This window comes from Vidua chalybeata, chromosome 3 (genome assembly GCF_026979565.1).
Source record: "Vidua chalybeata isolate OUT-0048 chromosome 3, bVidCha1 merged haplotype, whole genome shotgun sequence".
Taxonomy (NCBI): Eukaryota; Metazoa; Chordata; class Aves; order Passeriformes; family Viduidae; genus Vidua; species Vidua chalybeata.
The window spans coordinates 31,676,905-31,819,156 of record NC_071532.1 but is presented as its reverse complement, the minus strand read 5'-3'; the positions used below and the strand labels follow the sequence as shown (position 1 = coordinate 31,819,156).

The window sequence follows — 142,252 nt, the reverse complement described above, 5'->3', positions numbered from 1 at the left end:
GCTCTGTGTCACAAATAGCTGGAAAAAATTTCACTGTCTGATTCTCCTGGGCTCTATAGGAATGCTGGCTGAGGCAGCTGGAATACTTATTATTGATATGGCTGTAGGGAACTGTCCAGCCATGTCACCAGAGGCTGAGATTCAATCCCATGATCTCACCCTAAGCATTCTAGTGCCTTATCTGTAAGGCCAGTGCACATTCCTCTTGTGAAACTCTTACTCTGGTTGCTTTTGAAGTTTTGCCCCAGTGTGCTTCTGCATCGAACAGACTTCTCAGTTGGATTTCAAAAAGAGCATTTCTAATGTCCAATTGAACTGGAAAATCCATGCTCAACAGATTTAACTATGATTCTCCATTTAGTCATTATTGTTGGTGAACTCATAATTTCCTGAGTTGTTCCTGTGTGTCCTTAATTAACACCTCTGTTCTGTGTCCACCCCCTTGTTGTGCAAGTGAAGCTGTGGGGTGTTTCCTGGTTTTTGGATCCCTCACAGACCTCAGTATGCACCAGCACCTCCACAGCCCACCAGGTCCTGTTCACTTCTGGTCTCTGTGGTTGGTTTTTTAACACTCTCATCCCCAAAAAGTGTCCACATCCCTGTTACTCAGCAGGAACACAAAGTGCTGTGGACAACAGCTTTCCCCAGAGGTGTTGGCTGTCTTTTGAGATGGACACCTTGCAAGTGGCTGCAAAGGGCTGCAACTCTGTGAAATTTTTCCCTGTAAGAAGCTGTATCCTCAGGAGTTCAACCTTCCTGTGGCACATTCAGCACGGCTTTTACTGAGCTCAGGCAGGGCTTATTTCACTCAGTTCTCCATGTGAAAGTGGCAAGGGTGAAGCATGATGGACCTCACTCCTTTGATTCATATGCTGCTGTGATTTTTTGTATTTTTGGTTTGGTTTTTTTCCCCCTTTTTTTTTTTTTTTTTTTTTTGGTTAATGGCTTGATTTTTCTGAGACAAATCCCATCTGGCCCTGATGTTTTGTCAGCCTTGTGACATTCTAAAAAATTTTATAACTATTTCTGGCATTATCTCAATTTCTGACTATTTCTGCTTTCTTCCCAAAAATATATGGCTGTTCTTGGCATCTTCTCCACATTCCCCATTCCTTATAAACGTTGCATAGAAAACTTGCTTTATCCACATCTGCTTCTTCTGTGCATAATTTACCTTTCTACTCTGCAGAAGAGCTGTCCCCTCAAATATGCCACGTTCTCAGCTATCTGTAATTCTTCTTTGTCAGAGGGAGCAGTAGTTCTGTCAGCCTCCACTTGCTGCTTTGCCCATCAGCTTCCTGTACACTTCTGATTTTTGTCTCTCTTCAGAGGTTTCTGTTCACCTCAGGTACTCTGCATGGGATTTTGATCCCAAACTGCCTTGCAGCACTCAGAAAAGGAATATTTGTTACCGTAAACTTTGAGGTGTTATCTTTATTTCCAAACCAGGTTTTTTAATACTAGAAATCCTTAAAACTGCTTTCAAATTATCGAAGTGTGGAAAACATGCCTCCATGGGAAGATCAACTGAAGACTTGATCACTTTGCATAAATATCTCTGTGAAGAGAGGTGATCTGAGAGTGGGTAAGGCTTTTCTGCCCTGTTGACAGAGGCACAAGCAGGTGGCTAGTTTGCCATCTAGACATTTCGTAGGGTGACCTCTTTGATGTCTGTCTGTCTTGCTTATGAATAGAAAGTTAAACTTGTAGACGTGGAACAGAAGCCCCAGTTTCCCACAGACTGGTCCCAAATCTCTTTGCTCCTTTTATTAATTAATAGTTTTCCCATGGGTATTTCTGAAGTTGTTTGCTGCTGTACCCCAAGCTCTACTCTCTCTCTGTAAAATCAATCTGGAGCTCTTTGGCCAGTTCATAACCTTGAATTTTTTTTTTTTTTCTTTTGAGATACAGTCTTCTGTCTCCATAATCTGTTGTCCTTATGCCTCCTATTCAGCTGGAGGAACTTTCCAACCTTAGTTATTTCTGTGCACATATAAAAGTATCATGACATCACCCACTTCACCCACTGGCATATTTCCATGGCTTTGGTGTGATGGTTGAACTCTCTCCATGCATATTCATGTGTGTCTCCAATTTAATAGAGAATTAAAAATCCAGCAAGTTGCAGGTGGTGTGCAAAGACACAGGCAGCAAACAGGCCTTGAAATTGTGAACTATTCTGAGTCTGAAAAAGTCTGTCACTGCTATCAGGGACTGAAGTGATTTGATAACTCTGTCAGCCTAGCAACATGACAATACTTCAGGAGAGTTTTAAAAACTTACTCCATATCTTTCCCTTGTCAATAATATTTGTTATTATTTGGTGTTTGCTAGCCTTTGCTAGCCTGCCAGAAGTGTTGTCAGAGTAAACTCCCCTGCATTCTAGGGAGGAGGGGGAAAATCAATCTGAACACTGAAATGAAATCATAATTAGTAACATTTGGAGGGACTACATGCAGTAGAGCAGTCCAGTCCTGTGCTGTGCCAGTTGCTGTGACTTTTAATGGCCCACTTGTAGCTTGGCTTTCCAAGGATATTTTTGTGAACCTGTCTTGACCTACAAGATCTAGACAAGATCTTGATCTTTTAGATCTAGGCAAGGTCTCTGACCTCTGGCCTTGGTGGTTTCCCACAAGAGTAGATAGCATCTGTATCTGTGCTAATTCCCTAATGACATGCCATCTACTGTAGTATCATATTTTGGGACTTCCTCAGTAGTGCTGGTCAGTGGGAGAGAACATCCCATAAAACCCATATGCATCTGTTGGATACCAAGGTTGCATCAATGGTATCTCAGTAGGGCTGGGGAGTAGCAACAGGAGGAATACTGGGATTTGTAGGGGAATTTGAGTGGGTAGGATCTCTCTCTCTCACTTAGTCTCTTAGCAACAGCAGGCCCAGCAGGGTATGGCACTGCTTGCTGGGGGTGTGCAGTCCCCTTTGTCGGAGAAGAAGAGCAGAACTTCAGCACAGAGGAGATGGGGAAAGGAGGGGAGGAAGTAAGAGCATGAACCCTGTGGGAGAAACGATGAAAGGCAGCTTACCTGGTACACAACCATCAGTGAGCAGCTTATTCTTCTAGCAGCAATGGGATGGCAGTGGGGAAAAGGTGTCCTAGGCTCTCACAAAGCGAGGTGTGTGCAGCCTTGGCCTTCATTTATTTCATTCCCTTCCCCTTAATGCTCCCCACAGGGGCTTTTGGCGTGGGTAGGTGTCACTAGTGAATGTCTGAGCTGGGCAGCTCACCTGCTGCCTTTGCCTGCCCCAGAACACGCCTGGCTTCCCTGTGCCTTGCCTGCAGCACAGCAGGGTGACCCCAAGACCTCCTCCTCAGCCCATCCTGCTGCTGCAGCACAGAGCAGTGGGAGATTGCAAGAGCACAGGCCAGTGCTGAGCTTTGGTGCATCTACCACTCAGATTTTCCCTTTGCATTATAAACTCTTGCAGAGCTGGTTTCTGAGGGTCTGTCCCAGTGTGTTTCTTGGGCCTGAGCAGTTCAGAGTGCAACACTGTGCCTAAAAGCTGTGTTTTGCAGCTAAATCTGTGATCCTCTGTGCTGTGTTCACTCAAGTGATGACTGTGGTGATACTAATCTGCATATTGGAACACAAGACTGAATCACACATGATCAGTCATTTCCCACATTATTGCTCTTCTGAAATATGGGGTATGTTTGCTATCTAGCAGGTAGGCTGTGTTTTTTTTTCCTTAATGTAAACAGTGGGCTTTTTGTATATAAACTACCCTAAGTCATCATGGGAAGGGAGAGATGAAGAAAGGAGAATGGGACATGAATACCAATGTTCTGCTTAACCTTCTTTCTCCTTCTGAAAAAATAGCAATGCATTTTTTCCTCGGGAATGGTGCAGTTTGCTTCTTTATACCTGGAGAGGCATTGTATTAAATCTACTATGAAGCATTATAGGTGGTGGTGGCAGCATAATGGCAGCTTCCAAAGACCCTCTTTTTCATAGGCTGACAGGTTGATGCTGAATTCAAGTGTCTTCAGAATGGCAGTATTATTTCTTTCTTACCTTTACATATTTCCTTGTTTTTTTTTTCTTTTTTAATGCCACATTAATATATAAAACAGTAGAGGGAAAAGGATTCTCTCTTTTGCTGTAAACCCTCTCTTTGTGGCTGTTAATGGCACAGGGAATGATGACATGTAAAGGATTCCATAAGGCAAAATGAGATCTGAAAGTCAGAGTTGTAGACTCAGCTGTTTATCCTGGAACTGGCTGTTATAGTTCAGCCTCAGCTTCTCTGCAAACACAGACCCTGAATTCTCTCCGAAACTGATCCAGAATCAGCTCTGAGCACTGTGACAAACCTCAGATCTCCTGTTCAACATGTTGACATTTACTTCTGACTGCAGAAGGTGTATCTGCCTCCACTTGCCTTCCAAAATATCCCCAAAATGTAAGTTTTTAAGGTGACTGGTACTATTGTGCAAGGGGAAATTCTTCATTGCTGGCAGCCTGAGAGACTGTCTTCCATAGCTGATTTCTCTTGAAGGAGACTTATGCATCTACAGCATATCTGCAGCTGCCACTGACTCTAGGTGTCACTGAGGGTGCCCTGAATTGTGAAGAGGCCTGACCCTTGGCATCTCTAATTTAGACTGTCCTCTGCTTGGCTTTAGGATGTGTTCCTGTGTAAATTGATCTGTGTAATAGCTACAGGTGAGAGGTCTTTTACAGTTCTCCTTATGCTGTAAGTCACTGTAATGTCTGTTCCAATATTGGATGCAAATTCTCCTGTGTTATGTTGCTGCCATGTCTGACTGTGCTGTGAAGCAGGCAGTGAGAGAGAGCAAAACCAGAGCTGGTGCCATTTGCCCATCAGGGTTAAAAGGAGAAATTAACAAAACTGAATGTACTGAAAGGGAGAGAAGGGATGTATGTGTATGAACCTCCAAAAGAAAAGCTCCTATTCTGTGATCAGTAGTGATCTGTGAGTGGTAAGAAGCTGATTGTCAAGGGAGATAATGGAAAAATCTAGTAAAGGAACTGAAAATCAAACTGTATTTGTCAAAAACGTCTGAAAGCATGTAGTCAACTGGCAGATCTGCTAGGGCTCCACAAGCTTCATTAATAAAATCAGTAACTACTTCCAAAAGGCAGCCAGCTTGATTCCCCTACTGAAAGGTGCTAGGAGGGATCCTGACAGCCTTTTGTCAGGCTGGAGTTTCCTCCAGAGAGCAGGAAATTCTGTTTAAATGCTAGCTAAAAATAATTCTGTAAGAAGCCTAAAAGAAAATAATAGATAAAAATCATCAGGACTCTTTAAACAGAGATTGATTTCCTGTAGTATATATAAATTGATGCTGCTTCAACCTACATTAGTGAGAAATTTGGCTCCATAGCCCTGGCATTTGTCTTGTAAGATTGAAAAATTGAGGACTTACTCTGAAAAACATTGAGTGGAAAGAGTATAGCAGTTCACCATTACTTCTAAAGTGGCATGACTGTGCCATAACATTGGCTTTGAAATCCCTGAGTCCGTGTTGCAGCAGAGAATCTGACCCACAGACTCATCCTCTGTCCAAGAAACGTGTTCTGTCTCTCACATCAGCCAAGCAAGAGAAAATCTACAAATAGTGCTGAGCTGACAGTTCTGCTGGTAGTGCCAGAGACAGGACAAAACCCAGCTCATTCCCCTGTGCTCGCTGCTTCATTAGTAAAGATAAGATTTACAAAAGCACGTAGAACAGATAAACTGAGTAAGAATCCCTTCTGTAAACTCAGAATTCCCACTTGCTTTTTAAGGTGTTTCCAGCAAACTCTGCTTCCAGAGTTCAGAGGAGATGCTGTCAAAACATTTTGTGTTTATTGTGATTATTTGCTCAGGCAGTGTGGAGAAGGTGAGGCCAGTGATTTCCACAGTGTTGTCATGAGCAAAGGGGAGCTGCAGCATCATCACTGAATCTCTCAGTGAGGCTGATCTAAGGGAGGGTGAGAACTGACTTGCAGCTGGTATTTGTATCAAGATGGAAATTATCCTCTCATTTCTTTTCACATAAAGTGGCCTTCTGAAATGTGTACTCAGCCAGAAATCGCTGGGCAGTGTAAAGGAGGCTCACTGCAAGGAACACAAGGGTCTCTGTGCAAGGCCTCCGTGCATTGACCCACTTCTGACTGAGCAACGCTGCATCACTGTCAGGGCTTTGGTTTTCTCACTTGGATGCTCCAAAACAATTGAAGGGTTTTGCCCACTGTGATCTAAACTAGGTTTGAGATTGAGTTGAAACTCTGGATCATGGCTATGTGCACCGAAAGGCTGAATCAGAGAGTGACCCCTCCATCCAGGAACCTCCTCTAGGGCAGATGAATTATTTAATGGCACAAGGTGAACTTCGCAGGGTACCAGTTCAGGAGAGGATTTCTTCAGCAGCACAGGTGCAGCCACTGTCCCTGAAGGCCTTTAAGGAAAGGACTCAGGGCAATGTTCTAGTTGACCAGGTGGTGTTTGGTCATAGGCTGGACTCAACCTCGGAGGATTTTCCAACCCAACTGATTCTGTGACATGCTCTTCACCTTGTCCTTACAGACAACTCAGGAGCCAGCAGGTCTCATTCTGACATGACTCAGAAGTGTGAGCAATCCTTTGCATATCAGGTGCCTCTTTGTTTGCATCAGTGCACAAGTTATGCTGTCTCTGCCACACTCCTGAATTTTATTTACTGCTCTAGTCTTACTCAAAGTTCCACCTTTTCTAAATGGCCAACTGAAACATTTGAATTTCCTTCTCTTTCAAATTCAGCAGCTGCACTTGACCCTTTAAAGTACAGATACTAAACCAGTGTTTAAAATAAAATGCCATTTCTAAGCAAACACCCACAAAGTTAGTAGGCATTTGCTCAACGGAGCACGTCCAAGTTACATTAAAAAGACCAAGCTGAGACCCATCTGCTTTTTAAATATTAATTGGCTCAGTCCCCAAAACCAAAAGCACTATTTTTTTTTTTTTTAATTGGGAGTTGTGATTGTCTTTTGAGAAATTTTACAAGAGAAGATTAATTTATCTCTCTAGCAGTACTTGGCATGACCCACAGCTGTTTCTAATGTGACTGCCTGGCTAGGAGAACGTGTTTTTACAAGTACTCTAAAGTGCAGTTAGTAGTAATGCAGAGAGGATTATGCTTGCTTTTGCAGGATCAGGTTTGCTCTCCTAATGGAAGAGGAAAAAAGTTCTGCTCAAAACTTCCTCTGGGTAGACTTAGGAAATGATGTGGCTTTCTGTGGGGAGGACCTTACACAGAAGCAGAATAAAATTATTATATAAAAATATGCTTCTGACTTAAAAATTAGTCAGTGTTTTTAAAGCAAAGGAGAAATTCAACCGCTCCAAAATGAAAACTGCCTTGTGCCATTTTCATGTTATCAAGAATTGCTTTGGAAAAGTGTGGCAATGGTTAATTTTTAACACTTATCAACTGGGTTTTCATTTTAAAAATTATCATTATTAGCTTATATTTTGGAGTTAGAAAATTAAATGCCTTTCTAAAAGTATCTTTACAAAAGCATCCTCCAGGTTGCAACCCTGTAAGAAGCTTTACATTTTGTTTTTCATGAATGAACTCTACTGCACAGTCCTGAGGAAATACTTGAGGAGTATCTGTGTTTAGGTGAAAAAAGCAGAGCTGAATTCAATAATTTAGTACCTGCATCTTTGTTAAGGAAAACAAAACTGCAGTATTATAAAACAATACGTGTTACTTGGACAATGAAATGTTATTCTCTTCGGAGCTAATGATGGGTTTGCTCTTACTGCAGTAAATCCAGTATTCTTTTTAAGAGATGACAGGCATGTGCAAGAACTTTTCAGAAACAAAAGAAAGATCCAGTAATTTGGACTAAATATTTATTTATTTATTTAATAGCCTTCCATTTTGGACAAGCCTTCAAAACTAATCCAAACTTGGCCAACATAGGAAGGATGAGTCCATGTCACTGAAAAGTGTCCAAGTTGTAAGGCATCAAATGTAAGGAGGCATTTCAATCAAAGGTCATGCAACCAGTTCTCCTTAAAGGATCTATATGCACAAACACAAAGAAATTTGTCATTTATCCCTCAGATAAGGTGCTCTCTGAGCAATCCCAGCAGACAGCTCCAGCAGCTCACTCAGTGAGCTCCAGCCTGGATTTTTCACCAGTTGATCTGAGGCCAAGGAACCAGCAGCTATTGAATCACTCACTATAAGAAATGTGGTTCAGTGATGCATTTTCAGCTGCGAGGGCAGAGCAGTGGTGCATTGCATGGAGCTGAGTGCCAGCACCAAAGTTTTGACACCCAATCACTGCTGTGACTTTCAAAGCGAGCTTCCTTCTGTGCTTGTTCTCAGTGTCACCACAGAAGATCCATTTGGTGTCACAGCCACCAGCGGCAGCTCAGTGCCCCACGGCCTTTGTGTTCACTTCTAGCAAGTGCCAGTACTGGAGCTGTAATTTAATGTTGTCCCATCTGCTTATGAAATCTATGAACCCAGGGATGAGAGGGAGGACATAATTTTACTGTTCCTTGAAGTGGGCAGCCTGCTGTCTGCCCTGTATTATCCTGGGCTGTGGGGCATCACATTCCCAAGCAGGTGATTCTTAGTCTGTTCTGAACATGAGTAGTTGTCCTTGTGAGGTACCTGTCATTCATTATTTATTTCCTTTCAAAGCAATAATGAGAATGTAACTTTGGATGTTTTTCCTCAAAAAAAAGGAACTTAATACATCCACAAAAATCTTGCAAAAGATGTCATCAAGATTGAAACTACCAGTGTTCAAGTGGCAGTTTTTAATTGTACAGGACTGTTCTAGGAAAAAAGGGTTTGCCAATATTGTTCAACCATTGTAGACATACTTCTCTGTGGTTTGATACCCTCATGGAGTTCTCAGAGGAAGACATACTATTTGTGTTCCCAACAAGATTGTACAATGTGCAAGGAAAACAGCTGACCAGGCTGCTCTGCAAACTTTTCACAGAGGTATGCAGGAATTGTTCTTCTGGTAGCTCTTCATTGCAATATCAGTTTACCTTTCCTTGTGGTTTTAGTGTCAAAACTAGAAGAGAATCAGAAAATTTAGAAGCAACAGCTGATGAAGGAGCTAGTAAATAGCCTGTCTCTGAGTATTTTTGCTTTTCTCTGAGTATGGTTTTCATTACAAAACAAGAAGCATGTACCAGGACTTTTAAGGGTGGAGATAATGGATATTAAACTGATGTTTTTGTCAGCAGTAAATTAAAAATTCTACTGCTTTTTGTAAGTAGCAGTTTGTCATGCTTTACACGGGAACATCAGAAAGGCCACATTTGCTGAGAGTAAAGGTCCATCTGGCTCAGCATCCTGTCCCTGGGTAGTGGCCAAGAAATTATGCCTAGGGGTGAGTATGAGAACACAGAAAATCAATAGTGATTCTTCAGGATGTGTCTCCAGCCATGAGCTGCCAGTGACTCGTGAACTTCCAGTTTTTCTCAGTGCATATTCCAAGACTAACAGAATCCAGTTTTGTATCTGAGGGGAAAGAAAAGGGTAGATTTTGTAGATCCTGAGACATGTCTGTTCTTAGTGATGCCCATGGCTGCTCAAAGAAGACAAGCTGCCTGTGTTCCCCAGGGAGTCTGTGTGACTCAATGACAGCAGTGGTTCCCATTCCTTCTCCATCTTATCTCGTTCCACAGTTTCCTGCTCATATACAAGCTGTCTCTCTGTTCAGAAACAGGATAGATTGCCAGTTTTTTCTATTTGTCCCTCACCATCCCTTGGCTCTCCCCTGTTCACTCATCAGGCAAAGATGAACCATTTCCCCACTGCAAACACCTCTAGGCTGGCTGTAATATGTGACAAGGGAGGGTAAAGCCAGCTCCCATCACAGTATTTCCAGCAAGAACAGGAGCAGGTTCCCCAGGGACCTCTGCACAGGCCTGCTGATCTCCCCAAGGCTGGAAGACTGAAGTTGGGAGCTTCATCTGTCCATTAAATTGGTCCAGGGAAAAGTATCAGTGTTCCTGAGCATACCTCCCAGCACAGAGTTTTCCTGTAAAGCCTTTGACTTCATAAAGTCTGTGCTGAAATTTGATCCAGGACACTACATCCAGCAAGATTAGTGGCAATCAAAACCTTGTAAGTGAGAAAAGCAAGTACTCATTCAAATATGAAGTAACTCATCTGGAAGGCTTATCCTGTGGTGTAGTTTTAAATTAACAGCCTTTTTTTTTCAATTTGCTGTAGACAGCAGACTGGTGAAGCACTGAATGCAGACCCCTGTATGATCTAAGATTTGCAGGTGCACTGTCTTTCTGAAGTGAAATTGAAACGTTTCAAAAGTTGATACAGCTTACTGATGCAGTGAAGGAACATGTAACTGGAGTGAGAGAATGCAGCCAGCAGAAAAATTCTCAACTGTGGTGTTAATAGGTTGTTAGAATGGGAATAATATATTAGAGAGCTTTCCCTGTTAGTGCCTTGTCACAGGCATAATTAAAGGGGTGTGACACACAGCAGTGGGAGCCTGGAGCAATCTGCTGCGAGGCTCGAGTTTGATCCAAACTACTGTCATGCTCTTCCTTGTGTCAGCAGGACATGGGGGTTCAGGCAGTTTGAAGCTGAATTTGCCCCTCCAAGGAGGGACTTGGATGTGCATGTGCAACAGCAATGTGTAGGCAGGGCTGGTGTTGAGTCTTGCTGCTCCTCACAGCTGAGTGCACACGGTGAGCACACCCTCAGTGGGCAGGGATGCTGCTGATAGACATCTGCTAAGAACTGGACTGAGATCCTCCAACCTCTCCGTATCAGTTGCTGAACAGATGGTGAGCCATCATCCTTGTTATTTTCCGTTCCAGACTCATGGAGAGATGTAAGCTGGCAACTTCTTTTTCTCAGCTTGGGACCAACAGATCTTTAGAAGTCAAAACAATATTATTATCCCATTAATTTCTAGGGAACCGTTGAGATTTGGGTGCCTCATTCTAAGTACATAGAAAGGATAGAGGCTAGTAATAGCTCCCAAATAGTTTAGGTCAGTATGGATCTAATTTTGGCATAAACCTGCAAGATATACCTAAATTTCCCTTGTGCCAATCCCATGTTTTGCCGAAAGGGGAGTCGTTCAGGTGGGATTGCGTGGATGAAAAGTTACTATCTCTGCTCCCAGCTTTTTCTGGCAATAACTGTTCATGACAGACTCCTGATTTTTGTCGTGACCTGCTGGAAGTGCCTTGCATGTTTCATTTTCTGTCATGTTGGAACAGAGTATGTGTGTGCCTGCAGCTGGTTATCCTTTGTTGCAGCGCTGTGGGGATCTCTGGTTCGGGCTTGGTTACTGTTAAGCCCCTTAGTGTGATATCAAGCATTCATCTGATGACACCATTCGAGTCAGATGGGTACAAACGTAAATAAAAATATTTTGGTGAACAATTCCTAGTGCCAAGGCTGAGCTGAGAAGCTAAAACCACAAGCATTGTCTCTGTTAGACAGCAAGGCAACAGAAGCTACAACAAACCGCTCTTACATAACGAAGCAATTATGATTTCTCAGTCTCACAAGTTTTTTGACAACACAGCTTTCTCAGGCTTTTCACTGATAACACTTTGAGGCTCTTCAGGGAAAATATGATAAATAAGCAGTCACTGTTCCCAGCGTAGCTTTGATCACCAATTTTTACTGAAGAAATATCTTACGTTTTACATCTACACTGATACGCTCTCACACCTGAAAAATGTCACGTAGCTGTCACTGAGGGAAGTAACAAGTCAATAAGGGACGATCCCTTTATGGAATCAAAACCAAAACAAAAAAGCCATTGTACCTGTGGGAGGGAAACAAGAAGCCTGGGTTAACTTTCATGGTTAGAAAGAGAACTAAGTAATGACGCTGTCATAGAGTTTCTACAAGCCATTTTTATCCTAATCTTCCTGAAATATTAAATTACATGAGCTGCAGTAGCAAGATCTCCAGACAAAACTGTAGCATACATACAAATTAAAATTAAATTATAAATGGCTCTATACAGGGAAATGTAATTCTTCCCATCAAAGTATTGAATGGACTGGGGAGAACATGTCTCTTAGGGCTTATAGAAACACTTGGAGAAGGCTACCATTTGTTGTTCTAAAGCAATAAAAATTAATATTTGTGGCTGAATTTTGCATTACTTTTGCAAAGCAACAAAGGCAGCTAGGATTTGAGCTAATACTGTGGGAAAATAAAAATGATGCTTAAACCCAGGTTCCAGGTGCAAAAGGGTGTCGTGTGGGCGTTTTTGAGATCCAGACATGAAATTGTACATGTTGTAATTTGGCAGCTCAAGCACACCTCTGTGCTGAGAGCAGGGGCCCCAAGGAATCAGCCCATTTTCAGAATGCATCACATCTTCAAACCCTGGGAATGCCAGGAGTGTGTGCAGAGAGACTGAGCACAGGATGCATCAGAACCCCTTTAGGTGTGCAAGTGTGGATTTCTTTCTGCAGGCACATTCTCCTGGTCTTAATTGCTCTCAGAGGGGGAGGAGGAGCTCAGAGTGTTCTGCAGTGCTCAGCTGCTTCCAGAGCTCACACTCCTTTGGGGCCAGATTCAGAGATGTATCAAGCACCTGCAGCTCCCTTCCACATTCTCCAGAAATTCCAGAAGGCTGCTGGATGGGTCAGCATTTGGACCTCTTGTAACAGTGGTTATTCCCAAATGCCTGGGAAAAATAAAACCTTGTAGGTTTGGTATTGTTGCAGGCAGACAAAAGGACAAAATTACTGAATCCAAGTGAAATTGCTGGCAGGATTTTCTAAGATAAAGTACTGCCTGCTACCTGTGAAAAATACCTATATACATAGTTTTGTTCTTTGTGAGGTAATAATTCTGAGCTCTTTAATGACCACAGATTTTAAGGACTCCCTCTGGATGTATCTTGAATGGTAGTAACTATAATAACTCTCAGCAAAGAACCTCAGCCACCTAGCTGAACTCTTGCTGTAAAAATGACTTGGGCAAAACTGATGATTCAGAAGGTGAAATATTACTTCACATGGCATGTGGGTGTTCTTCTAAGGTTTCCATTCAAGGATCCACCTTGTTTGGTTTTATGAGAGCTGACAAGACTTCACAGCTCTCACTAGCAGACTGTAATACAAAGCACGGCACTAATTCAGAGGTGTCAGATCTGCCACCTGAGATAAAATACATGGGAACCATTCAAATTTCTTATTAAGCCCTCAGCCTTTTCTGTAGGAATAATTTAAATAGGCAAATTGAGAATAAATTCAAATTACATATGGAAAATGCTGCTCAAAACAGCCTAGGAAAAAGAAAGCTAGTAAATAGCAATGTGAAATACAATGGGAAGGTCTATTAAAACAATTAAATTTACACGTATATCACATTTAGTCTCAAAGCACCTCGTAAACATTAATTAACCTCTTGTGCTCTGGAAGTATAGCACCAATTCCTCTGTTTTATAGAGCTGCTTCAGACTTCCAAGGAAGAGATCATACATTCAGAAAGCAGTAAAGAACTGGCTGTGGCCCTGGAGACTTGGTGACCTTTGTCCATCTGGAAAAGGTTAGGACTCCTTTGTAACTCGATTCCTCAAGTAGGGAAAACATATAGAAAGGTCCCTGTCAGAGCAGCTCTGCAACAAGTGTGGTTCTTACTCCATCTACATCCCATAACCACCACAGAGAACGAAGAGCCATTGCTGGGAAATTCCTCTTTCCCAAGAAAAGGAAAAGCCAGGCAGTTCTGGGCTCCTGTTTGTGGGTTGCTGCGGACCCCAGCCACGTGCCCGTCGCAGTGTGACCGTGTAGGGCAGCCCCTGGCAGGCTGTGGCTGTTCCCTGCCTGTGAAGGTGTCCCTGAAACAAGGGATGGGTGCCTGGCCTCTGGATGAGCAGCCTGGCAGGTAGCTCGGGCTGTTGGCTGCTCCTGCAGAAGAACTTGCCGTGGAAGCACTGCATTATTTCTGTCAGACACTAGAATATGGCCATCATCATGTTAGGAAATAGCCACAAACAAGTGGCTTTTAATATTAACAAAAAAAACCCAAAAAGGTCATGAGATAGGTACAAGGGCACAAATTCATGATTAGGGCTGAGCACGTAAGGAACACAGGGAGATGGACTTGGAAGAGCATCATTAAAGACCTCTACAGGTAACTGGTTTTTTTAGCTGGGGAGCTGCTTGGAGTCAGCTGAGCCCAGTTCCTGGCTAAGGTAGTTGAGTAGGGCCCTGGAGAGAGAGAGAGAAGGGTGGGAACATGTGGAGGGCACCTCGGAGTGCAGTTTCCCATGAATGATCTAACAGCTAGGGAAGGGAATGTTCTTCCCTCAGCCCCTGCATGGTCCTATGGCTTTCCTTTTACTAGCTGTGGCATTTATTTGGCCACAGAGAAATTAAGTTCAGGTAGCAGAGCTGGCAGAGACCAGCACCATGGAAGAGGAGGAAGAGATTTTTCACTGATTCACAGTGGCAACAGGCTGGGAAAAGGAATGGAGCAAGGCTGGCTCTGAGCTGAGACCGGCTGTGATGAGAGAGGCTGTGATTTCAGTTCCCCTTAGGTTCTCTTTGGATTTTACTTTATTTTGCTTTTGGAGGTCTTTTTTTTCTTAATTTCTTTTTCGAATCAAAAATATTTTATGTGACTCAGAGAGTCAAACACTTTGCTGTAACAAAAGTGAATGTAAGATCTTGTGAAAAACTACTGACTTACCTGTGAAGGCCTTTTATTTCCCCTAGCAACTCCCTGGTTAAAGAGAGCTGTGCTGGAAATATGCTTTGAAATTTTGTTTTCAGGAGATTAAAGCCTGATGGAAACATGCAGCTCTTGAATGAATGTCCTTTTGTTATGCTAAGACTTCCTACAGAAATGCTCGCAGAAAATCTTCAACTGCCACTGTGTTTGTAGGGAAGGAACAATTTAATTGCAATAATAACAAGGTGATTCTGAAAGAATAAATCATGTCTGCAGCAAGCCATGCCTTAAGTGTAGATCATTGTTGTAGTGACATCTCCAAACAATTACTCAGCACAGGAGAAGTCAGCATGGACTATGAAACTCAGAGACCCAGCAGTGGGAATGTGCTGGGAACAGTTTTCCTGTTATATTTCCTACCCTGACCCTTTCCCAGGAGTGAGGGAGAAATGATGCTGTGGAAGCTGAGATTATTTGCAAGAGGTTATCACAAGCAAAATGGCCTTTTCTGGATGAGCTGGACAATTCTTAGGGAAAGGGGAGAACCTAATTAAAGCAACTGTTATGTGTGACTGGGAATGGGACCCAAGTTCTCTTGCTGACTGACTGCCAGCTTGGAGCAGCAGCCACTGTAAGGCTTCATCTTCTGAGACCACAGGAGTGGCTCTGGCAAGGTGAGTCTGAGCCTCCTGAATCAGTTAAGGACAAGCTGGGAAAAGAAAATGGAGACATAAACATGGAAAAGCTCACCCTCTTCATAGATGCTCTGTGGGCAAGTGAAATGAGGCATTCATTTACATTTTTTAAAATTGGATATATAATTGGAGTAAATAATGCAAACTGCACTTGAATGCAATGGTAACACATATTTCTGGAAAGAGTTATTAACTTCTGGGAAATATAGGTAAAAGCTGTACAAATCAGGAAAGATTTCATTATGTAGTTTGGTGTAATAATACAATTGGTTTCTTAAGGCAACCTTCTACGTAAGACTAGCTTTTTCTTCCTGCCTATGATTGATTGATGGAGTTTATTAATTTCTTTATTATTTGTATATAGTGTGTGTGAATAATCTCTCAGTATGATTCTTGGTCACCAGGTGATTTATCAGCTCTAAATTTCAGAGGGCCAGAGCCGATAGAACATGGTGGTCCAAGGGCAGAATCATAGAATTGTAAAGGTTGGAAAAGACCTCTAGGATAATCAAGTCCCAACTATTAACCCAGCACCACCACCACGTTCACCACCAAATCATTTTCTCAAGTGCCACAGCCACACGTTTTTTTGAACACTTCCAAAGATGGTGAACTCCACTGCTTCTCTGGGTAGCCTCTTTCAATGCTTTCTGTAAAAAAAATTTCCCAATATTTCCCTGGCGCATTTTGAGGCCATGTCCACTCATCCTGTCACTTGTTTCCTGAGAGAAGAGACTGACCTCACCTGGTTACAGTCTCCTTTCAGGCAGTTATGAAGAATGATAAGGTCTCCCCTGAGCCTCCTTTTCTCCAGGCTAAACAACCTCAGCTCCCTGACACTCCTCTTAAAACTTGTTCTCTTTCATCAGCTTTGTTGCCCTTCTCTGGACATGCTCCAGTGTCTCAATGTCTTTCTTGTAGTGAGGAGTCCAAAACTGAGCCCAACATTCTAGGTATGGCCTCACCAGTGCTGAATACAGGTGTAATTCTATTCCATTTTTGTTGATCATGGAATTCATGTATTTGGCCTGGGTCTGATTCACTTAGTGAGTTAATTTAAAACCTATTGTGCCTGTGCAAGCATATACCAAGGATTTAATTTGCTTGAAGACCGAGAAGTGAATGAAGAATGAATGAACAAAGCCAAAGCCATTCACTTCTTCATTCAAGCAAATACCCAGGTAATATAATTGGGCAAATGTCTGAACTGAGCACATATCTGGGGACTAAGAATCATAGATTCTGCTCTTACTCTGCCAGGTGCATAGAGCACTATATATACTCTGAATAACCAACAGGGACATGTATTACATGTGCTGAAATTAAACAGAGTTGCAATCATGCTGCTTCCATCAGCTGCTGCAGCTGCAGCTTATTTACACAAAGGGAGGAAACCTTTGGAAGCTCTTTCCTTTCCTACGAGAGCTGAGAGGGCCAGCTCTTTCTGAAACACTGAAATAGATCAGCCAGTTCAAATAAACCAAAGCAGGCCTGAAATTCTGTATTTGGGTTCACATGTGGCCTTGGTTAAGCAAGCCAGCACAAAGTCACTGACTGGAGAGCAGGGGAGTTCAATGCTGAGCTGTTACAGTAGAATGCAGACTGGGCCCTGCTGTTTTCTTTCCTTGCAGGGGTGAAGAGATTTGCTTGTTTGTTTGTTTTTGGCAGGTTATTTTTTGGTGGTTTTTTTTTGTTTTGGTTTTTTTTTTGGGGGGGGGGTTGGTGTTTTGTTTTGTTTTTTTGGGTTTTTTTGTGTTTGTTTTTTTTGTTTGTTTTTTTTTTGTTGTTGTTTTTTGGTTTTTTTTTGTTTTTTGTTTTGTTTTGTTTTTGTTTTTGTTTTTTCAGTTCTGAGTACTGCTTTGCTATGACTTTAGCCTGGTAGGAATCATAATGGGAAATGCAATGAGCCCTTTGTTTCTCTGTGCCATGGCTCCTCGGGGGCCCTTGGAATGCAGAGCAGCACAATCTGCCCTCACTGAGAAGTTGTGAGGATAAGGGAATTAAGTCATGAAGGGACTAGGTTAACTGGTGACTGTTGCCTGAGACAGATATCAAAGTATAGCTTCCTTTTGTCTCATCTCTTCTAGCTACATGAAGCATTTGAAAGCATTTGCTATTCTGTGTATTACACTGGAATATAATTTGTGAGTAGAAAGTGACAGAAATGCTACCACAGCAACAGGCTGCTGAAGTAAAGTTTGATCCTTTTTTTTTTTGTGTGTATGTGTTATTTAGTAAGAAATACAAAGAAGTTTCTACATTAATTCCTGCTGATTTTCCTCTATGTTGAATCCAATGCTTTTTCACTCAGATAGTTTGTTAGACATGCTTCAGTAAGCAGACATCCAGAAAGAGATCAGGGTAATTTACTGCCCAAAAGATATTCGTCCCCATGAACACATGCTAGAGCAAAGATGGAGCCTGTCACTGTGCAGCAGAGGCTTCTGCATGCCCAGTATTCTGTAAGATGAGACATCTAAAACTCCACCTCAAATCCTGTGCTTTCTTTTCCTCATACTTTGTACTGGTAAAGACTGTTTCTAGTAAAACAAGGTGTTCTGCCCTGACAAGGCTTTCTCTTGCAGCATTTGGTTAAACTCTGTCACTGTGAGCTGGGGTACAGTGGCTTGGCCAGATGATAGCATTGCCTCCCAGAGACACCACTCTAATCTTCAGTCTCATTCCATTTTGTGATTTTTTTTCTTGCTGCTCTGTGTTCTTGTTTCGATAATTCAGAAGGAAATGTTTTCAGCAAGCATCCAAAGTGCGATCAAATGCTGGTGTAGGGTTTTTTGTGGTGGCTTTTTTTTCTTTCAATTCAAACCTCATTCTCCTTCTCTTTTGCAAAAATGAGGGTGAAGATGTGCAATGGCCCAGATTAATTCCCAATCACTTCACTGGGAGTCTGCCTGCTAATCAAATGTGGGTCTTTCTTTACCTGTTGCAATTCCTACTTTTTTTTTTTTTTTTTCCATACACACCTCCTTCCATCCCCTCAATTCCTCTGCAACTCCAATCACTTCTGTTTCATTTCTGTGTTTTATGGCTACTCCTGGGGTAGCCCCTGGGATCCAAGAGCAGTTACAGGATTTGGGACCAAAGAAGGCTGGATGAAAGCACTTCCCCTGAAGCAGATGCGGTTTGTCACTCCTGCATCAGTGACATGAGAGGGCACTATAAAAACACTGAGCTGGATCCAGACTGAAAGGCTTGACAGTTTTGTGATTCTCAAAGCTCAGCTGCCTGGGAAGACTTTAGTAGTTGCTGTGAGGGTCACAGGAAGACTTTAGTCAGGTTAGCACCTAAAATTCCATGCAGAAACAATTTATGCAGCCCTTATTCCGTGTGCCAGCCCTTTGCATATCTTTGAGGCCTCTTCAGTCCTTCAGAGTGGCACAAATGTTCCACCTGGTCCCTTCCACGGAGACAAGGGAGTTGGTGAATGAGCTCTCGGTTTTAATCTGAGCCATCAGCTTTAATGGAAATCAATGTTAATTAAAGAAAACTCATCCCTGTTTGAAGCAAAGGCTGGTTCATTTGCAGGATTAATCACTCCAGGGGCAGACTGGCATTTCCCCTTCTCTCTTGGCATGGGTGGAAACCACCTACACGTTTGGAACTTCCAACTCCTCCTGCTGTGTGATGGCACAAAGGGGCAGATTTGTCACTCTCTGGGGACCAACCATATGAAACTGTTTTATTTGCTCAGTCATTTGCAGAGGGTGGCTGGTTTGTGCCTGGGAAAGCCAGCTGGTATCAGATGGCTGCTTTAACAATTAGGAGAGTGCTGTTACTGCTGTCTCCATGGGGGGGGTTATCCATCAAAGACAGTAAACATCTTTTCACCCTCCACAAATGACCATCCCCACGTGCAAGGAGCTAGGAGAACCTTCCCAGCTCACTGCAAAAGACGACAGGGCCAGTGCAATGAGCTACAAAAAACCCACAAATACTGATTCTCCTGGGAAACACAAATGTGGAGGGGACAGAAACTGAAGCCTCAAAGGGCTTTTCCTTTCACTTGTGATAAATTATTAAATGCTAACCTTGATTACAGCATTAGTCTAAAATCCCTGTGTCCAGAAACCCTTCAATTAGCAGTTCTCCAACCTTTCCAGTGGTGCCACCTTTGAGTCTCAGGCCCCAGCAATGACACTTCTGGCCCCCATTTTCCTCTTGCTCACCTCTTCCCCTTGGGCTCAGATTTAACGTTATGTTCTCCATGCCACTGCCAAAGAAAGCTTTTGTTAACAGGGATGAGAGAAGGGAAGAGGTGAGAAACAGGAGCTGAATTCCCTGAGGTTGCTTCAGCCCTGATGGGACTTGATACACTCCTGTCACACCTGTGACCAGCAGTACCTAAGTGGGTAAATTCGGTGTTCATCCAGGAAAAAGAGCAGCTGGCAGCTGTGAGAGAAGCCCTGGGGGGGAAGGAAGATTTGTCACTATCTACTGACAAATGGTGGAAAATAACTGACAAGGGCAGGTCTTTTCAGGTACAGGGAAGTTTGGGGCATTTTGTCAGCTAGTGAAGGGAAACAGCCATGCTGACAAAGCTTCAGCCCCATGCTGCATTGCAAGGGACCCTAAAATAAACAAATAGGAGATTAAAGATTTTGTTTGTTGGTTTGGACTTGTCCATTGTTGATTTTTAATGGCAAAATCTCTGATGAATTTCACATGGACTCTTCCCTAGAGGATTTAGATGGATATCTGGGTGGATCTGAGGCAATGGACTAGCACTTGGGCCATAGTAAGTAGCTGTGATGGCTTTGAGGAGGTACCCCAGCTGCTGGGGAGCAAGCACTGGAGGTGCCTGAGGGATGGGGATGGGGCCAGGACAGCCAGGGCTGAGCAGACAGCCCTTGGTGGAAGTCTCCTGTTGTAAGAAATATGTACTACATTTGTTCTCTAGTGGGGGTAAAGGGAGTCATTCTGGGGTAGAACAACAGTCAGGACTGCTGGAGACTGAAAGAAAAAGTGAGTGAGGCATAGAGAGGCAGTAAATGCAAAGCATTTGTCCTGTTAAGAGCACCTTCACAGCCTGAGGACCAGGATTAAGAGAGCTGTCTGCTGTCTTCCCACTGCCTCACCCAGTACCCACCTGCTTTATCCCAGCAGCCTCCTGATGTGGGGGGCTCATTGTCTGGGCACCAGGCTGAAATGTCACTGCTGTCCTGTAGAGAGTGAAGGGTGTGGCATTCACGTTCTCTGGACAGAGGGACATAATTCTGTCTCTCAGGAGAAACACAGAGAGAAGAAGAGAAAACAATCTTTATCTCTACTCCTTTGTTTTCCCCATATAGAATTTAGTATAGAAATTGTTTACCTGAAGTAATTACTTAATTAAATTCTGGTGAAGGTTGTTTGGGTTCAATGACCAGTCAGATCCAGCTGTATCTCCAGCTCTCAGCAGAGTCACAAGTTTGTTAATTAATTGTTAGGTAAGTAAGAAGTACCTATGTAGAATAGGATAGTCTCTCTTTAAATAGTGTATTAATGTAATATAGTATAGTTTTAATAAAGCAGATCCTTCAACCTTCTGATCTGGAGCCAGACATCATTATTTCTTCTCAGTCGGGGTTGCCTGTTTTACAATAGAAGGGTAGCACTGTTCCAGCCTTTTTCTGCAGTGCTCGAACCCTCACCCCATCAGAGCCTTCCAGGAGGCCTTCAGGTGCATCCACCAAACAAAATTTTTCCCCTTCCTACACAGATTGTGGCTTAATCAATACAGCCTAAACACAGAGCAGCCTACAGCTGCTTTCCATGCTGCAGAACAGCTCTGTGTTATAAACTCTGTGTTATAAAGTCTGTGGTCCCACAAGCCTGGGGGGGGGAAAGAAAATAAAATCCAAGTGTGGACACAGCAGGGAAGTGAGGCCTGCTGATAGAACAGAGCACAAAACACTGGCAGTGCAATTGAAGGGTCTCCAGGGCTTCCTTCTGATCCACGGGATAGTTTGGAACAGAATACAGAATATCCAGTGGCCTGGCCTTGGCTTAATATCAAAGAGAGATTGATTACTGTAGGAGTGGTGGTGAGCCATGAGCATTTGAGAGTCCCCACTTGTTAGAACTTCATGTCAGCCTTCAGCCAGTGCTAATCAGAATCTGATTTAACGTTCAAAATTTTTTTAGCCTATGCCTGGTCATGCTCAAGTTGTATTTGACCTTTAAGCATCCTTTCCCAAGTTACGTGTTCCTTTTAGCCATTTTCTTACCAGCCCAAACACAAAAGGTCTCGCCAGGTGGGCAGAAGTGTCAGGCTGTTTTCTTTCTTTTTTCTGTCTGACTTGCAGCCTCCTCTGTCTTGTAGCAAAGGCAACTTTCCCTTTTATGCTCCCTACACCAGATGGATAAATTAGACTTGCTTTTGCCCATTTGCTGGCAACTGTACTGCAAGATCTCAAGCACTTGATATTAACAGAATTATTATCAGTTAATAACAGTTTTCTGTGCAGCGTAAACTGATATGCTAAGGAAGAGTGGGCCTAATAGTCAAGCATTTTCTAGATTACTCTTCCATTTACTAAAAGCAAGCAATTGCTGCTAAAAAAGAATGAAAAGAAAGACAGATTTCATCTTGCTGTGCAAGATGTGCATTTCAACAGCTGCAGGTTTCTCAGAAGGCTTTTTGGAGTTAATCAGCAAAAGGGCAAAGGGTGGGCAAAATCTGGGCCAGGAAATTTTCTTGGCAGATTTTCAAGTCCATTAATAACAGCTCAGTCACTGGCAGGGTGGGGGAGCAGAAGAGATGTGGGGGTAAAGCCAGGAGTGCTGTTCTGCACTGTGATAGCTGAGGGGGCAGAGCAGTCCAGCTGCCAGCCTGGCAAAACCACAGCACCAATATGTGGCACAAAGCACCAAGCAGCCACTGGAGAAGGACAAAATCATCCCTGTGACGTGTCCAGCCCCAGGGATGACAGCAGGGAGCTGCCCCAGGAGCCACTCTCCTGCACAGGACTGCTGCCTCCTTGCTGCCCTGGCTTCTCGCTGTCTTAGCATGGGCTGGGAGGTTTTTCTGCATTGTTTTTATGTTCTCTTTGCTGCCTCAGAGAAACAGGGCACTTGGAGCTTTGCTTCTCTCACCACACCTGGCTGGGGGGATCAATAGGTACCTGTGCCAGGAGGAGAGGTACATATTGCTGCTGAGGGCTCCTTGGGAGAGGTTTCCTGACCTATTAATGGCACAGATGTGGGAGTGGCACGGAGAGAAGCTCCTCTGTATCCCTGTGTCCTGACTGCTGGGACCAGCCCCTGCCTTGCAGCTCCTACTCCCTTCCATCAGCTGCTGCTCTCAAGCCACAAGTTCTGTCACAGAGGCCATGAGGTCTGTGCCTGGCTCTTGCTCTGCTGTTTGTGTTGTCAGAGGAATTTGAGAAGACTTTCTGATGCCAGAGTGCATGCCTGCACTCTGGGTGTTGCTCCAGGCTGACTCCTTTTCTCTTCCACGGGCCAGGAAGCCTCCCCTCTGCAGTTAGCAGGGCTGGCACCCACATGCCTGTGTTCCATCCCTCACTGCCTCCCCTTTGCTCTGTGCCTTTGGCAGGAGCTGGGAGGATGTTTTCCTAATTTTGCAGCACCAAAGCACAAGGAGCAGATGGGCTGAGCCTGTTGCTGAGTCTGCTTCCTCCCCTCTCAGCATATTTGGCAAAGGGAAGGAGATGCTGGAAGCTTGGACTCTTGCTGGACTTGTGTTGGGGCCAGACCCTGGCACAAAGCTGGTGCTTTCTGCAGGTCCACAGCTGAGTTTGCAGGCTGGGCTCAGCCCCATGGATCACACTGAGGCACAGCATGAGAGTGTGCAGAGTTACACAGATCTGGTTCTGGCTCCCAGGGGTGTTGGTTAGAGTGAGATCCCTCCTTTCTTGCTCACACCACTGCCCGCAGGGGTTATAGGCATAAACCAGCCATGCTACAGCAGCTCAGGTGAGCAAGCAGAATTTTGAGGTACCCTGAGGTGGTCCCACATGGACAAAATTGTTCTCAGGGGTAAGCTGAGCCTTTCAACTGACAAGACGAGGAGCCTAGAGATGTGAGTCTTCACCTGAAATACCTCAGCTGGATGTCTTGGATGGGATGAATCCCCACAGAGACTCTTACACCAAGCAGGTGTTTTCCAAAGCACCTTTCCCTGGCAGTGTTTGTTTTCCATGGTGGGTCCTCAAACATGCTGCAAGTGCTTGGTTTGCCCTACCCACAGCATCCTTGTTCACAAGATTTATCTGACCCTACAGCCTTCACTCTGGCTGCTGCTTAAGGAGTGTGTCCTCCAGCTTGTAGAAGCTCTCCCTGGGCACTGTACAATTCCTGTGGGCCAGCATGGAGACAGGGGATAAAATGAGCACCAAATTGCACAGTACTTTAGCTAAGGTGCACTTCTCAAGGCTGGTAGGGGATGAATTTCATAGAGAAATAATGTGTACCTCTCCAGACAGTGAGGAGTGAGCTGCTGCAGATTTACAGCCTGTAGCATCCCTAAACAACAGCTCTGCATCCTGATGAACTGAGCAGGGAGTTGAGGAGGCTGCAGCAAAGTGTCTAGGCTCAGGTGATCAGAGACAGGATGGAGGCTCTGGATGCCTGTTTGGATATTTCTTTTATTCTTATGGTTGTTCGAGGAATGAGAGAAATGAAATACATTTTTGTGGCTCCACAGCTGGCCTAGATGATATTATGTTCCATGCCTGTCAGATTCAGGCAGTTTGTTAAAATTAGAGATGATAGATTTATGGCCCAGAAGGGATTGCTGCAGCAGGCCAGACTTCCCCCTCTGATTTCAGCTTCTCTAGTCCTCTTCCACTCCCTCGGTGTTCTCCCCTCTAGGGACAGAGAAGCACAACTCTAACATAAACAAAGAGGAGCAGTAGCCCAAAGGCTCCTGTTTTGTGCAGGCTTCACCATGGCCACTGTGACACCAGCAGTCCCTGGGTGCTGTTCCCTTCTGGCCCAGAGAGCTGCCTCAGCACCTTCTCTCCATGTCTGTGGCTCAGGACAGAAAAACAAATATTTGAAGGTTTGAGAGGGAAATGAGAACAGGGACAAGGATCTTCACTGTTCTTTTAAAGAAGACAATGGCTCACAACTTTGACCTCCAGCACCAAGGGTTTTTCTAGAGTGTCAAACTGGGATCAGAACATCATTCCTATAGCCCATTTCCAGCACACTTTCTTCCTGCTTGGACAGAGTTTGGTTTTCCTCACTTCCTTTAGCAAAATGTGTATCTCAGTACCTCATCTCCCCTTGCCACAGCTCTTTCCCACAGGCTTCTCTGCTTTACTCAAACTGCTGTCACTCTTTAAGTGCACTCCCAGTGCTTGACTCAGCCATTGTCCAGCAGGGTGAGATGAGGTATCAGGCAGTAGCTGTGGTGTCTGAAGTGGACAGGCTGCACACAAGTGTAGCTCCTTTGCAGGTTACAGAGCTCCTCTAATTGCTGTGCGTCTACATTTTTTTTTTTTTTAAGCAACGTTTCTACCATAATTCCATGGGGCAAGAAACTGATTAAAATGTATCAAACAGTATCATCTTCAGTGCTTTGAAAATCCCTGCAGCTGGTGGGTGGCTGTGGGGGAGGGAGTGATTGATGCAAAATGTCCCCTCTCCCCAAGAGATCTTTCTCCCCCACGCCATAATCCTGCTACTTCGTACTTATATAACGTTGTCATCTCCTATAGCACGTATGCAACTGATTTGTCACCAGAGAGCATGGGACAGAGACTTGGAGGGTCCTGACTTCTGTCACTGCCATGCAGTGGGCTCTTGGCTTCAGTTTCCCCCTTTGCAAAGGAGATGCTATTGATTTTTGCCTTGCTCAGCTGATGTGAGATGAAGTGTGCGTTGACAGAAATGTTTTGAGATTCTGTGATGGAATGTGTTAATTTATTAATGGAATCTTCTCTAATCATCACATTTCTTTCAATCAGCTAACAAAAATCCTTTGTGAGGGTGCAGTGTGCTGTTCAGCAAGCAAAACCTGACCCTCAGACAGCCCCCCCAGCCATGTGGAGAGAGACAATGCTGGAGTCCTGAAGGGTGGCAGGACCAGAGATCTGCTGCACTGGGGTCCTGTAGCCCACAGCACGTGGGATGGGCTTGGAAAGGGTGGGTATTTTTAGGGAGAAGGAATTAGGCAATAAGGACAAAGCGAATCTCAGGAGGGGAAACACTGAGAGATGCTTCATGTGTGCGTGCATGATGCATGGGTGTTATTTTAGGAGAAAGCTCATCTGCCTGTCCCCTAAAGAACATGACAGTGCTCCTGAGCTCTGCCAGCCCCCATCTGAACTGGGAGAGTTTTATTCAGTCCCAAACACCGCAGATGTGCCTGTACTCTCGGCTCAAGGGGGCTAAGAGAGTTGGTCAGCCCAAACACATTTATAAAACGTTTTGCATCCATGTGGCAGCAATGGAAATGTTACATTCTTGGCACCACTGCCATGGATCTGGGATATGACCAGAAAAGGAAAGGCTGCTACCCTGCCAGAGTGTGGAAGGGGCAGTAGGGGAGGGAGAGAGTGTGAGCAGTCACTGTGCAACAATGGGGAGGCAGAGTTAATTTTGCCTGTTATACAGTTTCAGTGTAACACCACTGAATTAATCTCCTGAGCTTTAATATTTAAATCCTGGTATTTTTGCATATTAAATCAGGAGAAGCAGTCCTTGAGGCAGGAGCAAGGATTGTCTGTGTTCCTGCAGCACCCAGGTTGGACAGCTGCCGTATTCAGCCAGCAGCAACAGCTATCATTAGGTTTAATTAGTGATCAGTGTGTCATTTCAACTAATGTGAGAAAGTTTACCAGGCAGAGTGTATTGGATTTTCTGTGAACAATATAAGTAATAGGAATATTTCAAGAGTCCTTATAATAAGCAGATTTTGCTGCTAGGCCAGGTTTACCTTCACAGTGTGATGTGCCTACGAAGCTGGAGCTCAGCCTTTGTGCAGGGTCAGAGGGGAGGTTTTGGTCCCTGGCTCCCAAACCCCTTCTGCTACTGCTCAGCAAACTCCCTTGTGAGCTTGCAGACTTCCCTCTTGAATGATTAGGGTTTCTGTCTTTGAAATACATGCTGTTTGTCTGCCCTCTGAAGTGTAGCCCATCACTGTTAGAAACACGATGTCTCTATAACTTCAGCCAGCTTTTTGGCAGAAATTCCCCCCCAGGAAGGCTCCCCCTGCTTTGTCAGAGCCATTCCTCCTCCAGTCCTGCACGCAAGGCATGCACTGCACGTGGTCCTCACAGTGGGATGTCTGGGAGGGCAGCAGGAGCAGCTACAGCTGGTCACAGTCCCAGCATTGAGAACACATCCTGTACTCAAAAAGTTCTGACACACAACTCCAGCGAGTGGCTGTGCAGCAGTGTGTCACATCATCACACCCAGTCTGAGCTTTACTGAGACTGGTTTCTTTCTGCCTTTAGGTTCATCAGCAGCAGCCTTTTTCACTCCTTCTCCTCTATCCAAACCTTGGATCTGGTCTTTATTTATAAGACAATATCTCTTAAAAGGCTTTTTTTGTGTCCCATAAAACATGGGTGCTCAGCTGGAACTTGTACTGAGTAGAAGATAAGGAAGTCCTTTCTTGGTTGATATAGCATAGATGTTTTGTAAATTGTTTCTTTCTTTTCTCCTAAAGCTTTACTCTCTAGTTAGATGTTGGGTTGTGATGATATCAAATTTACAAATACACCTGTCAGAAAGAATTATAGTTCAATTTTGAAGGCCACATTATTCATGTGGGCCACTGAGTTTTACTGGTCTGGGGCTTTTGCTCTTTGCTAGGTCCCAGCAAGCACTTTCCATGTACCTTTGGGAAATAGCACAAGCTAGGGGAAACAACTCCCAGCCTGTGCTTCACAGGGAGAATCCAGAATCAGTTACACCTTTCTGCCTACAATGCTGTACTTCTGAGAGGCAGCAAACCAAAATTAAATCTAATTAACAGCCTCTGGGGCCTGGTACATTTTGCGTCTCTTTGGCTGGCAAATTGGAGCAACCAAGGATGACTTAGGAGTCACTTCAGAAACAGGATTCAGTACTGAAACAGAACTACAGAATGGGTTTGGATTTAAAAGCACAGCACTTTTTGCACAACTTCCATCATTCTAAGTAGCAGAAACCAGCTTTTTTCAAAGGCTTCCTGCTAATGTTGGTTGAAAATTGCATGCTCCTAACACTTCTGTCTACCCAAGAAATAAAGTGATCCTTTGATTCTAGATTAGAAATGGGGGTATAGTTTAGAAAATTAAGTCTGCCCTCTAAAATCCAAAGACACTCCACATATTTATTAAACTTTATTGTAACCAAAATGTCCCCAACAAAAATGTCAGTCATTGGTTTGTCAAAGCCTTTTTCCCTTACCAGTGGAGAAGAACATCCAGCCCGGAGAGATCACTGGCTGGCTGGACTTCTCAGCATATGGGACTTGCTGCTCTTCCTCATTAGCAGATGTCAGCAAGCCATCAGCTTGTCATTTTTCTGGCTTCAGATGCCCAGGCTTGCACACCAAAAGGTTCCCATCTAATAAATAACATTTTGCTCACTGCAGCCTAGTGTTAGAACCATGGAACGGTTTGGGCTGGAAGGGACCTTAAAGATCAACCCCTCTGCCGCGGGCAGGGACACTTCCCACTACACCAGGGTTGCTCAGTGCTCCATCCAACCTGGCCTAATAGCCAGAGACATGTCCTGAAAGTGGAAAATACGCAGATCTGCAAAGAGGAAGCCACAGGCACGAGGTTGCCACTGCAGTCACGTTTTCAGACCTCATAGCTCACCTGCCCCTGAGCCCTGGCACCCACGAGCCTGTCACGTGTTGGAGGAAATCCCGAGCAGGGACAAGGCAGTCCCACTCACTCTGGCAGCACGCACAGGCAGCAGCATGTCTGCTGAAGTCACACTCAAGCAGTATTTTTAACGTGGCTGGAAAGAACTGCCAGCTCCTCTGCTGCTGAAAATGGGGCTATTTTTAGCAATTAGCTGTATTCAAATGTTCCTTCCACGATCTGCACAGGCAGTAAATGGTTTAGTAGATTACCAGATATTCCCCTAGATAAAAGCAGTGTTTGCAGTGTTAAAAATGTTAACTTAGATGGAAATCTTCACACTTGATAGTACCAATTCACACTGAGGCAGGGCTGGGAAAGGGATATAACCTTGGAGATTCCTGGTAACATTTGTGTGCCCCCATTCTGAGAAAAACTTGACTATTCAGCTATGCTCTCTGGTTCCTGGTAGTGCTTTGCATTACTATAGCTTCTTTCAGCTCACAATCTCAGACCTTTCCCTCAATAACATTAAAGAGGTGGACAAGATAATCGGTAGGTGAGTGGGATCTAGTCCCATCTGGCAAACTCTTGCTGCTGAATGTAGTCCTCAATAAAATCCATTTGAGTTTCCTGGCATGTGGCAGTCTGTGCCTTCCTATAAACTATATGGTGATGTTAATAATAACCCTAACAGTGGTTAAGAATAATGTTTCTCAAACAGGTCTTGCATCAGCCATCAGGCTGCCATGGGGTGGCCGGAGATGGCTATGATCTGGAGATTACATGGATTGTTATGGAAGAGGAACAGTGCCTCAGATGGCCCTGATTCTGCAAATACTGGAACTGCTTTTTCTCAAAGCATATGCTTACACTTGAAGTCTGTAGTCGAGGAGCTTAAGCAGACACACAAAATTAAACAAGTGTTCAACAGATTTGTTATAATTTTAAGTCCTCTATTTCAGAGGGTCTGGCATTCAGTACTGCAATGCAATTGTAATGCCTCTTGCTTGATCTGTAAAGCTGGGGAATTATTTAGCTGGGGAAAAATGTAAAACATCGATTGCGTGCATTTGGCAGCTTTCCCTGATTTTGGACAGGGGAGAGCCACAGGCCTGCCAGATTCAGCATTTCTTTGAGTTCAGCATGAGAATGCTGGAGGCAGCTCTCCCATCACCTGGAGTCCTTCAGGAAGGACTGGATGGAAAAAGTTCCTTTCAGTTATAAAATCACCTGTGCAATAGGTTAGCAGAGCTACACCAAGACAAATCCCTTCTTCTGCAGGGCAGGAAAGGGAGGCATAGTCTGCCTTTTATTTCTCTTGATGAAAATCTCTGTGAGTCAAGATTTCCTTTGCAAGCCAATATGGAAACTTTAATGCCTGACATTAAATATTCTTTTTAAAGCTGGGCTGAACTGAAAATAAAAGTTAATTAGAGCTTCTTGCAAAGGAAATAAAAATGTATATTACTTAAAGTAGTGACATTTCCTTTTGATAGAAAGCTGGTGTTTCCAAGAGTCTGAGATAAAGGCTAATAGGCAAGCTAATCAAAGAACACAGGAACAAGTCCTTATGTAATACCTCTCCCGTCTGTTCAGTACAAATCCATTTGATCTTTACCATTAAGGAAGGGAATTTAGCTTCATGTCGCAAAAAAAGAATATCTGAGAGTACAAGAGAAGAATTGTGTCCAGGCCACAAGCTTTCTGTCTGGGCTCACAGGCATCTTTCTCCACAGTCAAGTTGCAGTGAGATGTGGAGCTTTTTTTGACGTGCTGTAAAACCAGTCACCAGCCATAAATGTAGGTCTCAGATCTCGAGGATCTCTCAGAACTCAAGGAAGTACTAGAGCCTGAGCCCCAGACTCAAATTTATTTCTGAGATGTGGGGAAGTGCTACTCTGCAGCCCAGCTCTGGATCTTACATTGTACTTGATACTTCTCTTTTTTCTGTGTTTCTCTTCTGTTCTTTTTCACCCTCCTCTTATTTATCCTCTTCCTTATCTGCAGATATGTTTCTCTGTAGCATCTTGCTCTTTCACTACTTCATATTACCAACACCAAAACCCCTTATTCCAAAAGTCAGAGGTGATAATTACTTACTCTTAAAAGCACTGCATCTAACATAGGAGAAATGCTATATTAGAACTCAGTTTTGCGGACAAGATTTACCAGGTGGAGAAGTGGGAGCTCTTGTTTTGATGCAACCAGTGGTGCTTTGATTACACACACAGCACAGCATCCATAGGTAGAGCATCAAGGCAGGGTTCAGGCTCAGAAGGGCAGAACCATGCTTTCTGCAAGTGTGAGGATTTTTTGTAAGTTCTTAAAAGATTAGGGTTCTGCTGCTTTTCAAGCAAGCTGAAGAAGCTGCTTTCAACAGGTTTTCCTCCTCACCCAAGAATGAGATGTCCAAAGAAGCATTTGGAAACTTCTGGGGTTGTATCAGGCAGTCCAGTTCCTTCACAGAATGCTGCTCTGATTCTGAGTTCAGGCAATTTCTGTTTCAAACACCCGGTGGATTTTCTTTTCTAATTACACCAATTAGCCTCAATCGAGAATAAAAAAATCTGATGCTTCATCCTCTGGCACTGCATGTTCCTTGAAAGAAAAGAGACAAGCTGGTGTTTGTGTCTTTCCCCATGGAGAAGAAAAGTTTGAGCATGTTTTGAAGTCCGGTGCAAAAACAGGTTTTGCTGCAAAAGTCACTGGAAGTCAGAAAGCCATCCAGAGCAGCTGAGGCCACCAGGGAGGGACGTAAAGGGAAATGGTTGCAATTTCAGCTTCCTTCCAGGAAGGCACGATGCCACCTTTGTGCAAGGGCTTTCTGGTTTTAGCTATAAAAAGGGATGGGGTGGAGCACTGTGCACACACCTTTGTCAGACTCCAGCACAATGCTGAGCTTGGAAACTGAGGCATCCACCCCTGCTTGCATTCACTGAACCTGCTGGACATTTTGTCATGCACATTAGTGTGAAGAGGATCTCATGTTGGTTCTCTTCATTAAAAACTGATACTACAAAATGATGGACAGCCTCAAATTCCAATAAGCTCAATGCATGTGCTCAGCTACTGATAGGATTTGATATCTAGGCTTATATGAAGTTTATGTCTCTTTCTCCTTGGTGGCATATCAAATGCCATATTACTCCCTCAGTTCTTCACCAGGAACACAAGAATTGCTACTCCTTAAAAAAAAAAAAAAAAAAGTGGAAATTTGTGGCAAGCACATTTCTCTCTCAGGATTTTTCATAGAGGTGCACAGAGAGAAAGAAAGAGAAAACAATTTCTATTTCTGCTCCTTGTTTTTCCCATGTGAAATGTGTTTGGAGCATTGTTTACCTGGGGTGATTGCTTGATTGGATTCTGGTGAGGATTGTTTGAGCCTGGTGGCCAATCAGATCCACCTGTGTCTGGACTCTTGAGAACAGGGTCACAAGTTGGGAGTTAGAATTGGTAGTTAGAGAAAGTAGGTATGTAGTTTTAGTATCTTCCTTTATATAGTATATTAATGTATTATAGCATAGTTATGATAAAGAAATCATTCAGCCTTCTGAACTGGAGTTGGACATCATCATTTCTTCCCACTGGGTTTGCCTTCATTTTATAATAGAAATTATTACTTTTTTTTTTCCCATGTGCTGCTAAGAGGCTTCATAACAGAGTCACAGGCTGAGGTGAATGGAAAGGGACCACTGCTGGCATCTGCTCAAATCTAGTCCAGCAACAGCAGGATGCTTAGGGCCTCATTCAGCTGAATTTTGAATTATCTCCAAGGATGGAGATCCCACAGAGTCTGTTCAATTGCTTCACCACACTCATAATAATCCTTTTTTCCTCCTGTCAAAACCACAACCTCTTCTTTGTTTCAAATCTATCACCATTCATCCTTCTGCTGTACACCTCTCCAAAGGGTCTGGCTCTATTTTCTCCAAACACTCCCAATTAACAGAGTTTGCGTCACAAGAAAAAAAGATGGGCAGAGTTGCAGGATGCATATCCAGACTGAGAGTTCAGATATTATGACTCCAGCTGAGTGAATCTGAGCTACTGGCTCAGATCATTGGTACACTGAGGATCAAAAATGTACAAAAATCATGTTTGATCTGAGAGTCAAACATGGCTCACAGCTTTGCAGAGATCAATGAATTCAGACCAGATTTGTCACTAGGAGGAGGCAAAGGGAAACCTCTCCAAAGAGGTTTCCAAATCAATTGTCCAAATTTCTCTTGAAAAACCTTGTAAGTGCCCCAACACTTTGTGGTGGTCATGACTGAGATGTCTCTTTGTCCTTCCAAGTGGATTTGATATGTGATATTAAGTGCTGATCCCCTCAGGAATGCAGATCCCCTTTAAAACTGCCAGGTGTGATAAGTCAAAGTCAAACCCAGAGTAAGAGGCTGCAATTCTGTCACTGTGCTCAGACTTCAAGGGCAGCTCTGAATTTGGCTGCCTGCATTGGTCACCTGATGGCAATGGCAGCAATGTGGGATCATGAGAGTGATGTCCATGAAACAGGAAACCTCAAGGAACTGTGAGGAAGAGCTCCCCTGGGAACTGTACTCTCAAGTATCTGAAGAGCTGTAGTCAGTCTGTTCTCCTGCTGAAGCTCACACTTTTGGGTGCTGGAGCTACCTTGATAAATAACGTGTAATGCACAGCTAGGAAGGAAATATGTGCTGTGTGTCAGGTTTAAGGATCCTACAGAGTTGTTAAGTGTATGTTTGACTCCAGACAGGCATTGCAGACTCGCGCACTTGAGCGAGCTCAGAAACATTGCTGCATCAGGACTAGGGTGGGCCTGTTTCAGCAGCTGAAAGTTCAGTCAGAGCTTTTCTGACACCTCAGAAGCTCTGACCTCTGAGATATCAGGAGGCCAAAAACTGAGAAGCAGTATGAAAGCTGTGCCACATGAAAGCTGATAGAATCCAAAGTGCTGCTATACATTTATTTTCCTTTTTTCTGTTTTGTCCTGAGAAGCATACAGTGTCACACTCTGGCCTGTTTTGATTCCTGAGGATGTAAACATAAATATGATTCATGATAACTTATTAACACTAGTTGCAGAAGGATTAAGCTAAACAGTATTTTCCTTTGGGAGAACCACAACTATTTCATGCCCCAGATAATTGATTTTTATATGCTTTCTCTTGGCTAGGAAATGCAAGTTCCTCGATCCACATTCCCTGCTGGTTTTGGTCACTGAATTCTTGATGTTTGAAAAGGAGATAATGAAAGTTATCATATCCCATTTATTCCTAGAGACTCTCAGTTCAGTGGGGGGTCTGAGCATTTCTTGCCACCAGCAGTAACCATGATGGGTCTCACTTAATGAGATAGGCATGCACAGCTAACAACAAATTAGCAGCTATACTTGCAGCCTTGATAGAAGGAAGACCACAGGACTCCAGGATCTCTCCCAGAGGTCATTGATTTGCTGGTTCTTCAGTGAAATTGATGATTGCTGGTCCCTGCAGTTAGTTGACACTGTAAAGGAGGACAGCTCTTTCCAAAAGCAGATTGTGAAATGTAACTGTAGACCGTGGGATCAGCAGAGGAGATGAGACCAGAGGAGGCTGAGAATAGCAATGAGGCCTCTGCCAAAGCTGACCCTGGGGCAGGTGAGAATAAGTCCCTTATTCAGCCAGAGCTAAAGCAGGGATGAGACAGTAATTGTAGACAATACCTCCTGAGCAAACTTGGAGCCTTCTGCTCTGGGAAATGCCAAAGGCAGTTTCTCTGCAGCAGCAGCCAGCACGTCAAGGAGGGCAAGAGCTGCTTGTCCTCTGCATCACCCTCCATAGCACTGGACCATGGCCAGCAGTGCTGGGGGAAGTCAGGGGCATTTAAGCTCCCTGTAGGTAATTGAAAGTTGATTGTGTCTAAAATTAGCTGGCGGCAGCTGAATGTGTGCTAAGCCCTCCCCAGGTGGGTGCCCGGTCTCAGCTCTCTCACGGGCGGGGACGTTCCACCTCTCAGCACCCCCAGCTCAGCAGCTCTGCCTGCCTGCAACTTCAGCAAAGAGGTGCATCCCCTCCTAGCCCCACCAAGAGGCCAGTGTGCCCAGAAATAAGATATATTAGTGGTAATACTGGCCTTGTACTGCCTGTGTGCAGCTTTTCTCTGGGTGAAAAGAGGACTCCAGTTTCCAGCACTGCTAATCCTCTGTAAAGTTCATTTGGTAGCTGGAGAGATTGCTGCAGCTTTACTGAAAACAATCACCTCCCACTGAAATGTGTTGCCTTTGGCTGGGCTGATGTGTCTATCAAGCAGTCACTTTTATAATTGCTTCCTTTATTTTATGCCATCTATTACCAGTGCCCTGTGTGCTTTTGCTCTATGGTGTGTTTTCTGCATAGTTTGTCTACAAACAGTGCAAATGAAGTGCATCTGATTGTAGCTGGTTTGCTCTAATTAGAGCAACACTGGAGCGTGGGTCCTCGGTGTTGACACTGTTCTCCAGGGTGAGGAGAGCAGGCTCAGGGCTCCTGGGCTCTGCTGCCAGCCTTCCCTCTCTGCCATTCATTGTGTAAATGGGGTCTTTAGAATCAGAAACCTGAATAAATGAGAGCTACCTGGATTAGGGACTGAATATTTCTCATATCTGTGAATGCATCAGATGTCCTTAAAAAGTGTATTTTTATTAGGACAAAGAAACCAATTATCATTTAATCAGGATATCCCCTAACAGTAATTAGTCACAAAGGAGAACTAAGATTCCCCGTCATGTATATACATTACAAAAGAAGACTGCCAATATCAAATCCACACTCAGAGATACTTATTGTCATGAAGTTGTGTGATTGTAATAGAGCTTAGAAATACTTCAGAAAACGAATTTTATTAGATAAGTGGTCAGTGCTCCTCATTATGGCACTTACAAGCAGTTCAGAGTTTTCTGAAAGCAATGGGTTACAGAGAAGCTAGATTGACTTTTTTGCAAGTTATCACTCAGGCAGAAATATTTAGCACTTTCAAATAGTGCAACCACTGCTGAGCTCTTAGCTAAACCCAGGGGTCTAAAGGCAAGTAGTACCATGCAGATTTTTGGCAATTGAGGAAAGAGGGCATTCACAGCTTCTGAGACTGGACACATATGTGTCTGAAGGCAACTGAGAATGAGAGAGAGCCTGTAAGGAGAGTGAAGAGGACAGGTCTGCCCAGTGTAACAGGAAACCTTCTCATCAGGAGGCAAGGGAGATGAATTATTGGGTAGGGTAACCTCCACTGTCACCACTCATTTGTTGCGTTTAATGAATTACTGGAATCAGTCACATAATGGATGCTCAAAGACCAGAAAAAACATCCTGCTGCTCACCTGGGCAGAGCTGCAGAGCACCCAAACAAATGCCTCAGGCCTTTGCCTGACAAAAGGAGCCAGCATGGGTACAAGCAAAGTTAAGCCTGTTTTCAGCTGCACCAGGAAAGCAAGGTCTCAGCTGTCTGTGTCCATCAAAATCAGATGGGATTTAGATTTTGGATAAATTATGGGGACTAGTAGGTTACTAATTGGACATGTTTCAATTCCCTGTGCAGTTTCACTGCTCTTCAACAGAATGCTGTAAGAAATCCCCATTTCAAAAGTGGATTTGTTTCAGAGGCTGTGGTATCTCTGCAAAGGGCCTGTGCAGCCTCAAACTACCACAAAGCACTCACGGGACTGCAGAAATGTCATCTTCTTCTCTACCCCAATAGCACAATGTTGCTGAGAGTTTCATTGGCCACTCTGTCCCTTTTAGCCCTCTGGCTCTTCTGTTTTGCTTTTATTTATTCATTTTCAAGGACCCAAACTGGGAACCATACGCAGACTCTCCAGCTGGTATCTTGTGCTGCCCAATATGTATTTTGGCAGCTCTTCTGGGCCAGAGGATACCCAGACTGGTGGCACAGGTAGGGAAGGTATCTGCCACCCCAGGGATGTGGCCATCTGCCCTGGGGTGCTCTAGTCAGGAGTCACAGCTTGGCTTTGAGCCTATGTGGAGACAACATGTATTTGGGATTACAACTTCAGATGGGGAAGCTGCCATCCTTAATTAAACTCCTCCATAAGGCTGTAGCTTGGGATTGGCACACACAGATCTCTGAGCGTGAACTTTCTAAATCTCTCTCCTTGTTTTTGCTCTTGAACATTTTCAGTGCTGCAGCTGGTGCCTCTTTCCTTTGGCAGCAGAGCCTTTTACAAGTGGCATCCACACAGGCAGGATGATTAACAGCCCCCCTGCACTACAAAGGGGAAAGATGATGCTTGGGAACACAGGTGGGAGAACAAGCTAATGGGCAGCATCCACACAAAAAAAGGTAGCCAGGTAGCCCTTGAAGAAGTTTGCCATCATTTCTCACAAACTTTGCCAAAGGCTGACTGAATGGCTGTGGGATTAGCTCAGGGTTTTGGAGACTCTGCTTTTCCCTTGGGTGTGATTTTTTATTCTTGTTGGCAGGTAGCAGAAATCAAGAATGGACTACAGCTGCTCATGGCAAGTGCTCCTCTGCCTCCAGCTCACTGGGCTGAGCATTTCAAGTGAAGGACCCGTGGTGAGACTGAAGATCATCTCTTCCCCAAGTTATGTCTCCTCACTGTCATCATAAATTAGGTATGGACTTTATCTCCAAAACTCGCTGGTTTATGTCCCTTTTAACATTTGCAATTAGGAGAACTCTAAACAATTCCTTTCAGCATTATTTTGCCACAACATCTGCCTTTGGCTGTAGCCTCTAGTTTAATTAACTTGCCATGAGAACAAATTTCCTTTTACCCTTTTTTTAATTTCACACTCTCTATTTTCATTGCACAATGATTTGTGTCTCAGGTGCCACATGGCGACAGTAAAACAGGGATAATGGCCTTTCCCATGTGGGGATAATGTCAGGGTGAACAACCTCAAAGCCTGGCAAGCACCCAGATCCTAACTGTGGCAAGTACTGTGGCTGCACTTGGCTCTGCCACTGGCTTTGGAATATTATCTTCCCTAGACTCAGGATATGTAGTCACACCACTGAATTTACTGAGAGAAAGCTACTCAGTCATGTTCCCAGGCAGTCTGAAATGCTGCTTCTCCTCTCTCAACTCCTCCTCCCTTACGTCTTCCTACATCTACTTTCCTGGGCATCTGGAAAGCTGAAAAAGCAGGTTTATTTAAGGGACATGTCTAAAGAACAGAGGAACCACCAGAGATGCTTCACACAGACCTCTGTGCTGGTCTGTAATGCAAAATTATTTAGGGGGACTGAGAAGGAGGCCAGCCCTGGGCACCTCTGCCCAGCAGGAACACTCTAAATTCTAAATAAATTCTAAATTCTAAATAAAGCCAAAGAGATTGCATATGTTAATGATCAACCAGGAGAGAGGAACCACAGGAAGTTATTAAGCTATTCAAAACATATTTTAGAACCCCCAGACAGAACAATAAGCCCTCTGATTTATTCCATGGAAAGAAAAGACAGTGAGATGCTCAGTTAAATGGGGTGCATGATCTCACATCCCTTTCCCACTGGTGTAGTCTCAGGGATGCCAATGGGATGATCACTTACATAAGCAAGAAGGCACAGCTGAGCCACAGCAGTGGTTGCCTGTAGCCTCCTGCCTGGATGCAAACAGGGTCATCCCAGCCACACTGATTATGTGCAGTGGCATGAAAAAATGGGTCATCAACACAGACAGGATAACCTAGCACTGAAGGGGGTTTTGTTACAAAACTCTTGAGCTATCAGATAGCAAAGACCAGATAATATAAAGTCTCCTGCAGCAACAAATCCAGGCTTGAGCGAAAGCAGTTCTGACTCCCCTACAGGCTGTAAGCAATCGTCTTCCCTGTATATGTCCAACATTTTCTCACCCTTTGTGAGATGCTTAGCAGGGTGGAAATCTTGCAGGGAGACATCTTGAGCATGTGTCAGAAATGGAGCCCAAAGCAAGACAGTCTGGAAGACTTAGTGCTCAGGGTTCTGTCAGCACAATCTGAGGGGAAGCATTTGGTCCTGTGACACTGAAGAGATAACTTACGTCTTCCTGGTGCCAGAGTTTGACCTACTTCCCTCTGCCTTTCAGAGGAATCAAATGCAAAATGGCCCAGAAAAGAAAATGTAATTCTTTGTGGTGCTCTGAAGTCACAAGCCAGGCACCTGAATGCTTGACACTGAATTTCACAGTCTGAGAGACTCAAAACTGCCATAACTGGGGTTTCTTGGACTGTTCTTTTCTTCTTTACTGTTTCTGTGTGCTTTGCCTCTGGAGAACAGAAATTTCTGGGTGCGTCCTAGAGGTGAGATTGCAGAAACAGAGGCTTTAAGAAAATTCCAAATATCCTGACATTTATGATGAAGCCTGCGGAGCAGACCTTTTGATTACACCACCTTCCTCACTTATGCTCCTGTCTGCAGCACAGTGACCTGTGGGAGCCCAGGGGCATGTGTGAGATTTGGGTTGGATACTGGGAAGTGCTGCTCTGTAAGCACCAGCAGCCAGTTTGGCATCTCAGTGTCAGTATATGGAGATACTCAGAACACCTCTGAGGATAACCACGAGTTCTACTTTGGTCACAGAGAGGAAAAACAAACCATTGGTCTCACACATTGGTGCAGCACTCATCATCCAACAGGATCCCAGAAGTCATCAGTTCACTGAGATGGGAATATTGTTAGAAAGGGATGTGAGGGATCACAAAGATCTTTCTCTCTTTAACTGTCCTTGCTCCTGCATGCAGGCTCTGGTAAAACCCAGCAGCTAAATATGAGGGCTCTGGAAAAACTGGATTTACTTAAAGGGATGATGATTCCCCAGAAAAGTGGCCTTGCATATGCCACTTCTCTCAGCTTCTGCCAAAGCATTCCCTGTTTTATAACAAAACTTGGTATCCTCGGTGCTGCTTGTGTTAGCACTGACTCATTGGGTCCCCACTGCCCTGGGAGAATGGAATGGATGTGCTGTGATCCACATGTCACACTTGGGAAGACAGAGAGCAAGGCAGCTTTGTTGAGATCAATAGATTTATGGGACTAACATGATTTGGCAACTCTTGACCAGGATGACACTTAGCCTACAGAGGAAATTACACCACAATAAGAAGAACCATAACAATGTAATTCCTGCTATTTAGACGTTCCTGTTTCAAAGCAACACACTGGTCGTGACCAGACAAACTCCTGTGGAGTTCTCAAGTAAGGCTGAAAGGGTTAAGTGCCCAGAGCTTTGAGCCTGATCCTTTCAAGCAGAACCACCTACCCCTTTCAAAAAAGAAAATCCACTAAACCCCATTTGGACTAATGTTAATGTAGTATGTGTTCATAACTGGGAAAAAAAAAAAAAAAAAACAAGGTTAAACTTAGAACAGCCATTTGTTACAGTCACTTTCTTTGCTTGTGTTCATGCTTGCAAGCCTGTGAATGTCTGTGTACTGCTTTTCATGACATCCTACAGATCCTCTGCAAGCTGTCTAGGCTGCAAGCTGCAGAGCAGCATTTTAGTGTTTGGACAGGGCTGCCTTTCTTAGGAGTGAAAAGTGGCCCCAGCCAGAGGAAACACCAACAAGCACTCATTTATCTTTTGCTCAAACACTATAAATAAATAACATGTAAACAAAAGAGGGTTTTTTTCAGAGAAACTGGATAAATCCTTGGAAGAAAAATTCCCCCCAGGATAATGGCATGCAGGAAATCCCTGAGCCACAAATCTCATGAGGCTGGGAAATATTTGGAAGTTCAAGCAGAGGTTGTTTGGCCTTTCTTATGTCAGCTCCTAACAGAGGCAGAATCAGGGTTAAAGAGGCCATTGATTTCACTCTTCCCAGTCAAGCCTTAATTGTTTATTTGCTTTCCTCCTGGATGCCCTTGGATGGAGCAGGATGGCAGCAGTTCTGTTGAACGGGGTGAATGCCACTCCACACATCTTTGCTGGTCACCTTCAAACAGGGCGAACCCCTTGGCAAACACGCCAGGCAGAGTGACAGGCAACCCACCATGTCATTCAGATGAACTCCCCTACGTTTTCTTCCCACTTTTCCCCAGGGTGGGACCAAAGTGATCTGTCTCTGAACCACTGGTGTCTGGGCCAAGAACTCCTGGAAGGAGTGATCAGCAAGAGCGAAGATTCCGCTGTGTGGAGCACCTGGCTGTCTGTGTGCTCGCAGCACCATCTAGTGCTTCGCAGAGATTGCTTTTCCTCCTTCCCCAAATCCGCAGTGATGTACTCAGGACCCATCCTGTCCTCCCGGGCACGCCGATAGTCCCAGCCTGGTGGGGGGCTCGCAGTGAAAGTAAACCCTGCACAGCACACGTGTGACAGCCCGGAGAAGGACAGCACAGGATAAAAGGTGTGTCAGCATCTCAGGTTTGCTGAGATGCTGGTGTGCACCTCTGAGTGACACCTGCGAGCTGCCTGAAGCCCACCCGGGGCTGCATATGCTGCCTCAGTTGAACCCTGATTTCAGAATCTCTGTAAAATTAATGACAAATACTTGGCGAGGGTTTGGAGTAACTTCAGTGCTCTCCTCTGCCTTCCTCCAGGGAAGCTGCAGAGCCAATGCTCTCTGCTGATAGTAGAGGATAATTATCTACTGTGAGTAGGAAAAAAAAAAAAAAATCCAGGTTTTATTTATCAAACCGCTCTTCTTTGATTTTGTCAGCAGCCCCACTGTTATCCCCAGGGGCTGGAGGAAACAGAACGACAGAATTGTCAAGGTCGGAAGGGACCTTTGGAGATCACCAGTCCAACCCCCTGCCCAGGCAGGGTCACCTGGAGCGGGTGACACAGGAGCGGGTCCAGGTGGGTTTTGGCTGTCTCCAGAGAGGGACTCCACGACCTCCCTGCGCAGCTGTTCCAGTGCTCTGCCACCCTCGTGTAAAGCAGCTCTTGCTCAGGGCGGGGGGGAAATTCTCGTGTTTTAGTTTGCGGCCATCGTTCCTCGTCCTGTCGCTGGACACCACCGGAACGCCCGCCTGGAAGTGGCATCACGAGGCCAGTATTTGTCTGTGGGAGAGCTGCTGAGCTCAGGTTCTCCCAAGAGGCGGGAGCCCGCTCTGTGTCGCTCGGGTGCGGGACAGGGAAGCGGGGTGAAGCGGGGGGTGGCGGTGGGACCCGAACCCGCGCCCCTTAGGGCGCAGCACGAGATGCGCCGCCGCGCCCGCCTCCCATTGATACACGGGAGGAACCTCCAGGCATGCGCAATCAATGCCCGAGCGGAAGATCCGCCCGGCCGGCGAGGCGGGGGTGCGCGCTCGGCGCTCGGCTGGCCCTGCCGCGGGCGGGGTCGCGGCGGGCGCGCGGCGCGGGGCGGGGGCGCGGCGGCGGGAGCGGGAGCGGCGGCGATGGCGGAGCCGGCGGAGAAGCTGTACCGGGCCGAGTATGCCAAGAGCGGCCGCGCCTCCTGCAAGAAGTGCGGCGAGAGCATCGCCAAGGATTCGCTGCGCCTGGCGCTCATGGTGCAGGTACCGCGTGGCGGGGGGCGGGCTGATCCGGCCGGTCCGCTCGGTACCGCCGGCGGTGGGGCCAGCCCGGGGCTCCGCTCCCTCCGCGGTGTTCCGGAGCCGCTCGGCCGCGCCTTTCGCTGCTGCGGGGGCGAGCGCAGCCTATTTTTAACAGAGGCGCAGTGTGTCCGCAGAGCGCCGGTGCCCGGGGCAGCCCTGCCCGCAGCGCTCCCCGGGCGGGGGGAGCCGCTTCCCCCGCTCCCGCGGGCTGCAGGGGCGGCTGGAGCCGAATCGGTGCAAAGTTCACCGTTCGTGGCCGTGGCGGGGCCGGGGGGCGGCCCGCGGGCGCGCACAGAGGCGCTTTGTTGCCGTCCGGGGAGCGAGGCGAGCTCCGCGGCTCGGCTTTTCCGTGCCCCGGAAAGCGTCTGCCGCTCGCAGCGCTCGATGTCGGCGCCGGGGAATCCCCGCTCGGTGCGCGCTTTGCATACGAGACAGAGGAGCTGCGGCCCGAAAGCTGTGAGAGGTCTGGGGCAGCCCCGGGGGCCGCAGGATGAGCGGCCGGGCCCGCGGGGTCTCGCTGAGCTGGCTGGCACATAGCAGGCGTGAGCCGGCTGAGCCGCAATTGGCGAACGGGCTGCGGAGGCACGGTTTGCTCTCCGCCGCCCTCATGCTATTATTTGCCTTTTGGGGAAGAGACTGCTCGGCTTACTTTTGGAAGGAACGGAAGAGCTCCGTCCTGTTTTGGGGGCTGGGAGCTGTGCGCGGACCCGGCATCCCTGCCTGCTGCGGGAGGATGCGGAGGGAATCGCCGCTCCGCACGGGAGGCACACGCCGCTGTCCTGGGAGGGGGGACTCTGTCCCCGCTGGCTGCATCAGGGCAGAGGGGAGGGGGCGCCTGCAGCCTGCTGGGGACGGGCTGAGTCTGGGGGTGTTGCTGTGAAAAGTAAGCAAAGGCATACGTGTGCGTGTCTACGGAAGGCGAGAAAGGACGTAGCAGCGCAAAGCCCTGCGCATGGATGGAGGGATGGGTGGGTGGATGGTGGGAGCTGTGGCTCCCGGCCGCCCGAGGAGCCGGGTCTGGAGGATGTAGCTCGCTTGTGCCCCTGGGAGAGGCTCCGCTTGTACGAGGCGGGGAGGAAGGGCCCGGTCCCCCCCTCGCCCTGGCTGCCGGGCGGGGCTGGCAGGTCTGCCGGGGTTGGAGGCAAAGCTGCTGTCCCGGAGGGGAAATACCTGCCTCTGCCTTTGTTCCCCAGAGCCTCCTCCCCCTGGGGAAGATGCGGGACCGTGCGGTGCCAAGCTGCAGCGTTTGCTCGCACGTGTTCCTGCTGCCTGTCCTTTTGTCTCCCCCGCTGCACTCAGCGCTGGAGCTGCTCCTCCTCCCCTGCTCCGGCTGCTGCTCCTCGGCTTCCTCACGTTTGTTACCCCTTCCTGTCTTGCCTAGCAGTTGAGGTTGATGCGAGGCGGGTTGCCCTTCTTCAGTGCTGGGGGGCAGGAGTTGTGTTCTGGTTCTCTAGGGTTTGGTTTATGGAGTGAGCTCCTGGAGACCGACATTCCTCATAGAGCCACTGCCTTTCATTGCCAGACATATCCCCAGAACTGCCGGTCTTACACCAAACATTTGTATTTTTATTTATTTTCTCCACAACCTCTTGAATTTGCTTGCTCTTTCCTCTGCTAGTTCTTGTACCATCAGAGCACACCCTGCTGCTGAGCGTCGTGCTGTAAATGCCTGAATTTCACCAGAGCACGCGGGTCCCTTACTTTTTCCAGGGAAATCCCCTGTAGAGCAGTCTCTCTGCCAGCGTCAGTGCATCGAGCTCTTCTGCAAATTGTGCTGAAGAAATCAAAGGGAGATACAGACCAAGACCTTAGTTGTGTCTGCTGTAACTTTGCTTTTGTTTTGGTTCCTCAAGTGAAGAGCTCTGAATGACAGTGGGATTCTGGGTGCTTGGCACAGGCCAGGCACCCAGGCCCTGCAGAACCGGCACAGCTTTGTCTTTTGCTTCCAGCTGGAACTGAGTGGTTTCTGTTATCTGAACGTGCACTATGAAAGTGAATTGGTCTCTTTTTTCCTTAGTTTGTTTAGGAAACTATGGTCTAGAGATAGGTGAGCTGAGAGAAGTTGTTTAAACAAGGCCCAGCTTGCCTAGAGGTTTCATTTTCCACACAGAGAAGAGTCTGAAACTCCATGTTGAGGAGATTACTCACTGCTTGTATTGTTGTCTTAAAGATTGAGCTAGCTCTGCTCCCTTTTGTACTCCCCAGTGCCTTGTGCCCTCAAAGCCTTTGTGTTGGGAGCAGCCCTGGGTCCTCCTGCAAAACTCTAGACACAAGCCCAGAGGTGTCCATGTTGCAGTGCCAAAATCACATGTGACTTACAGACACATTGAGAGCAACTGCAGGGTGGCTGCGGTGGTGCTGTGAGGGTAACTGGGTATCCAGTCTTGGCTTGTGGGAAAAGCCCATCTGGAAATAAAAATGTCCTCTTACAGTTTGGTAGATGGTTGGTTGTAGTTTGGGCTCTCAGCTCTCCTGGTTCTATGCTGTGGTCTTTGAAGCCCTTGCCTTTTCCTTCCTGCTCATGCACAATGCTCTGCTGTTGTTTTGACTTGGAGCTCTCCCTCCTGTTAGTGAGTGACACGTGGAAGGCTTTCCTAGGTCGTTAGTTCTGTATCATCAGTAATAGTAATTATACCACACTTAGTACTATTAGTACAGCAGCTGTTTGTGTGTGTTATTTGGAGCCAAACCACTGTACAGTTATTTTGCTTGATGGGTAACCGGAGCGATGCCAGGATGGTACCTACTGTGTCTGAGTTTTAAACAAGTTGGGTACTTGCAAAACAAGTGCTTGGTGTGGGGCAGGGAACTCTGGAGCTGCACTTCAGGGAGGATTTGGGTGATGCTTCTGTCCTGATAACAGGATCATGGAATAGTTTGGTCTGAAAGGGACCCTGAAGATCATTGAGTTCCAACCCTCTGCACTGGGCAGGGATGCCCCCCACTAGATCAGGTTGTTCAGAGCCCCATCTAACCTGGCCTTGAACACTTCCAGGGATGGGGCATCCACAGCTTCTCTGGGCAACCTTTCCCAGTGCCTCACCACCCTATCACTACAAGCCCTTGTGAAAACTCCCTCTTCACCTTTCTTGTAGGCCCATTTCAGGTATTGGAAAGTGCTGTAAGACAGCCCTGGAGCCTTCTGCAGGCTGAACATCCCAAACTCTCTCAGCCTGTCTTTACAGCAGAGGTTCTTCAACCCTCTGATCATCTTTGTGGCCTCCTGTTGACCTCTGATGCAGAACTTTAATTGGGCTCTGGTGTTTCCCTTGAATTTTGTCTCTACCTTCTGCAGGCCACTCAGGAGTTTCCTCAGGCCACAATCCTTGAGGCCACAATCCTTGGAGGTGCCCTTCTTATCTTGTGCCTGCCATGGATTCTCCAGTATATAGACTGTTTACTTGAGAAGTGGCTCTCAAAGGGATTGTGGAGTGAGGCCAGCAGCCTTTTGTGCTGCACAGTCTCGCAGGGGCTGGTGCAGCCATGCTGAGGTTGTGACCTTTTTTTTTCAGTAAAACAGATGGACTGAGCAGCAGGGTGATGAACTGGTTAAGCTAGCTAAATGCTCCTTCCATGTCTATCCCCTTTGGGAACATTTCTCCAGCAGCTTGTCTGTCTTATTAGATTTTCTTCTTAGACTAAATAGTCCTAAATAGTATCCATCTCTTGATTTAAAGAAAAATAAAAAGAAGAAATGTGTGTTTACCCAGGTACTCATTTTTTATCTTGGGCTTTGTTTTGTTTTGGTTTTCCCCTTGATTCTGCTTGAATTGTTTCATCTTGGCCTAATGTGCTTTTTTGCTAGTCACCCATGTTTGATGGCAAAGTCCCTCACTGGCACCACTACAGCTGCTTCTGGAAGCGGGCTCGAATTGTGTCCCACGCAGACATTGATGGCTTCCCTGAGCTTCGCTGGGAAGATCAGGAGAAAATCAAGAAAGCTATTGAAACTGGAGGTCCTGGAGGAGGTAGGCAGAAGCCTCACGGTGTTTGGAGGTTCTGGAACTTTGCTCTCTTCTGTTGTGCTGTTATTATGGTGATTTGATGTCCATGTTGCTTCAGCAAGTGATGTCAGAAGAATTGTTGCGATGTCTCCACACTCCAGGGCTAGGATGCTCACAGTATTATCCAGCATGTTAAATCAGTGAGGAGAAAAAGCCAAGTCAGTTGGCAGATATATTGAAAAACACTTCTTGTTATCATGATTGGTGTATTTAGTTTTCAGTTCTTTAATGTTAACAGATGCTGTTGTACTCTGTTTTCTTAACGGTACCTTCAGTTCAGTGCATGGTTATGTTGACTCTTTGGTGCTTTTGCGCATGGACTGCTTGTTTTACTCTCTATTCAAATTCTGGACAAATGAGTGGCTGGAACCCAAGAAGTTTATTAATGCAGACTGCTAACAATCTGGGACAGAGAATAAGAAAATAAGGGAATGCATATTAAAGCTGAATTCTGTATTTGCTTTGTTCTCCAGGTAAAGGAGGGGAACAGGAAGGAGGTGGTAAAGCTGAGAAGAGCCTAAATGACTTTGCTGCAGAGTATGCCAAGTCTAACAGAAGTACTTGCAAAGGCTGTGAGCAGAAAATAGAAAAGGTAAAGAAGTTTTCCATCTCATGTTTTCTCTCACCAGTTTCAATTCAAACAGTGGCTTTTATAATTGTTTCCTGTCTGTCCTGCATATGGAAAGCACTTGCAGAGCTGCATTTCTGTGTCTGAGGAGCAGCTGTGTCCTGGACAGCTGACAGTAAAGGCATCCCTCAGGCACAGTAGCCTCAGTTTCAAGCCTGGTGATCCCTCCTTTCACTTGGGTCTTAGAGCAGGCTGGGAATGCTGCTCACCAGCATTTCAGTGGCAAGAGAGTCACCACTAACTGCAGCTTTTCTTGCTTGTTGCTGCCCTGCAGAGCATCTGCCTGTTGGACATCTGAAAGGTAATTTGCAGTAAGACAGGATAAGATCGTATCAGCATTGATGTTTGAGTGATAGGGACATAAAGTTAATTTTGAGATGTGCCTTTATGAGGCTTGTTCATGTGAGTTTTACTTGGTAAGCTTACTGGAAATTGGAATAAAGACAACAGGATTATCCAGTTTAAATGGATTTTGAACAGAAAACTGCCTTAAAAGGTGACTTTTTCAACCTAGCAAGAGTACATGAAAATGGTAGAGGAACTGTGTTGAAAGGGTTTGAACAGGAGCTGCAGACTTTGATAGGGGAACTGTTACTGCTTTATGGGTTTTTAGGAAGCATCATGTTGGTAACTTGTTAACATCCTGCTCCTTCCATAGTGGCCTAAAAATTGCTCCTGTGTCACTTTAATCTACCTCAGGGCCAGATCCGGATTTCCAAGAAGATGGTGCATCCTGAAAAGCCGCAGCTGGGAATGATAGATAACTGGTACCACCCGGACTGCTTTGTGAGCCGCCGAGCAGAGCTGGGCTTCCTCCCGGCCTACGGGGCCACCCAGCTCCTGGGCTTCAGCATCTTGAAAGCTGAAGATAAAGAAACTCTGAAGAAGCAGCTCCCAGCTACCAAGAGTGAAGGGTAGGTAGTTAGTGTAAGAAATTGTGTTGTCTGGAGGAGCCATTGTCTTTAAATACATCCATGATAAATGTTGTGGGATATTGTTGTCTCTGTTAGAAGAATATTGGTCATAGGAAGGTTTGGTCCTTCCTGTGACCTCAGGCAGATGACATCAGACGTTCCCTGTCCCTGGGAACCTGCAGTCCAGTTGCCCCCTGTGACTGCCTTGAGGAAATGCAGAGACCTGCAGCTGTGACTTGGAGGGCTGATACAGGGCTTTCAACCATAAAATAATGCTTGTGTAGTACAAATGGATACTGGGCCCTGCATCTCCTTGTGTGATACTGTTATCAGTGATGGTTTCTCTGCTCAAACCACTTGTTAGGGAATTGATTTGACATCTTTTATCTATGAGCTGCTGAAGTGTGACAGGCACTGAATCTGATAATGGTGTTTATTGGCCATGTAGTGCTTACACTTGGATGCTTTTGTTTGCTGAATCTTTTATAGTATGTCTGAAATTTCATTGCCTTGCATTGAGATTTTCAGTGGAGGCTCTTGACAGAACTTGTACTGACAGAGAAGTGTTTCCAGGTGACTTGCTAGCTTTGTGAATCTTTTTTAATGAAGGCTTCTGTTACTTGTTCTTGAAATGACTTTGCCTGGAGTCATGCTTCATAACACAAACCAGTGTTGTATTGTCCCCTTGAAGGAAGGAACATTAGGTATTTCTGGATCCTACAGATAAGGAAGATCTTGTCATTGGAAAGCATTGGGCTTCTCTGTGTACATTTTAGAATGAATTCAACTTTGCTTTTGCAAAGATTCACCATGAAAATGTCCAGTGAGGCTGATGTCTGTTCTGAGAAGCTATGGCCATGTTGCAGCAGTGCAGTCTTTGTCAGTATTGGTCCTTGATGTGTGTTGTGCGCAGTTCCTTGGCAAGCCATTGCTCCAGAAGCATTTGGCAGTGCTGTGGGGAGAGTCCTGCAGCACCCCAGGATGGAGGCTTTGGCCAGAGCCCTGTCAGGTTCTGTTCTGTTCACCTCGCTCAACTGAACTGGCAGAGACCAAGAGGAGATGTGTGCATCTGTTGGGCAGCCTGCTGTCTTTCCATTCAGGGATTTTACCTCTGTGTGCATTGCTTAGTGTAAGCAGAATGCTTTTAATGCATTTTAATGCACTTACAAGTTTTAAAGTAATCCTTTGCTTTTTGTGCTGAGATGTGAGTTCTGCTTTGTCCTAGAACAGAGACTTTAATGGGGTTATTTGTAGTTTTCTCCCATGTTCTCAGCAAAGCTCTAGAGATTTGACTGTGTAAGTGCTTCTCTTGTCTGCCCTGGCTCTGCTTTTCTGGGCCACTTCTGGGATGCTATGCAAAATATGAAGGCTTTGTAAAGAAAGGCCACAAAGTAGTTTGCCAAGTCACTGTGTAAATAAAGGCCTAGAATTGCAGTGGAAAAAAGCTTGCACTGGTGATGTAGGGTAATGTGAACCAGAACCTCACTCCAGAAAAGCAGCAGGATGTCTCATCTTTCCTGCTTTCTAAGCACTTCCTGAACAAGCTCCTCAGCCGTGAAGTTGCTGGCTGGCTCTTATGTTCCACTACCTTCTGCTCTTTGGGCTGTGCTTGAGCCAAGGGTGGTAAGGGTCAGTTGGAAAAATCGTTGCCTGTCAAACAAACAGAATGGGTGAGAGTGTAAATAAACAGCCTGAGTGGAGGAGTGTGGTGTGCTAACTATCTGCTGGTTTTGCTGCCAAGAAAGCACAGGAGTTATGGAGAAGCCAAAGGAAGACCACTCCAGAAACCTGAATGAGATGCAGTTACCTCGGATAATTCACCTTGTGCATTTGATCAGATAACAGAAATTAACAAGAGAAATTACAGCCTCTTGCAGAAATTATATTAAAGTACCTGTTGTAAGTAAGGTTATCAAAATTATCTTTAAAGATATTTCTAAATATGCTGCATTCAAATTGTATCCTGACTGAGAAGTCTGTGCAATTCAGATGTGACACATCCAAATTCAGGTGCTGCTACTGCATGTCCAGCCCATACTTCGAGGACAATCTCAGACTTGGAGACTGCCCTGTCAGCCCTTTGTGCAAAAGTGGCATTGAGACGTGCCTTTTTCAGATGGGAGAGGTGAGGTGTTGAGCAGGGCTACAAAGAATAAGTTGGAAAATCCTTTCCTTATGAAGACCAAATATGGGAGGATTTACTGCAAGGATCCTGCCTCTTTTCCTCAGCCAGTTCTGGGTGAAACATGCAACCCTCCCTTGGGCTATGGGCTGTCCTGCCTAAGCACTAACACTTTGTAGACCTGGGAAAGGAGGCTCTTGTGTCCTTGCCTGCAGCTTCTCTGTGGAAAGAATGCCTGTGTGTTGGTGTAGGAAATGCAGTAGCAGCTTATGAGCTCCTTTTAACAGTATTTCTTTGGTAGTGTGTGTTTTGTCCTCCTGCTCTGAGCTGTAATACTTCCTGTATTTTCTGCCTCACTTGTTTAGATGGAATTGCTGCCCAGGTCAGGAGTAAAGTGTCACTCTGGAGATGTCATGCAGCACTGGATTAGCTGCAGAGGTGACCTGAGGCAAATGCTAAGTGCTCAGGTCACTGACAGTCTGGCAGTGCTTCACAGGGAGGAGGTGAAAAAAGGAGTTCTTGTTCCTCCCTGCGTGGGCTTCTTGTTTTATCCAGGTTTGTTGTGACTGTCCTTTCCACCTTTTCCTTGTAGGGAGGGGAAGAGGCGAATGTGAAAAATAGAGTAGATGGTCAGGAAGGGCCAGGCCACAGTGGGACAGCTCACTTCCCTCTTCATCTCCTCTGAAGTTGGAATAAATCTTTTGTGGCCTCAGTGAAGATGAGAAGTGGTTTGCATTGCCTGGGAAATACCAGTCCTTGCAGGCAAGCTATTGGGCTGTACCTGTCGGAGGTGGAAGGCTGTCCCTTCCCCAGCAGGAGAAAGGGTATATGCAGTAGCACCCCACTGCTGTGGGCAACACATGGTTTTGTGGCCCAAGGATGGAAGATCCTTGTGTGTGTGTTCTTAATTTGTGTCAATGAGGGTGTAGTTTACAGATTGTTCTAAAATGTGCTTCTTTGGGAAGCTGCAAGATGAAGTCAGTTTTGCCATTCTCTTCTCCAGGCTGTATAAAATGATTGGTGTTTGCTTTAGCCTTGGGCACGAAAGAGAAGGTGGTGACCAATAGCTTTATGCCTCCCTGCAGTTGGGATGATCCCTCCCACTCCATGGTTTGTTCCAGTGGCTGGAGCAGGTACAGTAATCACTCTGTACAGCAACTGCTGTCCCCTTGACTGTGAGGAGAAGCTGCCAAAAGAGTGAGTGGCTGCTGGAATTTGGACGCATTCCCTGGGTCACGGGGTCTCTCAGTAGAGTGATCACCTTCCAGTGGCTGCTGTGCTGGACTTGCTCCCTTAGGAGACAAGTTACATTGTGGGAGTGAGTGCTGGCTTGCTGGAGGCAGCCTGACTGTCAGGCACTGCAGATACACAGGGCTGGGCACCCCTACCCCTTCTAAGCACTGACATCATTAATCCCTGGTTTGGAAGGTGCAGCAGAATGCTTTGCACTCAGGCTGGTAAGTTTTTCACAGATTCTGTTGTGTACCCCTGACTCTGTTAAAACTTAGGGAAGTCATTGTCCTCTTGATAGGGCTCAGTGGATGCTCTGGTCTTGCTCCCAGGAGGGGCTGCAGCCAAGGAGGAGAGAGGACTTGCTTGGCCTGGGGACTTTTGGGGGCACTGCTGTGTGTGTGCTGGAGCCAGTCCTGCCACACTGGTTGCCATTTGCCTGATTGAGAATACAGGGTGAAGTTTTTCTCAAACAGTTGCTGGCAGCACAGTGTGGCTGTTTTCCCCCACCACGTGGCAGGGAGATGTACAGCATAGCCCCTGCTCACTGATGGCACCTGGCAGGGACACAGCTGGAAGATGAGATCTTCTGCCAAACCAGTCCCTCAAAGTGCTCTGAACTATGGTTTGGTCAGAGGTGCTAATGGTGGGCTGTTGTGGCCACTGCAAATCAAGTGAACAAAGCCCAGTTTTAGGGCCAGGAGAGTTACTAGAAGGTACAGGTCTCATGCAGGAGTCTCTGGGAGGAGAGTACCTCCTGACATCCTCTTGAAGCAGCTTTATAGCTGTCATACAGAGTTAGTCTTAATGGGAGCAAAGTCCTAGAAAGAGAACTGTTTAAAACTGTAACTAGGAGAGCAATCAGAAATGTCAACTTCATGACTTAACCCTCAGCCACAGCTTACAAAGTTGTGAGAGGCTTTCTTAAAAAGAGAACTGGCTGATGTTTCATAGCAGAAAGCATCTCTGTCAAAATGGAGTGTGTGATCCAAGCTGTGTTCATGCTCTGCCTCGAGTTGCAGGGCCATCCTGTCTCAGCCGGGATAGAATTTCCCTTGGCATCCTCACAAGGAGAACACACTCCAGGCAGATGAAGGGGATGACATGACTCTGGAAACATAAATGATCTTCTTCTGAGGTCCCTTGTCACTCTGAAGTCTGACAAAAACCCCCCAGTTTTCATTTGGCTTTCTTTTTCTAGTCTTTCTTGAGCAGTGTTTCCTGTAACTTCTCCCTTCAGCTCTAAGGCCTAGCAAATAGCAATAAATTTCCACCTATGCAACTCCCAACAGTATGTCACAAACCCACTGTGAGCCTGGAAGTATTTTCCAATGCTTGCACCTGAAACTTGTGCAACAATGCTTGCACTGAAATTTTCCAGAAACTTGCACCTGCTTGGTTTCAGAGGCCTGACTTAATTCCAGTCTGAAGAGGAATTAGGTGAGAAATACCTAGTTTCCCAGTGTGTTAACTCATTAAAGTTACTGTGTTTGCTCTCCTTTATTTCAGTGTGGACTATCTAAGCCGATCAAACTGTTGATTCAGGTGAAAGACGCTGTGGTCTTTTAACCTGCATTACTACACCTCCCCAGATTTGGAGAGCTGTTCAGTGATCCTTAGGTATGCCTTTGGTGTATAGATGAATAGATGAGATGAATGTAGATGAATATGCCTGAGAGTGTTGCAGTCTTTCACGTGCTCTTCTCTCACACCACACGGTTACCCCGTGGAAAACCTCTAAGTATACCTGACCTGATTGAGGCAGATGACATTGCAGAGCCAAGTTCGGGTCTGTAATCCAGCACTGAGGAATTTGAAAAATGGATTTGCCTGCCAAAACCGAGGATATTCATGCCTCTGCAGATACTGGCAGTCAGTAATCTGAGCTCTGGTAACTGCTGGACAGCCATTTCAACAACTTCCTTTCATGTGTGTGTGGTTTTGTTTTGTTTTTCTCTATTAGAAAGAGAAAAGGAGAAGAGGTAGATGGCAACGTGACTGCAAAAAAGAAGCAGAAAAAAGAAAAAGAGAAAGAAACAAAGCAGCAGAAACAGCTGAAGGTGAGTTTTAGCTGCTCACAACCTAAGAACTGCTTTGTTGGGAGAGTGCAGTGTCAGGCAGTAACTGAAGAGCCTCCAGAGAAGGCAGTACCTTGTGCCCAGAGAGAGCAGTGGCAGCACAGACAGTCCTTGTGTCCTGGCACAGGAGGTGCCCTGTCACTGAGGCTTTGCTGAGGGCAATTCACCCTGCCCCTTTCTCTCGAAAGACAGGAAGGATGTTCTCTAGGACTTGGGCTTATTGGATTTAAAGAGATTAGGTTAAATGCCTTTTTTCTGAGAGACTGGTTCTGTGCTCCTTCCTGTATCATCTGGCTGTGGTGGCTGGAGCTTGGAGCCCGAGCACTATTGCAGAAGAGTTTGGAAAACAATAAATAGGTCATTGTAAAAATTAAACAGAGATAAAGTGTGCAACTAGATTAATAAAAAATCAAATCTTTTTCACCCTCTGGGGAGATGTGTTCAGTTCGTGGGTACAGATTGTGATTGATCTCAGCTTTCTATCTGTCACTTTTTAGAATGTTGTGGGAAGAATCCCTAGCAGAGTTTCAGGATTTTTTTATTTATTGAAAGTTCCCAAAGGAAAAAAAAACTAACAATCTGTCTTTGCTGCAACTGAGGTCTTAATGGAGCTGTATTAAAATGCTGGCTCTGGCTTTGTACAAGTTTTTTTTTTTGTTGTTGTGCGGCAGCACCATAATTTTCAAAAAATATATTTTCAAGGTTTTGCTGCTGCAGTGCAGTTGTTCAGGACAAATTGAGGCACTTTATAGATTAGGGTTAACTTTGGGTTCACTTTTTTTAACAGCATTTCATTAAGCATGATCATTAACATGGAAAATGATACCACTTTTACCCAGTAAACCACTTCTTGCAGGGCAGACTATATTTTTCACTGTAGCCAGTGGATAACATTCAGAAACTATTAGAGATATTTTAGGATGCTACTTTGCTTCCCAACCCTTTCAAGTTTTGTAGAAAAGCCCAAAAGAATATGCATGCTTCTCCACACTGCTGCAGGTGTCTGATCTGGTAGAAGTTCATCTAATGCTTAGTTATCTTAAAAAAAGAACAGTGGCAATCAGCAATTCTGATTTTTTTTTTTTTTTAATGGAAGGCTCAAATGCAGCTACATCCCCACTGTTCTCAGTGTCAGCTAGGTAGGTGAAATTTACAAAGAATGTTGAGATCTTACTAAGTAAGGGCACTGACATTTGAAGGGTATGACTCTAAGGGTCTGTTTTAGGTGTTTGGTAGAAGGTGTGACTCTCCCTTTTGGTAAAGTTACTGGTTCTTGGAGCTCTTAATCTCACAATCTATGTTTAAGATAACATGGACTTGCTAAAACCTTGTGCACATACTGCAGTTTGAGGAGTGTTCTTTGCTACTTGCAGTCGATTGCTTTCTAAGCTGCTGGGTTTTGTCAACAGGAGCAGACAGAGCTGATCTGGGGCATCAAGGATGAGCTGAGGAAGGTCTGCTCTACCAATGACCTAAAAGAGCTGCTGATTGCCAACAAGCAGGAGGTCCCCTCAGGGGAGAATGCCGTGAGTTTGGTTGTAGTTGCTCTGCATGTGTGCGGGGTCTTGGAATTGGTGAAGCTGACCTGACCCAATATTGCTGCAAGGTCCACAAGTCTGAAGAATGTTCCTAACGTAACACTTAAGAAAGAAATTTGGTGCAAAGCTCAGTCCTGCTGTCCCAGGACTCTGGTATTGCTGTTAAACTTGCTTGTGAAGGGTGGTGTGGTGGCGAGTGATGCTGAATTCAGCATCTTTGTCCTAGTGTAGTGCCTTTATTCTGCTGTGCTCAAAGTGGTCTGTATTTTTTTATGGTGCTGACTCTTCATGAGCAGGTTAGTTAAGGCACTTCACATTGCCTCCTTCAACTGTTAAATCATGCAAAATTAAGCAAAAATTGTATAAATTCCGAGTTTCTTTTCTAAAAAGAGTCAATTTTGATCTATGTAATTTGTGAAAGTCTGCTCTCTTTCAGAGCCACATACTGCTTTAAATATTTGTATTTATCAAGACTCTTTGTAGAGTGTGGGCTGGTGTATGGGAAGTGTCTAGACTCAAAATGGATATGGAATACTCTTAGGCAGGAAAACCTGGACTTGTCTGAGCCTACTTTCCCACCTACCTACTCATGTGCTCAGATGCAGTAGCTCGTCTTCTCCCTGGCTGTTCTGGCATGGCAGCCTGGTCAGGTGCTGTGTGGTAGGTTTGTTCTCCTGAACCACATGATTATAGAATGGGTTGGATTGGAAGAGACTCCAAAGATCATCTCTTTCCAAACCCCCTGCCATGGGCAGGGATACCACCCCCCTAGGTCAGGCTGCTCAAAGCCCCATCCAACCCAGTCTTGAACACTTCTAAGGATGGAGAATCCACAGCTCCTCTGGGTAACCTGTTCCAGTGCCTCACCACCCTCAGAGTGAAGAATTTATTCCTAATATCTAATGTAAATTTGCCTTCTTTCAGTTTAAAGTCATTGTCCTGTCACTACATGGCGTTGTAAAGTGCCTCACCGCTCTCTTGTAGACCCTGTTTAGATTCTGGAAGGTCTTGCAAGAAGACCTGGAGACCTTTTCTCCAGGCTGCACAATCCCATATCTCAGCTTGTCGTCATAGGAGAGATGCTCAAACCCTCTGGTCATTTTTGCAGCCCTCCTTTGGCCTCACTTCTGCAGGTCCATGTCCTTGCTCTGGTGGGAGCCCCAGATCTGAGTCCAGCTCTCTAGGTGGTGTCTCTTGAGAGTGGAGCAGATGGGGAGAATCACCTCCCTCTTCCTGGAGAGGAGAGACTGAGCCAGGGGTGTGAGCAGGAGGAACCTTGTGCCATGCCTCTGAGGCATCATATATCCATCAGTGCAGCTGCAATGCATGGTTTATGTTCAGAGTGTGTGTGACATGCTGGAAAGGTCTGTGCCAGCAGCCTGGCAGTTAAGTTCTTGTGCAGCCCAGGGTAACACTGTGTGTGCTTCCAGCCTCCTCCTGCCATGACCTGCTCTGTGTTCTTTGTTGCTTTAGATCTTGGACCGAGTAGCAGACGGGATGGCCTTTGGAGCTCTGCTGCCCTGTGAGGAGTGCAAGGGGCAGTTTGTGTTCAAGAGTGATGCTTATTACTGTTCAGGGGATATCACTGCCTGGACCAAGTGTGTGGCTAAAACACAGACTCCCAACAGGAAAGACTGGGTAATCCCAAAGGTGAGTGTTTACTGCATATTTGACGTTCTGAAGCACATTTCTGAGCTGACTGAACAAGCAGCAGTCAGTGCAGGATGCCAGAGAGCAGAGTGTGCTGCAGCACTGAGCAGCTGTGACAGCGGGCAAGTCCTGTGACAGCCACATCCCTTCAGGAGCAGGCAGCTAATGCAAAAATAAATCATATTTCTTCCAGTAACATTAAATTGAAAGAGACATTGTTGATTTGATTTGAAACTCATCATTTGCCCTCTTCCAGCTTTGTTTTTTCAGTCAGTAAAGTGGGGTTTTGTCCACTTTAGCGTGAATCAAAATAATTTCCAAGATGTGCAATAAATTCCAACATCTGGCTAGCATTCAATTTATCCTTTAAATCTTACAGTAATATTTGTTGGTTTTAAATTGTTTATGCTTCCATCCCACAGGAGTTCCGGGAAATTCCTTACCTGAAGAAATTTAAATGTAAGAAGCAGGACAGGGTGTTCCCTCCAGATGCTGCGACTGTGAACTCGGCACCTCCTCCTTCCGCATCTGCTCCTTTGTCAGAGACTGTGTCTGCACCCAGAGGTAAGTGTCTGGCTGGGCATACATTGGTGGAGTTCAGGATGATGTTCAGGCTGGCATTCCCAGCCAGACAAATCTGCCACCATCAACAGTCCCACTGGTCTCCTGCTCTTGAGCAGGCAGAGCTCTCCTGATAAAAAAGCATCTCATGTGCTTTATCTTCCCAGCACAGGTAGGCCCTGAGTTGTCTGGGGTCATGGGCTTGAGGTTCTGTTATTTACCCAAAGATAATTTTGAGTGTTTCTTGATTGTGAGGAAATTATGTGTATGCAGTGAATCAGAAATGTAAAGGCTGATGTTGCAAATTGTGTCTCAGGGGAGACCTGCTTCAAAATGCCACCTCACTTCGTTTCTTGGGGACCATCCAGGGATGTCCGTGCTGCCAGATATTCCACATGAATTTAGGTTTTGAGGGCAAGAGGGTTTTTCAGGGGTTTGTTTTGTTTCTAAATCATCTACTGAGATTTAGCCTTACTGATCACTGGCTCCCCTTATGCACTATAGATATGCTGTCTCCACCTAGCAAAAGGCTGAACTTAAGAAACTCCCTGTAGGTTGCTGGAACAAGTTGCATGCTTTGGTGATAAAGCCTGTCTGTTAAGAACTATGCTGACTTCTTTCTTACTCAGCCTTTCTAGTTCTGGCCATAATTTTGGGTGCAGGGCATTACTGTAACTTGGTTAAAAAGATGGGAGTAATTCTCCACAGTTAATTTCAGCCAGATCATGTTATTTTAGCAATGAAGACAAAGTAACCCAGGTCTTATTTTTGATTAGCAATTGATTCCAGCCCCAGTGTCCCCTGAAAGTAAACTCAAAAGGTTGACCAGATTTAAAGCCAGGTTGCTTTGTTTGCTAGCAACTAAACTAATCTGTGTTGAGGGGAGAAGAGGAAGCACAACCCTCAGCTGGTCAAATAGAGTTGATAGCATTTATCTTATAGCAGTGCAAATATGCTCTTAGGCACTTGCCATGTCCTGGACCAGCCTGAATTGCAATGTGATGGAGCCTCAGATGGTTACCAGATTGCTCCTGACTTCTTATGGGGTTTGCATGGTAGAGCCTTGTACTGTCTGTAAGATCAAGACTGGAACAGTGTTGCTTGAGAGATAATTCTCTCTGCAGCCCCTCAAAGAAAAAATTCCTTTTGTAAAGGCAGGAGCTTTCATGTGACAGTGAATTTCTCCTATGCTATCTAGGCATTAAAAGAAAAGGGAAGCAGAGCACAGTCCCTAGTAGCACAATGCTGAAAGAAGACTGATTCTTCTTAGTTAACAAAACAAACCAAGAAAAGGGAAATATGCCTACATACCATTTCCCTGTCTTCCATCCCTTCTGTTTGTTGGCAGCTGCTGAGCTTTGTTCCCTTTCCTCTGGGAAGGGGAACTCCCTCCTGCTTGCTTAGCACAGGTCAGACCTGCTTGGTCCCTCATCTCCCTGCCAGCTGAGCTGATTGTACAGCAAGGGGGTGCTGTCACTTTGTGCTTGGTGTTTGTCCAGGGACTCTGTGCCTGTGGCTAATGTGTCATTTCCAAACCTTTAGACAAACCACTGACCAACGTGAAGATCCTGGTTGTTGGGAAGCTGTCAAAGAACAAGGAGGAGGTGAAAAGCATTGTGGAGGACCTGGGAGGAAAGATGACCACAACAGCTAACAAGGCCACCCTGTGCATCAGCACCCAGAGTGAGCAGCCATGCTGTGGTTACTGGTAGCAGTGGTAATAGAGCTGAGCAGATTACAGAGGACACTTGTCCTCAGAGCTGTCTGGGGATCAGTGTTTGGATTAGGGGGAGTGTTTTGTGTGCACACATGGCCTGAGTGTGCTTGGAAAAGTAGACAGATGTGTGCTGTTTGAGTATTGCTTATCCAGCAAGTTAACCTGGCAGGCTTTGCCTTAAGGCTCTCATGGGTCAGTGGCAGCTGGGGTTTGTGTGCAGACCATGGTGGTGTGCAAGGCACCTTTGTTGGGATGAGAGGTGCTGAGGGCTGTGTCCATGCTTGTCTTGGAGAATCCCCAGAGCTGACTGTGGGGCACTTGTTTGCTCTGCTGACAGCTTAGAGTCTGCTCTTGCTCTGTGTTGGAGCTGTGCAAACTGACTGCAGAGGTGGGAGATCTACTCCCATCCATCAGAAAGTGCAGCTGAGATTTGGGAAAGGGAGATTTGGACCAGCCAGGTAGAACAGGAGTGTTCCTGCTCTAGCCCAAGCTGTATCTTTAAACCAAGGAGGAGCTTGGCTCTCCAAAGAACATGGTGAATCCAAAATGTAGTGGAATTGTGTTTTCACAAAGTGTTACAGAGCCCTGAATCATGGCCAGAGACAGAGGCTGAGGTCTAAAACCTCATGGATGCATTTTTTTCTCCCCTTTCTATCCTGCCTCTGCAGAGGATGTGGAGAAAATGAGCAAGAAGATGGAAGAAGTGAAGGAGGCCAAAGTCCGTGTGGTCTCAGAGGCATTTCTTCAGGATGTGAAATCTTCTAGCAAGGATTTCCAGGAGCTTGTGTCTCTCCATGCCCTTTCACCTTGGGGTGCAGAGGTGAAAATGGAGCACGAGGAAATGGCTGTGGATGGGAAGAGCAGCAAACCCCCAAGCACAAAGAGTGCTGGGAAGGTCAAAGAAGAACAAGGTGAGGAACAAAACGGTTATTTCTCCACAGGCCTGTTCAGTACTGTGCATGCACAAAGCAAACCTGGGTATGGTCTGTCCTTACCCTTTCCTTGAATTTTCTGCCTTTTTTTTTTCTCATGATAAGTTTATATAATGGGCCTCAGGGCAAGACTTAGCAGTCTCCTGAGCTGGCTCTTGTTCCCCATACTTCAGTCTGCCTGGGCTCCCTGCCATCAGTCCAGTCTCTTCCTCATAAAACATCAGCTTCACTGTCAGTTTGGGTTAGTGTTGCAGCTCCAAGGAGGTCCTGGGACACCAAAATGACAGACACTACTCAGGGAGTGTTGGCAAGTGAGAAAATACTGAGGTCCAGAGCACTGAGTCTCTGTAATACTTGATTTAGAACATAATATTGTTGTAACAGTGTGAAAATATTGATGGCATTGCTCACCAGTGCCATAGAGAGCTTGCATTATTAACCCTGGATGGGGAACAAAACCATCACATTTGCTCACTTCTCTTCAGAACCTGTTCTCTGTGTCCTCCAAGTGGAGGTTTCTGTCATACAGTTGGGTGTGTTATTGCCACACTGTCTCACCACAGTAGCATCCCCTGGGAATCTAAATACTCCCCATGCCCTGTGAGGTTTTTAAATCTCACTTTCACATTTGTGGTTGCCTTTATCTGAAAATGAAAAATGACATGGTCCACCCCTTGGGGCCAGGAGAAAAGAAATAGGTAGATAGAATCGGGGGAAATGTAATTTCTCAGTTGGTGGGTTGGGGGCTGTGATTTGGCTGCTAGAGCTAGGTTAAAAAAAAGCCACTGAAGTCCGTGTGCTCATATACTGGGAATCTGCTTCACCTTAGAGTGATAATTATGCAAATTAAGATTTTTAAGGGTGATTCAAGTCAGACTGTGTTGCTCACCTAAAAAAAAAAATTAACTGTCTTTCACTGCAGGACCTAGCAAGTCTGAAAAGAAAATGAAGTTAACAGTGAAGGGTGGAGCAGCAGTAGACCCTGATTCCGGTGAGTGATAACAGTGCCAGTGCCTGTGCCTGCACCACCCACAGTCTTCAGAATGTGTGATGGTTTGCAGAAGGGTTTTTCTGTGAAAGGATGAGGGTTCCATAAAGGAGCATGAATTTTTAAACCTTTGATAGCAAAGTTAAAGGAAGCATATTGATTGACATCCAAGGCTGAATATTCCAGGATTTTCTAGTGCAGCTTTCTTCAGAAGGACCAGTTAAACTAAGGCGTGCACCTTGTTCAGCTTTAGGATCTCCTGTCAGTGGAGTGAGTAAAGGCCCAGCTAGCAGAGGACACGGGTTTGGCATAAGCACCTACTCTCCAAACCTGTGGTGCGTGGATGTTCTGACAGTTTGTACTGTATCCAAGGCCAGCCTTTGGTTTTCAGTCCATTTGCTAATGTGACACCTGCAGAGCTGCTTCCTTCAGCTGCTCACATGGCATTAGATCCTCGATTTTTAGATCATCCTCTATCAAAGGTTACAGTTTTTTTTCCTCTAGTTAGGATTGATATTCACTCCAGTTTATCTAAAGGTGTATGCTCACAATTCATTAAAAGGAAAACATGCTCCAAGTAATTTTGAATGAGCTTGTGGTCACTGTTTTTGCAGTATTTTTGTTGAATCACACTGCTGCAGGAAACATTTGGATGAGTGCAAATGCAGGAAGGAGAGCTAAAACAGTAACCTCCTCCTCTGTGTTCTAATTTTTTCTTCTCTGCAGGTTTGGAGGATTCTGCTCATGTCTTTGAAAAAGGTGGGAAAATTTTCAGTGCGACCCTGGGACTAGTAGATATTGTGAAAGGAACAAATTCCTATTATAAGCTGCAGCTGCTAGAGGATGACAGAGAGAACAGGTGAGTTTAATTTTCCCTCTAAATACTTCCATTCACTTTTTTCTAATAAATACTGGATTTCTGACACTCCAAAAGCCAAGTGTGAATAAAATGTCTTTGGGGAGATAACAGATTGGTTACTTGAAGAAAAAAAAAAAACTACAACACAAATTAAAAAAAAAACCCAAACCAAAACTAAAATAACTCCTCCAAACCTACCAAACAAGCCACCCATGGAGAAATCTCTGCTCTGCATGGAGACATTCCTTGTGGGTGGTGACAAAACCTAAGGTGGGTTTTTTTTTTTTCTCCATATTCTCTAACTTACTGTTGTCTTCTAATCACAGAGCTATCACCTTGGGAACCAAAACCAGATTCTGGCTGTTCTACCACAGTATTAGCCTGAGTTGTGTGCCCTGAAGTATAACAAAATGCATGAAATAGTCAGGAGCTGATCATGTGTTTAGCTTTCCAGTGTCATTGGGTACATGGCAGAGCTGTCCACTGATTGCATTGCTGATTAGATTAAGAGATTGAGAAGGTTCTTTAAAATAAAACTGCCCCTGCCAAACACATAAGTGACACAGAAATCCAGGGTAGCAATGACTGTGGTTCAGCTCCAAATTTACCATATTTTTAATAAGCTTTTGTTCCTGTCTCATTTGTGTGAGGTTGTATCAAGTCTGAGATTCAGTACGTGGAGGGATGTCAGTGCCTGCATTTCATACCTGACATATTGGAAAGGTTGATTGATTGTATTCCCATAAATACTACAGAAGCTCACCCAAGGTGCTGTCAGCAGTACAAACAAATATTTGATTTACTTCTGGTTTCTCTAAAATACTGAACTCTGGGGCCTGAGGCTTAAAGATGCTTTGTCTTTGTTTTTCAAATATATGACCCCTATAGTCTGAAGATTTGTATTTGCAAAACATGAAGACTGAAGAGATGTTAGCCTCTCTTTTCCTGCTGTGCACCCATTTATCCTCAGGGCTGTGGTTCTGATGTGTTAAAACTGGGCATTTTTCATGCCAGTTCTTGGATATAGGGTGATTCCCCTGTTGATTTCCCACCATGAAAAAATTGTAGAAATTCTTTTCACACTCTGATGGAGAGTGTGTTCCATAAAATTAATGGTATGGAAATAGCATTGGAGTAGCTGATGCCTGTTCTTTTCTCCCATTCCATTTCTCCAGATACTGGGTGTTCCGATCCTGGGGCCGGGTGGGCACTGTAATCGGCAGTAACAAGCTGGAGCAGATGCCATCAAAAGAAGATGCCGTTGAACACTTCCTGAATTTGTATGAAGAGAAAACTGGCAATTCTTGGCATTCGAAGAACTTCACTAAATATCCCAAAAAATTCTACCCACTGGAAATAGATTACGGACAGGTAACCCTGAAACTCCACCTGTCCCAGGTGGAGCACTGCTGAGATTCCCTGTGTCACTGTTCTGTTCTGCGTGCTCTTGGATCACTTGCACTTAACAAACCAGGGGAATAAAAATGCAGATGTTGCATCTTCTCTCTGCTACAGGGGAAAGCTGTAGATCAAGGAGTGCCATCCATTAAAATAGAGCTGTTGGGAAACTAGAGTTTTCTGTTATCAAATCTGATATCCCTTGAACGCTTGTTCCTATTTACTCTGTAACTTTAAGGATATTAATTTGTACTTTGTCCAGCAGTCAGTTCACAGACATCTTGTCTGAAAACTCAATTTTTTTAAATTTTAAAATAGATGCTTCTCATCTGTCTGCTGCCTCCAAAATCCTCCCAAATGCTGTAGCAACTCCAATGCAATATTCCACTTAGTGTGCATACTGAGCAGGCTTAGAAAGAAATTATTCACTGCCAGTAAGATTTGTCTTTTTAGACAGCTAAAATAAATAAGAATTCTCTTCCTTCTTTCCAGTGGGGGTTTGTGTGTTTATTTAAGGGCATACTTGTTACCTGAACTATTTTCAGACTAAATAGTTAAATGCTATTATATGTGCCGGAGCACATATTTTCAAGACATTGTGTTATTCTGTGGCCAAATTAATGGATGTCATCTTCCAGTGCAAAGCACTCAAAGCTTGGCTTTAATTCTGGAAGTTTGAATATTGCAGTGGCAAAGTGTCTATCTCAGTGTAATGTACAGTGTTACTCAAAGCACCTGGCTGATGATTTATTTGTGTAATGCTCTCTCCATGAAGGCATCAAGATGGTATTATGGCAAATTGATGATTCCTGTACACATCTATGGCAGTTTTTATTACAAAAACTTGGTGAAACTAGTTATTACGTCTGTTTTGTCATAAAATCAGCAAAGTAAACAGTCATTTTTTCATGTGAAAGTCTCTATGCAGCAGAAAGCTTGCAGAAAAAGTAATTAATAGTTGCTTGAAGTGAAGCAGCAATGCAAAGAGAGTTCCTATTCCCTTAATTCTACTTTCTGCTTAATTTTTACAGTGCCATCTCTTGAAATAGTATCTACCAAATTACTGAATAGGTGTTGTTTTAAGACCATTTTGTTCCAGAATGTCAGAGCAATGTCCCACGCTCCCCATGAACTTCAGGCTAGTCATAGTATGCACACACTAAATTGGTTTTGAGTTGTTGCCATGGCAGCCAGCCTGTTACTTTTTAATTCTTTGTGATTTTGCTAATTCTGATACTATTTTTACCTTCCAGGATGAAGAAGCTGTCAGGAAACTGACAGTAGGTGCTGGGACAAAATCAAAACTCCCTAAGCCAATCCAGGATCTTATTAAAATGATCTTTGATGTGGAGAGCATGAAGAAAGCAATGGTGGAATTTGAGGTGACTACACACATTCATGTTTCTCCCTTCTAACCTACCATCATACTTTCACAAACAGAAGCAAGTTCTTTGTAATCCAGAGTGCTTCATACTTCCCAAAAGCCAGTGTGAGTTTTAGATCTGTCTTAAAATAAAAGCAGAGCTAATAACAACATAACACAGATTGGTACAGGTGGTACTCAGCAAGAGAGTATTGGCCCCAAAAGTTTGGGAGCTACAAATCTATTGCAGATTGGTTTTCATTAGATTATTAATATTGTTTTTGTGCCTCTCGTGTCCACAAGACATGATCAGTTTTGAGACCTGTCTTCTCTCTTGCAGCTCATCTTGGCTTTTCTTGGTATCTGGCTTTATCTACACTTAGCTGTCGCTAAAGGTGAAAGTTCTCCTAAGCCCAATACAGGGCATACAATCTCCATGCAAAATCAATTCAGGGCTTTCACCTCAGTCTGTATGGCTTGGAAGAGCCTTGTGAATTCATCTTGTAGAGAAGATACATACAGCTGGGTTTCCTAGCTCCATAGTGGATAAATAATGAGGGACTTAGCCAGACAGTATGTGATAGTCATGGTTTCATGGGATCTTCTGTCCATGAGCTAAACCTTAAATCCATCAACTTCAGTGAAAACTAGTTTACTCTGCAGAGTGTATGGTGAGTACTGTCAAGAGTCTAGAGGGCATATGTATGATCTTTCTAAAAGACTCCAGTGGGCTTGATTTTTGTTGAACATTTTTGCATTCAAGTGGTCCTTTAACAATATAGCATTTTCCAATACTCTCCCAACATCCATCAATACACAAAGAAAACCAACATTAAATTAAATCAGTGGATAAATGCAGGCAACCAAGACATTGCTTTTAACTTAGTTGAGGAGTTTTGGCTCATTTTTCATGAATATGAAGCACCTTACAGTATCTTTGCATTTGACCCTTGATAATTGTAGGGTAAAGTTGGAAGAGAGTGTCTGGATTGTACCTAGACACAGATGACCTCATGAACAAGAATTAGTTCTCTTTCCTTCCTTCAGTTTACTGCTTTGCCAGCCTTAAGTATATGGTTACTTAACTGATTAAGGAATGCATCTGACACCAGGTTGATATTAAACTTCATGCCAGATACTTAATATCCTATTTTTTGTGTTGCCCTAGCATGTGTGCTTAGCGTCCTATTGCAGTATTCCTTTCGTTATAGGATGTCCTCTCAATGGTGTGTCCTTCTGTCATAATTCCTCAATCCACAGAGTCTAAACTGTTTTGTTGGTCAGTCCTATTATCATGGAGAAATTAGTTCTCTAGAAACCAGAGAGAGAATGCTGCAGTGGTTTAAAAGTAGTGAAAATTTGGTTTAATACTTACATCTTTATCAGATTGACTTGCAGAAGATGCCATTGGGAAAACTGAGCAAGCGACAGATCCAGAGTGCATACTCCATCCTGAATGAGGTTCAGCAGGTGAGCATAAAAGAGATGTTAGAGCAAAAAGGGAATTCAGAAGTTGTTCTGGGCTCAGTGGGGTGAATGCTGAGCTCTGCTTTCTGTCTCTCTGGGGAAGAGGATATGGCTTCCATGGGTAACCAGTTAGTTCTCTTCATTGTTGTATCAGTGTAGGCAGTACTTGTGTCTTCAGCATTTTTGTAGCCCAAACTTTAGGCCATGGCAAACATAAATGGCAGCTGAGCAAATGAAGTTGGTGCCTTGATCTAGTAGTGAGTTTGTGTTTCTACCCCAGAGAAGTCTGTCAGAGGATGAGAATAAAGGTTAAGTTGACACAGGAAAGTGTCTGGTTTGATAACGTTGCTGTATTTACACGTCATGATCTGAACCATTCCAGAATCACTACGTGGTATTGCCTTTACAGATTGCAAAAATGTACCAGCATAACCCATGTTTTTTTGTCACGGGCTCCCTGGCAAAGCATAGATATAGGAATTTTTTCAGTTGCTAGATTAGACCAGACCCTTGACAAGGATATGCACTACTTAAATGTCCTGAAGGCTTTATTTTGTCCTCTGGAAACATAATTCCCATTGAATTTTTCTCATACACAGTTCTATGTATTTCTGTGCAGATACTGTGACTTGCTACATGCAAGACAATTAAATGGAATTGTTCTTTTTAGTCCTGTGAGAGTTTCAGCATAAACACTATTTGCATTGCTGCTCCTATGTTAGTCCCTAAGTATCTTGTATGTTTTTATTGCAATGGAGACTTAGTCTTACTCAGTAATTTTCTTCGGTGCTTGTTGTCTTGTCTAGGCAGTTTCTGACAGTGGTTCAGAATCCCAGATTTTGGATCTCTCCAACCGCTTCTATACACTAATTCCTCATGACTTTGGGATGAAGAAGCCACCTCTCCTAAATAACTTGGAATACATTCAGGTATTGATTGTTATTTGCAGGCAACAGGTCTTAATGTCAGACATCTAACATAGAGAATATGTGAGGTTTAACACTTACTTGACCTCATAAAAGCAGAGGTTAAAGCATAAAAACCTCACAAGCTAAAAGACGATCTAAAGAAAAACAAGTTTAACCTCATGCTTTCATGAGGTTAAATTTTTCTTCAGAATATCTTCTTTGTTTATGTGCATGTGTCTGTGTAAATACATATATGCATAAGGTATTAGAAAATAGAGATGTTATGGATATATATGTGTGTATATTTTAATATATTTGGGTGGGTATATATATTTAAACACAGTGTTGTTGTGTTATTAGATGGCACCATGTGGCCAGTGATTGTCAGACACTTTTTTAATTTGGGATATCCCAGACTTATTCTGAACATGTCAAAGGCCTAAGTAACATAATATTACCTGTTTCAATTCTTCAGGCTAAAGTGCAGATGTTGGACAACTTGCTTGATATTGAGGTTGCTTATAGCCTTCTCAGAGGTGGAAATGAAGATGGAGATAAAGACCCAATTGACATCAACTATGAAAAACTTAAAACAGATATTAAGGTAAAGAAAATAAAAGGCAATGAGTGGCTGTGAATACAAGCTGATGTCCTGTTAGTTTGGAGTAAAATAAATCATCCAAACTGTAACTGGACAGATACATGGAACTGATGTGGGTTAAGGAACTGGAGCATGTGTTCAGAGAGATGCAGAAAGAGCTGAGCTGTTTTCACCTGGAGAAAAGAAAGCTCAAGGGATATTGTATCAATAGCTACGAATACCTGATGGGAGAAAGAAGGCAAGAGGACAGAGGCAGACTTTCTTCAGTGATTTCCAGTGACAAGAGGCAATGGACACAAATTGAAATACAGGAATTTGTGTTTAAACAAAAAGAAAAAGCTTTTGTTATTGATGTTGTTTGGTTTGGGTTTTTTAGTTTGTTTACTCTGACAGCAGTCAAACACTGGAAAAGGTTGCCCAGAGAGGCCATGGAGGCTCTCTTCTTGGAGGTGTTGAAAGTTGGACTGGACTGAGTGATTGACCCTTCTTTGTGTAGTGGAATTGAAAATCATCTAATTTCCAGCATTGTCTCAGACATTCTGTGGCTGTCTGTATATCTGTGCTTCTTCTCTAACTAGGAATGTGTTTCCACTTAAATGGCTGTGGAGGTTTAAAGGGGGTGGTTGCAGGCATAGTGTGGATGTTGTCATGTTCTAAGATGGCTACTAGTTTGTTTGCTGAGGAAACTTCTCATTTGTCTCTTTGCAGGTTGTTGACAAAGATTCAGAAGAAGCCAAGATTATCAAACAATATGTGAAGAACACTCACGCTGCTACCCACAATGCATATGACCTCAAAGTTGTGGATGTAAGCTGGGCAATAATGGGGTTTATCTTTGGGAAGATGGACTCTCCTAAGTTGACTTGCTTGTTTGCAATTGCCTTATATTTTTGAGTAACTTACCCATTTTCCTCTGTTGAAGGGGTGATTTGCTAGAACGTTTTTTTTAAATTACAATAGCAGAAGTCTAGGCAGAGATGAATCTAATGAGGTGTTTTTGCTTTGGTGTTTTTATTTTAATTTAATTTGCCTCAAAGGGAAGGTGGAGGAGTAATCATCTGAAATTGAGCCTTAGTTCATTGAATGATTTTTTCAGAAAAATAGAGCCTCATGAAAATGCAGAAGAAAATGTGGAGAAGTAATCAACAAGAAGAACCGCGTGATTGCTGCTACCTCTTTTTTGCTAGCCAATTACAAACACTAAAACCCATCCCAATCAATTTCCCTAGCAGATCAATGTACATTGCAGATTGTATGATTTTTTTTTTCTCCCCTCTGATGAGTTGCATGAAAGTAATGGTTTATTTGCTTGGTTATTCTTTTCCTCCTATCCTCTTTTGAACTGAAGATCTTCAGGATTGAGCGTGAGGGGGAGAGCCAGCGTTACAAGCCCTTCAGGCAGCTCCACAACCGCCAGCTGCTGTGGCACGGCTCCCGCACCACCAACTTCGCTGGGATCCTCTCGCAGGGTCTGAGGATAGCTCCTCCTGAAGCTCCTGTGGTAGGTGAAATAGCTTCTCTGGTTGCCTACATCTCTGTGCCCAGAGATGGCCACAGGCAGGGACAACATAAAGAAGGGAATTTCTGTGTGGGGAGCCCCCTGTGTTATCTGCCACCATTTAGACAACATCGTGTCCCCCGAGTGAGGTGCGCATTGGGGTCCACAGGAACTTGAGTTGTACCTTTGCTCTCCTGGGAGCCCAACCAGGTGGATTCAATGCTGCCTTTGGGTTATTTTATTGCCCCTGTTTTATTTATTTATTAATTTATTTATTTCCTTCTTGCAGACTGGCTACATGTTTGGGAAGGGCATCTATTTTGCAGACATGGTATCCAAGAGTGCAAACTACTGTCACACATCTCAAGCTGATCCCATAGGTTTAGTACTACTGGGAGAAGTTGCCCTTGGAAATATGTACGTAACTTACAACGAGTATCTGCCAAATGTGCTTAATACATCCTCATAGAAGGTGATGCTAAGATCGCAAGCCTTCTCTTCAGTGTGAAGAAGCATGTGTTTTTACTTCAGAAACAAGATGTGGTTTTTCTTACAATAACAGCTATTGTTGCAGGTCTAGCTGAATCTTGTAAAAAATGCCAACATCATTAAAATTAGTAACCAAGACAAAGAAAGTTGGAGTTCCAGAAGACTAGAATTTAGATTAACTTTACATTAACTCATCATAAACTAAAGCCTGAAAAATTTGTGATTTTTTTTTTTTCACTAAGATAGCTTAAGACAAATGTTAAGTGCTATTGTGTGTTCTTTGTGCTGTCCAGGTATGAACTAAAGAATGCTTCCCACATCACAAAGTTGCCCAAGGGAAAACACAGTGTCAAAGGTAAGCATTAGTTGTTGTCATCAGTAATCTGTAGTTGATGGCAGACTTGGTTGTGGCGCTCTTCTTAGTGAAGAGAGCTGAACTCACTTCTTAGCTGTACATCCTTTAAGAAGTTGCATAATGTTATCCTTTAGTTGCATCAGGATGTGTATGGGGTGTTTTAAGATGCAGGTTAATACACTTGGAGTGTTAAGACTGAAGGTGCTGAAGTTCAGGAGGGAACTTCTATTTGATGTTACACTTGAGAAAATATAAAGTACATTCTCCAACTTCTTACTCGCTTTCATCGTAACAATACTGTGTATTTTAGAAGAGAGATTAATAGATCAGAAGAGTAATTGTTTAGCTTCCAAAGTGGCTTAGAAGCTTGGACAGAAGGGAAAAGCTAGGAATAAAAGTTCAGATGGAACAACTGCTCTCATTACACTTCTATCTGCAAAAAGTGTCATATATTGAAAAAGAAGATGAGAGAAAAGACTTAGCTGTCTAACTCAAGCAAAATAAATGGTAATTATGACTGTCTTCTGTACCGAGATGGGAGAATGAAGAAAAGTATCTTCAGTAATGAGTGGCTTATCTTAAACTATTCATTTTGAGAATCTTAAAAATAGGTTGCCTAAAAGAGAATAAAAATTGATTTTGCACCTTTTTCTATACATACTACTCATGTTCTTATGGATATCAAATCAGATTTATATTGAAAATATTAATGAGAATAAGAATTGGTTTGTTGTACTTGTCTGAAAATGCTGCGATGTACATGTTTTCATTAATGGAGTTAGGATATGAGAGCTACAAATCTGTTCTGGTTTAGCTTTGATCATATAGATTAGACAATTAACAATTCAAAGTCTAAAATTCTCATTTTTAATGTAGCAGAGTACAACTGCCATAAATATGGTGATGCTGAATTGAATAAACAAACTGTATTTTTCATGTTCTGTTGAAGATACTTCTACACTTGATTTGAAAGTATATGTGAAGTAGTATTTGGCTGGCTGGATCATTTTCTTCTTGTGCAAAGTCTGTTTGCCTCCTCGATTTGTAACTAATGTTGTTTTCCCTTTCTAGGCTTGGGCAAAACCGCGCCTGATCCCACAGCCACGACCACCCTTGGTGGCGTGGAGGTTCCCTTAGGGAATGGGATCTCCACAGGAATTAATGATACATGTCTTCTGTATAATGAGTATCCTTTGCTGTTACATTGGCTGCACACAGTGTTTGAGTGTTGCTGCATTTGCAGGAACTCACTAAGGCCAGTTAGGAGTTTTGCCTCACTGTGTTTTGTTTTGTTTAGATCTGCTTTGAGGAGTATTTGCAGACAATCTCTTCTGCAAGGGGGATGATTTTACAGTTGCTGCACTTAAATTGTCATTCTGCAAAAAAAGGAAGTGATACACATACCAATAGCTGTTCCCAACAGGAACAAAATTTACTGGAGTGGTCAGGCAAAACTGCCCTGTAGTGTCTTGCCCAGACATGTGCCAGGACAGGGGGAGGGGAATGCAGCCTGTGGTTGCTCATTGCTCCAGTCTGGTTTCTCCCTCATGGTGCTGTGGTAGGCCAGCTTGGCCAGGAAGAGGTGGGGGAGCCAGCTCTGTGCTCTTGCACTCTCTCAGCCCATCTTTTATGTTCCCTAGACCTCTGCAGGTGTTGAGGTATGGCCCAAATGCCCAGCAGAGATGCAGCCATTAAGTCTCTTTCTAGGCAGAAGTGCCTCCAAATCAATTAGTGCTTTAAATCCACAAGAGGTCATAAGAATGCAAATAAGTGATGTCTAAGGTCCAGCTCGCTTTCTTCACTGCCAGTGAAGCAGGTAACCCAGTAATGCAATCTTTGGGTTTGTAGAAATTGCCTTTGGCCTTGCTGAGCTGTTTTCCTCCTACAAGGAGTCTGGGCAACACAACTCATGGCAATACTGGTTTTATCTTGAGTTTTCTTGCATACACCATTGTCAGATGATGAGCTATAATACAGTTTATATTGGCTAGTTGAGGTAACATGATGTGTATTTATTTTGTTTTGCACTTTGGGATTAGAGGTAAGTTTGAGGCCTAAAGCATTGTGAAACAAATAGATGAGCTGGGACTGTCTCTGGAAAAATAAGAATGACGCTGGCAATCATTGTAGAGCTCTTCTCTGTGATTCCAGTTTGGTTTTTTTAGTGGGAAATTAAGAAGGCATTAATGACTCTGTGCTGGAAGGTAGCAATAGAACTGCAATTACAATTGTAAATTCTGGGTCTGAATCTGTAGCTCTCATTTAAGCTATATGACTCTTCTACCTAGATATCAAGAGAGAGATGTGTTACTCTGACAAAAAATAATTTTCAGGAGCTACAGCCCCATATCTAAGTCAGTTCACCTGCCTGTCAGTCAGGATTCCTGCTGCACTGTTCTCCACAGAACATAATTGCTTGTTCCTAACTATTGTATAAAACATTTTCAGATTCATAGAAAAGTCAGATTTAAAGCTTTGTGGTTTGAGCTCTTAGAATTGGTTAATCACCCAGGTATCTGTATGGTAACTTAAGTTCAAAGGTGACGTTCACTGTATTTTGAGGTTTTTCTGTGTCATTAATATCAACTGCTGTAATTATTCCTTAACATTCTTCCCAGATATATTGTGTATGATGTTGCTCAGGTAAATCTGAAGTACCTGTTGAAACTGAAATTCAACTATAAGACATCACTCTGGTGAACAGTATTTAGAAGCCCTGTTAGAGTTATACTGTAGTTACACTATAGCGTTGACTTCTGACATGCTTATGCATTGACTTCTCTTACCAAGATATCAAGAGCTAAACTGCAGAAGAAATTACTAAATCCTATTTAGTACAACACTTATTGAAAGTTTTATATAAAAAGTGTGGCAATACATGGGCCTGAATTCTGATGAGAAAAGTACCTGGTTTTGTTTTTTACCACTTCTGATTCTGGTGCTTTAAGTGTTTCTTTTAATTGACCAAACTGACAAGAAAGAAAAAAGGAAATTATTCTGGTGTTCTTAGCCAAACAGAGCTGGGCAAGAGCAGGAGAAGGAACTTGAGCATGTTTGTGGTACTTGCTCTGTTAAGATTCCCCCTTGTTTAAGATACTCTTTTTCAGTTTTCACTTGACTAAATGATAAATGTGCATTTATTTTGAGGTAAAAAAATAAAAGCTAATTTCATACTAACAGTTTTATGTTTCAAAACTTCCAAATTGTTTTGGTTTTGAGTCATAATTTAAATGTATTTGGTAGAATGTTCTTAAACATGGTATCTCTCTTAAGGATCTAATGCCAAATACTGAAATCTGTAGTCATGTTTCCGGAAGTTACGGTGAAATTAAAATTTGGACTTTCCACTGAGACTTCATCTGTCAACAGTTGGTGTGGTAAACATGGAAAATGAGCTTGTGGCTGTTTGAATTTAGTATTAGCCCCAATAAACCTCCTTTAAATACCTGCCTTCGACATGATGTAAGTTGGTTGTTGTAGACTCACATCCTAACAAAGCTGTAAGTTGAGTTTGGGCTCAAGCTTCATTCAGCAAGACCTGGAGTGAGGTCTGCTGATACGCTGTCGGTGGTGTTGAAATCTCTGTCTCAAAAGAGCTATACAAACTGATAATTTCAATGTTTCATGACATTTGTTACTTCTCACTTTTAGTTATTGAGCAATATGGGAGCACTTTAACCATAAAGCAACATCAGATTGTTCTCTTCAAAAATTACTGATTTCTCTGAGGCATTACAGAAAGAGATGGCTAATTCCCAAGAAGGGGACAGTTCAAGCTCATTCTGACAGTTGTGACTTCAGCCTTTAGTAACCTGTGTTGGAACAGCAGATCTTTTTCCTAAAATGATGTCGTATCCCAGGGCCTTTTGTAAAAAGAGTTAAACCAAAGTGATTGCTAATGGTGCAGGTCTTCCTAGGACTCCTGAATGAGAAGAGAATGAAGACTGATAGATGAAAAATAAAGCTGTTTTCAGGGAGAAAAGGAAATGTAGAAGTACTGGGTAAGTTGTATGGCTCGTAGACAGCTGAACAGAAAAAATTGATTGAGGTTGGTGATTATGGATTCTGAGAGGAAGTGAGGAGAGTAGCCTGTCTTATGCCTCTTAAGTAGCTTAACCAGTGGCTAATCATTGTTTTGCTTCCAAAAATCCCTTTTGGTAAGTCACTTAAGTATGATGTTGTCAGTCTCTGAAAGAGAACATGAGAACTTCTTCAATTTAGTTAAAAGATAGATAATTTTTCCCCCTCTAAAAAAGCAGTTTACAGTTCAGTTTGGGACCAGGAGTTGAAGGCAGCACAAGCAAGTGCATCCCAAGCTGTCCCTAACCTCACAAATACAGCAGGAAAAGCTACAGGCCTTTCTGAAGAGGCAGCAGATGCCCTTTGGGGACTGTGGGAGAGCCCTGTCACCGTCCTGCAGTGAAATCTGATGTCAGTCCAGGTGCTGCTTCTGCTGCCAACTTGTCCAAGCAGAGCAGATGCACTCTCCTGGGGGTGGGCGCTGGTGCCGCTGGACCCAGCGGATGAACAGCCTCTCCCCGGGGCCAGGCTGGGAGGAGCAGCATGTGCCAGTCACTGAAAGCACTGCTTTGGCAGTAGGAGCACAGAGCAGAGCTGCATGAATAGGCAGCCCCATTTCTGTCAAAAGCACTTGAAAGGAACGGCTTTTCAAGACATTAAGTCCCATGACATCCTGTGCTTTTTCAGGGGAGACATGTTGAGAAGTGGCTTCTGATCTAAATGTTAGACTACCAAAAGCAGCAATTTATAAATATTTAACCATTTTGTCTTTATTTGGCATGGCTGCAGGCTCTGTTGTACAGTGGCTCACAGACATTAAGATAGTCCTTGCAGTTAATTGAAGGAAGCCAGCCTAGGCTTACTGATTGGCAGTCAGTGTAAATTCTTTGTGACTTGCTTGAGTTCATGCAGGGAAAAAATGTCTGAGAAAAAAAATTCAAGCACAAGTTGCCCATCCTGGTAATTTAGCTATAAAACAAAGACATTCTGCCCCTGCCTCCCTTCAGTTTCTAATCAGCAGAAAGTGGGGGGGAAATCCCCAAACAAATAATTTCTATATGAAAAAGACCTCTGGACACATGAAACTTTGTCAATGCCATAAATAATTGTACTCCTGTTCTTAAATGAGGCCTGCAGTGTTTGTAACTACTGAGGTCTCTGCTTCAGCTTGCTTTCTGGGAAACTGTTACAGACCTCACTCTGTGAATTCTGGGGACATAATGATGTAATTGTCTGCTGAAGTGTTATTGCAGCCAATTTATATCCCACTTAGTGTTTTGCCTGAAATGCTTTTATGTATGTGTTGAGGCCCCTAACTTAGTCCATTATACTCACACTCCTGTTATGCCCATAAAAATAGTTTCCACTGTTGTGGAGTACATGTATCTGAACAAGAGCTTGTGTGTGCTTTAACTTTAAAATTAATGCCAGACTGCTTCTCCAGAAATGGTCATTTTGGAGATGAAGTGGCACCTGTGAGAAGAAATGCAGATGTAGGTCCCAGCCAAGATGAGTTGCTGTGATGATTTGAATTTGTTCTAGTGTGAAGTTAGCATGTGGGTCTGTTGTGGGCATTGCAGATCACTTCCACAGAAGTGAGATACACAGGGACAGGCAAGGAGAGAAGAAGGAATGACTTCCTAACAACTCAAAGGGGAAACTACTACACCCCCTCATTAAAGAGTCTAATTTCATAATGTGATTAATGCAGCAGGACTCAGACTTCACAAGAAGGTACTTCAGTGACTAAAGAGCGCTCTCTTCTGCCAGCTGTCTGTGCTTTTCTTCCTACTGCCAGGGCCTGCCTAGGGGAGATGAGAAAATGACAGCATAGCTGTCCCCTGGCCGCAGCACTACCTGCTCTTTGCTGATAGGACTCTGAATGCATTGGTCAGTAGGTGGTGTAACCCATGTCTTACTATCATCTGCAGCAACTGAGGAGCAATGGGAGCGTGGCAGTGCTCTCTGCAGCATTTCAGCACACACCATTAGGAGCAGTTGCCTAACGTGACCCTGGCGAGAGCGAATGGCAGCAGTGCAGCCATTTAGAGACCTCCCTCCAGCTATGCCACGCAGGTGAGTCAGCAGCACCTAAGGCAGGTTGTTGGCAGCGAGAACATGTTTTCAGTCACCCTGCCTGTCAGAAGAGTTGTGTCATTTCCACATCACCCAAGTGCAAACTGCACGTTTGCCAGCATGGTAAAAGGATGCACTGAAAACATTGTGTGTCTGTGTGCACGCTGACCAATGGCCCTGGCTGGGTCTTTGTAAATAGGGTCGCATTTGTGTGACTTGGGAACAGCGAGCACAGGACAAATGAAAAACCAGAACACGGAGATACTGCAGCGTTCATTAAAGGCCAAGATGTAAAAGGTTCTTTATCCAGGAATCATAATACAGTGTTGATTGTTACCCTTTCAACATAGTAGATGGTAATGGCTTCTGTTAAATATTTTCCAAGTGCAGCTGTTGGAATGAAATGAAGGAATAATCATCACTGTGCTGAAGTCTACCTCCACACCTGTTAATTTGTGAGATGATTGGCAGGAGATGTTTGGCGAGGGGGAAAATCTCACGTTTTTCATCTAGTTTTGTTGCAGTCTACAAAGATGCCCTGAAAGGCCCTGAATTTGTTTCCTTTTTCTTTTTTCCCTTGTAGAAATTCACACTCTTGAGGACTGTTGCGAAATGTTATTGTGTTGTAGAACACTTTTCACCCCTCCCATGCAAAGCCCTTGCTCAGGGAAAGCTGCAGCATCGGGGTGGCTCTGGGCAACCCTGGCAGCCACACCTGATTACAAGGTTTACAAAGCACAGCAGTAAAAACTTGGCTAGTGATCGGTGTCTTCTGTCAGCTGTGGAAGTCTCCGTGTCGCCAGTCTGAGCTGAGCATTACCATGCCCTTGGAGCAAGGGGAGCACAGCTGAAATACAGAGAAATATTGGTGTCATTAACATGTTGTTTAACTGAGCCTGGAAGGTCTGGTCCATGTCAGGTGTTTTGGGTGGTGGAACTGTTTTATTAAAAGGGGAAAATTGTGCAGGATTTAATGTTCAGGGGAGGGGGGTTGGTGTTTGATGTAGCACAGATTACTATTTAGTCGTATTTTGTTACTAGTTTCTGTAGCGTTGTGCCTACAGTGCTTTGCAACTGTCTACTGTAGCAGCTTTCTTTGGAGCTGTGCAGTATGGAAAGCTCTGACTGAAGTGTCTTAGGCCCTTTGGGGGCTAAGGGGAGGGAAAGCTGTTTAAACAACCTTTCAAAATGACCTGAAAAGGGGGCTGGAAATGCAAGCTAGGCTTTGTATTTTCTTTTTCCTCTTTTTTTTTTTATTTCTTTTTTTAGCTCTGCTACAATGTACATAGAAAGCCCTGGGGGAAATTTCTAAAGCATTTCACTCAGTTTGTTTCTTCACTTAAAAACTGGCTTTTTTCCTTCCCCTTGAGCACAAGGGCAGCATTGATTTTATATATTTGTGTGTTAAAATTGTTTAATAACATGACCTATATCCTGGCCCTCTCAACCTGCTAGAGTGCCTAGTCATCTGAGTTCATTAGCAAATTAAGAACACAAATTAAACTCTATTCCATGTCCCAAGATAGACATTTTCTGTATTGTGTAGAATCTTTGGTTTCACCTAGGTGCTTTCAAAGAGCTGCATACAACCAGGAATAGCATCTATTTTGTATTACACCACTGTGCTCTTGACAATATGTTTAACATGTGACAAAGACTTAGCCTTTACTAAGATAGACTGTTTATTTATTTTGAGGCTCAATTTGCATTTTCATATTTATTTTTATATCTTAAAAAAAAGAATTTTGGTTGGTATAATAGCAATAGACACCATTATCAAAGCCAAATATCAACACCTATGTAGAGAGTCTGGTCCATGAGCAATTAAGGTGCTTGTGGTTCATGATGCTATTTCCATGCTTGTATTTCTTGATGCAGAAGCTTTAGAATTCACTGTGATGCAGAGATCTAAGAAAACTACACAAAAAAACCCCACTGCTGCTGCTTGAAGAAAGCTATCAGGGGTGAGATGGTGGAGGGCAGGCCAAGACAAGGAGCTTGTTAGGCAACAGCAACCCACTTCTGGGGTTTCTTGGCTTTCCCTGGCACCGGGTGAGAACAAGTGAGACCTTGACCTTCAGGCCTTGGGCTCGGTGAGCATTTCAGCCGGCTTTTGGGCGGGGTGCCACAGGCTGTGACAGCAGGGCCAGGGCTGGCTGGGCCGGGACTGTTGTGATCCCTTACTCCTGCAGCCTCACCTCTGCAGTTTTTTATGAAAAGCGACTAGGAAAACGGGCACAGTTTAGCCAAAAGTTATTACTCAGTGAAGGAGGATGGGCATAACGTAATGGGGTTGTTAAAGACTCAAATCACCCTTTGGTGATTTGGGGTGACCCTTTGTGACAGCCAACACCTCCCCGCCCTTTCCCCCCATCCTGAACTGCCAATCACCCAGTCCCCCTCATCCCGCATCGTAAGAATGACAGGGAACTGCTGGAGTGAGTTTAGAGGAGGACCATGGTGATGGTAAGAGGACTGGAGCACCTACCCTATGACAACAGGCTGAGAAAGCTGGGGCTCTTCAGGCCTGGAGAAATTTGTGTGAAGACCTCATGGAAACCTTCCTGTATCTGAAGGGGAGCTCTAAGGAAGCCAGACAGGGACTGTCAGGAACTGTAGTAGTGACAGGACAACGACTAATGGGTACAAACTGAAAGAGGGGGAAAATTAGGTTAGGTATTAGGAAAAAAGTCTCTACTGGGAGCGTGGTGAGACAATGGAACAGGTTACCGAGAGCAGCTCTGGCTAGCCCAGGCCTGGAGGCGTTCAAAGCCAGTTTGGATGGGGCTCTGAGCAACCTGGAAGGCGCCCTGGCCAGTGGCAGGGAATTGGAAGTACTCCTTAGCGATGGTGGTGTGGTCCCGCCAGGCTCCGGGACGGCGCTGTTCCCTTTCCGCCCTGCCGAGCCCGCTCCTGCCCCGGGAGCGGCGCGCGGGCCCCGCCGCCCGGCCCCTCACGGCCCGAGGGCGGAGGCCCCGCCCCGCGCGCGCGCCCGCCGCGCGTCCGGCCCCGTCTCCTCCCCCAGAATGCCCCGCGCCAGGCAGCCTTTGAAAAAGCGGCGCGGCTCGTTCAAGATGGCGGAGCTGGATCAGCTGCCTGACGAGAGTGAGTAGGGACCGGTGCCCCCGCTCCCGCCGCCCCCTCGTCCCGGCGGGACACCCGCGCCGCGTCCTGCCGCCCGCCCGCCTCCCTTCTTCGCTCCCTCCCTCCCGCCGCGGGCGCTGTGCGGGGCCGAAGCCCGAGCCTCCTCCCTGGCAACCGGGCCGGCCCGGCCCCCCCCCCCACCCCCTCGCCGCCGCCCCTCCCGAGCGAGGCCCCGGCCCGAGCGGCGGGCGGGGAGCTCCGTCCCGAGGGTGCGACCCCCGCCGCCCTCGGGGGTGCCGGGGCTGGGCCCCCCGCCTCGCCCGGGCGGCACCTGCCGGGCAGGCGGGGCGGGAAGCGGGAGCCGGGCGGGGCGCAGTGACAGCCCGCCCTGCCCGCGGGGGTCGGGGCAGTGCGGGGGAAGGAGCGTCCTGTCCCGGGGAAGGGTGAGCTGCCCGGCGCTCCGGACCTGGCTGTCGCCCCTAGGGGCCAGAAGGGCTTGTGTATTCGTAGCCTGTGCCGTGCACGGTGCGAGCAGCTCCGCAGGGCTGGGGGTGAGGGCATGCACACACTGTGTCTAGGGGCACTGATGAATGTGCAGGGAAGAGCTCAGAGACCTTGTGTTGTGTGTCAGAAGCAGAAACCTGGCTGTACTGGAAGACAGCGTGTAAACATGTGTTTTCATGCCTTCAGTTCTGTATATCTGCACCTCGAGTGCTGTGTCCAATTCTGGGCCCCTCACTGCTAAAAGGACATGGAGGTGCTGGAGAGAGTCCAGAGAAGGGGAATGGAGCTGGGGAAGGGTCTGGAGCATGAATCTCATGAGGAGCAGCTGAGGGGGCTGCGGGTGTTTAGCCTGGAGAACAGGAGGCTCAGGAGTGACCTTATCGCTCTCTACAACTCCTGAAAGGAGAGTGTAGCCGGGTGGGGATTGGCCTCTTCTCCCAGGCAACAAACGAGAGGGCATAATGTCAAGCTTCAGCAGGGGAAGTTTAGATTGAACGTTAGGGGGAATTTCTTCACTGAAAGGGTGATTGGACATTGGAATGGGCTGCCCAGGGAGGTGATGGAGTCATTGTCTAAGGAGGTGTTTAAGGAAAGACTGGATGTGTCAATTAGTGCTGTGGTCTAGTTGACATGATGGTGTTTGGTTAAAAGCTGGACTCCATGGTCTCAGAGGTCTTTTTTAACCTCATTGATTCTGTGATCTCCATAGGGTTTGCGTGGATGTTGTTTTGAAAGAGCGCAAGGATTTAATAAAAACGTAGCGTAGCTAAAAACCAGACATGTGTTGCTGTATGTGTGGATTCATGCACAAAGTACTTGAGTGTTACAGAAAAGGAAATTATTCAATGTAAAATGGGTCTAGCTGCCATCTTGATATGTCCTCTTACAAACTGTGAACTGCCAAGCTAAAACTAGGCCATTTACTAGTTTCAATAGATGTGCACAGAACAGGGCAGACATCTTTTGGTGACACTGTTTTGTTCAGCACCACACAAGTTCATCAAGTTACCAATTCTTCCATATCCTAAGAATCTCAGAGAGAGGTGACTCAGAGTGGAAATGTTGCTTCTGGCTGCTCCATGTGAGTCTTTGTTACAGCTCCAACAACTGTCAGGAGAAAAATTGGTTAATGTGCCCACATGACTGGTGTCATTGTGTTAACTGAACAGATTTATGGAGGATCATCATAAATTATGGATAGAGCTGACATTCTTAACTTAGCGCAGCTCAGTCATGGATGCTGTGCTGCATTTAGAGACTGATTAATACAAGTCATGGGCCACTTGATATGACTGTAATTAATAATTAGCTGTGGTTTATTGCTTATTAAATGAACTTTCCCTGTTCACTAGAATGGGCAATGTTTAAGTTACTGTTCCTCCATTTGCCTTGCCCATTTTCCAGAGAAAGCACTGTGTGTTTGAAGAAGTTAACGTAAGGATGAAAAATAACTTCTCTGTCACTTTTATATTGCCTGCAGTGACATCAGGAAGGTTTGACAGATCTGTCACTTCACCTGTAGCAGATACCATAGTAGAGTGTGTGACTCAGTTTCCCTTAGGACTGGGCTATGCTGGTGACCCTTGCCAGCTGCATCGGTGTTACAGTCTCTGCTTGGCAGGTGAAGCAGACACTGTGTAGTTGTTTGTAAAGGCAGTAAACTTCTGCTGTGCTTTGACCTTAAGGTTTGTATTTACCTACATTTGGTGCAAGTCAGGGGTGTTTTCCATCAGACAGGGGGGTTCATGCTTTCTGTAGCACTGCTGAACTGCTGGAATTGTGAAAGTTTCAAGGAGTGGCTGCATTGTGCTTCTATTCCTATGCTCTCCAGTTTTGGTGATCTGGATGTTTTCAAATTACACTAGTTACTGCAACACATAGTTCTTTCATTTCCAGTCCTGTACTTAAAATTAAGATGTAAACTTAGTCCTGGCTAATTTAGCACTGACTTCATGCAGCTCTCAGTCTGCAGCTTAACGTATAAAGGATTATAACAGTAAGTATTGCAAAATTGGTTTTGGAATATTCTTATGTATAAATAGAAGTTCCAAAAAAAGTTGGAATAGTTCATTGCTAAGAGCCTTTGAGATTTATGCATCACCCCTGTGAATTTTCTCCAACATAGTTTATAGTAAAGTAGGAGACCATAGCTGAGCTTTCACATAAAAATAATTACCAGTAAACACAGCATACTTGGTGACAAGAAAACTGATAATTCGCTGTATGGTAAGAACCACACAGTTTTACTTTCAGATTGGATGTCTGATGAAGTGGAATTTGTCCCAGAGTATTCTAATAGCACCTACTTGCCCTCTGGCAGGTTCTGTAATGCAGCTGGGCAGTGACTGTTCTTTAACCCAGGAGTGAGATAAATGTAATGCACCCAGTTGTCTCTCGTGAAATGTACTTGTTTTATCTGCTAAAGTTGCTGTTTTGTTCTTCTCTAAAGCTGCTATTCTGTCCATATAAAACAGTGAGAGGCTTCATGTTGACAGCCTGAAATGGTGCCTAAGTTTACATGGATTTCTTGTAGTTTGAGGCCTTTCCTGTGCTGCCAGGGGAGAGCCATGCAGTAATTTGGGATGCAGGTGAAGAAAGAACAAATCTGTGGCAAATCCTCTAGCTGAAAAAGTCTAGGATATTAAAGGTCCCAATTGCAGAAATACTTCAAATACTAATAATTTGATTTATATTTTGAAGACAAAAAATTGTTTCTGCAGGCTGTTGGGTCGGTGCCCAATGAGTGACTAATTTTAGTCAATGCCATTTTTTTCCTTCTTCTTATCTCCTGGTAACTTTGCAGTGGAGGTAAATGGTGGGCAGCCTTGGTGCTGCAGACCAGATGGCTTTTTCTCTCTGTCTCAGAAGAGGGAATCAGTGGATTGTATTGGAGTATACATAATGCTGCCCTGTCTCCTGCTACTGGTAATAGCAATCTGATTTGTGGGCTGCATGGTTCTAAAGCTTGTGCAGTGAAGCTGAGGGGAAGCTCTGATGTGAAATGAACTTTCTGCTGAGGTGAGACTCTGCTAAAACAGACAGCACGTGCAGATGTGACTAAAGATTGTCCTGGTCCCGCCGGAGGTAGAGCTCTGCCAAGAGCAGCACAGGCAAAGCCACCTCTTGGTGCATCCTTTGGTACAAGCTGGTCTGAGGGAAGAGGATGCTGCCATCTGCTCTGTAGAAGGGAGAGGGAGGTGCCATTTCTAACAGGAGGCTGCTAACTCAGGAATCAGGGGCATGGGGCTGTGCCAGCAGCGAAACACCGGAGTGCAGCATTCCTGTGGGCAAACTCCAACCAGCAGCAGGAGAATCAGAGAAAAAAGGCAGATTCCAGGGGTGGTGGGGGTCACGGTTCAACTTTTACAAAATCTGAAGTCAGTGTTTTGCCAAATACCATGTATTGGTAGGCATGGTTGGTGCTGTGCATAGGGCCTTAGGACAGGCAGAAGGGAAGCAGGATAAGGATCTTTCTGCATGGTTTTTTATCACATGGGGGGAGGCTGCAGCATAAGGGCGGCACTTCAAGCATAAATTGTTGTCTTTACCCCCAGCATGACCTTTTGCTGTGGTTCATGGGTCCTCTGCTCTGCTGCTTTCCTAGACAGCTGCAGGAGGTTGTGGCACTTCCATTTTTCAGCCCCAACGGACTGTGAGCCCAGCACTGCTGTGGCCTGGATGTTTGAGACAAAAAAAAATCAACAGAACTGTGCGAGATTGCAGTATTTGGGAGAAGCCTCAAGGTTAGCTGCTATACAGTACTCACAACTAATAGTTTTTGGGATTATTTGTGCTGCCTACCTTTAAAATTGTATGTTACCATGGTATCCGTGTATTGTCCATTATGAGAACGCAATTTCAAAAAGAGGGTTTTGTTATTGTGGTTATTGTCTACAGAAGTCCTGTAGAAGGGTTCACATGGCTGGAAAACCTACTTTCATCCAGTAGTTAAAGTAGGATTTGGAAATATACATATGTCAATTTATTGGTGGGCTCATAACAGGAGGAAAATACTGACTCATGCTTGAAGTGAAAAGTTAGTGTTTATTTATTTATTTATCTCTTCAATGAACCCAAGGTTTGGGGGAAGCCTTAAAACGTCCCCAAAGCCACTTCTCTCTCTGATGTGTGTTTTTTACTTTCAGAGTTTTTCTGAATAAGCTTTCCTTTTAGTGGCCAATTGTTTGAGATGCTTCCTCTGCTGAAACAACTTGTGCCATGCTTGTGTAGATGAATGATCTCTTGGAGGATTAATGACTCAGTTTATAATAAAGGCTCATGTTTTCCCTTCTTCACCAGGAGATTCTTCTGTCACACCATTTTTAGTGCCAGCAATGCAGATTAATTACATAGGTTTTTGAGGTAGCCATGCAACCAGTGTTAAAATAACTGCTCACCTGTGCAAATTTAGACAAAATAGTGTAACAATCTGTAGAGGAAAGGCTTTACATCATGTAATTGCTGATCTGGATCCTAGAATTTTCTATATTGATTTAGATATGCCCCTTTGTGCTCACATATTAGTGAAATCAGTAGCTATAGAACATCCCTGTGGTTACTTGTAACATTTATTTTCAAAATTATCAGCTGTTATAAATTTATTATTAAATTGAAAACACTTTCATAGACCTAATATGCTTGTGTGTGTTCCTGTTTAGATTTTCAAATCAGCAGTTGAGAAGCCACATTTAAACTGCTTTACTTCATCTTAGTACTGAGAATGTTCATCAGGGCATTCACAGCTACCCATATTGAATAGTGGTCAAACTCCTCCTCTTTTGTTCAGTTACAGTGTTTTAATAGGAGGGGAAGCAGTAGGTGCTTGGTTTTAACTTAAACCTGTCTTTTATTTTTCAAAAGGGTAAAAGCTTTTGCACTTTTCTCCTACTCCTCAAAGCCTATCTCCACATCAGAAATACTTTTCGGGAGTTCATATGGCCTCTAGAGCAGATAGAGGAGGTTTTTTAAGATCTCTTTATTGCAGTGCTCTGTGTGTCCTCCCTCCCTGGGAGCAGGAGGCTGGGGCTGGGAAGGATTCCTGGGGACTGTGTGCTCAGAGGGAGCAGCAGTTCAGGACTGGAGGAGCTGTCCATGCTCAGGGACCTGTGCTGGCTGCCGCTGCAGCCTGTGCGTTTCTGAGCCAGCCAGACGTGAAAGCATCAGGGCCCTTGTCGTGCCAGCCTTGGCAGACCTGGGGTGGTTTTAACCTTGGTGGCTTTTTATCAATTTGGTTTTATCTGGACTGGCTGAAAATCATTTCTTGCAAGTGTTACAAAACACATAAATACACTTATTCCTGACTCTTAGCTACTGATGAGCTTCCTGTTGTGATACTATTTAATACCTCATAATCTAGAACACAGTTATTTTTATTGCACATCTGTGGTGCACATATTTTACAGAATCATAGGGGTTTTTTTTCAGAGCCAGGAAAGGCCATTATAATCATCTTGGATTCTTCATTAAACATGCTGGATATACTTGTATTTGAAATTTCTGTGCATCAGTTTCAAGCTTCCTTTTTAGCTACAGTTCTCTCTTTAAAAATGTATTGGTTTAAGATTGGGAGTTACAGGGTACTCAACATGCCTTTTCTTGGTATAGTTACCTAAAATCTGTTAAACTTTGCATTCATTGCTAATCTGAATTATCCAACATAATCTTTCATAAAATAGGTCTAGTTATGCCTTTCCATATAAAAAAAAAAGGCTGCAGAGCTATTTACCCATCTGAATTATCTTCCTTTGTAGATACTTGTGATCAGTGCAGCTCTTGACCTTCTTTGGGAAGAACGGGATAGGAGTGTCTTGACTTTCTCACAATAAAACATATCTTTAGATATTGAAATCCTAGATCTCTGCTGAATCTTTTCCTAATTTTACAGACTTAGTCAAGTGTGAACACTGTGTTCAGGTAATTAATTTACTAACAGCATATGCAGAACACTACTCGGTAGGATAGTAAGACAAAGCTAAGGTAATTTACAGTTTACACTGAAGCCATGTGCCAGTGCCACTGCTGTGCTGAGCTGCCTGTGCTTCCTCCCTAGGTTAAGGGTTTTTTTACTCTCAGTATTAAGAAAGTCACCTTTGAGATCCTCTGAACCTGAAGGAACTGGAAGTAGATTTTAGTTGTAATAACCTGTATGAATCACAGGCCTTATTTCTTGCTTTCCACCCATTTGTTTTTTAAGTGTTTCTGGAAATGAAGTCTGTGTCATTGTCACAATAGATATTTACAATCAAGTGTGTTTGTATTCTACTTTAATCTCTATTTATAATTAAAATGCAGGTTAAAAAGACTGCCTGTGATTATACATTTGCTATTCAGAGCAGGAGTATACAAGATTACTGGCATTCAGTGTGAGGCTAGTATATTATAAATCTAATCATTATTGTAAGTAAAGTCTTGTATAGTTTTAATAAACTTCATCTGTCCTGCATCACTTTGCAGTTTTTGTAGTTCTTGAAATGCTTCTATCTGTATTAAGTGTTGGTTGATTTTTATTGTAACACAATATTACTTCGATCATCATCCTAGTTTCTGGTTTTGTGGTCCTGGTAAGTAATGACAGTACTGCCCAACTAAAAGGAAAACATGGGGAGATGTACCATATTCTTTGGAATTCGGTGTTGTTGCAGGTAGCCCTAAAATCAATATAGAAGAACTTGACAAGAAAAGCCATGTTGTGTCATGTTGTTTACCTTTGAGGTAAAATGAAGCTTATGGACATCTCCATTGTCATTTTAGTATCCTACGTGTATTCTAAAGCTTTAAGCTACAGAAGTGTTGATGTTAATTTTCTGTACTTTTTTACAGTAAAATAGTTTCATTTAACTTTTGAATTTCCATAGATCAGGAATATTTGAATTGGACACTTGTATTCCTAAATACAGATGCCCTGGATACATTAATTACAGGTCAAGTGAAAACAAATGAGCAGCCCTCTTCTAACATGCATTTATAGAAGATTAACTATCCCATGTGGAAAACTCCTTGGCAACTAATTCTGTTTTGGAGTGCTAATCTTGTAAAGCTAGGAAGTAGCACAGTAACCTTCTGCTGGCCCATCATCACCCCCACAGGTGAAGCATCCCATGGTTAGCAAAGCATCTCAGGCACTTCAGCTGTGAGATTGACACCGCCCCAGATAAAGCTTTGCTGCCTATTGCTGAGTGTTTCTGTACCATTGTTAACAGTGTTCATACTCACCCTGGACTGGATTGGTTAAACTTGGCAAGATGGCAAGAAAGAGGAAAATGTTTGTGTGTTCAGATGAAGTGCCTGAGATGTCTCAGAAGAGGGATCTGTTCTGCAAAGGCAGCCTCTCCTCCATTTGACAATCCTGATGACCCTGCTCCTGTGTCCCCATCCCCAATGACATGTTCTTAAACTGTGTGTACTTAGCCCTGCACACATTTCCCACTATCCCTTATGTAAATTAGGGACACAGTAGCTCTTCACGGTTCTTAATGTTATCTTTCAGAGCTGTTCATTCTTGGTTGATAGCAGACTACCCATGTATTTATACAAGCACAGTGTATGGTATTGGATTTTTAGCATAAAATGAAAGAAAAGATTGTGATACCTTGAACATACAGCTTAGTTTCAAAAGCTGAACTCCCTGTGACTCATCACAGAATCGTCTTCCTGTGCCAGTCACTGATAGGGCTCCAACCCAACAAAGGTGATACATCAGAAAAGAAATGTGCAGGAGGTGTGACAGTACAGCCCAGGTGTGTCACCGTGGTTCTGACATGTAATCCCAGATGTGCTTGCTGTTGTAGATTTGAACAGTTTGGGAGATACTGGGGTGGAAGCTCTCTAAACCCTCAGTGAGTCCAAGTTAGTTCTGTTTCATGTCTTAAACTCTGTTTTTAAGCTTTTGGGGGAAAAGAAATAGAAACTTTATTTCCTTTTCCTTTCTTTTTTGTATTGAAATTTTGTTCTTTAACAGATGGCATAATAAGATGGCAGCAAACAAAATACTATGATGAAAACATAAGGAATTAGGGTTGTTTTTTTTTTTTTTTTTGCTGTTGCTGCACCTGTATTCTCTGTGATACTCCCTGGAATGTATTCTCTTAGAGGCAAGTATCTCTGGCACTGTGAGGTTAGTGAGGTAAGGAGCTAGATAAATGGCATTAAATGGCAGCGGCAAGGAATTTCTGGAGCTTTGGAGTCAGAAAGTTCTTGGAGCAGTAGTTTCAAAGAGAAGATGAAGGAGAGAGCAGAGAAAGTGACAGGGAGAAGTGGTTGTCACACAGGAACATAACTGGAAAGATAAAATTGATTTGAGAGAAAAGCATGAATCTGGGGAGGCATTGTCATGCAGAAATATCCTCCCCTGTGCCAGTGCAATTGCTTCAAACAGCTCATTCTTAGACATCTGAACATTTCCAAGCCTGAAGGCCCACTGTAGTCAGGCCTAGTTTTGGTTTTCTTCGCCCAGGAGCATTGCAGAGGTTGTACAGATGCAGTGGAAGGGGAGCAGTGAAATTTTCATGTGTTTGAACAGTTTGAGCAAAGTAACAGTCCTGTCTGCATTTGGGATCTGAGTCTGCTGCCTTTCTGAACAAAGAGGTACCACCAGGGGGCAACTAGCTATCCATCTTCTTTCTTTTGAGCATAAACCACTCCTTTCCTGGAAATCTTGGGCACTGAAGAATTTCGAACTGGTAGAAATCATTAAAAAAAAAAAAAAAGTGTTCTTTAATTTTCTTGTCAGTTGTAAAATATATTTGCCAGCTGCATCAAACAAGTAGCCACATGGAAGAATGTAGTTTGGACATATAAAGTTGTTTTGTAGGCATGAAACTAAAGGAAAAAACCAAAATGTGAATATGCTTTCAGGATTATTGGTAAAAATGTATAATTCTATGCTTAGTGCCGTGGAAGGTGTGCTAAGTTTGCTCATTCATCTGTGAAAGATTTTAATATTAAATTTCAGTTTCTGCCTGAGAATTAATTAAGAATGAGTAGACTCTGCATAGGTTGTAGGGTTTGAAATAGCTTGTCATTTATGTGGACTTTTTGCTATATTGCAGGTTCTTCAGCAAAAGCACTTGTGAGCTTGAAAGGTAAGAAATTAATATCTTATTTACTTCTACCCAATCTGACTTTCAGGTGTATTTAGTTCCTGTGTTCAGGAAGTTCAAGAAAATCACTTTTTTTTTTTTTTTTTTTTTTTTTGTTGAAATACAATGGGGTTTATTGTGGGCATTTGTAGTTCTATAGAATAATAATCCTTGGCAGTTGAAACTGCATATATTGTGGTGTATTTAGACACTGCTCTTCTGGGTGAAATTCCTGAAATGTGTTTTTTCTTCAGAAGTACTGCCTAGGCATCAAATTTGATGAGAAGATTGGGGTAATCTTTCATCTCTTGAGGGTGAGATACAGGAAGGATTCTTAGTGAGACCTGTACATGTGACAAAATTTATATTAGGAAGGCATTTCACAATTTTATGGTGTTCTCTGTTAGCAAGTTGTGGGCTAAATTAAAAACCTGCTGCTTATGTTTTTTTCTTTGAAATTGTCTTCATGAACATTCATACAAATTTTGAATACTTCTAATTTGCCCAATAATTAAAGCTTCTTTATGTATTACAAGGGTTTTATTACACAAAGAGGAAGGCATGGTCTGTTGAATATGTTGTAATTAATGCAGATTTGTTGCAATAAAATTTTATTTACTTGTTGATGTACACCCACTTAATAACTTTCTTGAGCTAGAAGGTTTCTATGTCTTGTAGAGCTTTCCTTTGTCCAGGTTTCAGTTACAGCCACAGTTGAACTGTTGATTTGTGTCAACCTGACAGTGGAAGTAACTGATTCCAGCAAAGGAGGTTTCAAGAAACCTAAACATTGTCATAAATAAAAAATACTTGTTTATGTTCCTCCTTGTGGTGAAAATCTCCTTCGGTTTTTTTTAATTAATGTTAAGAATCATTTAATAAAAATACTGAAATCTAAAATCTGTTACTGAATTCAAAGATGTTGCAAGTAAATATTTTAGTAGTTGATGATGTTGGTTTTGGACAGTAGTTATGTTAAAGCATATGCATACATATATATATATATCTAGATATATTAGTGATGTGCTTTCTTCACAACAGAGGGAAGTTTATCCAGTTCGTGGAATGAAAAATATAATTCTCTGCAGAAAACCCACATTTGGAAAAGCAAGAATGCTGGTTCTGCAGTGGAAATGGTAAGAAGCAGTAAAAAGCTTCAGGATTAGTAAAAATACCATACAGCGAGTCAAATGTAAGGATCACAAAAAAAAGGCTGAGATTTATAGTTTTGTAATGTCCAAAGGTGAAACTATATCCTTCACAAGCACTTTGCACAGTTTGCATAAGAGATGAAAACATATTTTATAAATGAATAATCAAACACATTAAATTGCTGACCTTGTGCAATATAGATCAAAATAATTTCCTCTCTGTTTTTTTTGAAAAGCAAGTGCTGTGTGAAGTATTTGTACTGTATCTACCACCTTGAGCTTAGTAATCACCAATTCTGATTAATCATTTTTGTATCTCATGAAACATCTCACTTCTAATTATGGCTGAGAACTGCAGCAGAAAGGAAAGGAAGGGAAGATATCATAATGCACTTCTATCATTGTGCCTTCTGATGGACAGATTTTAATAAAAGTAAAGGACTGTCAGTGAAATTTGTGTATTCTGAGAACTTTCATAGGAGGCCTTACATTAAAGAACAACCTTGGGGTGGGGATATGAAATGAGCTGCAGCTTCCAGTGGGATGTCTTGTGTTTGGGTTGACCATTTCAGTCTTGTGGTTTGTTTTTGCCTAACTGTTTGTTTCTTATCCTGTGATCTTCTCCCTGATATTTATTTTGGTAGGATTCATACAGATGCTTGTATATACACATGTTGCTATGTGCTTATGCTAGAGAACATAAGGTCTACAAAATGCAGTTCCAGAGGGAGACCAGAACTTTGTGAAGACCCTTAGTTCCTGCAGTTCATGTCACAGTTTTCAGCTGCTTCCCAGGAATGCCCATCATCCCACAGAAACAAGCCTTACTGGTAACTTAGAAGATCACATGTGCTAAAGACCTAAAGAGACAGACTGTAATATCTGGACAAAAACCTTGTCAGTCCTTAGGTATGGTGGCTGTGGGTGGTAAAAACACGGAGTCAAACTTTGAATGTAGCTCAATGTTTTGTAGAAAGCTGGGGAAGAGATCAGAGCATAGTCTGACATGTTGGCAGTGACCCATGTTGCTAAGATGTCATGGAATAGTTTGAGTTTACTGAATGCTGAAAGTTTTGAGGACGTGTTTTACTGTTGGTTGAAAAATCTTTCCAAAAATGCCTGATCTATTTAGCCACTGTGGATGATACCTCTTTGCAGCACTTGTTATTTTGCTCTGGTGTGAGGCACAGACAGTCCAGAGTGATTAAACTCTTCTCATTTTGGATGGTTCTTTGGAGCATAGTTTGGCAGTTTGAGGGTTGTAAAGCAGTTTTCTTGGTCTGGATCATGATGATTTGGTTACCTTGTCAATATATAGTTCCTCTGTCCAGTGTGTGTCTTTCCTGGTTTGTAATATCTACCAGGAATTAATGTTTTCTTCAGTGTGCTGTATGTGCCTAGGTGTCTATCACATACAGAACACTTCTGTTACTTAAATACATTTGTCTAGTTCTTTTTATAAAATAGTATATAATAGTATTATAAATATAATTTAGAGTAAGAGAAGCACATTTCCTGGGAAAGCCCCATGTTCAGATGGCATGGGACAGACAAATTTTTAGCTACCACTGATTAATTTAATAGAAAATATCTCTTTTCAAGCAGTTAACCTGTCACAAATGTATTAAATGTCTTTCTAAAGTGCAAACACTTGTTAATGAAGTTTTATCTAACTCTGTTGATTTATTTTGTCTCTGGCTCTTATGCTGGGCCACAGAACCTTCATGGAAGGAAAAGGAAAAGCTGCTTCCCCTCAGTGCTAACAGCCAGTCACAGGTTGCTCTTTTGTCCTCAGTGAAAGCAGGAGTCTTTCGTCATAGGGTCAGATGTTGAGGAATAACTAAGTGATTATTTCATGACACATTTACAATATTATTTCTTGTTTTCAGTCAGCCTTCTAATTCTTTCTGAGCTATAGCAGTACACAAGTAAATTTCACTTAGCATAAATTCTAAATTCTTTTTTCTGTGATTGTCATATAACTTATTCAAGATGTAGTTTCTTCAGACTCAATCTTCTTAGCATTTTGCTATGCAGATACTTTCAGTGAGTTAAAAAACCAGCAAACACACATCACTTTATTAGAAAATTCTGCTAAAATTCTGTGTAGCTGAGAACGTACAAAACAAATACAGTGTTTGAATAAACCTTTTTTTCTTTGATCCAAAATTTAAAAAAAAATCACTTAACAGATGTACTACTTATAACCAAGGCAAGCTAAGATACACAAGTGTTTAGACACCTAACTCTAATGGAAACAAGTGGGAGTTAGGCTCTAAATACTTCTGTGAAACTGGGCCAGCAGTGTAGTAATGGTTATAGTTAGCACTGGAAAAGCCTGGAATCTTGAACTCCTTCTCTCAGTCCTTAGATCTCTGAGTGCTAGGAGGCACTATTTATTGTGTACCATGTGCCTGAAAACCAACAGGTGATAAGAGAAGAGGCATTTCATTCCTCTCACTGTGAATTCTGTGCATGAACAGAGAAATCAGCTTTCTTGCTTGTAATTCTTAATTTTGTTCCATACAGCCCTTCAGAAATTCAAAACGGAGTCGACTCTTCAGTGAAGAAGATGACAGACAAATAAACACAAGGTCACCTAAAAGAAATCAGAAGGTTGCGATGGTTCCACAGGTACCTAAATACATGTATGGAGATATTTTTACCAAAAAGGGGAACAAGCCTATCTGTTTTAGTTGAAAATTAGAATATATTTGCTTTTCAAGTTGCATTTTTGGTTTATGAATCTTCTTGTGAGGAAAACTGTTGCTAGAAGTAAGCCACAATTCAAAACAGATTAATATTTTTCTTTCTTACAACTGGTTTGTAAGAACCAGTTTATAAGAACTTTCTTACAACAAAGCAAGAAGTTTGTGTATGGGAGTACCTGTTCTTTGTTATCTTGGACATGAACACACAGAGCTAGAAAGGATTCCAGACTAACTGCCCATCATGCTCCTGCAAACAATCATCTTGTGTAGTCAGCATAAATTTATTCAGCTTCAATTTCAAACTGCCTAAGTTTTTGCACTGATTATATAATTGAGAAGGCTGCTATAGAATTTAATGTATCCCAGCAAGTTAGGGACTTGCTCTAGATTTATAGCCTGTTTTCATGGCCAGCTTACCTTCTTGATCCTGTAATGCTAAAGACTTCAGTTCAAAGAGCTTGTTTTTTCCATCCTCCGCTTGTTTGTTCACTCCTTGGCATAGCACAAAAAAACAGCTGTCATTTGTCAGCCTTTATTTGTTATAATAGAAAGGGAAACATCTCTTATTCTCGATTAATTGACTCTGTAGTACCTTTGTCATCCACATCACTTCTCTGTGCCATCGCCTTAAGAGGCTGAATTTACCTCACTGAAAAAGTACTATTTGAATACTGCTCTGATTAGCCTTCTGAGCTGTGCTGTGCAGTGTCTCATGTGAAAAGCTTGGCACTTGCCATTTAGCTGAGTGAGAACCATGACATTTCTCTTCACTACCATGATTTCTTAAGAGTAGAAAGATTGGGTAGTGTTCTAAACCCAGTTGTTTCTTGCTTAAATGTCTGATTCTGGAGGTCCAATGATTGCCAGATAAATATTTGTGAGGGACTGCAGCTGTTGTAGTTCACGAATCTTGCTGCATTGTTTCCTGGAGTTCCAGTGGGAGAAAGGGGCTTGTATCTAGGGCAGCAGCAGCCAACAAGGTGCCTACCTTATGCTTTATCCTATTATTGCTGCTACTAAAGTCCAAACTACTTTGAATGTTTGGAGAAGGATAACAATTGATGGTGGCAGGGGGACCCTGTTAAACCTATAGTCTCAAAAAGCTGTTATTTTCTGTCAGCTAAGACAGCCATCCTTGGAACAAAATTACAGATTTTTTTTTTTTTGGTCTTGTTTAAACACAGGTCTATCTATTATCCAAGCAATCTAAGACAGTGTCTTTTCCATGATTTATCAAATAGCTTTCAAATGTAGTTAAAACTTGATTGCTCCTTTCTCTTGCAGTTTTCTAAGCAGACACTCTGCTCAAAGCTTTGACTGTGTTACACTCCTGTCCTAGTTTCATCCTCACCTTAAGAAGAATGGGCAAGATTAGAAGTTCTAGTGCAAATCAGGCAGGTGCTGTTGCTGGCATCTGAGCTGCAACACCACTTATGCTCACCTGAGACAGTCAGTGGGGCCTCAGAGTTTTGAAGTCTGTATGTATTTTGGTGCCATGCTGTTGTTACCAATAATGTAGTTTTCAGTGCTGGAAAATGTTTCTGTTAAAAGAGCTTTGTATGGAGATAATGGTATTGATCCTGTTAAAATACGCTGTCTGTTCTGTTTGATTGCATTGCTAATATAATGCAGTAAGGGTTGTTACAGATCTGCAAGAAAAACATTGCGATGAAACAATATGTGCAGACTTTTAGCAGGAAAATCAGATTTATTTGAATACTGAAAAATACTAGATTCTCTTTAACTGTTTCTCTTTTTTCACTATATAGAAGTTTAGTACAACAATGTCCACACCAGAGAAGAAAGTGTCACAGAAGATTGGTTTACGGCTTCGGAACCTGCTCAAACTGCCCAAAGCTCACAAGTGGTGCATATATGAATGGTTCTATTCAAATATAGATAAGTATGTTTGGTTTGTATAATTATCTCTTATTAGTATAGAAACAAGAAACTTTCTGAAATTGAGCTGTATAGTTCCATATATTGGTTAGATACTCCAGCTTATTCTTAAATTACTAGTTATTGAAATCTGTTTTGTTTGGTGGTAGCGGTGGGTGTTTCTCTTTTTTCTAGTGAGCAATGTATGTGCTCTTTGTTCTTTGCAACTACCAACTTTAGAAAGTCTTCTATAGAAAGCCTTCCTTCATGGATATAATTTTCTTTTTATCACCTCTACCAGATACCGGATTTTATTCATAATGTTTTTAGCATCTAAACATGAAGATATCAGAACACTTAGACTTTCCTGAACCCTTGCATCAGTGCTATACAGAGGAGATAGGAAGGACACTGCTTCTTTGTAAAGTGCTGCTTTTCTAAAAGGTGTAAATGTTGGTATTAATTTTTTTTTTCCTATCATCCTGTTTTTATTGTGATCACTAACAGAGCTTCAGGCTGTGACTGTTGACTGTTCAGTTCTTGTGCAGATATCAGCATCCTGCTTGGATCTCATGATGTATTTCCTGGACTGTTTCTGCAGTTTGTGCCTCAGAGGTTTTGGCACTTGTTCTCTTAATGCCACTATCACAGCACTGTGAATTGTTTAAAATAAACAATTTAATTTCTAAAATGTAAAAAACATTATTGATCAATGGAATATTAAAATCTACATTGTTTGACTAATAGATGCAACACAAGTATTTAATATTCTAAAGAATGGCTTCAGAGTTAAGCATTATTTTCCAGAATGTACAAACAAAATAATTACTGGTTTTCCTTCCTATTTTAATCACAATTGCTGTAGCTTTTTTTCCTTAACTGAGAAGGCAGTCATAGCAACAGAAAAACATTTTGGCATATATTCATCAGAAGTGGAGAAATTTCATGTCCATTTTAGTTCGTTTTAAATTTATCATCTCTAGGATTTAATTCCTCTGAAAGAATTTGTCTTTTCATGCTTTTTACACCCTTACTTGAAAAAAATAAACAAAACAAAAAACCCAAACTCTACTTATTTCTAGGAGTAATTTTAATATGTGACATTTTTAATAATGATTTTTGCAACAGACCAAGAACTTCTGGTTTATTCTTAAAGAATTATCTACAAAACTGTAGGTCTTTCAGTAGAATAGAATTTTGAGTTTAGCAGGTAATACCGAAATCTTCTTTGATAGTTATCCATGTATGCAGGTGTGATGGTTTCTCCTTGGCTAGACCAGGTGCTCATCAAAGCTGCTCTATCATCCCTCAGCTGGACACAGGAGAGAAAATGTAACAAGAGAGTCAAAGACTGAGATAAGCACAGGGAGAGACCACACCACTTACTGTCGTGGGTAAAACAGACTAGCCTTCAGAAAATTATTTTAATTTATTACCAATCAAATCAAAGTTGGATAATAAGAAATAAAACCAAATCCTAAAACACCTCCCTTCTTCTCAAACTTTATTCCCAGTTCCTCTATGCCCAACCCACCATAAGCACAGGGGGACAGGGAATGGGTGTTGTGGCCAGTTCATCACTGTCTCTGCTCCTTCCTTTCTCCAGGGAAGGAATTCTTCTACTCCCACGGGAGACAGTCCTTTGCAAGGCTCTCCAACATGAGTCCTTCCTACGGACTGCAGTTCCTCACAAACTGCTCCAGTGAGAACCCCTTCCATGAGATGTATTCCTTCAGGAACAGACTGCTCCAGTGGGGGTCCCCCATGGGGTCACAAGTCCTGGCAGAAAACCTGCTCCAGTATGGGCTCTTCTCCATGGCTCCGCTGTCCTGCCAGGAGCCTGCCCCAGCAGGGGCTTCCCATGGGTTCACAGCCTCCTTTGGGCATCCACCTGCTCCAACTTGGGGCCCTCCATGGGCTGCAGGGACACAGCTGCTTCACCATGGTCTGCAGAGGAATCTGCTCTGGTGCCTGAAGCACCTCCTTCCCTGACCTTGGCTCGGTGTCTGCAGAGCTGTTTCTCTCAGATTCTCTTACAGCTCTGTCCTGCTGCAATTGCACAGGGCTTTTTCCGCTTCCTAACTGCATTATTTCAGAGGTACAACCACCGTCGTCGATGGGTTCAGCCTTGGCCAAGGGTGGGTTCACCTTGGAACCAACTGGCCTTGGTTCTGTGGGATATGGGAGAAGCTTCCAGCAGCTTCTCAAATTAGCCACCTCTGAAGCCCCCCTCTGCCAAAACCTTTCCTTGCAAATCAAATACAACTTGTAATGCTTGTAAGATATGACCATGTTTAGATATTATAGCATTGTTCAGTAAGAGACTACATATCTTTGGAAGGAAAACTTTGATATATCTTGTTTGGAGTGATATGATCAGGCTTAATGAGAAGCTTAAAAAAGTTTAAATCACAGAGCTATCAACTGACAAAATATGGCTCACTGTACAAGTCTCTGAATATTTTCATCAAATTATTGCATCCAAAATTGAAATAATCAAATCAAATGCCATATCTGTTGTAAGTTTTGGAAATATTTTTATTTCTACAGCTGTCACCTGTGGTTATTAGATTATTGAAGCTGTTTCACCTGCATTCTCTATATACTACTGCAGTGGACTGTTTTCTGTAAAGTCACATTGATTTTGAACATCCAGAGACTTCTGAAGTGCTACTTACTATTACAGTGATCACTGGCCCTCAGAAGCAGATGCACCTGTAACTTGCTTCCACCATTTTCCAGAGCTTCCAATCTTGTGGGTTTAGAGTTTGCCTGCTTAAGGACAAGAGTTAGTAAGAACAATCAAATACAGATTATCTTTCTAAAAAAAAAAAAAAAAAAAAAAAAAAGCCCCCAAAAAAACCCCAAAAAAATACCAGGCTAGTTATTCTTTATATAGATACCTTATGTTAGCAATAGTAAATATGGACAAAATGATACTGTTGTATACTCTTCTGTGTCTGTTTCCTGAGCCTCATTGCTCATTCTTTTTGTTTTTTTTCCCACTTCATGCCACAGCTGCAGGTCCTCCTACTGCAAAACTATTCTCTTCCATTCTTGCCTGAGTTTCCTTATATCTGTGCACCTTTCCTCTCTCCTGCTACCCCAGACACTCAGTTGAAAGCAGTGTTGCTTCCAAAGTCCTCTTTGTTCTGTGCTGGGGTATGTTCCTCTCCAAACCCCAGTGCCCTGCAAAGAGTGGAGAAAAGCAGCTTTCTCTAGGATGCAGTTATCCTTTTGTTCTCGCCAGGAGGGATCTATTTCAGTTGCACATAGTCTTTTATGATTAACCTTCTATTAGATGGGCATGTCTCTTGCTGCTCCCTTGTCTCCTCAGCCTAAGAAGGATGTGGTACTACAAAGAAAAAGGCAATCATAAAACAGAAATAGAGATGGGTCATAGCATCAGAGAGAAATTTGAGTTGTGCAGGTCTGTTCTCTGAACTGTCACTTCTCTCATACTGATCCTGTGCTTCACCATGGAGTCATGGGATGCTACAATAGAAGTCTCACCTGTACAGCTGTAGAGAATGATGAGTTGATTCAATTTCCTGTATTTTGGAAAGTTCTGTTGAGATTCTGAGTTACAATTGAATGAATTGATGAAAAAAGGTTCTGTCTGTTTCTCAGTACCATGCTGTCCTTTCCTTTAATCTCAATATTTCACTCACTGGTTTCCTTCAGTGTGTTGCAGTATCCTCATGACACTGAGCTGACTCTGCTGAAGTTTCATTTGGTGTCTTTTTATCCATTATAGAGCAGGATGAATTATGTGTATTTCTCTGTAGAAACTAGGGAAAGGAGCATTTTTAAATGTCAGTGGTAGTAAGAGTCAAAGAACAATAGTCCTGGAAACTTTCTGATTTTGTTTTTGGCTGAATTAAAGTTGTTTTTTGAATAAAAGTGTCTTGTTCATGTGACTAATTTATATTAATTTTTTAAATGAGTTTCTGATGATGGATGTTTTTTGGAATCTTGTGACAAAAGTTTACTTAGTGTGGTTAACACAGGACTATAATTATGTTTCAACAGGCCACTATTTGAAGGAGATAATGATTTCTGTATATGCCTGAAAGAATCCTTTCCAACTTTGAAGACCAGAAAATTGACAAGAGTAGAATGGGGGAAAATCAGGCGATTAATGGGAAAACCACGGAGGTAATTTTTTCTTTCTTTTCTTTCAGCTATTACTTACATGTAATTTTGATGTTACTGAAATTATTCCTTTAAAAAATGTTGCATTCAAATAGTAAACAAAACAATATCTTAAGAGCAGTAAACCTCATTGTATTGAGGTGTTCTCTGAGCACCTCTCTCCCTCACACACCCTATTCCTTAAATGCATATGTCCATGTAGTTTTCATGAGCCTATACTTGAAATGTTCTCTTCCCACTCCAGATAACTGAGTGTCCAAGCTTTAACTGATGTGTTGAAGTTGTTATTGTATCTTTTATACTGCAGTGCTTCCTGGCCTGGGAGAACTGGCCAATTTTTCACTCAGGTTTTTTCTTCTGTCTATAACCAGCTCTTCTTGGGGAAAACAAGGGTACATTTTCACCTCATTTATTTTATTATTGTTTTTAAACCATTTTGTAGATCCTTAACTTTTCATAGATTGGCTATCAAGACAGAGAAAAGATAAAGTATTCCATAAAGCATTGTCCATTGTGGAGAAGAAGCTAGAATTTAATGAAGGACATAGGCTTTTTTTTATTTTAGAATTTTTAATTCTTAAACCCTCTGATTAAGCTCAACCTTTTCACAAAACCTATACAATTTAACCTAGAGAAGGCTAAGGGAAGATCTCATTTTTGATCATAAATATTTGAAGGGAAGGTATAGAGAAGATAGGGCCAGGTTTTTTTCCAGCATTATCTGGAAATGGAAAAGAGGGAACAGGCACAAATGAGGTGGTAGAATCTCCATCCTAAGATGTACTCAAAGGCCCTCTGGACATGGTCCTGGGAAGCCTCCTGGAGGTGATTCGGCTGGAGAGGTTGGAGGAGACAGCCTTCAGAGGTCCTTCCAAACTTGACCACCCTGTCATTGTATAAGTAGTGTTTCATAAATTGATCAGCCTTTTATTTCCATAAATGCAAACACCAAAGCACTGAATCCATTTCTTCAAAGATCACTGAGTCAAGTTATATTTTGCATGATAGAGACTATTTCATCTTCTGTAGCTGCAAACAACATAAGTAAAAATTGTCAGTCAAGGGAAGGCAGCAGAGCCAGCTTGAAAATAGCTCCTCTTGGAAAGATGTTCATGTAATTTGAGCTTAACTTACATAGCTTTTCCTTTGTTGTCATGCTTCCTACTGGGAGAGAAATAGTGTCTTTGGAGGTTAGGTCATTAATTTCTCTTTTGACTTTTGCCAAAAGTGGTTACCTCTCTAAAAGATCAGCTTGCCTCTGGTGGACCAAACTTCAGAGTCTTAGAATGATGGGTTGGAAGGGAACTTAAAGATTGGTTGCAGGGGATGCCCTGGGCAGGAACCTTGTCTACATCAGATTGCAAAACCCCATCCAGCCTGGTGGGCTGCAAACTCCTTTTGTTTTTCAGGGATTCTTTGGATTGGTTTTTTGCTTTGATTTTTTTAAGCCATAGGGAGAGTAGTTTTGGGTTAGATTTGAGGGATTTTTGTTCAGCTATCATGGAGTTATTTTTTTAAAAAGAGTGACTTGTGCCAAAAGAACCAAAGGTCTAAATAGGCAGGAAATTGCTTTATGTAAATTCTGAAGTAGAAGTATTTGACTGCATAAAGAGTCTGATTTTTTGTTAATGCAAACTTTGAGTTACTGCTTTATAGCTACATGAAGTAAGCATTCCTGTTTGCTTTTTATTTCTTTACTAATACTGTTTTTTAAATTACTGGTAGTGTCTTTCAAGATGTCATGAGTGGTCTTTGGCCTTAGTTTTCAAAGACTTTGAATTATTCTAAAATATTTAAGTGCTTTTTCAAGGCAATTTTCATCTATCTCTAGAGCAAAGATTTTTTTATTTTACCATTCTGTCAGAAATTTCTTCTGTCTGTCCTCATCATATGGAGGTAAGCTATATACCATGTCAATACTGATATCTCCCCATGAGGGACTAAAAATAAATAAGATATTTTGCACCCACAGTGTTGATGGCAGAGGATAATAGTGTCTCTGTGACAGTTATGCACATGGTTGTCATCTTTTTTTTTGTTGTTGTTTAAATATATTGTAGTATTTTCTTATGTCTGCTGCTACCTTAAATGTCCTATCACACATCAACAGTGTGTTTGATTGGCACAGCAGTATTCTTCATGAGAGCCTGCAAAGCTTGTAAGATTCCTGTAGACTGTGGGGAAAGATATGCTCCAGGAAAAGGAAGAGGTAATAGTTTTGTGTACTCTGTGTAAACTTAATTTGGCTTGTGAAATAGCAGTGGATATGAATTAAGCTTAGATCTGCTTGTCCTGCCACTACATGACGGTGGTGATTCCTCTGTTAGTTCAAATTCTCACAAACAAGTTAAAACTGAGAAGAATGTTCAACCTCTTAAGAAGTCTCTACAGATAACTAATGAGTTTGCAGTTTTGATCTGTACTGTAGTTTTAATCTTCATTTTTCCATAGGATGGCATGAAGATGGGATAACCTTTATTAAATGCGTTTGGGAAATGCTGGGGTGGAGGTTTTCTTTAACAGAAGCCCGGAATATATTGCAAATACTTTCGACATAAATAGTTACAGCATTTGGGACAGAGACTTTTTAAGACCATCTGAGCTATCAGTAAAACAGTAATTGCTGTTGTAGGGATCTTCCAAGGTCAGTGATTAGTATATCAGCATTTGAATTTGTGTTTCTAAGACCATGAGTCAAAAAACATCAGGTGATATTTGCTGTTCCTAGTCCAAGACCCTGGACATGATTAGAAGGACTAATACAAAGTATATATTACTTTTTTCTTTTTCTTTTTTTTTTTTTTTGCCTATTTTGTTGTCTCGGTGTGGTTAGCCATTCTTCTCTTCAATGGACTTCAAAAGCTCTGACCTGCATTTTGCAACTTGATAATCACAGCCCGCTGCAAGCATTATTTCACACCTGTTCCTCCCCAGTAGTAAATATGAAGTCAATAGCATTAATAAATAAGAATATCCCAGCAAGCTCTTCATAAGTTTCCCAACCTCTATCCCTCTCTATGTCTGCCACATCCCTTTCCAGATATTTTAATTTCCTAAGAGGACCACTGGAACAGTACATAATTCCGGGTAAACACATTCTGCTCTTCAGTGCTAAACTGGTGAGTGGGACACACATCTACAGCCTCAATCTACAACAGAATTTCTAGGCTATACAAAAACTAGACTATACAAAGTGGTGATTTTTGTGCTGATAGTGGTTGGAAAGCCTCATATGGGAGCCTTCAGTGCAGTGCATTTCTGCATTACCTGACAAAAGTACCTCACAGCTTCAGTTCATTCTTGCTTGTGTTTTTCTCCCATGTCTTGCTTAGGACTAAGATCTCATTATGTTAACTCTGGGAGAAAACAGGTGGCCTATGCCCCAATAACTTAGAAAACATGTATATGATAAAAGGCAGCTGATGTGTTCATATAGAGTGTGAAACAGCGTAAAATAAAATTGTCTCAGCATCCTGGCAGCTTAGTGCTTACAGTCTTCTTGCATACAATGCCAGGAAGAGAAAAGTGGAGGAAAAGGTGGAGAAAACTGAAAGGGCTTTGTGGAACTCTCCCAGTGAGGGGTACACAGAAGAAAACCTAGGAAACCTTTGTTTCAGTATGTAATAGGAGAGTAGTAGAAGCAGACTTGGAAAAAGGAGCTGACTTCTTAGTAGTACTAAGTTGGAGATGACTGAGGAACATCTTGAAGGGATTTATATCAGAAAATAATTTGTAGTGTAGTAGAGGGAACCATCAGCAGAGTTGACAATGTCTTCTAAAATGAATTTATAAAATAAAACTTATTGATCAGTAATCAATATATAACTGTATGAGTTCCACAGAAAATGTTTAATCTGCATTTGACTGCAGTAAAGCAATTAACAAAGGTGGCAAATTATTTGATAGATAACTTTCTGCAATCAGGCAGACTTAAAATAACATTAGTGCACTTCTTTAAAATTACTTCTTTCATTGCCACAAGAATGAAGAAACTTTTTTTAGTAAGGAATGAAAGATATGATTGAGTCCTTAATGTCTTTGTGCTTTGTGCTTATCTCCCTCATGAATCTTGCCTATGCAGTAGGTTAGAAATGAAGATTAATAAAAAAGTAAGCACTTTGGGAGTGAGCCTTCCATCTTTTAGATTGCATTTTAAGAATGACCCTACCCCCCAAAATGGGGAAGAGGACTACTACAGATGATCTGACTTTACGCAGTAGCCCAAGATCAAATAAACTTTTACTATGCTCAGTCTCAGAACAGTTCATCTGCGTAACAGAGATTTTGGGGCTGAGCTGTGCTCTGCACAGGTGCAAGGAGATGAGACAGAGAAGTGCCCTTTTATGTGCTGAGTCTGGTGCCCTTTCATACTCAGTTAGCTTAATTGAGTTGATAAGCACACATGAAAGGGATCTCCTGTGTATCAGTAAGTGCTGGCAGCCAGGTGCTCACAGGACGCCTTCCTCACGTGCATTGAACTGGCATCCAGAGCAGACTGGGGCCAGCTTTAGCTTTGTTGTGACCCTAGAGGATCCTTATAAGCAGAAAAAATCCTAAGAAGTTGTACTCCTTAGATATACTAATGCAACAGCTAGTATTCCTGAGTATTATTTTAAAACAGACTCATATTTTAAAGGTGAGGATTCTGAGGAGTAAGCTTGTCTAAATGCATTAAATGAGAATTTTTTTCTTGAACACAATATCCCAAGCTTTTTCATTTTCTAGCACTGATTTTTTGAACTGTGCCTATTTATTTGATGTGCCTTCACACATAAATGTTTTGAGTGATTTATTTAAGTGTAATATATATTTTATCTAATGATATTGCAGGTGTTCCTCTGCATTCTTTGAGGAAGAGAGGTCAGCGTTAAAACAGAAGCGGCAGAAAATCAGACTTTTGCAGCAGCGGAAAGTTGCAGATCTTTCACAGTTCAAAGATCTTCCAGAAGAAATTCCATTACCACTTGTAATAGGAACAAAAGTTACAGGTAATTTCTTAAAAACAAACAAAATAAGCAGCCAAATGTATTTTGCAAAGATTTTAATAAGTCATAATCCACTTACTGCACATAATTATAATAAATGTAAAACATCAAAAATTGCATTTTTTGTTGGTTCATTGAGAAGGTGCTTGTGAAGATTAAGTGGTATTTTTAAAACAGTGATAAGGTTTTGAGGTGCAAACTTAGTATTTCTGCTGTTCAAATTGTAGGGTTTTTTACATGTCTAGTATGTCTAACACATTTTGGAGAGATGCTTAATTTCAAAATACTGAGTGTTGTCTGAGTTTAAAATCTGACCTAGTATACAACTTGAACTTCATTTTTCCATAAATAGAAAACTACCTGTTTTGAAACAGATATACAATTGATATTGCAGTGTAGTTGGACTTGTATGCCAAACATGACATTGCCTTACTAAAAAACCTTACACATAACAGAGGAAGGAATATTATTGAAAACATTCCACAGGTTTTGCCTAGTTTTATGAAAATTTGAATTCCTCCCTCCTGTCTGATTTTGGTCCAGGTGCTTTTCACTTTAGCATCTCCTCTTCAGTCCGCTACTGTTCATTGCATTTTTTGTGTTGAACACCACTGCCCTTAGCTCTTGTTGAAGAGCAGATGTGCACTACACTGCCTCTCCTCACTCTCCTAGACCTCCTAGACCTTAACTTCTGTAAAAAATTTGGTACTGTTTCTACTACATACTTGTTTCTGGGTTTGCTATTTTCTTCTTTTCATTTAATATATGGCCTTTAAGTATACAGATAAAGAATTATTTGCAAAAGATGTAATAAATCTGTTTTTGTTATTTATTTCATAGCATTGTAATGTTTGGTTTCTTGGTTCTCCTGTTGTTTTTTTCAGCCCGTTTGCGAGGTGTCCATGATGGTCTGTTCACTGGACAAATAGATGCTGTAGACACTCTTAATGCTACCTACAGAGTGACTTTTGACAGGGCAGGTCTTGGAACACACACAGTCCCAGATTATGAAGTTCTTGTAAGTATTAATGACATATTCTAAAAGTAGGTGTAATAAGAAAATGCAATTTTAAAAATCCACAATGACATGCTTTAATGAAAAATAAGAAAAAATGTTACACCCAGGTGGTATTGTCATAAAGTAGAAACAAGCATAACAGATGCATGGGAAATTCCAGGATAATAAAATTTTACAGTTTATGGTTTCACGGAACAGGATAACCCTCTATGATTAAAGCATAATGGCTCAGGGTGGAATAATTTACTAGACCAACTGTTGTAGGCTGTTACAATAGCCTGAGTTCAGTATGAAGAAATACAATGAGTAGTGTAAGATCCCAGAGAACTCTGCAATGGGATCCTGCGAGGATTTGCAGAAAATGTTCAAGAAAACCCTTACCCTTTGTGACTAGCCAAAGTCAGGAAAGGCCTTTGGGAGTTGCAAACAAGTATTATGAATTGACTGAGCTAGATTTTGAAATTTCTTGTGCTAAGGAAGCTACCTGGGAAGATGTAGTTTTGGTCCAAAAAATTGGAGATTATCTCCCAGCTCCTAGGCTTTGTTCCTGCCAGACAGTCCAGCCTGGACTGCAAGATTTCTGGAGCATCTCACTTTCTTTTGTATCCTGTGTGGTGCTGGATTTATGTAATTCTTGTAGTTTCTGTCATGATCTGAGTTTAGAGTCTCTGCTGAATTCCTGTTGTGATTTGTCTGCCAATAGCATTTTTGGAAATGTCCGTGCCGGTTTTATTGGATATGATGCCAGAACACTTTGAAAACTCCTAGACCAAAACCAAAATGTTAATCTTTTCCTGCTGTTGGGCTGGAGTGTGGATAGGCACAGCTAGTCCAGATCCCAGAAACAAATTATGTGTTCCAAAAGAGAAAAATTAATGAAACACTGAAGTATATCCTTGCCTTCCCTTTCCCTGTCTGGCAGAGTAATGAGCCTCATGAAACCATGCCAATCGCTGCCTTCGGACAGAAACAGCGGCCCTCGCGCTTCTTCATGACTCCTCCCCGATTGCCATACACTCCTTCACTCCAGTCTCCAATCACAGTGAGTTACTTTGTTTGAATGATGTGAATCACTGAAGTATTTTTGATACCTGTTGAAGCTGTTACCTTAAAAAGTTTTTGAGATTAATTTTCTGATGTTATTTAGCATGATCAAAATCTTACCAAAACCCTCTAAAAAGAAGCTATTCATTTAGATGTTTTATCCTTTATAGGACAATGATCCTTTATTAGGACAATCTTCATGGAAAAACAAAATTTCAGGCACAGATAGTGAGACACTAGGAGGCTTTCCAGTAGAATTCCTCATTCAAGTGGTAAGTATTAACTGCAGGTCCTAATTTTGTTGTTTATTGTTTATTCTGCCAATTCTTCTGCAGCTCAATGATCTTCTGTTAATTTATGACAGATACGGTAATAGCCAAATTAACTTCCGAAGAGATGTTCATATTTTTTTTATCCCCCCTTCTTCATTTTCTCACTTGTTTATAACCTTTAAAATATGCTGCTTTTTAGACCACAGAGGTCCTCAAAAGTGTCTTATTTTCCCAGCTCTACCATTTTATCTTCCAAAAAAAAGTGTTATTTTTACATGCAGACTTTAAGACTTCTTTATGTATTTGAAATATACTTGCATCGTGCAAAGAACATTTGCCTATATGCATTATCATATATATTTTGTTATATAATGTTCTACCCTCTTGGAGAAGTAAAGCAGCACTCATTTCCATGCAAGCAAACATTCATTTTATAGATAACACTAAACAGAAAACACTTTTTTGTTTTCACCTTTGTGAAATAATTCCTCAGTGGTTTTGTGTACCAGTTCAGAAGAGCACGGACAAGTAATGTTAGGAAGCTGAGGTTCACTGAATATTAAAACACATTGAAGCATTTTCCAGGATGATGGAGGAGTGTAATTGCTCATGTTGGCTTAGCTTAAGATCAGTGATTGAAGTCTTTTACAAGGAAAGCAGTTTTGAACATGCCAAAGGAGATTGGAATGATTAATGTTTAAAATATTAAGAACTAAGAAATAAAATGCCTCTCAGATTTTAAAGTCTGTGTAATTGGTCAAAAGAATAAATTTGTGTCAGTAGCTCACATGACACACTAACATTTGGGCCATACAACATAATGAATTTTGTTTGACAGTATCATCTATTCAGATTTTTTAGATGAAACTTGTATGAAGCTAATTTTGAAAAAGATGGCATGGCATCTAGCTTAGCTAAGAAAATTTAAAATAGGTGTAGTTACTATAAGATTAATTATGGTAAAATTGAAATACACAAGATACAGTTTTATGCAGCTAAACTGTATCTGCAGCTGTCCCATTTGAGTCACGGAGTGTGATCAGTGAGACTTGTAACTGAGGTGTATTGAGCTTTACATCTACTTAGTACATCAAATTGATCTGTTTATGATGTTGTTTCTGCATTTTAAATATGAAAATGTGTGATTTGTCAGTCACATGTGGTTGTGTATTACTACTCAGTATAAGGAAATCTGAGTTTTACAAGTATAGGCCTCTTGCTTGTATTGCAAATGGTGGCATTTTAGAAAGATACCACATTAATATGTATTTTTGCTTGAAGATTTTCAAAATACTCTGAACAAAATCAATCCACAGATTTTTGATATTTGTCTATTTGAGCAACGACAAAGAATCACAGGGCTTAAACATTTATTGAAGGACTTGAAGCATAATTTTTAAGAATCACTTTTTTAATTAGAAGTTTGAGGAGGTACTTAAATTTGGTGTTGTGCAATACATGAGACTGGTGAATGCTGATTATTGATTGTGTTGTATTCACCAGTCCAGATGTATTTTTATGTTAAGGGCTGCTGCTCACAATGTTTTTTTAGCCTTTCTGATAGATGGGTTCTTAAACAAAGTCAAATCCCTTTTTCTCATTTAATATTGATTCAGGAAGTAAATTGTCAAAAACAGTTTGATTCCAAGAAAACTTTCTCAAAAACCAGACCACAAAGAAACAATTTTATGGGAAGAATTTTGGACAAAACAGAAAATACAGAACACACTTTGATTAAGGTTTCAAGCCAGCCCCTTATTTCCCTTATCTGAAATTAATTTGGAAGAAGAGGAAGTGAATCCAAAATCACATGCATACAATGACAAATGTTAGGGATATTCTCTTTTCCTATAACTTGAAGTTGTAAGCAAACATTGGGACTTATAGCAACTATTTTAATTATTGTTCTACACTGTGTTCGTTTTTCTAAATCTTTATATTTATTACTACACGTTACATTTTGACATCTGAGACTGTGGACTGATGCATTAGAAGACTGGCTCAAAAATTAGCATGAAATTAAGAATAAAGTCAGCAATAAATGTGTTTTAATTTTTTTTAAAGTCTTTCATGCTTAATTAATTATGTGTGTCATTAAATATTTCATATGCTATATGGTAGTTCAAAATCAATAGATTGTATTTGTACATTCTAGCCAGTATTTAAATTTGGAGGACATTTTTCCAAGTATTCAGCTACAGCTTTTTTAATTTTCCTTCCTCCCTGCTTTTGTTTTGGGGTAAAGAATTCAGTTGGAAGGCAGCACTGTAGGACAAAGCAGATGTTGGCAGGGTCGCTGCATGCCCGGTAGAGGGAGTGTGGTGATGCAGCACAGGCACCACAGTGACCTGGTCTCTGCCTGTGGGGAAAGGAGGGATCTTCCCAACTTAAATGCAGGAGGAAAATTTAAAAAAAAAATATCAGAAAAATCTGAAAATGGGTACTCGATTTTTGGCTGATTTCTCCTTATGAAAATTTTGAAAATACTGCATAGCAAGTGATCACACACTGCATTTTGAAATGCTCATATTTTATGACTAACAGATGAAATCAGAAGTGAAAGTCTAAACATTCTGGTTGGGTTGTCCCTTCATTTCTTTTAATGTGGAAAACCATTGTACTAAAAACATGTTTCCAGTTTATTGAGAACTATAAATTGCAACAGTAAACAGGATGAGTTATGGTGAAAATAGAGTTGTTAGGCAAGAATTTCTCAACACAAAGAGGGCTAGACTGAATTATAGCATTCACTGGCAGATGAAAATTGAGGTCTATGTAATAAAATGTACCCCTGAGAGAAAGTTGATGGACATGATAGATTCAGTGAAAATCCTCAGAATCAGATTATCCTGGTCACTGGAATATATCTTAGAGTAGGATGAATATAATAGAAAATCCAAGCTCATCCAATGGAGAACTGGTGCTGTGCATCCTCACATATGTCTGCATATCAAAGTAGAAGTTACGAATCAAATGCCTTTCAAATTCGGGGAACATATTATATATTCTGCATTAATTTGGGGACTCATCAACTTCATGAAGGAGAAGAACGTGTTAGGCAGTTGCTGGATGGTGATGACAGCAGAGCTTGACAAGGAACTTTTTGGCAACAGTGGCAGATGGTGTACAGTGCTTTTCTTCCTCACAGGTGTTTTATTGGCAACACAAACACTTGTGTGGTGTGTTAGAAACTAGATCAGAGAGGCAATCCAGCTCACAAGTAACAATTTTAAACCTTTTCTTTCTTGCCCCTTCTGAATTTTTTTTTTTTTTGTCATTATCTCTTCTGTGATTGAGTTCTTCATGCAAAATACCAAGAGCAAAAATGCAAGTGCTGTCACTGGGGACAGCACAAGGGCAGAAAGGAGCAGCTGGACTTGGGAGGCTGATAACCCATGCAGTGTTGCCTCTGTGCCTCTGGCCATGGCTCACCATCCATTCATAAGATGGCATCTGGCAAAATATTTGGAGTAGAAAGAGAGAAACACTGATGCCATTTTACAGGTTTAGTTTCCTGGTGTGTCATTCAGAATACTGTTACAGGCTTCCTGTGCTCACACACAGGAAAGATGGCAGTGAATGGAAAAAGATATAAAAAGGGCCACAAAAGTTCAAGAGATTAAGAGCTCTTTAAGGGAGTGGAGTCTGAAAAGGCTTAGGTTGTGCTTAGTCTGGTGGAAGAACAGTGGAGAAGAGATGCTTTTATTATCTCTGAATAAGCAGGGATAAATACAAGGAGGGAACACTATATTTAGCTGAAAACCAGCTTTGGCTGTTTGGCAATTCTGAACAAATTGCTATGAAGTGAAAAAGAATACATTTAGCATGGAAATTCCCAGACTATTCCTCATTAGCTGAAAGAGATCCTGGAACAATTTTCTAATTACAATTACAATTTGTAGGGGCAAGCAACTTGGCTGCATTAAGACTGGACTTGAAAATCACAAAAGGGATTATATATAAATCAGATGTGTGTTGAACTAGGAGTTCCTATTTCTTCCAGTCACGTGTTTCACTGCTAGGATGTAGTTAACCCCTCTGGAATTTATAAAACCTGAAATTTTTGCTCTGTTTATTCCAGTAATAAAAGTGTTGCTGGTTGTAGTGAAGCTAGGATTTCTCTCAGGGCCCTAGAGTATGAATAGTTTTGGGAGAGATGAGTGTGTTGAAGGTGCTCCCAGTGATTTCCACTTCAGCCTGCTAGGTCCCCAGGGCAGGAGACACAGGGTATTCCCATTACAAAAGAGGGAAATGGAAAGCCCAGAGTTGTTCTCTATAAAATAGATCCAATCTCTATGCCAGGGTTAACTGCGGGAGTTTGCACAAAGGGCTGGTGCTCGGTGGAGGGCACAGCTGAGAACTGTTGTGGGGGAAAAAAGGTGTAGTAAGGTGAGTGATACTAATTGTAGTATCATGACCATAACAACCTTCACTCTCCTTCAGCCTATTAAAAAAACAAAGGTTCTTCAGCCTCTAGCTGGCCATAAATAATGTTAGTCTTCCTCTGGGGAATTTCAGCTGATGGATTTTAGCACTCATCAATTGAGGGCACTTGGAATTGCTTTAAAAATCTCTGGAAATTCCATCATTTAATTTTAATTAATTTTTATTTTTGCTTATTAACTTGATAAACAACTGAAAAATACATTTAACATTATGAAAGAAACGGGTATGGTTTTTCTGTCTTGAATTTTTATGGTGTTTCAAAACTGCTTAAGGACCTATTCTTTCTAAAAATAGTTCCTTTGTTTTAGACGAGGTTATCGAAAATCCTTATGATCAAGAAGGAACACATCAAACAATTGAGAGAGATGAACACGGAAGCAGAAAAGCTGGTGAGAATGTTTTCTTTTTGGTTATTAAAACAGGATATGCTTTAACAGCTAATGCAAATAAATTTAATTAGGAGTATAGTCTAAATAAAATCTGTATTTTATTGCTTTCTATGACATGAAATGTCTTTATTATTTTTAAAGACAAGTCAGAGAGGTCAGTTCATATATGATTCTCCTTTGAAAGCACTGTGCTTTGGAAACTGATGAATGTTAACATCAGAATAGCACGTCAGTTAACACATAAAGTAAGGAAATACTATGTACCTTGAGAATTTGGAGTACAAGTTTATATGGTAAGACATTCATGCTAAAACTGTTCTGCAGATGGTAGATACTTATTATCTCAGCTTTTTGGTTAAAGCAATTACTCATTTCAGAGATTTTTCTGTAAAGCTCTGAGTGCCCTTGACTGGCATTTAAAGCTACAGTACCACAGCAGCTACAGCATAATTAGCAGCAGCAGCAGAATAGTTTTTCTTGTTAACTTTATCTAATCAGCAGTCAGTAAATTAAAATTATAAGAGTGGATCTTCTACCACCCATGGCTATAAATTAACTTGAGAAAGCTCTCAGTCTCAGCCTTCTGCCAGCATCCATCCAGGCTATTGTCTCTGCAGTGTACAGAAGGCTAGAGGTTTGTGGAGAAGAAGGGAAAACAATTTGTTTATTTATTGAAACAAAATGGTTGGGTTTTTTTTCATGTAAGATATTTGAATTGAAAAGATGTCTTTTCTTGAAAGGTGTGATTTATTATGGAGAGATTTCTCTTTGTGCCTTCAATGATCATGTGCATGTGTGCATTCTGTTACTCTGCTTCCTGCTGCCCCATCTCTGTGTGTCTAATTTTCTTCTACTGTGCCATGGTGTTGATCTTCAAATCCTTGTTTCAGTTACTACATTATTTTTCCTGTATTTTGTGTGTTACTAACTAAACTAGATGCAAAGAGAAGCAAGATTAAAACATGTCACTGCAACCTGCAGCTCTGATAATGAAAAATTACCAACTCTTCTTAAATTATTTTTTCTGAGGTATTTGTACTTTTGTGTAGATAAGGAGATCCATAGGAATGACAGTATCCTTCATCTAGCAAGAACCTGAATGTTAGCTCAGCTATTAAGTCATAAATTACCTATATTCTTACTTTTCTTCGTCGGTCTCCTTATTCAATGGAATTGAAAGGGCAAAAAAGCAACTGGGAGGGAAATCTAGAAATAGCTACTAAATTTGATACATTTTAACCCAATTGTAACCCAGCTAAGGACTTTGAGATACTCTGACATTCTTCCCTGCTCTATTTCGTTTGAAAACCAGCCATCATAAAGCAGCCCCCATTACCTCTCATGGCTGTCCTGATAAATAAAAATAGAAGATGTGATACCTTCCTATTGGGCCATATTCTTAGCCCATCTTCTAGTCCTCTTTGTACCTTGGCAATCCCATCTGTGTTTGTACCACTGTGTATGAGTTGCTTCTCCTTTAAAATATATTTTCTTTGAACAAGAATCTTTTTCTGACCCCAGTTCACTTCAACATCAATAACATACCTGAACATGAAGGAAATTGAATCCTTTGAGTTCATTCAGGTGTACCTTAATTGTCAGACTTTAGTAATAACTCATATATTTGTCATTTGATAATTGTTAGAGTACCACTGCTGTTTGGTTTAAAATAATCCTTTTATGAAGACTTCTGTTTAATGACTGACTCAATATAGAAATAAATGGAACTGACCAAAATCAGAAATGGTACTGAATGTAGGCCATTCCTATCTGGCAAAAATAATAAATTTACACAAGTCAGGGGATGCCTTCAGAGGAGCTATTAATGCATACAACTGTACGTTTTTTGTCTCATTTTTCTTGACATCACTGTACTAGTCTGGGTTGCGGGCTATAAACAAATTAATGTGTACATAAAACAGTAAACATTTGGATAAACAAGTATAAATTGAAAGGACCTGCAATAAAAACAAGGTAAAGGTCATGCTGGTTGTCTCAGAGAAGCATCTAGATCTTTGGTGACAGAGGTGTTATCTGCTTCCCTCCACTGAAAGCCATCCATCTTTTGTCAGTTTAGCTGTTCATCAGTGTTTCCAGGTCTTGGGTTGTGCCCAGGTCAGAAATAGTGCTGCTGCTGCTGAGAAATATTTCTTTTGTTATCACTAGCATAGAATGCCCTTAGCCTTTCCTCTCCAACAGGGAATTCATAATTGTCTGCAGTTTTCACAGCTAAGCTGGAGCAGTTCAATTTGCTCTAAGGGAACTGGTCACTGGAGAAGGTCTGAAAGATTTGATTTTTTACGTTACACAGCTGCAGAAAGTATGCCAAATTTATGCCACTTTCCAGTGAATTCTGAAATTATGGTGTTAGTTTAAAGCCCTGTTAAGTTGGTATTCAGATTGTAAATCCCTGGAGATCATCTCAGTGATTAGGTTTAATGGGGAAATATGAACTGAACTCATAACTGAAACCTTTTGAGCTTCTGACCACGATTGTCCTGATGGAGGCTCTTGACTTTGCAGTTTTCTTTATCTTGTGTGTGAAATCTATAGCTAAAAGTTTTGCTTGTAGGTGGTACAAGCAAAATCAGCCCTATGGCTGGAACTCCCTCTAGCTTCTCTTGCAAGAGGCAATTTGGAGAGGAAATTTTATAATATATTGTATGTTTTGCTTCAATTTCATAAATATCACCCAAACAGTGTCAAGCTGTATTCTGAAAAGAGTATAAGAAAAAAAATACTGTATTTTGGTATTTATTCTTTTTGTGGAAAATCATGCTTACAAAATACTGATACCAAATATAAGCTCTAGTAACTTAGTTTTTTGGCAGAGCTATTAGCTGTAACAGAAGGTGTGTAGCACTGAGTCATCCTCAAGTGACCAATAATTTACTAGCCAAATGTGCCTATCATCCTGCAGCAGAGGTGGTTGAGGCCATATTGTCCTGTACTGTTCCCCTGCTGGCAGGATAGTTTTTTGCTCAACCAGTAGGGAGAAGCCATGCCCAGCTACTGGAGGAATAAGCAGGTCAGACCACAGTCATCTTCTGTAGCATTTACCACCAGAGATTATTGTAGCACTTCAAGAAGGGAATAAAAGCATGATTGTTGCCTACACAGTTTCTGGAGTTATAAAGAGTAATATTGCATTTTAATATTTTGTATGTTAAGGTTATTCTATTTGACACCAGGATTTCAAATATCTCAGTATTGTTTTCAAATAAAAATTCCTTTTGATGAGTTCAAAATCTGTATCTGTACAGCATTGCATTAACTTTGATATGCTTTTTGTTGTCCACAGAAATCCTATTCCATGCCATTCGGCATTGAGTTTCAGAGGAGATATGCAACTATTGTTCTAGATCTAGAACAACTAAACAAAGACTTAAATAAAGTTTTGCATAAAGTTCAACAGTATTGCTATGAGGTGAGATTTTGCTGGATTCTCTCTGTACTTGGTGGTTTTGCTCAACCTAATTAGAAAACTTAATTTCCTGGGAATAGGGGGTGGGTGGGGGTCACACTGAAATGAAACTGTTGGTAGCTGTGTTGGATTCCTTCTCTGAAATTTGAGCTGCCTTTGAGCAATGCTTTTCATGATACCAGTGGCCTGTTCTTAAGTAGACATACATAAAGAAAAAACCCTGTGTGCTATACACACACAAACTGTCTTTGAAATAATCTCATTTCACACATCCACCAAATGCAAAGGACATCTTCATTCTTAATTTCTCTCCTTCATATCTCTGCAGCTTGCTCCTGACCAGGGCCTCCAGCCTGCTGACCAGCCCACGGATCTGAGGCGCAGATGTGAAGAGGAAGCTCAGGAGGTCGTCAGACAAGCAAATACCTTGTCAACAGGACAACTCTGTGTGGAGAGTGAAAATTTAACTGATCTTATCTCTAGACTTACAGCAATATTACTGCAAATTAAGGTAAACAATTTGCACAAAATAGCTTCTCCCATACAATACATAGTATTAAAGCTCTGCCAGTTTTTGTGCTGAACTGTGAGAACATTTTTTTCTTCTTCTACAGTGTCTAGCAGAAGGAGGTGATCTGAATTCCTTTGAATTTAAATCACTAACAGATTCATTAAATGACATTAAGAATTCAATAGACTCCTCAAACATCAGGTATTACTTTTTGAATATTTAATTCTTAATTACACGCTTTGTGATAGTTCTTATTGTATTTTAGGGGTGAACACTGATTATAATTAAGGGGTTTAATCTGCTAACTTCTACTTATAGGAAGGGTCCCATCTAAAAGGGGGGCTTCTTAAAGGGAATGTGAAATGAGCAGTTTTCTGTTTGAACCTCTCAGTGAAGTAACATGTTAAAAAAAATTTAAAAGTGCTAAATTGATGGAACAAAAACTAGACTTTCTTGTTCTTTAGTAATTTATGACATCTAAAAACTTATTTTAAACCATTGTCAGATTTTGAACTCTCACTAGGAATAAAAGTTTTTTAAATCAATAGAATTTCAGAGAACAGTAGAATTTCAGTATTCTTTTAGCATACTCAGCCTCTTGTCTGTAAATATCAAAAGGTGGCATATGAGACAATTAGAGGTTCTGATCAGCTTCCATTGGCAAGATTTTAAGCCAAGAAGCAGAATAGCAGCCATATTGTGCCAGACCAAAGGCCAATCTAATCTAGATGGGCCATTTTTCAACAGTTGTCACAAGCAGCTGCCTGAGGAGGCATCATAAAAATAGCAAGAATGTGGTCGCAAGAGTGTAGTGATACTGGTCTGGAGTACCCTGCCGCCTCCAGCAATTTGTGACAAGTATTTTATGCTGCTAAATGATGTCATTTAGAAAATAAACCTAAATGCTAAGTATGTTTTTATATCCTTACTACCTGTATTGCTACATAATGATGGGAGGCTGTACACATGAATTTTAAATTTTTTTCCCAAAGATGGCCTTTTGATTTCAATATAGTTATTGAGAAATGATGTTTTATAGCAATTTTCATTAGGAAAAACAAAACCAAACCTCAAACATTAGTGAAACGTCTTTATAGTCAACCCTGCAAATTGCATATTGGAATTGATTTAAGTAAAGGTTGATGTACCCAGCAAAGAAAGTGATGATGTTTCAATTTCATGGTACTTATTTTGGCCATTTTAGCATCTTTTCATAATATTTTAATTTCACTAACTCTGGCCATGTTAAAACCTTACTTTAAGTGTTTAAGTCAGTGACTCTTCATTTCTGGCAGCTGTTTGTGCAAGTTGTGTTTTCCCATGTTTCTCTGTCAAATTGCATTTGTATGTATTGCTCTCTGAATCACCTGAATTTTTATACTGGCTAGGCTCACATCTTGATTTTTCACTGTAGAGATATTCAGACATAACTCTTACCTATGGGGTTCAACATTTCTTTCTTTCCTTCTTTTTTTCTTCCCACAGTTGTTTTCAGAATAACGTTGAGATCCACGTTGCACATATTCAGAGTGGTCTGAGCCAGATGGGAAATTTACATGCTTTTGCAGCCAATAACACCAACAGAGACTGAAAACTTTCTTTCAAGTGTACAGCAAGTAGTTCTGGAAAATCTTCTTCCTTTCTATAGGCTTCACCAAATACCCTAACTGCCAGAAGATAAGGGAAGAGAAAACTTCTCGGAAAGGACCCTTTTAAATATATTCTATCTGCTTCTTAAGGAAACCAGCATTTCTGGCCAGCGTTACATTAGATTTCTCCATTTGTTATTCACATGCAGTAGTTTTGCTAACTGGTAATCTCTTAGTAATTGCATTGATTATAGTAAACTTGAAAGCATACTTTCATATAATTTGAACTTCATTTTTAAAAGTTCAGATTAATTCTGCACACCTCTTGCTGTTGGATCTCCTGGTATGTTAGAAGTGCTGAAGAGGAAATGGCTGGAGTTAGTAGCCACATGGCAGGTCTTTGTTGTGTAAAGCTACGCCTCTGTGTAGCTCTTCAGAGCTGCCAGGTTAGCCCTTGGGAAGCCCTGACCTAAGGAAGCAGCAGCAGGATACAGCCAGCAAACACAAGCTGTAAACTGGAGGATGTTGGGCAGGTCTATTGATCAGTCAATGTCTTGTTGGAACTCTTAATTTATCATAACTTATAGAAGGAGTCTAATGAAGGAATATAAAAATGTAACTGTTAACTTTCCAGAAAGAGATTGGTTATGGCTCTTTTCCCTTCACAGAGGACAAAAGTTCTTTAGGTGGTATTTTATATAAGTGACTGGTTAAACTTACTGTTTTTCCAAATTCTTGTTCATTTTGCACAAGTTTTAAATTAGATCACTGGTTATTCAACAATACCCACCATATATAAATATGAAGTTTTTTATAATTAAAGATAACCAGTGAGGTAAACTGCAAAAATAAGAAGTGATAGCCTGCCTATACCTTTTGGAATGTTAATCTTGTAAAAAGTGTGTATTGGTTTGTTTAAATAGTCTTGTAAAGCTTCTGTGTAATGAATTGTTTCAAGATATGGATTTTCAGAGATAGCTGTAGAGATGGTTTTGATTCTTTTAGATGCCTCATTAAATAAGGGTCTTTTATATGTTAATGTATAAAGAATATGTAAACAGGATTATTTTCAATTTTAAAATTTTGTATAGTTTAAAGATGCTTCTGTATTCTGTGTTGGTATTGTGCCACTGCAAAACTTTAGTGCAGAGTTTATATTTAGCTAAATTTGTTCTGTTAATTAAGAGAAATGCATAAATCTTTTATTCTCAATGAAATTTGTAACTGAATAAATTGACCTATGAGAGTTGATATATTTCACAAAAATGCAAAATTTTTTGCAGATTGTCTCAGGTCATTTTTTTAAGAGAAGCTAATTGCTGAAAATGAAGTATTATGAGGATGAGGTGAGTAGCTGTTTTAAAAGGTATTTAAAAATTTTACAAGGGATACTATAAAATAATGATAAACAGTAATTTAGCTGAGTTACCCAGGAAAATGTACCTCTCATAATGCAATAGAACATCATCGTGGTCCTTGCAGTTGCTTTTCTAATTATATCACTCGTTATTTTGTGGTGTTACCATCTCTTTGATAAAGAAGACAGAAAGGAGTCCTCTCCCACCACCCTGTTCATGTAAAAAAGAGAAATGTGCCAAAAGAGAAAGGCACCAAAGCCTAATTTAAGGTACATAAGTGTAGTCAGACAGGCAGTAATCTGCTCTACAGCTATCTCAGAAAGAAGGAACCATCCCCTTGCACCCCTATACTCACATCCCTGCTGCTCCCTCTGCACACCTCTGCTCTGATCCCTCCTGCTGTTGGGACTCAAGCTCAGCATGTGCACTGAATGTTTTGAGCAGCAGGACTTCCCAGTACAAAACACCAGGAGGGTCATTTGGCCCTGTTGATGGCAAACATCCCAAACTGAGAGGGAGACAAGTTGTAGACTATCTACACACTAGTAGATACCAGAGGATTTAGCAAGCTGCTTTTCATGAAAACCCTTTATCCTACTGGACACACAATACATTGCAATAACCACCACACTCCAATCTCAACTCTGATTCCTTAGCTATGATGGTTTTTACATGTGGATACTTAAATGTGCTCTCCAGCATGTTTTCTGTTGCTGTAGGTTTTTTTAATTATTGCAGGGTAGTGTATCATAGAAAGATCTGTCATTTGTGATTTGCCATTTACTTTCACATGTCATTTGTCCCACTCATGTAGACAATGTGAAAATGCACATCTTTTCTTTTCTTTGAAAGGCTGCATTTCTCCTTGGGTACTGATGTGTTGGTCAGAGCTAATGTTGAATTTTGGTGACAGTAACAAATACAGATGTGTTTGCTGAGTGTACCCCAAGCATAGCAGGAGTCTCAAGAGCTCACTGCAGCTACCATACCTGAAGTTTGCAGGAGCAGAACAAGTTTCTTTGATTTATTATAATCAGTAAACTTGAATTTACCCTGAGCCCCCAAGAAACCATGGTCTTATTTTCTGTCTTTTCCTGCAAGTGCTTCTCTTCTGGGGTTTTCCTGATCCCCAGCATAGCACCCAAGTCCACTTGGGACAGATGGTGTCTGAGGTAGGTTGGTTGGTTTTTGGTTTATGTTGTTTTTCAAGGATAGCTCTGGGTTTTTTTTGATGGAGAATACTAATCAGCAACCCTACCATGTCTGTTCACCATGCAAGCTTGCAGTCCAACCAGCATTCAGCTATCCCAGATCTCACAAGCATAGGTATGTTACAGAGTGGCACTGAGGGATTTTGTGCACTGGTAACCTTATTCTGTGGGGCATGATTCCTCATACAGGGTATTTCTGCCACCAGTACATGGGTCATTTTTTCCTGTGCTTCTGGCATTTGGGTGTTTTTCCATAACTTGCAACTTGCTCTGCTAGGCTCTGAAGTGCTGTTTTGTAAGCAGGAAGAATTTGCCTTATGCTCAAAATACATACAGAGTAATGTATCCTTCCTCAATAAATTGAATTGGAGGAGAGAGTTCTGTTGTTAATGATTTTGCCATTCTCAGTGCAGAGCCATTCAGCCCACGAGCCATCATGTGAACAGCTTCTGTGTAGTCCCTGCCTACAGCTAAAGCACCCTGATAATGGCCACAAAATACTCCCATTTCTCTTAGTTTAACATTAACCTTGGCTTAGCTGGCAGACTGGAGGCTTTTGTCTGAGCAATTGAGATGTGGGGGTTTGTATTAATTAGGTCAGACATTTCCATTTTCATTTAAGAATGGGGGTGTTTAGTTTAGATTTAAGACAAATACTGACGGAGAAAGTTTAAGGCAGTTTCTGTAACCTGTCCTTCGAGCCCCTTAGGTCTCTTATTGACATCTGAACTGCAGCTGTAGCTCTCCAAGACCTGGGAGGAGAACCTGCAGCTGGGATATCTACCACTTCTCTACCCCACTGTCAGCCAAGGTAAGAAACCTTGCCCCTGCACCAGGTACACACAAAAGCATATGAAAAATGTAAAGCTTTATTTTTTTTTCTTGGTCAAAAACCCCAACAGACCATCACTCTTTTTTAAGACCAGTCCCCACCCCTATAATACAGTGGATTTGGGTTAGCTTTTTGGCTAAAGAAGGTTAAATAGATATACTAAACATGATACAAGAAAACTTTAAATACAGTGTAAAAAGATGCCCTCAGCTGATGGAGCCGACCCGTATCTTTCTTAAATAAATAGGTAAAATCAGTTACTACCGGATAAAGTGCAACAGTGGCAGAGGAGCAGTGGTGAGGTAGCGCGGTGTGTGACTGCTCCCCGCCCGGGCAGCGCACCGCGGGACGGGGTCCGGCGGGAGGGCTTCGCAGCGCGGCCGGGGCCGCGTCTTTAACCCGTCCCCCGCCCGCGCCGCGTCCGCCGCGGCGGCGCTCAGAGGGCGCGGAAGGCGCCGAGCGCGTTCTCCTCCCACTCCGAGCCCGACTCCGAGTAGCCGCTGGTGTCCTCGGCGTCCGACACGGGCGAGTACTGCCCGCAGAAGGCGCGGGCCGGCGGGAAGGGGCCGGCGGCGCTCCCCGCGAACGGACCGGGCTCTGTCCCGCCGGGCTGGCCGGGCGGGAAGCCCTCGAAGCCGGGACCAGGGAGGAAACCGGCGGCCGGCGGCCACGCGTAGGGTACCGAGCCGTCGTCCGTGCGGGCCACCCCGGAGAGGGCGCAGCGGGGCCGCTCCGGGGCGCGCAGGGCGGCGAAGCGGGGCGGCCGCGGGCAGCCCGGCGGCGGCGCGGCGGGGCTGGGGCGGGGCGGGCCCCGCTGGCGGCGGGACTTGGCGCGGCGGTTCTGGAACCAGACCTGGGGAGAGAGGGCGGCGGTGAGCGCGGCGGGGCGGCCCCGGCGCGGCGGGCGCGGCACAGCCGGCGCCCCTCACCTGGATGCGGGACTCGGGGATCTGCGTGGCGTCGGCCAGTTTCTCCCGCAGGTAGATGTCGGGGTACATGGTGTCCTGGAAAACCAGCTCCAGCGTCTCCAGCTGCGCCGCCGTGAAGCTGGTCCGCTTCCGACGCTGCGAGGCCGCCGGCGCCCCCTCCGACGGCTCCGCCGGGGGAAGCGCCCTGAGGGCGGGCGAGGCCGGGCCGGGCCCGCCGCCTCCCGCCCACCTGCCCGCGGGGAAGGCGGGCGGCTCCGCCGGGGGCTCCCCGAAGCGCAGCGCGGCCATGGCAGCGGCGAGGAGGGGGCCCGGCCAGCCCGCCCCGCTTTATAGCCGGGGAGGGGGCTCGGCAGGGGCGGGGGTTCGAGGGGGCGGCACGGCCCCGCGGGGAAGGTGAGCTCCGGGCACCCCGCCGGGCCCCGCGCCCCAGGCTGCCGGTGGGGTGCCCGACTGGGGCGGCCCCTGCCTTGCTCAGCCCAGAGGAGTCAGTGATGCCCTATGCGTGCTTGACGGGGGTGGGTGATGGCTGGCAACCCTCGACTCCCCGCCCGAAAGATAGACAGCAGGAGGGAGAAGGGAGCGGGCTTTGCATCCGCACGCAAAACAACTGGGTGTTGGGAGTTTGGCACCCCGGAGAGGACCAGAGCAGCGGCTGGGTTATTTCTGATAGAACATCTGGGCTGGGAGGGTTATGGAGTTCTTTCTCTCCAGCTCTTGGTGTGGAGGTAGATGCTCTCGAGCTGCTGACTGCTTTGGCAAGTAATGGATCGTGCATGGTGTGAGACATAAAGCAAACAGAAGTTATACCTCTTCCCTTGGCCGCAACTGTTCCACTTGCAGTGCTTTGCTGCCAGCTATGTGGGTGGTGTACAGCTTCCTGCTGCTGCAAAAACATCTCTTTCTTTTTAAGATGTAAGTTAAATGCACCTGGAGAGCCACAGCAGCTCAGACAGGGTAGAGGCAGACATTGGTGTCATCACCTTTTCCACCACTTGCTAATGCCTTTACACATTACACTGGCACATCCCGTGTGCTTCTGCCATAGCTGATTCCCAGATGGAGAGGTCTTTTGCTGAAATGCTGCCTGCACACCCCAACAACACCAAGGCACTTAAAATGGTTTGTCCTCATATTACTTTTTACAACTGTCTCCCCAAGAAAAATTACTTTGTACAGAAAAATCACATTAAAATTGTTAAAAGCTGGTTTTAGAAGTTTTGTTCGTAAAACATTCGTACCTTTGTGCTTTTACATGTGCAGCAGCCCAGATGCTTTCATGACTGTAGTTTCTAGGCTGTTCCCAAAATCATGGGCTGTAGCCTGCAGACAGCAGTCAGGCACATGAGACTTGTACAATGTTCTCAACTGGGCACAGTGGTGAGCAAGGGCACAGGTGTGTGGTGATCCAGAAAGCACTTGACAGCATTATTTAAGGTTTTTAGTGAAAAACTCCTGAAGGGTTGAATCACTCTGCAGATTGCTTGCAGATTTAGAAGATGCCACAGGTGGCAGCAAAAGAGAATTATTCGAGGTTATACTTACATGTTGAATGATTTCTTGTATTTTACGTCAAATAATATTCTGGAAAAACATAGCAGAGTTTTTTTTTTTTTTTTTTTTCTGAAGGATTTAATCCTGCTTGGAATTATACCATTATAAGTATATAGTTTCTAGGATGTGGTTACGGTTGATTAAGGCTGCCAGACAGAGAGAGCAGGTTTTTGAGGAAATGTGTTTTTTCACGCACATACACGTGCTTTTCTTTCAGCAGCAGCCCAGGCTTAAAGAGCTGCTGGCACCACAGGCCCCCCACTGTTCACACCTGTCCTGATGCCTTCCCTTTAGCTGAGCATGTGTCAGTCCACACAGTGTGCTCAGGGGATTAACCCAAGTTAAATTAACTGTACAGTAACAACAGTTGGGGTTTGTTGGTTGGTTTTTTTCAGTCCAGATCTGGGATTCCTACCTGTGAAATTCCTACCCATATCCCCAGGATGGCTGAACAAGCGAGAGGACACTGCCAGATGGAGCAGGAGGGAAATGAGGGGATCCCATCTGGGCTGCTTCTAGGACTGCCCCACCTGGATCTGATTCTGAGCTAGCAGAAAACAAAACTGAGACACACTGCCCAGGAGCATGGTGGTTTTCAGTGTCAGACTTCCCATTAAGACAGCTGTCAATGTATATTGAACAGATACTCAGGAAAGAGTGAGTACTGGGAGCTAATAGACCTGTTCCCAACTCATAAATCTGGAAATGGGCTGACTCTTTGATCTCTGACTGCTCTGACATCCTTCAGACCAAAAGCCTCCTCAGTTCCCTTGCCCTTTATGGTTCCAGAGGTGTTCCAACAGCTATCTTGTGACAGCAGCTGACATGCTTCCCTTGGTGAGGAAAAGAACAATGAGGCTTCCCAGGCCTGAAAACTTTCATTGGGAGACACAGATGTAACAATTAGACTTTTTTTTTAGATGTAACAATGTAGACTTTTTTAAAGTCTACATTGTTACAATGAAAGTAAAATAACTTCCACACACTACATTTTGTGGCATTCCATGTTGTCCATGGATGCAGTGTGATCAGTGGCTCTGCAATGTGGAACAGGAAACCCTGTGTGAGTGAATTGTGGGCAAAACCCTTGGTGCAGCCCAGGACTGCACACACAGGCCCCACGCTGTGGGGTTCCCACTCAGACTCTTCATTACCTGGCTGCAGACAATCACATTTTCTAGCAGACATACCTGTGAGTGGATGAGACTGCTCTGAGCAGGTCAGGCTGTGCTGCCTGTCTGCAGGTGCTGACTTCTATTTACTTCTAGTCTGCCTCAGTTTCCCTGTCTGGGCTGGCTGGCTGTTACCAGCATGTTCATATATCTTGGTGATGAGTTCTTTTCTGCTTACCAGTGGTATGTGCTTTTGCAAAAGCAAAGCAATTCTGGAGCGGGACCAGAGCCCAGGAATTATATTTTCTCTTTCCTATTGCTCAGAGCATCACACACTAATTTTGTCCATGGGATCCTCGTGGCCACCCTTCTGTATTGGATTAGTTTGAAACAGATCTAAGATTGAATAAAAGCAGGAGGACAGTACTGATTGTGAAGGAGTGTGCTGTTAGGTGGACATCAGAATAGGAGGCTTCTGCCTCCTCCCAGGCAAGTAGGATGACATGAAAGACAGCTCCTTCCTTCCCTCTGGCAGTTCTCTCCCCTCCCAATGCTAGCATACTTCTCCACAGCTCCTGCAGAGTATTATCCCACTGATGTCCTAAAAGCTGTGCCTGTGGGGTAGTGCAGTGTGCCTCCTGCAGCAAAGAAGAAGTGCTGTGTCTGGATTCAGTGGAGTTTCCTTTCCCTGACAAGTAGGTTTCCACCCTGCTGTGCCCCTTGTGTTCTGACAAAGAAGTTTCTGATGCCTGCATAGAATGATACCCAGGTAAGGGCTGGAAGCATTTAGAAGACATTCAGTTTTGTTCCTTCCTGTTTTGCACACTTGCTTTTATTTATGTCCCACCAAGGCAAAAAGGGGGATTTTATGTCTTCCCTTGAAAAGCAGAAGCTGTGACAGAAGTCCAGAAGTGGCTTGCTTTTTTAAATTAAGATGGCAAAAACTGAGAGAGCTATCTGTAAGGGAAAAGCAGACTGCCTTGTGTTGATATGAAAAACTACAGGCTGCTTCAGAAGCTGTTTACACTGGTCTTCACTCTATTTGTCAGGAGAGAAACTTGTGCTTTTGTCTGTGCTGGGAGCGCCTCAGCACTGAGGCATCTGTGCCAAGAAGACTCACAATACAAAATGTGCCTGTACCTGCAATAAAACAGTTTTAAGCTTCAGCTGGAGAACATGCTCTCACATCACTGCTGCCAGCTCTGAGCATCCAGCAAGGGTAAGACAGGCTATGAAACACCAAGGCTGTGGAGAAGCAGGGGGAGATAGGCCCTGTGGTGAGTTTTTCAGCTAGCTGGCTCTTCAGCCTTTTGCATGTCAAGATGGGGAGGTTCTCTCAGGCTCTCAGGGCTACAAAGTCATCTTTTAAATGTGCAGTTTAAGATCCTGCTTTATGTGACTTGAGGAACTGGAGCTTGGGAAGCATCACAGAATACATGGCAAGAGTAGGCAGCAGTGTGACATGCAGTCATGGTTTTGCTGAGAAGATAACTAAATAACTAACATGTGAGCAGTTCTGCTGCGCAGTCCTGGAGGCAATGGGACACCTGGCATTTTACCATGCAGTGGTTTGTAACCAGCTGTGCAGCCTTGGCTGTGTTCAAACTCCTCTGGCTTGTCAGATGTCACATCACCCTGTTCCTTCTAGGACTCTACAGGGACAGTCTGTGCTCAGTCTTGTCATTCCAGCAAGGTTTATTGGTTTTTTTTCTTTTTGGTGGCTGACTTCAACATGAATTCTCTGGTCACTAAACCCAAGATTGAGGTTTTTGTAAGTGAACATTTAGCAGTCTCTTGTCAACCTGAGTAAATTTGCAAAGATTTGGTATCTTGGAGATCTCAATTTCTACATCAGTTTAAATTGAAATTGGCCAAAAAGTTCAAATCTTATCACAGAATCACAGAAAGGTTTGGGTTAGAAAGGACCTTAAAGATCATCTAGTTCCAATCCCACAGCCATGGGTACCTTCCACTAGACCAGGTTGATCAGAGCCCCATCCAACCTGGCCTTGAGCACTTCCAGGATGGGGCAGCCACAACTTCTCTGGGCAACCTGTGCCAGGGCCTCTCCACCCTCACAGTGAAGAATTTCTTCCTAATATTCAATCTAAACCTACTCTCAGTTGGAAGCCATTTACCTTTGTCCCGTCATGACATGCCCTTGCAAAAAGTCCCTCTCCATGTATTAGGAGACTGACCAAAAAAAGAGACAGTGGTCACACAAACCTGATTTCATTAATTTAGAGAAAGTTTAAGAAAAAAAAAAACAAACATATTTTTGCTGTTAAGAGTTAAGTTCAAGCTATCCCTGGATAGCTTGTCCCTGAAGAAGCAATCCCTGGATAATTATCCTACAAATTAAATTAATTATAGTCCAGACATATTTTTATGGTTGCATATATAACTACATTTGCTCCAGAGTTTCTGCTGGCAGGAAAATACCATATAATTTCCAGCTTTTCTAGCAGGGCCCTGATAGCAAAAATTGTTAATGCATGCTAGGCTTAGGTTTTGAGGTTTTTTCATTCTGCCTAGGAGGAAATCTTTATACGAATACTTAATCTCCCTTTGATTGCTTCTAGTCATTGTGACAAAGCTCTTTACAACCTCCAAGTGCTTTTAGAGGTTTATCAGGTCTTCCCAATGTACAGACACAAGATCTATATATTGAGGTCCATCCAGGCTTTTAGGTAGAGGTCTTACAATGCTGTCATGTTTTCCATTTAGAGTTGTCATTTTTCTAGTTCTCACAGAAAACAAGGAAGAGCTTTAATAAGGAAGAGCTTGAGCAGGGTGGGCTGTGTCTAGTCCTCACTCTGGCATGGTTTGCAAATGCCTTGAAATATAGTCTTGAAAGGCCCAAGTTACCTGTCCATTGTGGATATTCAGCTGTGTCCCTGAGAGCCCCTCTTTGCCAGAGTCCTCTACAGGGAAGAGGGGGCTTGCCTTGCTGCTCAGCTCAGGGAGTGTGTTCACCTCCAGCTGGGACACAATGAGGGGGATACAGCCAGTGTATAACTGCAAAGTCAGGAAAGGGACTTGGCCATGCTCCAGGCTGTCCCAGTGGGTGTCCAGGTGCCTGAGCACTGGGGAGTGAAAGGGAGATGGTGCTGTCACAGTGTCCTGAGTGTGACCTGTGACCAAGGGGCTGGGCTGAACTCCTTTCACTTTTGTACTGGTACAAAAAGTACATTGGGCACATCTCTGGTGTGGTGGAGCCCATGGCATTGGAGAACCAGAACAGTGTCAGAGCCTGGTGATATCAATCCCAAGCACAGATTATTTCAGATCACCAGGCTTGTCCAGCAGCTCTGTGCACAGACAGAGGGTTAAAACAAATGCAATGTGACAAGAGGTTATGTTCTCTCTGAAAGATGCCTGCCTTGCTTGGCTCAGACCTGACTACCTCTATATATGCACAATCTATTTTCCTTTGAAAATTCAGCTGCCGTGTCCCCTTGGTTTTGGCCATGAGGAACTAATAGTATCTTGTGACTTTAGCCCTGTGCTTAGGAGGGGGATGTGACCTGGTGGGGTGAGCCATTTCCTGAGAGGTGTGAGACGCGACTTCAAGACCTGGTGGTGCCATTCGTGTATTCTGCTCCGAGGAGTTGATAAGAGCTTCAGACACACAGAGAGCCTTGAAGGAAACGGTGGTGGAGGCGGGGAGGCGTAAAAACCCAGCAAATGCATATGAAAAGATCAAGGGGCTGTATTTGCTAAATCCCAACAGCAACAGATTTGGGGCAAGATGCCCAGGTTCAGAGAGGACCCAGACACAGCAACAGGGCAAGAGCAGAGTATGTCTGATGGCTGGCAGCTGGCTCCCTACCATCAGAGGGAGAGGAAGAATCAGGATTTGGGAGTGGGAGGGAGATAAGAGCAAATGGTGGGGGTGGGAAAGGGGAAAGGGCAATAGGGAGGAAGCTACCTGGAGATAGGAGGGACTGGTTGAAAGAGCAGGGGATGATTAGTGTTGAATTTAAATATACTTAAACCTCAGCTTAACTTTGGGTTTTGAGATACCCCAAGAATGGCAGGGTACCTGACTGTCACTGGTGCTTCTGCAGTGAGAGGACAATCCCACCAAGTTTGCTGTGGCAGCAAACCCTACGCTTAAACAAATCCTTGTTGCAATTTCTCTCTGTACCCGCTGTGATTTTATATTTATATTGTGAGAGGACCTAAAGCTTCTATTTAATAGAATTTACTGTACTGCTTTGCTTACTTGAATGCTCTGAACAAGGTCATACCCAGCTCTTAGAGATACTTTCCTTAGTGAAGACTTGCCCAGAACTGTTGGTGCAGGTGGTTATGTATACAAAATAATGGCATTATTCGAACTCCCAAGAATGTTTAATTAATTTACTGTGAAAGCAAAGGAACGTATTTGCAGATGAACAAAAAAAGAAACAAGGAAGAAGATAAGAAAGGAAGTGCTAAGGAAAAAGACAGGACCATGTTTTCCTCCTTTTCATTCAGCACCTACTTAGGAAAGGCAGCCTGCCAGGTTGCAACCAGAATATATACACAGAGTAGGGCAGGCAGGGGAAGGCAGGGTGATGGATAGCAAAGAGGCCACATTCTCCTCTAACAGCACTGGATAACAGCATGAAAAACTCCAAACAGTCCCCTCTCTTCCCTTGTCAGGCTCCTTAGCCTTAGCAAGCAGTGTTAAGCCATTGTTTTCTACCTTTTCTTGGCAGGCTCTTAAACCCTTATCATCGTCCCCTGCATGTGGTAAGCTCTTCCTTCTACTCCAGCTTAACAAATGAGTCATAAGAGTCTCTGTTTCTGTCTTGCAGTGTTTGGTATCTGAAAGCATGAGCTGCTGAAATTAATGGATTTTTATGTAAATGTTTGTTTGTTTGTTTGTTTGTTTGTTTGTTACAGCTTGTGTCTTGTGGTTATTGAGAAAATGATCCAAATGTGAAGCAAGTTTTGCTCTGATGGTTCAAAACCAGGAGACAATACACAGAACCAGAACTGTCCCAGTATGGTTGGATGTCTGTTACAATATGAACACAAACCCATCCCATGATCTTTCTCTGCCCTTGGCTGCCCTGGTGCTATTAAAATCCACCACGTTTTCCCTCTCTGACTGGTACTGCCTGGAGAATCCTTCATCTGTCTTCCCTGTGCTTCCCTGCTGCTTCTCAGGCATGTGCCAAGGTCAGTGCTCTGGCTTCAGTCTAATCATTCATTCTAAATGTTTCCCACCCTCTTTTCTGATCAGTTTTAGAGATGAGGGACTTTTAGTCTCACGTATCATAACATTTACAACAAAACCATTTTGATTTTGCTCTTGCATTTTTTTCTGGACTCTTGAATTTCAAAGGTTTTCAAGCCTCTGTAAAGTTTGGAAGATTTTCAGGTTTAACATGTGGATGGAATGTGGGAAGTTTCACCTGAGCTGGGGTTTTGCAGTTGATCATTAAATCAGCAGTACCACATGATCATAGCTGGCGAGTGCAATGGTTACTATGCCATTTGATAAAGTCATTCTCTTCTGTGCATGAACTGACTCACATTTCTTTGCTATTTAAAATCAAAGAGAAGTGTCACGCAACACACTTGGTAGGCATTACTTCTGTGGGTTATCCTGACTTTGGTAAGCCCACAGCACAGTTTTCTGGTGCCTGACTCAGAAGCTCCAGGCATTTGCACAGATCAGTATCTCCATCCTCCTCCCCCACTGTCCTGTCCCCCTGCCTCAGCCATCCCAGATAAGTTGTCCAACAGAGTCCTCTGTGTTGACTCACTCCTCTGGCAGAGGTGCTCCCTGATGCAAGTCCCTGCCTCCAGCCTGTACTGCTGCCTCCCTGGGCTGCCCTGCTCATTCTCTCACTCCCGTTTTACATGACAGCTGTTTTTCTTCCCCTTTCATTCAAGCTCAACTCCTCTGCTTTTATTTCTGGCAGGGTTATTTTTCTATTTGACTTTGGCTCTGTTTGCCAAGGCCGCACCCTTGTCACCTCCTTATTCTGATCCTCTCCTTTGTTGGCTAAAGGTCTTCCTCTCTGTCCTTTTATTGGTACTTTTATCTCTTTCTTAATTATCTTTTAGTCCCCTTGATTCTTACCCCTCTCTTTTGTATATGACGAAGCTTGTTTTACACATTACTTGGGGGATTTAAGACTTTTCTCCTTGACAGTTTTTCTTCCCTGCCTCTGGAAGGTTCCCCGTGCTGCTGGACACATGGCAAAGAGCAAATGCATTTATCACTCCAGATGTGACAACTGCAATCCAAGATGGAGAGTGACTCCGGGCTGGGGTGATCTCAGCTGCTCTCTACTGCCATCTTAGCTATCCCCCACATCTTTACAAGACCACGTTTTTCCTCTTTTGCAGTCACATCTTTGCAGCTGGGATACCTCTTACCTAAGGTACTTGAGGTAAGAGAAGGTTTAAAGGAATGCTGAGGGTTTGCTGCACATCTGAGTGATCAAAAAAGAGTGCAGCAGCATCATAGTGTAGATTTCTATTTGCAGTTCCACTGCTGCTGGCTTCTTTTGTCACTTACTGACAATGCCTGAAATATAGCTGTAGACAAAATATTTATGACAATGGCTGGAAATTGCAAAGCTGGGCAGGATATCACATCAATCACAGCATCACCTGGGTGTTTTACATCGTGTGGGTCTTGGTCAGTGCCAGCATAGCAGTGTTCATGGTTTTCTGGCATTTCAAAAACATTGTATTTCTCTCCGATTTTGCCAGGATAAGGGCAGAAGTGAGAAGATAAGGAGTTTCCTTTGATTAATCTCTCTTGGTTGAACTCTCCTTCCTCTGTGTTTTATATTTTTATCAGCTACTGCAGCAAGAGTCCTGGTATGTACAAAGCAGTCCAGGATAAACAGGGAACCTGCTGCCACTAAAAATCCTAACAGACTAAGGACTGATCCTACCTGCCCACAGAGCTTGATTTTGCATCTCTTCAGCCAAATGGTGATCCTTCCTCTGGCTGCATGGAGCAGACTCCTGCTTTAGGGACCAGGATAATTCCTAAGAGCCACACAGGTTCCCAGCCAAGCAAACCCCGCCCCTGCATGTTGCACTCTTTCCTCATCTACTCGACCTGACCTCCTTTATTCCAAACAAATCTTTGCATTTCACATTTCCACAGCAGCAAGTTGCCATTAACAGTGTATGACCAAGTCTGGGCTGTCCAAACACACCCATCAAATGCCACTGTAACTTGCCTGTGACCCCATTGCTGAAGAGAAGGTGCATGGCACACTGGCAGACACACACAGGGCTGTTCCTAGAAGATGACTGTTACAGAGCTGGATTGGTGCCTGCTTTCTGCTCTCCAGGCCTTTATTTAATCTTGAAGCAGTGCAGCTTCACCAGATTCCTTTGTCTAACCGAAGTGCAAAAGCTGTTTTCAGGTGGGAATTTTACTTAGGACTGTGTAAAATGCGTAGGCACAAAGTGCTGCAAAAGTGGTCTTTAATTCCAGGTCCGAGTGAATTCTTTCCCTGTCCACACTTCCCAGGGTCACTTCTCAAACTCTGGCCCATGTTTTCAGCAGATGGAGAAACCATAAATCACATTACACAAAAGTAAAGACTTACTCACGTTTTTTCACAACAAAAGGAGAGCCACTCCTGTGAAATCCTCTCCAGATCTGTGGGTCCAGGTTGCTGGTTTTTTCCATGTAGGCATGTAAAAATCATGAATTGTGAAAAAAGGGCTGATGAAGTGCTCTTTGGAGCACTTGCAGAATAGCCATAGTTTATATAATGACAATTATTTTTTTTTCTCTGGGTGGAGTTTGAACCATTTGGGAGTTGATCATTGAACATTGATATGAATAGGAAGGGCAACATAACATAAAGAGGACAGCAACAACCCTGAGGCTGGGAGACTTGTGTGGTTGCTGGTGTCATATGCTGAAGCAGAAATTCGTTTGACATTTTGGAAGGGGAAGGCAGTGCTGGTCAGTCCTGGCTGCAGCACTGGGTACGCGCTGATTCATTTGGCTCTGAGGATAATGCATTTTGCAGCAGAGAGGAGGCTTGTGTCTGTGCTGTTTTCAGGAGGAATTGTGCCATCACACCCCACAAACAGTAAACAGTGCCAAGCTGTGAAAGGGCTTGTGCCAGTAAGTGTCACCTGTGATGTTTTTGGCAGGCCATCTAACCACCACCCAGGGAAGGCTCACAGACTGGTGATGCACCATCTCCTCACATTTTGCAGTCTTTGCTGGTGAAAGTAGGCTAGAGATCCCTGGCTTGGCCCCTTAGAGGGACTTCTTGCCAGGACAGTGGGTTCCTGTAAGATGAAACAGAAGTCAGGCAAAGAGTAAGATATGGACATTTTTCCATTAGGTCATTTAGGATCCCAGAAGAAACCATACCTGAAAACCAAAGAGTCCTCAGTCACAGACTCAGGAGGTGCAGTGCATGTAAAGCTGTGAAAGTACCCCAGGAAACATAAGCCATTCACATGGAGTATGTGCAGCTATAGAGTAGTAGAGATACTCAGACACACAAAAGGACTGTGGATTTAGACATTTTGGGGGCTAGGTTTGAGTCCTGGATAAGCTTCAGCTTTGCTTCAACTAACTCAGCTTTGTTATTTTCTTAATAGTGAGTACAGTGCAGAGCTCTCTCCCAAAAGCTCTGGGAGCTGCTGGTCCAATCCAGAAAGGGGGCTGGGTGTGTAATGCTCCTCTCCAATGATTTTTACTGCACAGTAGCTTTTACCCAGGTTCCAGCAGCATCCTGGTGGCACCAGTGATAACAGTGTAAAAGCATTTGGCCTCTTTTGGTTTGGACAGTCATCTGCCAGGCACTAAGAGAGCTACCTACAGTGAGTTATTACAGCTGTTGGTCACTGCTGTAATAACCTGACCAGATTTGATTGCTGATCCCGAGAGGAAAGGTTTCACTCTGTCATTCTTCTCCAGAGGTTTCTGCTCTTCCTGGAAAAAAATATTCAAAGGCATTTCTAATGGGTGCAGGAAAAACAAGCAAACACATCCCCAGGCTATTACTTCTGTGCTGGTATTGTATTGCTTCCTGTGACCCTCTCTCCTCCCAGCAATGCCTAGATTTCAGGTTGCATAGGCTGGGTGGAATATATTTTAGAACAAGACTCTATTTAGCTGTGATGTCAACTGCAGCCAACTATAAAAAGCTCAGTAATGCTCTTTGAAAGTGTAACAGCTGCTGCTCTACACAGTCCCTGGTGTATTACTAGTCCGCCCTACTTCATGTTCACACAACCAAAATAAAATACAATAGCAATCATTAAATAGTTCAAGGAATTTGGGACATAATCTCCCCAGAAACCAGGAGGAATTCAAGGTTAGACAAATTGAGTAATTTTGCACGGTTTGTTAACAGAAAGGTGATTTTACCTGCATTTGCAAAATCGACTGACTTTTACCTCACATTGACTATGTGCTATCAATGATCCCTACATAGTGACAACAGAGCAGCAAACCTTCCTTTGGGCAGCTCTGCTGGGTGTTATTCACACACACTTACCCCGTGCAAGAGCTCAGTTTGTAAGTCCATTAATGTTACCTAACATATAAAACCCATTTTCATCCTTAACTGGATTTGGCCATATGTATTTAAAAAAACACTGACCAGGCCAAAATTTCCCATAGAAGCAGGAAAGGAAACTGTTGAAGGAAACTGGATTTATTAATCTAGCGTGAACAGACAGAAGTGAATGACTGTGGAATTGTGCTAGCTCTGCACACCCTCACAGTACTGGAGAGGTGGTTTTGGCTGGGTCTTTGTTAAGGACAGCCCTGAAATGGTGGATGTTGTAGTAAAGCCTTTTTTTTTTTTCCAAAATCTGAGCAATAAACATGAGCACTCTGAGCAATAAATCTGAGCGATCACCACATTTCACTCTGTGGACTTGCTTCTGTTGATCTGTTGAGGACTTTGAAAAATCTTACAGTCTGATTTACTAGAAAATGGGAAGGTTGAGCAACCTGCCCACAATGATGTGGAAGTCAGTGAGTGGCAGAGCAAAAAGGTGAGCCTGGCTGTGCTTTTCCCCTTCACTGTAGCTGCTGGCCTGCCATCTGGTGAGCTGATATTACCAGTGGCATATCCAATTCCATTTTCTGAAACCAACTGAGACAGCTCAAACAATATGAATCCAGGAAGCAACAGCTACATAAAAAATAAGGATAGTTTCAGAAGAAAATCTCATGAGTGCCCAATTTGCTGTAGTGGTTGCTTGAAGTCCTGCTGGACTGAGCTGTGGCTTGGCAGGGCTTGTAGTGGGGACCAGCCAGGCTGAGGGACAGCACCCTCCTGCCTGACAGAGCCTCCAGCTCCTTTCTGCATCCTTGTCAGGACTAAACAGTGCAAAGTGGCTGCAATGTTGCAGGCAGGGTGCTTTGGTTTGTAGTGCAGATAGGCCTTTGTAGTGTGGGTGGGGAGCAGCCTGTTCCAAGGGATGTGCCAACTCCTGTGACATGGGTTTGGAGCAGCCATGAGCTCACCAGTCTGAGAGGAAATGGTCGCTGCCAGACACAGCTGTTAACAGAGGTGACAGGACAGTCAGGCAACGTGAGCAAGGGTCTGGCATCAGCCAAAGCTGTTGGGATGGAAACATGCACACCATGGGATGGGCTTGGCATGTCTCTGAGCATAGGCTGCACCCAGCTCCCAAGCAGGGATGTTTGATCCATGAGGAAATCAGAGACACCCAGAAATGAAAGCAAGCAGTCTCCAGGCAGACAGAAAGCTTGGGAGGGAGCCAGGGAGCAGCCCTGGTGCCTATCCTTCCCTGACTCCCTGAAGGCTCTCTGGAAACCCCCTGGGGCTCCCCCACCTTGCCAGGGCGCCTGGCTGTTCATGGTGTGAGCAGGAAAGGGACCTGGCTGGGGAGGTGGTTTCTTCTACCCACAGATATACACATACAAACACTGTATGCTTGTTTAAATAAAGTGACGCTGAAGAAAGGTGACTTGTGTCAACACACAGAGACTAATTTACATGCTACAGTGTGTAGCAATATGGTGTCAGGTAAGAGCTGGCACATTTTTCGTGTCCAGCCACGTACACATAATGATATCACAGGGGGAGACAAGTTGCTGTGGAATTAAAGGTTGTGTTTTCTTTAACAGCACCTAGGAAACAGGATACTGGAAATCCTTTAACATTCAATAACTTCCCAGCCAGTGCCTCTAACAGTCTGCAGATTATTTAAGATTTTACTATATCCCCTGACAACTAAGGGCTCAGTTCTTTAGATATTGAGCAGCTTCCATTCTAAATAGGGACAGCTGAAACTTTTTGCAAAGCTTTTCTCTACTTTTGTCTGAGGATTTGTGACAACCAAGTGGCTTCCACACTTCTAGAAGTGAGGTAAATTGTTGGCCATGAACCCATTTGATTAAAGAAGAGAAAAAACAGTCCTGCAATGCTAGACAGGTGCCAAGATGAAGCTGTCTGTCTCTTATAATAGCCATGGAAACCTTGGGCTCCTGGTGTTCTGACTCCCTGGCTATGATTTTCCACAGTGACCAAGTGATTTATTTAATCCTTTCACTACTTCTTTGTAGTCTCGGATCTTTGAGGTGTCGGGAAGAATCATCAAACCAACTCCTGCAACACATTAGAAGGGAACATCTTGTGCTATATCACTGGGGAATAAAAAAAAAAAAACTTCCTTTCGAAACATGTTTTTCCCCTCTAATATATTTTACAATATATACAAATCTGGACCCGTTTGCAATGAATGTGATCCCAAAGCTAACATCTTGTTTCTTTCACATGTGGTTATATCAGTTTTTCTTCTTTGGATCTTCATGACTTTCCAGCCTTTCTGGAGGATTTTTCTCCTGTCTCTTAGGTGACAGAAAGATGAAAATTGTTAGATATTTTGTTGTGCATTCAGTTACTTGCCTCTAAGTAAGCATTATTCTCATCAAACCAGATAATATTGGATACTCTTACTTATTTCTGTGGGATTTGGGAGTCCTAATCAGGACCAGCCCCCTCCTGACATGACCAGTTAAGCCAGGGAACTGGACTATTCTCTAAAATTAATCAGCAGTGAGATAATTACATTTTTGCACCCAAAATGTAGCGAGAGGGGTTGGAAGAAGTAGCCACTGACCTGCAAGTGGCATTTCACACCACAGTGATAAGATGCAACCCTCAAAGATTGCTACTGCCCTCTTTTTGGATAGAGAGGATTAGCAAGATCCAGCTGTCTGTCATGGCTAACAGGCTATGGGCGCACTACCAGGGATGCCTGGGACTCCATCCGGCAAGGAATTTCCTTCCCCAGGCTTTGATCTAGGAAGAAATGTCAGTTGATGCTCCAATTATTAGAGCCTGTTTTTTTAGCTGAAAAATACCACTGTTTTGTTGTTGTTTAAAGGCTACTCAAGAATTACAGTGATGGGCACTCTGTGGAGGCTTGTAATAAAATCAACACCATGAGATATTCACATATTTTGATCCTAAGGGCTCATCTATACTAGAGATACATTTTTTTTGTGTATCTCAGTGAGGTTAAAGACACACTGCTCATGCCTATGTGTGTAGCTACACCTAAGTGAGGCCTTTTTTCAGCAAAAGACCCAGTCCTTAACTCACATAATTGCACTGCTAAGGCTCCTTGAGTGCAGCCTAGCTTATATAGATTCTGCAGGCAGAAAGACTCCAGAGAATTGCTCCTTTCATCATGACAGTGTTTTATCTTGAGGGCCAGTGCTGACATTCTGAGTGTTGTTAACTTCTGCTGCTTTAGGACTGGTGTGTAGGAGCGTATCACCACTGAATCAGGCATTCAGATACTTCTCTCCTGGGAGTCTTGTTCAGGAATCTAGCTGGTGGAATGTACTGACCTTGGTTAAGCTTTTCCTTTGAGAACTATTGCCCTGTTTTTCCCACACATGCCAGCCATCCCAGACCCCACTTAACAAGGTACATTACTGAGGTTCCCAGTGGATGACTTCACGATTACTTTAAATTATATGTTAATATGTTGTTCCCCTCTTCATTCAAAGGTTTCATTATCTTGCAGCAAAGCATGTGAAAGGAAAATGATTCACGTATCTCTGTACCTAAGAGAAAAACATATGATGTCTTCAGCAGCAATTCCTCTCAATCATCAGCAAGATGGGGACCAGAAGGTGTGTAAATAAACTACAGACAATTTTAGCTAAGGGGCTGGGCCAGACTATGGATGTACTAAACATGACAGTGTTGAAGTCTGGGTTGGTGAAAAGTACGGGCCTGGCAGCTTAAGCAGATCCCACCTGCCGTTTCTTTTACCATCTCCCTCATTCCCACTCCTCTCCTTGCAGCCTTTCACCCTGACAATTGTACTGACTCGGTTTGCAGGGCTGGGCTGTGAATCAGATCTGGGAATAAAGCCAGGAGAGAGAGAGGGAGAGAGGGACAAGCGGTATAAAAGGAAGGAGGCTGCATTTCACTGCAAGCCAGTATTGCCACTGAAACCCCCATGTTCCAAAATACAGCCTTCTGCAATGATGGAGAGAGGAGCCACAGCTTTTCCAAAAGGAGAATCCGTAAGCCAAGAAAGGGCACAGTTAACCAGTGCAGCCCCTACACAAACTTAGCTTTGTGACTCTGGCTTGCAACAAAGGATCTTGCACTACTGAGAAAGGATCTTACTGTTTATGTCCCAAAAAGACATAAACTCACAGACAGAGCCTACTCACAGACAGAGAGAATAAGAAGTCCTGGCTCAATAGTTTGTTCTGTGCTGTCCATTAGGAAACTGAAATTAAAATGTTTTAGCTCCAAGTTTCCATTTTTGTTCACTAACCTTACTCTCCATAATCTGCTCTGATTTTATTATCCTCAATAAGAAATAAAAAGAAATGAGAAGAGAAAAATATGTCAAGAGACTATTACCAGTCTGGTGAGTCCTATGTGATTCTCAGCAGTTCTGCTGTGCAGTACATTTCACTCTATAGTTGTTGCCACTGTGAGTAACTTCCAAGGCCCACAAAAGCCACAAAGGAACGGAAGTCAATAGATTTAGTCCTGCCAGCCTCTCCACTAGCAGTCCACAAATCAGAGGAGGTTGAAATTGCCTGCTGAAGTGCAGTACTACTCATACTGAACAAGGGAGATAAAAATAAACTTCCTGTACTGAAAAGATGTTCATTAGAGCAGAAGAGCACAGGTAGGGAATCAAACTATCGAGTGATCTGACTCTGGCAGAACAGCAGGATGGCTGGATAGGCGTGGCTGCTCTTTAGCCTGCAGTTTGGTATTGCAGCTGGGCTATGTACAAGCTAGTTTCTGTCTGTTTCCCATTTGCACTGCTTTCATTATGTTGCATTTAGTGGCTGTGCAGCCAGAGGGAGAATCTGTTCATCTGGCTGACAACAGGGGCAGACCAACCATGCCATAAAAATGAGTAGTTTTCAGCCATATCGGCCAGCTGGATCAACTCACCCTGAAGCCACTCAATTGCTAGATCCAATGCAAGGGAAAGGGCAGGAAATGCAGCTGGGAGCAGTGGTGGAGTGCAACCACTGCTATTTGGCATTAGCTCATGGCTGTAACTGCTGTGCCCAAAGGGACAACCTGCTCCCATCCTCGCTGCCCTGCTCCTGGCAGCATGCTGTTGCTGCTGCCAGTGGTTTAGTGACCCCTTGGTGAAGCAGGCCTGCCCTCTGAGCCAGCAGAGAACTAAGCCAGCTGCTTTAAAAGGTGAAGAGGATTGCTGAGAGGTCCAACTAGCTTAAGAGCTGGCAACCAGGATGTTGATGGGAGTGTGTGGTGGGAGCAGGCCGAGGCTACAGACATCTCATGAAACCTCATTCTCAATTTAACTCAAAGCAGGAGAAATAACCCCAGACAACAACAAAAAAAAAGTGAGCCACATCTGATCAGCTGAGAACCAGCCACATGCTCTCCATTAAAGTGTACATCTGATAATCAGAGGAAGAGGGACAGTCTTACTGCATGCTTTTGAAAGGTGTGTTATCCTTTTGTTTGCTGAATAGGAGTGACGTGGATAGTGCCACGTGTTGCTCACATAGCTTTGCTCTCACCAAGAGAGAGGCAGGAGGAGCAGCAGTTTTGCACAGAAATCTCCTCTCTGCCTATCATTTCCCACGCCACTGGATAGTTTGGAGTTTCAAAGGTAGATACAGTTCATTTGAAAATAAAGCCAAAAAAGAAAAGGGACACAGGAGGTAAGAAGCTGGTATGTAACACAGCACAGAAGAGGATGCGTCTGGAGCATCAGAGCTCAGGGTCAGCCGTGTGCCACCTCTGTCCTCTTTGGGGACAGTTGCTAGTTGAGGTCAGACCCCGCCACAGAGGTACAACTCACTTTCTGGAGGTGTTTGAAAAGAGCATCCATAGGTGCTCTGAATTTACATGAATATAAATTATTCATCTGGCTGCTGGTTCACATTTTTTTCTGGGCACATAGCCAAAAAGTGCAGTTGCTAATTGCATCAATTTCCCTATTCTCTCTTCTGTAAAATCACTTTATTAGACGAGTTGGTTGAATTCAGGAAGTGCTCCAATTCCTGGCCGTATCTCATTTGGCAAAGACTTGTAGATAAAAGTGCTGTGCTGCTTCTCCCAGGCCCTGTGCCTGCGGAGGGCGTGCCTGTTTACACAGCTACACCGCATCAGATGCAATCATATCAGCATGAGATAATGGAACCGGTATCGCTTCATTTATGAGGCTGAACTGCTCTTCTATGGTCACCTGGAGCTGGGATAGCTGCCTCCATGCTATGGGATGTTTGTGGTCTCTCAGAATGGGAATATTTAGTGAAGATGGACCTTCACACTTGTATGTTTCCTCAGGAGTTGCTTGAGCACTCTGCCAATAAACCTGATTTCAGCAGGATTTGCTGACATGGCTAAAAAGCTATTGCCAAGATCCTACATCCAATTAACTTATTCTGCACCTCACACAGTAAGTTAGAGAAATTGGTGTGAATGTCACCATAAATTACTACAGAAATGCAAGGCATTGAAGTGTGATCCTTGAGTTCAACATGTCCTGAATATCTAAAGAGTTACTGAGAACATCTGCTGTCTGTCACACGTACGATAGGGTCACCATGAGCTCCTAAACTTTAGGAAAAGCAACAAGTAGACAAAAAAAAGAGCAGTCTCATGGTAAATGAGGTTGAGTGGTCACCAAAATGGGCAACAAGGGCAGATGATAATGATGACTCTATGATTCATTCTAAGTCCTGGAAAAAGATGTTTTCCAACATCCAAAGTCAATTTCTATGAAATGACTGTGATCAAGAGAACTATAAGGGGAAAACAAAAACATACTTTTAGTCTGGATTGTATCAGACATAAGCACAAATAAAATTTGGTTTTCTTCATGTTTCTAGCAGAGTTGGGAGTCCATTACACTGTAACAGTGCCTCCCTGGGTGGAGAGTGTCACATCAGCTCTTAACCAAAATTTCATGTCAGTGTCCTGTAAGGAAAGGCAGGCAGACAAAGAGAAAACCTTTAATTAAATCAAAAGAGCTTGAACACTTTCTTCCTTCTGGTCCTGGTTCTATTCAGCCAGTACAACTCCCATGAATAGAAAACAAAGATAGTAAGAAGAGGAATAGGAGTGTTATGTTATGGAAAAAGGTCAATCCTGTTAATACCCACAAAAGCAATTCAATTTCCAAACTTTCAGGAACCTAATTCATCTGTTAATCTGGTCATACTCCCAGAAATACATGTAGCCTTTCCTACTAGGCAACTCCACTCTTTTCCAGCTATGAAAGCCATGGGCTGCTACCGTAGCACTAGGGCTGGGAGTGATGGTCACACCCAGTTTATTGAATGTAGCCATTCCTGAGAAACTGATAAAAATATTTCCTGAGTGAGAGATTTGCATTTCTGAGCCCATAGCACAGTGCCAGACCCAGCTGCTCAGAGATGCTCCTTCGAGAGAATCAAATTTTTAGCAGCCCTTGCTGCAGCAAACACCACATTAGGCCACATCTCTCAAAGTGGGGCTCTTCCTCTGTTAGACACCACCACATGAGTGGGACTCCTCCAAATGACAGCCAAAGCCACAGGAAGCACATGGGTTTCATCCAGGGCTGTCTGGGAGGAAGGGCTGGTGCTCTGCTACCAGGAAGAGTGGAAGAGCTGTTTGTTTACATGAGGCCAGTGCCCTATGAATGTTTTGATTCTTTACTGTATAATTTCAGTGAGTAGGTTGGTATTTTTAACTGTCAAACATTCAGCAGCTTGAATTAAATAATTGATTTATTCTCTATAAATTTTCTAGGTCTATATTCCTTACTGGAGAGCACTGTATTTACAGGACCAGATGCCCTCTCTGGGACTTGTATTTCTTCTGTTTCTTTTCCCACGCAGAAGCTGCTGTTCCAAGAAATGAATGAAAATTTTACTGGCTGAACTTAGCATTTTCATCTTATCTGTGAATTAAGCTAAGGGTTTCCTCCAACACATAAATTATTGGGAACTCTTTGTCATAATCATGTGGGAAATATGTCTCCATTTACAGGACTGATGAGCAATTCACTGAAGGTGTTGCAAGTCATACTGGTTGCATGCCAGTGAACAGTCAGCTCAAATAACCATCGCTGCAAATTCAAAATTTCTTCTAGAAAAATGTTTCATCGTTTGTTATTACGTGATCTCAGACCAGGACTTCCTGACTCCTCCCAGGATTTAAAGTCCTGTTTTTTCCTAAAATGTCATCTCACAGCTATTCCCCTTCCTATACCTGAAGGAGCTTCAGTCAGACACAGCACTGTCAGAGACATCTTGCTCTGACTCTGCAACTGGGTTGTCTCCAAGAGTTTATTGTGCCCTTTGAGGAGGAAGCTGCTCTGCTGGTGCCAGCTCACATGCCCCTTGCATGGCAAAGCTGGCACGAGGAGAGAGGAATAGCCTCACATTTGATAGACACACTGAGTGTTCACTATGGGACAGCCTGTCAGGAGATAAATCAATTTTCTGTAATTATTCCAAAATCAGCTCATCAGCATCTTGGATTTAGCTTGGTCTCCAAACACACAGAAAAACTAAGGGCTGCCTGGTTTCAGGCCAGTCCCCTTCCATGAAGCAGAAACACCTCTTGTTTTAACAGCACAGAAAGTGAGTATTTTCTTCCATTTGGGTGAAACAGAAATAGTGAAAACTGTAGGGATCAGTCAGAACTTCAGCTTCTCTTACTCTGAGGATGCATTTTAAAGATAAAGAATTCAGTTTCTTAAAGCAGAAACTATGGATTAAAGTGTAAAATTGATGCCAGAAGAAAATATTTATGAAGTGTATACTCCTCAAGCCAAGAAGGAAATGTGTCAGACCAAAACTTGGAAAACTGAAATTTCAATAGAAATTATTTATAAATTAACTATTAAATGTTTGCTGAAGTGACAGACCTGTAAGGCAGAGTGTATGCTTGTATGAGGAGATAAAATCATCGCTTCTGCTGTTAGATTGGTCTGTAAGGTAGCACCAAATAGTCAGTACAGACACCTGTGTGCTCTGGAGAGCTCCAGCCAACAAAAGGGGATGGTACAGCTTCATTCTGCAGTCTTTGGCAGGAAAAAACAAACCATACGGTATTACATTTGATCCTCAATCAACAAGAATACTAGTGAAGAGGCTACAAAGGATTTCCAGTTAGTTGTAACATTTATTTTGAAGCTTAAGTGACTCATCATCCAAACCAAATTCTGCCCCATGTGTAGTAAGCAGTGCCTTGAGTGGCATTGTCTCCCAAGAAATACTAACTGGAAATGAAGTAATTTAATTTAAAGCTTTGCATTTCTTGTCCCTTTCACCCAAAGGCTTCTAAGCACTTTGTAAGTGTGACAATGAAATTTCTTCAACATTCCTGAGAGATCAACAGATGGATCCAAAGCCACTTTGAATGGCAGATAAACTAGGCAGTGTGACAAACTTCAGGGGATAACTCGAGAAGGGGGCACAGGCTTTGGGGGGACAGGTGAGATTCCCACCCCCCTGAGTTTCAGGAGGCTGCAGAGGTGTGCAGCTGTCTTCTTTAGCACTGGCTTCATGAACCACCAGGCAAGGATGTGCCACTTCCCAGGTGTTCAGCCTGAGTCTTGGTTTGGCTGAGAAATGTGACCAAAAGCACTCCATGCTAATGCAGTCTCTCAAAACCCTGAAATCCTGCAAGATTGTGTGAGCTGGGAATAATCCTCTGCAGCTATGCATGGCAGCGACTCTCTCCCCTTCCACAGTACACAATAATAGTATTATTGTAAGCAGTGTTTCAGGGTCACAAGGGAATGAGCTAATTGCAGATACAGCTCTTGGAGAAGTAATTGCCTTGTGCTCTTTTTTACCTTTCTCTGGCTCGTTTCTTTCCTCTCCTGTGTGAGGCATGAAGGATGATTTCTGAGAGGAGGACAAGGTCAGCAGCAGACTCCACACCACCTTCCAGCTGGACCAAAAGGCTTTTACAGAATCATAGCTTGGAAGGGACTTCTGGAGATCACCCAGTCCAACACCCTGCCAAAGCAGGGTCACCTGGAGCGGGTGACACAGAACTCATCCAGGTGGGGTTTGAAAGTCTCCAGAGGGAGACTCCATGACCTCTCTAGGCAGCCCGTTTCAGTGCTCTGCCAGCCTCAGTGCAAAAGGTTGAGGTGGAACTTCTTGTGTTATGGTTTACTGCCATTGCTCCACATCCTGTCATGGGCACCACCGAAAGTCTCAGCACTTTACATATTTTTATTTATTAATGAGATTCCCTCTCAGTCTTGTCTTCTCCAGACTTAACAGGCCCAGCTCCCGCAGTCTCCCCTCACGAGGGAGACATGGATGTTGAAAAACCATTATCAACCAAGCATCCAAGAACAGCGGACAGGGTGCCCAGCACCGGCTCCCGCAGACACTCAAGTCCCCGGGATTCCCGGACTGCGGCAGCCCAGACGCAGGAGCAGGCAGTGCCCCTGAGGGGAGGGGAGAGGACGAGCCAGCCTCCAGCCCTATCCCCGGCGCATCCCGCGGCCCGGCAGGCGCGGAGCGGGGCGGAGCGGGGCGGAGCGGGGCGGGGCCGCGGGCGGGCCCGGAAGATCCGGGTC

General features: G+C 43.1%; 4 protein-coding genes and 1 long non-coding RNA gene across 8 annotated transcripts in view; 3 read left to right on the top strand and 2 right to left on the bottom strand.

Annotated features, from left to right (window-relative positions):
- Positions 1-41,413: 41,413 nt before the first annotated feature.
- PARP1 (poly(ADP-ribose) polymerase 1) lies at positions 41,414-72,341 on the top strand. The gene is made up of 23 exons (XM_053939190.1): positions 41,414-41,546; positions 45,391-45,553; positions 46,063-46,181; positions 46,917-47,131; positions 52,447-52,543; positions 53,971-54,087; positions 55,573-55,749; positions 56,172-56,313; positions 57,853-57,993; positions 58,696-58,938; positions 59,882-59,950; positions 60,674-60,806; positions 61,982-62,177; positions 63,458-63,586; positions 64,954-65,037; positions 65,841-65,963; positions 66,418-66,546; positions 67,252-67,350; positions 67,892-68,044; positions 68,331-68,458; positions 68,824-68,885; positions 69,957-70,071; positions 71,504-72,341. Exons 1-23 carry the CDS (start codon positions 41,427-41,429, stop codon positions 71,583-71,585), a joined length of 3,036 nt encoding a protein of 1,011 aa, XP_053795165.1. The 5' UTR covers positions 41,414-41,426; the 3' UTR covers positions 71,586-72,341.
- A 2,916-nt stretch (positions 72,342-75,257) lies between these two features.
- Positions 75,258-77,953, bottom strand: LOC128785627 (uncharacterized). Of its 2 annotated transcripts, none has more exons than XR_008429954.1 (3): positions 77,712-77,953; positions 77,470-77,631; positions 75,258-75,828 (listed from the first exon to the last, which is right to left on the bottom strand). It is a non-coding gene; the product is annotated as an uncharacterized LOC128785627 (long non-coding RNA). The 2 variants fall into 2 exon arrangements; XR_008429955.1 differs by having other exon boundaries at positions 77,470-77,564.
- A 54-nt stretch (positions 77,954-78,007) lies between these two features.
- Positions 78,008-116,470, top strand: LIN9 (lin-9 DREAM MuvB core complex component). 3 transcript variants are annotated; one of them, XM_053939392.1, is made up of 15 exons: positions 78,008-78,086; positions 87,617-87,649; positions 88,688-88,782; positions 91,327-91,431; positions 93,278-93,411; positions 97,419-97,544; positions 102,372-102,529; positions 103,411-103,544; positions 104,467-104,586; positions 104,759-104,860; positions 109,615-109,695; positions 112,997-113,122; positions 113,448-113,630; positions 113,734-113,831; positions 115,116-116,470. In XM_053939392.1, exons 1-15 carry the CDS (start codon positions 78,008-78,010, stop codon positions 115,219-115,221), a joined length of 1,680 nt encoding a protein of 559 aa, XP_053795367.1. In that variant the 3' UTR covers positions 115,222-116,470. The 3 variants fall into 3 exon arrangements, with proteins under 3 accessions (XP_053795367.1, XP_053795368.1, XP_053795369.1); XM_053939393.1 differs by lacking the exons at positions 78,008-78,086; positions 87,617-87,649; positions 88,688-88,782 and adding an exon at positions 89,547-89,627; XM_053939394.1 differs by lacking the exons at positions 78,008-78,086; positions 87,617-87,649; positions 88,688-88,782 and adding an exon at positions 89,647-89,706.
- A 2,507-nt stretch (positions 116,471-118,977) lies between these two features.
- MIXL1 (Mix paired-like homeobox) lies at positions 118,978-119,837 on the bottom strand. The gene is made up of 2 exons (XM_053939395.1): positions 119,550-119,837; positions 118,978-119,473 (listed from the first exon to the last, which is right to left on the bottom strand). The coding sequence occupies exons 1-2, from the start codon at positions 119,835-119,837 to the stop codon at positions 119,057-119,059; spliced, it is 705 nt and encodes a 234-aa protein (XP_053795370.1). The 3' UTR covers positions 118,978-119,056.
- A 21,351-nt stretch (positions 119,838-141,188) lies between these two features.
- ACBD3 (acyl-CoA binding domain containing 3) overlaps positions 141,189-142,252 on the top strand; it is an 18,924-nt gene continuing 17,860 nt past the window's right edge. The window contains exon 1 of the mRNA XM_053938719.1: positions 141,189-142,252. This exon is cut by the window's right edge and continues 342 nt beyond it. The gene's annotated coding sequence lies outside the window, so the exon portion shown is untranslated.

Excerpts from the sequence above, each read along its gene's own strand:
- LIN9 (XM_053939392.1), top strand. The coding sequence starts at position 78,008 with ATGCCCCGCGCCAGGCAGCCTTTGAAAAAGCGGCGCGGCTCGTTCAAG. Across the intron at positions 87,650-88,687 it reads AGCACTTGTGAGCTTGAAAG|AGGGAAGTTTATCCAGTTCG; the intron begins GTAAGAAATTAA and ends TCTTCACAACAG. Across the intron at positions 102,530-103,410 it reads AATAGGAACAAAAGTTACAG|CCCGTTTGCGAGGTGTCCAT; the intron begins GTAATTTCTTAA and ends TGTTTTTTTCAG.
- PARP1 (XM_053939190.1), top strand. The coding sequence starts at position 41,427 with ATGGCGGAGCCGGCGGAGAAGCTGTACCGGGCCGAGTATGCCAAGAGC. Across the intron at positions 55,750-56,171 it reads AAGACTGGGTAATCCCAAAG|GAGTTCCGGGAAATTCCTTA; the intron begins GTGAGTGTTTAC and ends TCCATCCCACAG. Across the intron at positions 67,351-67,891 it reads ATGACCTCAAAGTTGTGGAT|ATCTTCAGGATTGAGCGTGA; the intron begins GTAAGCTGGGCA and ends TTTGAACTGAAG.
- MIXL1 (XM_053939395.1), bottom strand. The coding sequence starts at position 119,837 with ATGGCCGCGCTGCGCTTCGGGGAGCCCCCGGCGGAGCCGCCCGCCTTC. Across the intron at positions 119,474-119,549 it reads TCCCCGAGTCCCGCATCCAG|GTCTGGTTCCAGAACCGCCG; the intron begins GTGAGGGGCGCC and ends CTCTCTCCCCAG.